General features: G+C 43.2%; 1 protein-coding gene across 1 annotated transcript; it reads left to right on the forward strand.

Annotated features, from left to right (window-relative positions):
* Positions 1-6,533: 6,533 nt before the first annotated feature.
* CPE (carboxypeptidase E) lies at positions 6,534-102,325 on the forward strand. Its single transcript, XM_077477164.1, has 9 exons — positions 6,534-7,029; positions 67,360-67,556; positions 77,288-77,455; positions 77,676-77,793; positions 83,877-84,059; positions 88,389-88,528; positions 89,873-89,972; positions 97,011-97,129; positions 100,298-102,325. The coding sequence occupies exons 1-9, from the start codon at positions 6,756-6,758 to the stop codon at positions 100,394-100,396; spliced, it is 1,398 nt and encodes a 465-aa protein (XP_077333290.1). The 5' UTR covers positions 6,534-6,755; the 3' UTR covers positions 100,397-102,325.
* The last annotated feature ends 41,854 nt before the right edge of the window (positions 102,326-144,179 follow it).

A 144,179-nucleotide genomic window follows, 5' to 3' on the forward strand; every position in this document is an offset into this window, starting at 1 on the left:
ATATAGGATGGTGATATAGAATGGTGATATAGAATGGTGATATAGGATGGTGATATAGGATGCAGAATGGTGGTATAGGGTGGTGATATAGAATGGTGATATAGAATGGTGATATAGAATGGTGATATAGGATGGTGATATAGAATGGTGATATAGGATGGTGATATAGGATGGTGATATAGAATGGTGATATAGAATGGTGATATAGAATGGTGATATAGGATGCAGAATGGTGGTATAGGGTGGAGATATAGAATGGTGATATAGGATGGTGATATAGGATGGTGATATAGGATGGTGATATAGAATGGTGATATAGGATGGTGATATAGAATGGTGATATAGGATGGTGATATAGGATGGTGATATAGAATGGTGATATAGGATGGTGATATAGAATGGTGATATAGGATGGTGATATAGGATGGTGATATAGAATGGTGATATAGAATGGTGATATAGAATGGTGATATAGGATGCAGAATGGTGGAATAGGGTGGAGATATAGAATGGTGATATAGGATGGTGATATAGGATGGTGATATAGGATGGTGATATAGAATGGTGATATAGGATGGTGATATAGAATGGTGATATAGGATGGTGATATAGGATGGTGATATAGAATGGTGATATAGGATGGTGATATAGAATGGTGATATAGGATGGTGATATAGAATGGTGATATAGGATGGTGATATAGGATGGTGATATAGAATGGTGATATAGGATGGTGATATAGGATGGTGATATAGAATGGTGATATAGGATGGTGATATAGAATGGTGATATAGGATGGTGATATAGGATGGTGATATAGGATGGTGATATAGAATGGTGATATAGAATGGTGATATAGGATGGTGATATAGAATGGTGATATAGAATGGTGATATAGGATGGTGATATAGGATGGTGATATAGAATGGTGATATAGAATGGTGATATAGGATGGTGATATAGAATGGTGATATAGGATGGTGATATAGGATGGTGATATAGAATGGTGATATAGGATGGTGATATAGAATGGTGATATAGGATGGTGATATAGGATGGTGATATAGAATGGTGATATAGGATGGTGATATAGGATGGTGATATAGAATGGTGATATAGGATGGTGATATAGAATGGTGATATAGGATGGTGATATAGGATGGTGATATAGAATGGTGATATAGGATGCAGAATGGTGGTATAGGGTGGTGATATAGAATGGTGATATAGAATGGTGATATAGGATGGAGATATAGAATGGTGATATAGGATGGTGATATAGAATGGTGATATAGGATGGTGATATAGGATGGTGATATAGAATGGTGATATAGGATGCAGAATGGTGGTATAGGGTGGTGATATAGAATGGTGATATAGAATGGTGATATAGGATGGTGATATAGAATGGTGATATAGGATGGTGATATAGAATGGTGATATAGGATGGTGATATAGGATGGTGATATAGAATGGTGATATAGGATGGTGATATAGAATGGTGATATAGGATGGTGATATAGGATGGTGATATAGGATGGTGATATAGAATGGTGATATAGGATGGTGATATAGAATGGTGATATAGGATGGTGATATAGAATGGTGATATAGGATGGTGATATAGGATGGTGATATAGAATGGTGATATAGGATGGTGATATAGAATGGTGATATAGGATGGTGATATAGGATGGTGATATAGAATGGTGATATAGGATGGTGATATAGAATGGTGATATAGGATGGTGATATAGGATGGTGATATAGGATGGTGATATAGAATGGTGATATAGAATGGTGATATAGGATGGTGATATAGAATGGTGATATAGGATGGTGATATAGGATGGTGATATAGAATGGTGATATAGAATGGTGATATAGGATGGTGATATAGAATGGTGATATAGGATGGTGATATAGGATGGTGATATAGAATGGTGATATAGGATGGTGATATAGAATGGTGATATAGGATGGTGATATAGAATGGTGATATAGGATGGTGATATAGGATGGTGATATAGAATGGTGATATAGGATGGTGATATAGGATGGTGATATAGAATGGTGATATAGGATGGTGATATAGAATGGTGATATAGGATGGTGATATAGGATGGTGATATAGAATGGTGATATAGGATGCAGAATGGTGGTATAGGGTGGTGATATAGAATGGTGATATAGAATGGTGATATAGGATGGTGATATAGAATGGTGATATAGGATGGTGATATAGAATGGTGATATAGGATGGTGATATAGAATGGTGATATAGGATGCAGAATGGTGGTATAGGGTGGTGATATAGAATGGTGATATAGAATGGTGATATAGGATGGTGATATAGAATGGTGATATAGGATGGTGATATAGAATGGTGATATAGGATGGTGATATAGGATGGTGATATAGAATGGTGATATAGGATGCAGAATGGTGGTATAGGGTGGAGATATAGAATGGTGATATAGGATGGTGATATAGAATGGTGATATAGGATGGTGATATAGAATGGTGATATAGGATGGTGATATAGGATGCAGAATGGTGGTATAGGGTGGAGATATAGAATGGTGATATAGGATGGTGATATAGGATGGTGATATAGAATGGTGATATAGAATGGTGATATAGGATGGTGATATAGAATGGTGATATAGGATGGTGATATAGGATGCAGAATGGTGGTATAGGGTGGTGATATAGAATGGTGATATAGAATGGTGATATAGGATGGTGATATAGAATGGTGATATAGGATGGTGATATAGGATGGTGATATAGAATGGTGATATAGGATGCAGAATGGTGGTATAGGGTGGTGATATAGAATGGTGATATAGAATGGTGATATAGGATGGTGATATGGAATGGTGATATAGGATGGTGATATAGAATGGTGATATAGGATGGTGATATAGGATGGTGATATAGAATGGTGATATAGGATGGTGATATAGAATGGTGATATAGGATGGTGATATAGGATGGTGATATAGAATGGTGATATAGAATGGTGATATAGGATGCAGAATGGTGGTATAGGGTGGTGATATAGAATGGTGATATAGAATGGTGATATAGGATGGTGATATAGGATGGTGATATAGAATGGTGATATAGGATGGTGATATAGGATGGTGATATAGAATGGTGATATAGGATGGTGATATAGAATGGTGATATAGGATGGTGATATAGGATGGTGATATAGAATGGTGATATAGGATGCAGAATGGTGGTATAGGGTGGAGATATAGAATGGTGATATAGGATGGTGATATAGGATGGTGATATAGAATGGTGATATAGGATGGTGATATAGAATGGTGATATAGGATGGTGATATAGGATGCAGAATGGTGGTATAGGGTGGAGATATAGAATGGTGATATAGGATGGTGATATAGGATGGTGATATAGAATGGTGATATAGAATGGTGATATAGGATGGTGATATAGAATGGTGATATAGGATGGTGATATAGGATGCAGAATGGTGGTATAGGGTGGTGATATAGAATGGTGATATAGAATGGTGATATAGGATGGTGATATAGAATGGTGATATAGGATGGTGATATAGGATGGTGATATAGAATGGTGATATAGGATGCAGAATGGTGGTATAGGGTGGTGATATAGAATGGTGATATAGAATGGTGATATAGGATGGTGATATGGAATGGTGATATAGGATGGTGATATAGAATGGTGATATAGGATGGTGATATAGGATGGTGATATAGAATGGTGATATAGGATGGTGATATAGAATGGTGATATAGAATGGTGATATAGGATGGTGATATAGGATGGTGATATAGGATGGTGATATAGGATGGTGATATAGGATGGTGATATAGGATGGTGATATAGGATGGTGATATAGAATGGTGATATAGGATGCAGAATGGTGGTATAGGGTGGTGATATAGAATGGTGATATAGGATGGTGATATAGGATGGTGATATAGGATGGTGATATAGAATGGTGATATAGGATGGTGATATAGAATGGTGATATAGGATGCAGAATGGTGGTATAGGGTGGAGATATAGAATGGTGATATAGGATGGTGATATAGGATGCAGAATGGTGGTATAGGGTGGTGATATAGAATGGTGATATAGAATGGTGATATAGGATGGTGATATAGAATGGTGATATAGGATGGTGATATAGGATGGTGATATAGAATGGTGATATAGGATGCAGAATGGTGGTATAGGGTGGTGATATAGAATGGTGATATAGAATGGTGATATAGGATGGTGATATGGAATGGTGATATAGGATGGTGATATAGAATGGTGATATAGGATGGTGATATAGGATGGTGATATAGAATGGTGATATAGGATGGTGATATAGAATGGTGATATAGGATGGTGATATAGGATGGTGATATAGAATGGTGATATAGAATGGTGATATAGGATGCAGAATGGTGGTATAGGGTGGTGATATAGAATGGTGATATAGAATGGTGATATAGGATGGTGATATAGGATGGTGATATAGAATGGTGATATAGGATGGTGATATAGGATGGTGATATAGAATGGTGATATAGGATGGTGATATAGAATGGTGATATAGGATGGTGATATAGGATGGTGATATAGAATGGTGATATAGGATGCAGAATGGTGGTATAGGGTGGAGATATAGAATGGTGATATAGGATGGTGATATAGGATGGTGATATAGAATGGTGATATAGGATGGTGATATAGAATGGTGATATAGGATGGTGATATAGGATGCAGAATGGTGGTATAGGGTGGAGATATAGAATGGTGATATAGGATGGTGATATAGGAGGGTGATATAGAATGGTGATATAGAATGGTGATATAGGATGGTGATATAGAATGGTGATATAGGATGGTGATATAGGATGCAGAATGGTGGTATAGGGTGGTGATATAGAATGGTGATATAGAATGGTGATATAGGATGGTGATATAGAATGGTGATATAGGATGGTGATATAGGATGGTGATATAGAATGGTGATATAGGATGCAGAATGGTGGTATAGGGTGGTGATATAGAATGGTGATATAGAATGGTGATATAGGATGGTGATATGGAATGGTGATATAGGATGGTGATATAGAATGGTGATATAGGATGGTGATATAGGATGGTGATATAGAATGGTGATATAGGATGGTGATATAGAATGGTGATATAGAATGGTGATATAGGATGGTGATATAGGATGGTGATATAGGATGGTGATATAGGATGGTGATATAGGATGGTGATATAGGATGGTGATATAGGATGGTGATATAGAATGGTGATATAGGATGCAGAATGGTGGTATAGGGTGGTGATATAGAATGGTGATATAGGATGGTGATATAGGATGGTGATATAGGATGGTGATATAGAATGGTGATATAGGATGGTGATATAGAATGGTGATATAGGATGCAGAATGGTGGTATAGGGTGGAGATATAGAATGGTGATATAGGATGGTGATATAGGATGGTGATATAGAATGGTGATATAGGATGCAGAATGGTGGTATAGGGTGGTGATATAGAATGGTGATATAGAATGGTGATATAGGATGGTGATATAGGATGGTGATATAGAATGGTGATATAGGATGGTGATATAGGATGGTGATATAGAATGGTGATATAGGATGGTGATATAGGATGGTGATATAGAATGGTGATATAGGATGCAGAATGGTGGTATAGGGTGGTGATATAGAATGGTGATATAGAATGGTGATATAGGATGGTGATATAGGATGGTGATATAGAATGGTGATATAGGATGGTGATATAGGATGGTGATATAGGATGGTGATATAGAATGGTGATATAGGATGGTGATATAGGATGGTGATATAGGATGGTGATATAGAATGGTGATATAGGATGGTGATATAGGATGGTGATATAGAATGGTGATATAGGATGGTGATATAGGATGGTGATATAGGATGGTGATATAGAATGGTGATATAGGATGCAGAATGGTGGTATAGGGTGGTGATATAGGATGGTGATATAGGATGGTGATATAGAATGGTGATATAGGATGGTGATATAGGATGGTGATATAGAATGGTGATATAGGATGGTGATATAGGATGGTGATATAGGATGGTGATATAGAATGGTGATATAGGGTGGTGATATAGGATGGTGATATAGGATGGTGATATAGAATGGTGATATAGGATGGTGATATAGGATGGTGATATAGAATGGTGATATAGGATGGTGATATAGGATGGTGATATAGGATGGTGATATAGAATGGTGATATAGGATGCAGAATGGTGGTATAGGGTGGTGATATAGGATGGTGATATAGGATGGTGATATAGAATGGTGATGTTGGGCTGACAGCTGAGGTTGGATGGTGGGTGGGTTGGTTGTATCTGTCAGCTGATCTCCCTCTCTGACATATTTACCCCCCCTGTCTGTATGTGTATGATAAGAAGGTGGGAGGAGGAGGGTGGTCCTGGAGGAGGAGGGGAGTGTGGAGAAGAGATCATCAGCAGTCGGTGAGAAGAGAGATAAGGAAACAAAGGGAAGAGAAGGGCAGATCGGTGGAGAAGGCAGAGAGGAGGGATCTGGGCGTCTGGTGACATCACATGTCGGTGTGGGATTAGAGGTCAGGTGACCGCACATCACACCTCTGGGATCCGCACACTAGAAGAAGCTCCGTGCTCTGTGTCCATCTGTCACCCATCTATTCTATAGGAAGATGCTGCACGGCTCTGTATGGCTGGCCTCCTCCGGGCTCCTTCTATTACTGAGCGGAATGTGCTCGTCCTCGGAGGGGAGGAGGCGCAGGCTGAGCCGGGAGCCGGGGGGAATCTCCTTCGAGTATCACCGTTACCCGGAGCTCCGAGAGGCGCTGGTGGCCGTGTGGCTGCAATGTCCTTCCATCAGCCGGATCTACACCATAGGACGGAGCTTCGAGGGCCGGGAGATGCTGGTCATAGAGATGTCCGACAAGCCGGGAGAGCATGAGCCTGGTGAGTGGGGGGATCGTACCATCATATCCACTCACACATTGGGGCCATATATATATATATCTATATATACTATTGGTATATGTGTGTGTGCTTGTTTATGTGTATCCAGACTCTGCAGAGGTGAATGGATGTAAAATACTATATACTGTATGCTATATACTGTATACCATATACTTTATACTATATACTGTATACCATATACTATATACCACCAATACCATCCAACACCTGAGATCATTGCTTGCTATTGACAGTTCCCCCTCCCCCACTGCTGCATCCCCCTTCTGTACACACTCCCATAGAACACAAGGTACTTCTCTATGGTTCCATTAATAATTTAGCTAAGTACATTTTGTATACATTTCATATAATTTCAAAAAAAAAAAAAACTAAAACAAACATTTATTATATTGCAGCTTACCAATTTTTAAATGTGATGGCTGCATTTGTTTATTTAAATTTTTTTTTGTCTTTTTTTATTTTTTTTATTTTCACCTGCTGAGCTGCTCAGTGAGTCTGTTGTTTTTCAGCACAACAAGCTGTCCTGCAAATGTAGCAGATAGAGGGTTTGCACAAACCATTGAAGGCTTTATATAAACTACAGCTCCTATGTTCAGACCTCTGTGGGCTGCGTTTCGCGCAGGCGCGGCAGCCCATGCATTTGAATTCATTCTTTCATTTGAAAGGGCTGCCGTGGAGTTTGGCTTCAATTTGTTAGTGTATCTAAAACTGCTAGTAACACTGCTCTTCTCCTAGATTAAGGGGGTTGTAAAGGCAGAAGTTTTTATTTTTTTTATCATAATGTATTCTATGCATTGAGATAAAAAGCTTTCTGTGTGAAGCAGCCCCCCCAATACTTACCTGAGCCCCATCTCTGTCCAGCGATGTCCACAAATGCCTCAGTTTTCCGGGATTCTTTCTACCGATGCTATGTCTCAGGCAATCAGAAAAGAGAGAGGGCGAGACCAAATAGAAGTTCTGTGTCTGAATGGACACACAGAGCTGCAGCTTGGCTCAGGTGCCCCCATAGCAAGCTGCTTGCTGTGGGGGCACTCAGCAGGAGGGAGGGGCCAGGAGCTCCAGCCAGGGACCCGAGAAGAGGAGGATCTGGGCTGCTCTGTGCAAAACCACTGCAACAGAGCAGGTAAAACCCCTTTCACACTGAGGTGTTTTTCAGGCGTTTTAGTGCTAGAAATAGCGCATGAAAACTGCCTCCCATTCATTTCATTGTGTCTTTTCGCACTGGGGCTGTGCGCTTGCGGGACGTTAGGAAAAGTCCTTCAAGCAGCATCTTTGGGGAGGTTTTGGGAGTGCTGTATACAGCGTTTCCAAAACGCCCTGCCCATTGAAATTAATGGCCAGTGCTTCCAAAGTGCCTGACAAGTGCTTTAAGCACCGCAACACGGGCATTTTTACCCCTTTTTTGGGATTAAAAGCTCCCCGTTAGCAGCCGAAAAGTGTCGCTAAAACAGAGGTGCCCCCTGTGCTCCTTCTTCCAGAGTCGGGGCACTGTAATACAGGAGGTGTGTTATTGGCCAGATCACCAGGTGAAAACCAAGTGAAATAACAAAAAAAAGAAAACGGATGCAGCCACCACATTGGTAATCTGCAATATATCGCATTTTTGGTTTGGGATTTAATATCGCTTTAAGGGCTGGTTCAAACTGTTGCGATGTGGGAAACCTGCGAATCCACTGCGGGTTTCCGCATCGCATGTTTCCCCGCAGCAGTTCACCCTGCCTCAGGTAAAAGTTAATGACACCCCCAAATCAGTTTGCATACCGTAGTGCAATCTGCAAACTCGGACAAGAATTGGAACACTGCGATCAGATTCTGGCACGGACAAAAAAAGGGGTTCTGTGCGAGTTTGATGCAAATTCAGCCATACGATCTTTATGGCTGAAATCACATTGCACAGAGATTGCATGTGATTTCACTGCAGTGAGGTGCCAATCACATCCGATCTCTGACATCGCACCAGTGTGAACCGGCCCTAGGGCCGGGTTCACACCGCTGCGATGCGGGAACGCCGCGAATCCGCGGCGTTTTCCCGCATCGCACACCTCCCGCCGGCAGTTCACACTGCCCTATGCGGACGGCTGGGAGTGTCAATGATATGTTAATGACACCCCCAGATCCGTCCGCATATCGCAGTGCAATCTGCCGACTCGCACAGGAATCGGATCGCATGGTGTGAACCCCCATGCGATCCGATTCTGTTGCGGACCAAAAAAAGGGTCCCGTGCGAGTTTGCTGCGGGAGCGATGCGAATTCAGCCATACTATCTGTATGGCTGTACTCGCATCGCTACGGAGATCGGATGTGATTTGCGGTGCGAATCACATCCGGATCTCCCCCCGCAGCAGTGTGAACCCAGCCTTAAGGGGAACTTCACTCCATTCTTACATTTTTTTATTTTCTTTCTCCTCTTACCTTGTCCTCTGGGTCGTCTTTAAAAAGCATTCACTTGCACAGTAAATCCAGAATTCTGCTGTAATCGGTCACTGTACAGCCACACGTCATGTCCAGTGCCGCCATCTTCTTTCCTACGTCATCATGGGGTCGGTAGTGGCTTCTTCCTGCTGGTCCCTGATGATACACTGCGGTGATGGATAACTGCCCATGCATGTGCAGTATGGTGTTTATTGCCCAAAGCCTCCTGGTATTTGTGACATGGGTGTCCCAAGAGGGATGTCATTATCCCATTGGGCAAGAAAGGCATGAAGCTCCAGTTGTTTTAGTAAAAAAAAAAAAAAAAAAAAAAAAAAAAAAAAAAATATATATATATATATATATATATATATATATATATATATATATATATATATATATATAATATATTATTAATAATAATAATAATAAAAAATAAATATATATATATATATATATATATATATATATATATATATATATATAATATAATATAATATAATATATATATATATATATATATATATATATGTTTTTTTTTTTAAACAAAAGAAAACTATTTGCAAATGCGGTAAAGAAGGAGCAGCATTATATAAAGTAGTAGGTTAGGGTCTCATGCACATGGGCATACAAAGGTGTGTAAAGGTATACAGCATATACAGTGGTGTGAAAAAGTGTTTGCCCCCTTCCTCATTTCCTGTTCCTTTGCATGTTTGTCACACTTAAGTGTTTCGGAACATCAAACCAATTTAAACAATAGTCAAGGACAACACAAGTAAACACAAAATGCAATTTGTAAATGAAGGTGTTTATTATTAAAGGTGAAAAAAAAATCCAAACCATCATGGCCCTGTGTGAAAAAGTGATTGCCCCCTAAACCTAATAACTGGTTGGGCCACCCTTAGCAGCAACAACTGCAACCAAGCGTTTGCGATAACGTGCAATGAGGCTTTTACAGCGTCCTGGAGGAATTTTGGCCCACTCATCTTTGCAGAATTGTCCTAATTCAGTTACATTAGAGGGTTTTCAAGCATGAACGGCCTTTTTAAGGTCATACCACAACATCTCAATAGGATTCAGGTCAGGACTTTGGCTAGGCCACTCCAAAGTCTTCATTTTGTTTTTCTTCAGCCATTCGGTGGTGGACTTGCTGGTGTGTTTAGGATCATTGTCCTGCTGCAGAACCCAAGTTCGTTTCAGCTTGAGTACATGAACAGATGGTCGGACATTCTCCTTCAGGATCTCTTGGTAGACAGCAGAATTCATAGTTCCTTTTATCACGGCAAGTCTTCCAGGTCCTGAAGCAGCAAAACAGCCCCAGACCATCACACTACCACCACCATATTTTACTGTTGGTATAATGTTCTTTTTATGAAATGCAGTGTTCCTTCTATGCCAGATATACTTGGACACACACCTTCCAAAGAGTTCCACTTTTGTCTCATCGGTCCACAGAATGTTGTCCCAAAAGTCTTGGGGATCATCAAGATGTGTTGTGGAGAAATTGAGACGAGCTTTGATGTTCTTTTTGCTCAGCAGTGGTTTTCTCCTTGGAACTCTGCCATGCAGGCCATTTTTGCCCAGTCTTTTCCTGATGGTGGAGGCATGAACGCTGACCTTAACTGAGGCAAGTGAGGCCTGCAGTTCCTTGGACGTTGTTGTGGGGTCTTTTGTGACCTCTTGGATGAGTCGTCTCTGCGCTCTTGGGGTAATTTTGGGCGGCCGGCCACTCCTGGGAAGGTTCACCACTGTTCCATGTCTTCGCCATTTGTGGATAATGGCTCTCACTGTGGTTCGCTGGATTCCCAAAGCTTTGGAAATGGCTTTATAACCCTTTCCAGACTGATAGATCTCAATTACTTTCTTTCTCAATTGTTCCTGAATTTCTTTGGGTCTCGGCATGATGTGTAGCTTTTAAGGATCTTCTGGTGGACCTTACTGTGTCAAGCAGCTCCTATTTAAGTGATGCCTTGATTGTGAACAGGTGTGGCAATAATCAGGCCTGGGTGTGGCTAGAGAAATTGAACTCAGGTGTGGACAACCACAGTTATAGTATGTTTTAACAAGGGGGGCAATCACTTTTTCACACAGGGCCATGATGGTTTGGATTTTTTTTCACCTTTAATAATAAACACCTTCATTTACAAATTGCATTTTGTGTTTACTTGTGTTGTCCTTGACTATTGTTTAAATTGGTTTGATGTTCCGAAACACTTAAGTGTGACAAACATGCAAAGGAACAGGAAATGAGGAAGGGGGCAAACACTTTTTCACACCACTGTAAACACCGTTCTATGTTGGCCTATGTGGTCGTTCACATCAAGCACTTAGATCAGTAATTTAAGAGCAGTGTTTAGAGGCATTAAAAATAATGCACCACAGCCGCATTCAGAGTGAGCAGAATTTATGGGCGTACGCATATACAGTAATGTTTTGACAACAGTTTTTTTTTTTTTTTTGATAGACTAAATATGAAAAGATGTGCTCTACCCAGATGAGTATGTGATGAGGCCTATTGAGCATTTGTGACGTGGCTCTGATAGACAGTGACAGTGCCCATGATTTATTACTTAATGATGTCCCATGTATGTGATGCCTGATGACAGAAGAAGTTATACAAAGATTTTTCAGACATGATAAATGGTGGTGTGAGATGACATGTACCAGGCTAGAGAATGTTTTATTTTTGTTATGTTATTGTTAGATACATAGTAAGACCCATTATGCTTTATCTCTGACACTCAGGTGAAATGGTATAAGGTGTCTTTATATCATAGAAAGAATTAGAAATGCTGTTTTAGCAAATTATCAAATTTGCTGTTATACTCACATTCAGAGCCAAAATTGGGGGGGGCGGAGGGGCACCTGCCCCTGGGTGCTGCATTAAAAGGGGCGCTGCTGACAGGAGCAGTGACAGCTCACTTCTCCTGTCAGCCCAGCGCTGGGAGCGAGGAGGAGTGAGCCGGAAGCGGTGAGGACTGTGTTCTCTCTCCCTCTCCTATTCCCCACCAGGGCAGTGCTTCTGTACCTGCAGAAAAAGGAATTACAAGCATACAACACAGGAGGAGAGAGCTGAGGATTCTCTCCTCTCAGCCAGGACCAGGAGAAAGGGGGAGAAACGTACTAGGAGCTCGTGGCTTCTACTGCCTTACTGACAGACAGGGGATTTGTATTGATGTTGCTCGTGAAGCTACCTGTTTTTGGGTCTTCTCACAACCTGTAGTCAGGGGCGGACTTTGGGCACTGCCTGGCGGAGGGTGAGGGGAGCCCAGGATAGGAGCGGAGGAGAAGGCAGGGCAAGCAGGGGACTGCCGGTAACAGTGAGGGGAGCAGAGGAGGTGGCATCACCCTACCTGCCAGGATTGGCTCTCCTGTGAGCTGTACATGCAGCTGCTGATGGAGCCGGTGGGAAGGTGAAAGGAGTCTAATATAAGATGTCATAACAAAACCCTGACTCCTTCACCATTGATATTATAATACACTGGAGAACAAAAGCGTCACCGCGGCAATTAGCAGCGGTGGTGCAAACAAGAAGAAAATGGGACTTTAAATGAAGCTCAGGATGACAAAAATGAGTAAAATGGTGGAAAATAAAGATTTAATGATGCATAAAAACAAGTTTACATACAATTCATTCCATGTACACAGAAATGCACCCATAACATGGTGCCAATTTGTAACCTGGCAATAATTGATAATAGCATGTTTACAACCATTGATATTCGAGATAAAACAAGAGGGGCCACCATACTCATAGTTGGATACATATGTTGAGATAATAACATCTGCACTGTCAGTAGGCTTAAGAACCCAAATATGTTAGAAGAAGTATAAACACATATCATGGTGGTTGTGTAACTCGTACACCAGTAGCTCGGCGCATTTCACAGCTTTAAACCGCTCTTCAGGAGCAGAAATCCTGCTGATAGCATCCAGGCACCCCTCTCTATTTCTCTCACCCCCCTCTCCCTCCACCACCCCCCCCAACCATCTCTCCCCTTCTTCTTTTTCTTCGTTCTTCTTCTTTCCCCCATTTGTTGCATCTAACAACCGATCGTTACTCTTTAGGACCCACACCTGATTTTTAGAGGCTTAATAACACTACTAAAATCAATAAAGTGTAAGGCCCCTTTAAGGTAGGACAGACTCCATCCTGATCAACAGGGGATCAGCTCACAGAGTGGGCAGATGACACATCCTTGTCTATTCAATTTCTGTAAAGGCGCCATGGACAGAGCCTGCTGTGCTCTAGGGGCAGCCAGGTGTAAATGGACTTTGCTGTCTGTTTACACCCACTTACCCTCCAATCCACCTAAACAAAAGAAGATGGATCCCTTTTTGTTTGTGTGGACCAAATCAGACCCAGAAGTAGACAGGTGGCAGGGGGACCTGATCGGCCCTGCTGTGTGAAAGGGGCCTAACAGTAATTTGCTAAACTTATGCAACAACTGGATCAATTTAATGTAAGCTATATGAGTAGTACATAGAGTTAGTCTTCAGTCGCACACAATTAGAATATTGTTTGGTCATGCAACATTAATCAAGGCTATATTCTACTTGTGCACAACAAAGAACCATTGGTTCCATTTGTTTAGCAATTGACCTTTATCCCTAGCATTTAATCACTAACAATTTTAACAGCATGATTGTTATAATGAAAATTGCCTGTATAACTCTATGCTTAAAGTGGATCAACAGTTAAATTTTTTTTGCCATAATGCATTCCCTGCATCAAGTCCTTTCTTGATCCTGGTTTCCACTAGAACCTGCTGCTGTCAGTCAAATCTTGTAAGAAAGGAATGGGGGTGTGGCCAAATTGTGTCTATGGATGCACACAGCCTGGCTCAGGAAAGTGCCCACACCTGTGCCCCCATAGCACACTGCTTGGTAAGAGGGCACATGCACACAGGATGTAGGGTAACTTTGGGACCGACCAACCGACCTGGGTGGATTGTTTGCCCACCCCAAAAAATATACCACCAGTCACCACTGAGAACATGAAAATGATAGAGAATGTGATGTGTAAAATACACACAGTATGTGAACACACTCATAGAACAAAAATTTACATTCAGGGTAACACACTTTAATGTTCCTCCTGCTGTCCTCTCCTTCACTGACTTTAGAGCATCTACAACAATGTGGATAGAAATTTTCATGGGGAATTCACAGTTCTAGGCTTCTTGGGCCTGAAATGATAACGATACTATTAACCAAATACTGTCCCATCACACTATGTCTTTGGGGAATGCTGGCTACCTCTGGCCTAGGGGACAATTTGTTTTGTTTTTTGTAAACATTGAGCATAAGCATACAATCAAATAAGATGGACGTTGTTTGTCGTGCTTTGAAAAGTGTTAAAGATCGTTTAAAAAAAGAGAGTGGCAACGTCCAAAGAAGAACATCATAACGATATATTCATCGTTACACAGCAGATTATTTTCCTAGATCAGTAAACAAAGTAGTATATAGTGTCTCCCTCTCCGGATACCCCATATGGGAGCAAACTGTGTCCTTGAGGGAGACCTACCCGCCAACTCCTCGCTTTGGTAGGTTGTGCTAAAAGGTATAAAACATTGACAAAGAAATTAACATATTTAAATTCCTTACTTAATTTGGTGATACTCCATGAGTTTTCTTATTGAGTGAGACCTGTGGTATGTCTAGGTCATATCATTAAAGACATATTATCCAGTTTTTATATCATCTGTCGCTAGATGTTTAGGGGTTATGGTAGTTTAGCTATTAAGCCAGTTCAACCACGGTTGCCAGAGAAATATCGTCTTGGTGTGTGTGCCTCTACTGAAGGCCAGCGATATTTCATAGGAGGAGAGTGTGTTCACTAGCTCTAATGCATCTTTGATATTGGGTGCCTTGTTTGATTTCCACATTTTTGTTTGGTTTGATTTTGCTGCTAGGAGAACATTCTGAATGGGAGTGGTATACTTCCTATCGAGAGGTTTAATAGGGCTAGTGCTGGGGTCTGCGGGGTGTTGGTTTTTGTGATATCTCCCAATATTCTGAAGATATGTGCCCAAAAGGATTGTAGTTCAGGACATGTCTAGAATATATGGATCATAGCTCCTCTTGCTACATTGCATCTCCAGCATGAGTCGGAACGTTGGGGCCCAAAAGTAGCTAGTTTGTCAGGGGTCAAGTACCATCTTGGTGAGGTTTTTTGATGCCTCTCCCAAAGAACGGTGCAATGAGTATATTTGAGTATTGACCTAATTGCTTCTGTCCATTGTTGGTCTGAGTAACTTTTGCCCAAATCCGACTCCCACTGTAGATGGGGTTTAGGTTTAATGAATTCTCTTTTTTTTTCTGGAGTGCATTGTAGAACAGCGATATACCTTTTTGGTTTGTGGTTGAATAGGTGAGGTAATACCAGGAGTTTGCAGGGATGTATTATATTGGGTTATTTAGGTATCATAAACAATGCAATTTACAGATGTAGTTAAAGTGTTCAGAGGATGGGAGGTGATATTTGTGGCACAATTGGTTAAAAGGTTTAATTATCTTTCCCAGGAATAGGTCCTGAATGTATTTAATGCCCTTTTTTTTTGCCAGTGTAGCATCAGGTAGAATAGCGGACATGAGGTCTTGTGCATATTGATGGAGGGGAGTTGGAACTGATTTGGGGACCCCCATTAATTTTACATTATTACAACGAGACCTACCCTCTAGGTCTGCCAATTTAGATATGATCCAGTCCTGTTCGTCTTTCACATCATCATAAGTATTCAGTAGATCATTGATGGTGGTGGTGTTGTCGTCCGTTTTATTTTCAATGTATGTAATTCTGTCTCCATGTTATGTATGTCGGTGGAGAATTTGGTTATTAAGGAGGAGAGATCTGTCATTTAGTGATGATTGAATTGATGGGAGCATGTCTTTCAAGGTTGTGTTTAAGACAGGCTGTCCTATGGTAGGGAATGCTGCCATAGAAGATTGAAGGGCCTGATTAAACTGTAGAGGGTTAAAAACCTGGGCCTGTGTGTGTGTAGATGATAGATGTGTATCCATCCACAGCATTGCCTTTGCAGGACTGCCTTCTGCCTGGTATCTGGAGGATAAGGGTGGGATACTGCCTACATTGTTGGGGATGTCATCCTGGAGATCTGTGTAGGCCCTGCTTGTGGTGGTGCCATTTTGGTTTCCACTAACCTGTGGCGCTGGCTTTAGGAAGAAGGGTGTGAGTTCTATTGGCCTGTATTCCCCCTTCCTTTTGCTGGACAGCTTTCTCCAGGTATCCCACAGTGTGTGTGAGGTGGATAGCATTGTTTGGGCTGCAGATGCAGGTCTCTGATGCTCCGTTGTTCTCTCTGGCCAGCGGAGCACTCGATCTAAGCGGGCATTCTCACGCCGCCAAGCCATGCCCCCCCCGACAATTAGATTTTAATAGGTTAATGTTCAACAGTGACAACTCTTTATGAGTAAAGAATCCATATGGCTACAAAACATTAAAGTCCCAAGTAGCCATGTTTTTTGCGCAACTTTAAAGTGGGAACATATTTTTGGGGTTTTGTATAGATGGGGGAAGATTTAGGCATTTTCCAAAATTGTATTGTGGTGTGTGTCCTGCTGAGGAGATTTGCCCCTCTGATTGTCACCATTGTCACTTAGAAATTACGGGGAGAAATTGAAAATATTAAGAGTTGTCATGGGAGCAAGAAGGGGTGAGACATCTTCTACTTGTGACAAATGTGCTGGTGACAACTGAGATGGGAATTCTTCTCACTTTGGGGGGTATTTCCTCTCACTACCTGTTGTGTCTTGTAGATTGCAAATTTCCCTCGTAGGACATAGAGAGCAACAACTAACTTGATAGGGGATTTAACGCTTTATCAGAAAAAAAGGTTATAGCTTTACACCTTAACCTGCTGCACAGTAGTAATTATTTACAGGCGATGATTAGGAGATATTTGAATTTTTTTAATTTCTTGGAACTTGAATAAGCATTTGATGGATAGGCTATGATTTCCCATGGGGGTTGCAATTGCATGTTTCACAGTAAACAGGAGGCTGGCTTTTCTGCTGTGGCTATGAAGACCAGGATACTGACTGCCCATAAAGGGGGCTACGAAGGATACACTTATTTTTTCTTAGAAATCATAGACATATCCTTCAGCCCTGGTTCACACTGGAGCGTTTTGACATGTCAAATCGCATGCATGTCAAATTGGTGGGAATTTCCGTCAATGGCACTGTCCTAATCGGTGCAATGCCGCATCTGCGCCGCTGCACCATTTGGAAAAGCCGTTTCTGTACTACGTTTTACGATTTCGGGCTGCGATTTACGTACACATCTGTGCAGAAACCTCTGAAATCGCGGCCAAAATCGGGACTCACATGCGGGAGTTAAATCACACGGCTTCATTCCCGCAGCTCGGTGTGAACCTGGGCTTAAAGCTGTCAGTAATCAAATGCATAGTGAGACTTGCTATAGCCACAGTACATTCATTTAGCGAATGCACTAAGCATTTGCGTAGCAGCATTTCACATACTGTTAGCAATCTGTTTAAAATTGCTTTAACATTTTTGAATAGACATGCTAGGGAGGAAATGACTGCTGTAATAAATGAGTTCCTATGTATTTAATTAGTAACCCATAAAAATGCATTTTAAGCAATATTTTTATTTATATTATTAAAAACATAATACGTTATACAAAAATGTTCTTTTAATTCCTATTGATTGGTTTGTTTGCCACTCTTCTCAGCATGTTATAAAAATGGTTAAAATAATAATAGAATGGGGTGAATTTATTAAAACTGGAGCAGCCATAATCTGGAGCAGCTGTGCATGGCCACCAATCAGCTTTTATCTTTCAGTTCAAACTAAATAATCAGAATAGAAGCTTATTGATTGCTTTGTGCTGCTGCTTCCGATTTTGACTGCTCCAGTTTTAAAAAGAATTCCCCAATTCTTTTTTCATGGGTGATTAAAACTATTGGCTTTGATTTATAGATGTTGTGTATAGTCACATAATGACGCATACCGTATACTAAAATCCATTTTCACTGTCTCTAGGTACTGACAGTGAAGCACAGGATTTTTGCATATTTTTGCAGAGCAGATAGTGTCAGAGAGGAGGAGACGTTTGTGGGGTTGGATCCTGTCCATGTATCCTGGGGATGCTTTGCTTTTCTCATACTATGCAAAAACATGTGTCATTCTTAGTTTGCCCTGGTAGGTCTGCATGAGTAAAGTCAGGCACCTCATTTAACCTCCCTGGCGGTATGATTATTTCTGATTTTAGGTGCTGAAAGCGGTACAATTATTTTGCATGAAAATTTGGTGTTTTATATTGTAGTCCTGTAATTCTTAAGCCTCATACACAAGGTCGGACTTTGTACAAACTTTTCCGTGGACTTTTGTACAAAGGGCGTGGTCCACAAGTTTGTATTGCATACACACGGTCGGACTTTTTGACAACAAACACGAACGTAATGACGTCACAACGTACTGACGCCGCTTCAAAAGAGGACGTTCAATGACTCCAGCGCCACCTTTGGTCAACTTCTGTATTGTAGTCTGATCTTTTGCATTGGTTCTGAGCATGCGTGTTTGTACCTTGTACAAAAGTCCGATGCTTTTGCATACACACGGTCGGACTTTGCTCCATCGGACTTTTGTTGCCAGAAAGTTTGTCCGTTCGCACAGCCAACAAAAGTCCGATGAAAACAGAAAAAGTTTGTCCGATGGAGCGTACACACAGTCGGATGTTGCTCCAAAACAGCTAATTTGCATGTTTGTTGTCAAAAAGTCCAACCGTGTGTACGGGCCTTTAGGAATAACTCACTTAAATCTGTCCAAACCAGAGTCTAGTAGACATCCCGGGTATGATAAAGTTTGAAAAATGAAATCATATATTATAATATAATAAATAATTGTACCAAATAATAATATAACAATAATAAAAATTATTCAATAATGTAATCAAATCAAAAACACAGAAATTTGCTCAGTTGCAGAATTGTCACTGTCATTACTTTTCAATATTTGATGACGGATCTCCCCACAAATCGCTATCCCTCAATTCTGCGAGTGATTCCAATTTATTGTCGCTGTTTTCTAGCTGGTCTAAAATCATTTTTGATGTAAAGTGACAGTTTTGGTTGCTATGGACAATCTCCAGTTTCCAGGCATAAAGAACAGTTTTTATAATATAAAACTGCATGCAGGACACTGGGCAGACCACTAGGGACAAAGGGGATGTGAAATAATTACATACAGCAATGTAATCTGTAAGATTACATTATACTGTATGTAATGTGTGTGTTTCACTTTTTGAATTTTGCGCCGTTCTCCGTCCCCGTGCGTCGCAACTCTCGCAGGGAACGGAGAACGGCTCCGTGATAGATCGAGCGGAGCACGGGTCGCTCGTACAGCGGGGGGACATCGCTGGATCCAGGGGAGAAGGTAAGTAAAGTCTCCCTGCATTCAGCGATGCGGTCCCGAGTCTGGCTCGGGGTTACCGCTTTTGGTCCAAAATCTCCACTCCGAGCCAGACTCGGGAATACCGCCAGGGGGGTTAATGAACAACTTTTCAGGCATGGACTGTTGTGAAAAGCTGCAGAATGGTAGTACAGTGAGGGAAAAAGTATTTGATCCCCTGCTGATTTTGTAAGTTTGCCCGCCGACAAAGAACTGATCAGTCTATAATTTTAATGGTAGGTTTATTTTAACAGTGACAGACAGAATAACAACAAAAATATCCAAAAATGCATTTCAAAAAAGTTATAAATGGTTATTAAAAAAAGTTATTAATTTATTTTCATTTTAATGAGTGAAATAAGTATTTGACCCCTTCCCAAAACATGACTTAGTACTTGGTGGCAAAACCCTTGTTGGCAATTACAGAGGCCAGGTGTTTTTTGTAGTTGGCCACCAGGTTTGCATACATCTCAGGAGGGATTTTGTCCCACTCCTCTTGGCAAATCCTCTCCAAGTCATTAAGGTTTCAAGGCTGGCTTTGGTAACTCGAACCTTCAGCTCCCTCTACATATTTTCTTTGGGATTAAGGTCTGGAGACTGGCTAGGTCACGCCAGGATCCTAATTTGCTTTTTTCTTGAGCCATGCCTTTGTTGATTTGGCCGTGTGTTTTGGGTCATTGCCATGCTGGAATACCCATCAACGACCCATTTTCAATGCCCTGGCTGAGGGAAGGAGGTTCTTGCCCAAGATTTGACGGTACGTGGCCCCGTCCATCGTCACTTCGATGCAGTGAAGTCGTCCTGTCTCCTTAGCAGAAAAACACCCCCAAAGCATAATGTTTCCACCTCCATGTTTAACTGTGGGCATGGTGTTCTTAGGGTCATAGGCAGCATTCCACATCCTCCAAACATAGCGATTTGAGTTGATTACAAAGAGCTTGATTTTGGTCTCATCTAACCAGGGGTGGACTGACAACTCATGGGGCCCCTGGGCAATAGAAGATCATGGGGCCCCCTTGGTCCCCACACTCAAGCCACACCTGCACAGGGAGACATGGGGGGAGCACACAGGGGGACAGTGTGTGTGTGGGGGGGAGAAAAAGCACACTGGGGGGGAGAGCACACAGGGGGAGACTGGAGGGGGAGAGCACACAGGGGGAGACTGGAAGGGGGGAGCACACAGGGGGAGACTGGAGGGGGGGAAGCATACAGGGGGACACTGGAGGGGGGGAAGCACACAGGGGGACACTGGAGGGGGGGGGAGCACACAGGGGGACACTGGAGGGGGAGAAAGCACACAGGGGGACACTGTGGGGGGGGAGAGCACACAGGGGGACACTGTGGGGGGGGAGAGCACACAGGGGGACACTGTGGGGGGGAGAGCACACAGGGGGACACTGTGGGGGGAGAGCACACACAGGGGGACACTGGAGGGAGAACACACACAGGGTGACACTGGAGGCAGAACGCACACACAGGGTGACACTGGAGGCAGAACGCACACACAGGGGGACACTGGAGGCAGAACGCACACACAGGGGGACACTGGAGGCAGAACGCACACACAGGGTGACACTGGAGGCAGAACGCACACACAGGGGGACACTGGAGGGAGAACGCACACACAGGAGAACGCACACACAGGGACACACACATGGGGACACACACACAGGGGGACGTATCATGGGCCTTCCTGCGGTCACGTTGGGGCCCGGGGCATATACATCTGAACCCCCCCTCCCATCACTTGTGACGGCCCTGGTGTCTCATTTTCACTCACTGAGTCACCCGATGCCGATAATAATACTTCTAAGGCCGCGCTGATCTCCGCTGGCCCCTCCACTCTTCTCGTCCGTCCCAAGTGACATCACGGCGCATACAGTACAAGCACCTGGGAGCAGCGCACCGTTAGCAGTATTATAATCGGCATCACAGCATGTAATACAGCCGCTTCAAGGGTACCTCACCTCTCTCATGTGGCCGAGTCCGGGCCCTTAATGGCCTCGGGCAGCACCCGAGTGCTCGACTGGTCAGTCCGCCCCTGCATCTAACCGCAACACTTTCAACTAGTTCTCCTCTGAATCATTCAAATGTTCATTAGCAAACTTCAGATGGGCCTGTACATGTGCTTTCTTAAGCAGGGGGACCTTACGGGTGCTGCAGGATATCAGTTCTTCAGTCCTTTCAGAACCTTTACACTTGTCTGTGATTTACTTGTTTTCGATACACCCAGTTCTGTTGGTTGTAATGAAGCTGATGATCCGCAAAACGCTTGACGTTCTATGAGGATTTAATGTGCTTATCTCTGTAATGTATTTCACAGACAACAATGGGTTTTTATATTGTATGAAATAAAAAAAATATATTTTTATACAAATTGTATGATATAGGGAAATATTTTTTCTTTTTGCGTGGGTAAGTGTGCACACTGGGGTATTTTCAAAGTCACAAAATACTCTACTCTGTCCTTTTGCCTCTTAAGAACACAGATCATATGGTATTTCTTGGCTTCCAGGAATCAGGGGCAGGGATCTGACTGCACAGCACAGAGCAGAGAGCTGAGTGTAATATGATATCTAAGTGGAGGGAGTGGGCACCTCCTCCTCTACGCAGCCCCACTAGGAAATAGGCCCATCTGAGGCTGCCAATGATGTGCTGGGGGTAAAGGGGAATGGGGTCAGGCCTTATTGTGCATTGCCTGGTGTCAGAGAAAACTGCCAGAATTGGGACATGCAGATTGCAGAGGAAGGAGAGGGCAACCAGCATCCACACTAGGCACTGTGGATTGAGGCAGGTACACACTATATGAGGATCTGCTTTTCAAAGGCTTACAACCACTTTAAGAAAGGCTGCTCTATAGTATATTGGTGTACACAGTGGTTTTATACAAAACCAGGAGAGGGCTATAGCCAACATCGAATGATTCACAAATTACAATAACTAAGAAGTCTCAAACAGAAGTTTTATTCTCTCATTCACTCTAGTGCCAGGAGCAGTAAAGCGGAACCCATACTCCCTCACTGTAAGCCTTTGTACACACGGTCGGACATTCCGACGGAAAATGTCAGATCAGACTATGTTGTCGGATAATCCGACCGTGTGTGGGCTTCATCTGACTTTTTCCATCGGAATGTCCGACCAACAAAGTTTGAGAGCTGGATATAAAAATTTTCCGACAACATGATCTGATTGGACTTTGTCCGATCGTTTGTAGAGAATTCCGATCGGATAAAGTGCCACGCATGCTCAGATAAAATTCCTAGACCAAAGCTATTGGCTACTAGCCTGAACGTAGTCCTGTCGTAACTAAATAACCTCATCACGTTAAGAACGATCGGATTTTCCGACAACTTTGTCTGACCGTGTGTATGCAACACCAGTTTTGGACAAAATCCGTCGGAAAAAATCAGACGGATTTTGTTGTCGGAATGTCCGACCGTGTGTACAAGGGCTAAGTGACATCATATCCGGTTAACTAATTGAATTGGCTATAAGGTACCTCACTTTACATATTGCTTTACTTCATTGCCCCTTTACACTGTTTTGTTGAATATACCGCACATCCATCAAGCAGTACACCTCTGCAGTAAGCACTGGACATCTACATTACTGGTATAAAATGCTGTTAAAGTGATCACCATATATCTTTATTTTGGGGGGGGGGGGGGGAGTTTTTTATTTTGAGAGTGCTAAAAAACTAGAACATTCATGGCAGACATTACGTATTTGAAACAATGTAGATCATGTAAAAGAACATTTATTAAAATGTCTTTTTTTAATTCTACCAAGTTTATTATTGGTGGTTTCCAAGCAGACATCTAGGCAGGGAAAATCAGGACACTGCAATTAGTAAACAGAACTAGGTAATGAAAACATGATTTGGGGCAGTCACATAACTGAAACTAGAGAAACAATAATTAGAAAACCAATCAATACAGTGACTACTGACATACGTGATTGATCGTCTGGATTCTTTTCAGTTAGGGGCAGGCAGGGTATGGATATTCTGTCATTATTGGTATTGTGATTTCTGTTTCATAGATAGGCAAAACTTTCAGACTCGTGGTCACTGGGGGGTCTATTCTTCCTCCCTCCCCCTTTACTGATCTAATGGAAACATCACAGCAATGAGCTTTGCTGAAATGTTATGTTGGATATAAACAGTTGGATTAAACTACCCGCCAACATGTGAGCGTGCAGGACAGCAGGACTGTTTTTAAATGAAAGATTGATTCATAGTCAGTATTTGTCTCCCAAAAATATTGCAATTTTTTTAATTGCACATGCAGAAGTGCATTCTTCAAGTACAGGATGCATTGTAAATTTTTAAGATTCGATTATCTTAGGGTGGAAACATAGAGATGAAAAGATTATTCATGCGATGCAAAACACACAAAGGGATTGATTTACTAAAAACAAATAGACTGTTCACGTTGCAAAATGCAGTTGCCCTCTGCAAGTGCAGTTGCTCCAGAGCTTAGTAAATGAGGTAATGCTTCATTTTGCAAAGAGTACCCAATAACGTGCAAGGAAAATAAAAAGACTGCATGTTTACTTGTACATGATTGGATGATGGATATCAGCAGAGCTTCTGCTCATTTACTAAGCTCTGGAGCAACTGCAAAGTGCACAGTCTATTTGCCTTTAGTAAATCAACACCAAAGAGTCAAGCTCTACAAACTTTCACCTTTGAACATTTATGAAAAAACACTACACCTCTGTGATTGAAAAAAAAAAAAATCAATGAGCAGTGGATTCCCAATTGCTACTTGTATAGCACTGTGGGGGTTATTTCCGAAAGGCAAATCCTCTTTGGAAGTGCAGTCTCTCTAAATCTAAGGGGTAGATCTGAAATGAGTGGAAGCTCTGCTGATTTTATCATCCAATCATGTGCAAGATAAAATGCTGTTTTTTATTTTCCTTGCATATCCCCCTCAGATCTACAGTGAATTTACTTCCAAGTGCACTTGCAGTGCAAAGTGGAGTTGCCTTTAGTAAATAACCCCCTATGGGTTAGTTGATGAAATATAGCAGTGGCTGCTTGCGGCTCCATTTGTCTGAGCTTTACGGAAAGGGATGAGTAACTACTGATTATTATTATACAAGATATAGCGCCAATAATTTGCACAGCACTTTACAATATAAGGGATACAGTACAATTGCAATACAATTCAATACATACAGTATATTTGAAATGGAGCCTAAAGTTCCATCTGCTAGCCTAAAGCCTCATACACACGATGAGAATATCAGACGAATTATAGTTTTTTTTTTTCTTTGCATGTTAGTCTCATATCAAAAACAAAGCAGTTACTGGACTTACAAAAATCGTAGGACAGAATACAGCTGCAGATTTGTTGTAATGAATAGTGTTGTATTGTAATCTATTCTTTCCTTTCTGAGCATGCCTAGTTTTGTCTTCAGATTTTATTTGGGGCGAAAACTGTACTGATTAAAAGAAAATCGCACAATCTGGTATCGTATGAGAAACCGTGTCGTATTTGTCCTAATTTTGGAAAATTGTCATGATCCGTTCTCAAAAGCTGTGTACTAATGATCAGATTATCGTATGATCACTTTGAAAGTGGTATTTTTCATCCGATTTTCTGATTGTGTGTACTAGGCTTAAAGCAAAACTAGGATTATAAATACAATAAAAATGAATAGCCCATTAAAAGGTGAAATGCCAAAACCAGCTTTTGCTGTAATATTTATCCTCAGTCCAAAGATTTCCTTTGCAATATCTTTTTTCTGCTGCTAGATGTCCTCAGTCTGATGGCCAACATCATGCAACACACTTCCTCTGAGCCTTAGTTGCCCTGGACCTGCCCCAGCCTTTGATTGGACAGTGAAAGCTTTCTTCTCCTATACTGATTGGCTCATTGTACGCCTTTTTCCTCCCACACTTCAGCCCTACAATACAAGGACTGCAAGAGGATGATACCAGATTAGGATGATGGCCCTACTAGAACTTGCAAAATACAAGTCAGCCTAGCATATATTTCTTGGTATGTTCCTTTTATAGCCCAGGATACTGATCTTAAAGTGGTACTAAGCCCAGGACCCTGCATTCACTATATCTGGTCTCCCACAGTACACCGAACATGGAAATGCAATTATTTTAGTAAATAAAACTGCTAAATACCTTCTCTCATCAGCATTGTATAGCAGTGTTGTGACTTCTATCAGTGTCTGGTAAAGCTTGTAGGAGGAGTCTTCATTCTACTCTGACTGTCCTATGAGGCTGCATGACCCCTGACCCTCTGTCTGGACAGTGCTGATCACATATAGCCGCCCAAACAAAATCTAGCAATACACACCAAACTGAGCATGTGCAGAGTGGCTCCACAGACTCGGCCTTATTAGGAGATGGATTGGGGACAGTGGAAGAAGGGGAGGATCAGAGAAGACAGGCTCAAACAGCCTTTTTACACAATGCACAGGATTAACCCCTTAGGTTCCACTGTGAGTATAACAAGCATGCTTTGCTGCATATAATACTGGTTTTACTGTTGTGTGGTTTAGTAACACTTTAAAGACTGTGTAATTTAATAATAAATTAACTTTATGACTTTATTTTTATTTTTTTTGTATAAATGGTTTGGGACAAATTAAAGGTCAGTCCAAAAGTAATGAAGTCCTATTTTTTTTTTTTTTTTACTATGAAACAAAGAATGGCTCCATACAGGGATGCATATCCAGAAATAGCAGCTTATTGATCAGCCTTTTTTTTGTGTCACCGCAGTCTGCCGAGACTCCAGAACCATTGCACAATCTCATCCTTGCCTAAAGCAAAGCCACAAACGATAAAAGTAAAGCTGTGGATGGAAACTGAAGTATTTGCTGTAATGTGATCTAAATAATAGCATTACACAAAACAAAAGCTGACATCACAATATGCCATGCATGCAGTGACCATAGTAAGCTATGTTGTCTGATTTACTCTAACTGCCTCATCACATATCTGTTTATCCAATCCATTTCTAAATGGATTCAAATGATTTCTGCACCTTTGAAAGCTTGCCGTTCTCTGAGTAGTAAACTAGGCAATGTTGTATTTTTGTGTAGGATTGAATAGAGCTGCATATATAAATAACAGGGCACTGATTGCACACCTACACAGGTACAAGCAACATCAGAGATCAAGATCAAAATAAGAGAGCTTGATTATCCAATTAAGGTTAAAGCCTCTTTCCTGACGCCTTCATGGCAGCACACACTGGTTGTGACTCCGCCCCCACAACCTGACAGGATTGGATTAACTATAAATTTGAAGGGGAGACACCCTGCTGCATTCTCTTTTTTATCCTCACCTGACAGGTTGGACGGACGGAGTTTTCCTGTTACAGATGAATAAGCCTCTACCGCATTCGCCCCAGCAGGTTCAAGCCTCTCCTGTTTGGAAGTCCCTCCTGTACAGTCTCTAAAGGAGCTTCTATGGAGGGAACCCCCGCTCTGGTGGTCTCAAGGGGCTACTGGATTTCTAGCATTACCAAAGCTTTAAAGAAGCTTTTTTGCTTTGCAGTGGACTCCCCTTCTTCTTTTGCCTATTGATTCCTCTTATTTAAATAATATCCATCTTTTATTCCTATAGTAAGTGGTGGTTTATATTCCCTTTTTTCTCTACCTTTGGGATTGCTGTCTTTTGTAGTCCCCTGTCATGGCCGCCGTTTGTTTCTCCTTCAGTGGTGTTTTCTCTATGCTGTAATTCCAGCCTAGATGGCGCCGTTCGGCCACTCTGAGCACGTGCAGTGCTAGTGTTTTTTTCCCCCTATGTTTTTAATGTGTGTTCCCTTATCCAAAATGGCGCTGGAACACTCAGGATGCTTCTGTGCATGCGCAGAGCGTCAATTAGCCGCTGCAATGGCGCTATTTTCAAATACAGAGCTGTATTTCTCTTGATTCTGCTGTGCAATCTGCAAAACTGAAGGAAGGTTGCTGCCTCTGCATGTAGATCACTCTGCAGTCTCCAGGTAAGTCCCTGTGGGAATCCTATATGTATTATTATGGTTATTATATTGTTTCTTGCAGATAAACTTTGTTAATAAATAATATATATATTTATATTTATAAGTGAATTGTATGTGTATGTATGTATATGTATGTGTGTGTGTGTATATGTATGTATGTGTATGTATGTATATATATATGTGTGTATATATATATATATATATATATATGTGTACACATTATTTCTCTCTATATCTCAGACTGTCCTTCACCCCTTTTTTTTCTATGGAGTCCACTGCCCACGCAGACCACCATCAGCAAGTTAGGTAAGAGGCTTTACCGGGCAAGGTAAGTATTGAAGGGGAGAAAAAAAAAAGAGTGCCAGACGTTAAATGCTGCATTTTTTTGGCAGCCCGTCTAGATCAAGAGGCGCAAGTTCCAGCCATGGGAGAAGGTCTAGCCATACGTCTAGCAGGATGTCCCGCAGGAGCCGCTCAAGATCTCCTTCATGGAACTGAAGACACAGCCACTTACAACATAGCTACTCACGCCACAGTCGATCAAGTCACAGGAGATCTCCTTCCTCACAATGTCAAAGCCGCCACACCCAACCTGCAGCAAACGCTTGTTGGGTGTGCGGCGCTCCGGCACTGCCAGATAACTTGCCTGTCGCAGACGCAAGAATTGCTACAGACCTCATAAGAAAATCAGTGCGGGAGTCCATACTGGAAACAACAATAGCAGCATTAGATAGAGCTGCTCCCAGTACATCTTCAGCAGACCCCCATCTCACTCAGGCATCACAATCTTCCTCTGAAGATGAGGGTCAGGAGATGTCAGTGGGCTTTGATTTTTCCCTGGTGGAACCCTTTGCAAAAGGCGTTAAAGAAGCATTCGGCTGGCAAGATGATGCGGTGGAACCTCAGAAAATACGGAAATATTTTCCAAACCTAAAAAGAGATCCGTTATCCTTCCCATTTATAGAGGAGCTGGAGGATCTCATTAAAGACGAGTGGGAGAGGTCTGACAAAAGATCTAGTCTTACAAACAGATTAGCCAAGATGTACCCTTTAAAAGAGTCACCCTTTAAAAGTGCTCGACCGAAAGATGGACCTAGAATTGAAGAAGGCATATTCCATGGCTGGGGGAGCCTGTAGACCAGCAATTACCACAGCAGCAGTGGCCACAGCCATCTCAGGATGGGCATCTAAAATAGAAAAAGACCTACAGGATGGCATTGAAATGGGAAAGATTATTTCCTCTCTGCAAGAAGTCAAGCTAGCAGAGGCATCAGTAGATATTATAAGATCTTCAGCCAGGGCTATGCTGGCCTCCGTAACAGCGAGAAGAGCGCTATGGCTCAAACCGTGGATGGCCGATACAGCATCAAAAATAAATTGGTGCAGAATTCCATATGATGGCACAAATCTGTTCGGTGCCAAGTTAGACTCTGCCTTATCCAATGTAACAGGAGGGAAGTCAGGCCTGATCCCCTCCGACAGGAGACCCGAGACGCAGAAGGGACCTGTTCACAGAAGTGATCTTCCGGACAAATATAGAGAGTCCAGGTCCTACTCCTGGTAGGGAATTTAGAAGGGACTGGAAAAACACAAAACCTTCTTTTCTAAGGATACAGAAATCTAAGGCCACCCGGCAGGGGAACAGAAGGAACTTCACCAAGATCTGGTCAGACCATATAAAGGATTTATGGACATTGTCCACAATCCGATTCGGACACAGGTGGAAATTCAAAAACAGACTCCCACCAAATCATTTCCAGGCAACCAGAGTACCATCCTCAGTACCCCAAAGGATTCTGCTAGTAAAGTACGTAGCAGAATTGAAACAAAAGGGAGCGATCCTGGAGGTCCCATCATGCCAAAAGGGAAGAGGGTTCTACTCTTCCTTGTTTCTGCTAAAAGACAGGGGATTTGCGTCCTGTATTAGACCTCAAGATGCTCAACAAGGATATCAAGGTGGAGGCTTTCAAAATGGAAAACCTTCAATCCATACTTCTAGCAATAAATCTGGGCGATTGGATGATTTCAATAGATTTATCGGACGCTTATCTGCATATACCAATTCATCCGGCCTTTCAAAAGTTTCTCCGGTTAGCCATAAACCAACATCATTTCCAATTCCAGTGCCTCCAATTCGGCATCTCATCGGCACCCAGGACATTTACAAAAGTATTGTTACCATTGGTGGCTTTCCTCAGAGAAAAGGGATTACGCGTCCACCATTATCTGGACGACATCCTACTTTTAGCAAAGCATCAAGAGACGTTGACTCATCACCGAGAGATCCTCCTTACAACCCTCCAGAAGTGGGTGGATAATCAATTGGGAAAAGAGCTGTCTGCGACCCACACAAAATATGATATTTTTAGGGGCAGATCTGAACACCAAAACAAACCAGATACAGCTCCCACAAGATCTGGCCTCTGATACAGAAAATGCAGAAGCTGCTATCAAGGAATCACTTACCAGCCAGAGCCTGTCTGAGTGTACTAGGGTCCATGTCCGCAACCATACCCATGGTGCGATGGGCACAGTGACACATGAGAACCTTACAGAACTCATTCCTCAGGCAGTGGGATGGAGTCTCAATGCGTCAGACCATCTTCATCTCCAGATCGGTGAAGCAATCGATATGGTGGTGGACGCGCCTGAGCAATCTCAAGAAATACAAACCGATAGTCCCTCCAGACCCGGAAGTAGTCACTTCAGATGCCTGCCAGAGGGGTTGGGGGGCCCACTATCAAGACCAGGCAGCCCAGGGCCAGTGGCATATTCAGGCTCAAGGTTTGGTCTCTAACATTTTAGAGCTCAGGGAAGCCGTTTATGCCTTAAGGGCATTCGCACCATTTCTGACGGACAAGAATGTGCTCATTCGAATGGACAACCAAGTAGCAGTGTCTTATGTTCAGAAGCAAAGGGGTACCAGGAGTGCCACCTTGATGGAAGAAGTTCGGCCCATCTTGGAATGGGCTTGGATACATCTAACAAGTTTAAAAGCAGTGTATGTCCCAGCGGCACAGAACATACTACCCGACTGCCTGAGTTGAGAAACGCTATCCAACAACGAGTGGTGGTTGAACCCTCGGACTTTCTCCCTCCTTACGGAAATCTGGGGAACGCCGGAAGTAGATTTAGCAGCCACTCCGACGAATACCAAGTGCCACAGATTCTTGTCAAGAGGTTCATTCCCATCGGTGGAGGGAGTGGACTGTCTAGTTCACCCATGGAACTTCAAGTTGGGGTATATATTCCCTCCAACTCTGTTAATTGTGAGGTTCCTATCCAGGCTTCGGAGATCCTCGGTGACGGTATTTACGATTATTCCACTATGGCCCAGGGGGCCGTGGTTCATGACACTCTTACAGCTCAGCCTTCAACCTCCAGTTCCTCTCCCAATAACTCCGGATCTTCTGTCTCAAGGTCAATTTTTACATCCTGCATCAGAGAAATTACACCTGATGGCCTGGAGATTGAGAGGGCTAGACTAAGAGCGCAAGGCTGTTCTCATGAAGTCAACCCTGATGCAAGCCAGGGAAAGCCACTACCAATACCATCTATTCAAAGGTTTGGGGAAGATTCTGCTTCATGGCACAATAGAAAGGATGGAATTCCCTTTCTCCGGAACCCTCTCAGGTCCTGGAATTCCTCCAGTCAGGGGTCAACAATGGTCTAAGCTTAAGTACCCTAAAGGTTCAGGTATCAGCTCTGTCAGCTAAAACGGATACTAAGTGGGCATTCCACCCATTGGTAATCCAATTTACAGAGCCTATCTAAACATTAAACCCCCCAGGAGGCCAGTCTTTCCATCATGGGATCTTTCAATAGTTCTCCATGCTCTCGCTTCTCCTCCGTTTGTTCCATTTGAAACTATCTCTTTATGGGACTTGACTTTAAAACTGTCTTTTCTCATTGTGATTACATCAGCTAGGAGAGTGTCGGAGATCCAAGCATTAAGTTAGTTCTCTGACAAAGTAGTCCTCAGACCTTCCGAACACTTCATACCCAAAGTGGCAACTTCCTTCCATTACAACCATCATCCTTCCATCCTTCACAGATGATCAGGGTAATCCTCATCCACTAGATGTCAAAACAACCATCATGAACTATTTAACTGCTACCACCTCTTTTAGGAAAACTAACTCTCTTTTGATCATTCCCCATGGAACCAGGCTTGGGCAAGCCGCCTCCTCACACACTATTGCATCCTGGTTAGTCAGAACCATTAAAAAAGCTTACTCCACCCAGCATATGGCGATTCCTGAAGACATCAGGGCTCATTCAACTAGGGCAGTGGCTACCTCTTGGGCAGCGTATTGCAGGGTCTCACCAGAGACAATTAGCAGGGCAGCAACGTGGTCCTCCAGGAATACCTTTATTTCCCACTACAAGGTGGATTCTGCTCATTTATCCATGGCTGACTTCGGCAGATCCGTCATTAGAGCCAATTCTTCAGCATTATAAGGAATAAATATTTTACTTGCACCCACCCGACTGGCGAGTTATTTCCCAGTGTGTGCTGCCATGAAGGCGTCAGGAAAATGGAAAATTGTATACTCACCTTTCCGTAATTTTCCTTTCCTGACGCATCTTCATGGCAGCACACAGTTGCCCTCCCTGTTTCTTTTGTGATGATATTTACAGAGAATGCAGCAGGGTGTCTCCCCTTCAAATTTATAGTTAATCCAATCCTGTCAGGTTGTGGGGCGGAGTCACAACCAGTGTGTGCTGCCATGAAGATGCGTCAGGAAAGGAAAATTACGGAAAGGTGAGTATACAATTTTCCATTTTTTGAGATTTGTTGTTTACAAGTTAAAAAAATGTTTTTTTTGTTAGAAAATTACTTGGAACCCCCAAACATTATAAATTTTTTTTTCTAACACCCTAGAGAATAAAATGGCAGTTGATGTAATACTTTTTGTCACAACGTATTTGCGTAGCGATCTTACAAGCACACTTTTTTTTGGGGGGGGGGGAAAATAGACTTTTTTAAATTAAAAAATAAGATAACAGTAAAGTTAGCCCACTTTTTTGTTATATTATCAAAGATAATGCTAAACTGAGTAAATTGATACCCAACATGTCACGCTTCAAAATTGCGCCCGCTCGTGGATTGTCGACAAGCATTTACCCTTAAAAATCTCCATAAGCGATGTTTAAAAAATTCTACAGGTTGCATGTTTTAAGTTACAGAGAAGGTCTAGAATTATTGCTCTTGCTCCACCTCACATGTGTGGTTTGAACACCATTGTCATATGCGGACGCTACTCACGTATGCGTTCGCTTCTGCACGCGGGCTCGGCGGGACAGGATGCGTTTAAAAAAAATGTATTTTCTTATTTATTTTACCTTTTATTTTTATTTTTTTTTACTTTTTATTTTTTTTTAAATTGTCACTTTTATTGCTATTACAAGGAATGTAAACATCACTTGTAATAGAAAAAAAGCATGACAGGACCTCTTAAATATAAGATCTGGGGTCAAAAAGACCTCAGATCTCATATTTACACTAAAATGCAATAAAGAAAAATTGTAATAAAAAAAAATGGCCCTTAAAGAGCAATAGGCGAAAGTGATGTTTTGACTTTGCTTCCACCTTGCAATGTTATAGAGACGGGTGGGGGCCATCTTCCCCTCACTCGTCTCCATACACAGCAAGAGTGAAAATCCGATCGCCTCTGCCGCTGCCCACAGCTCCAGTAAGTGGCGGAGGGCATGGGAGTGCAGCAGGAAGGGGGAGCCCCTCTCCTGCCACTGATAAAAGGGATCTTGCGGCAAATCCACCACAGAGACCACTCTTTTTGGAAAGCGGACTGCCAGCTGAAGAATAGGATATCGGGGTTATGGCAGCTAGCTGCTGCTATAACAACGATATTCCTCTTCAAAGTAAGGATGTATATCACGGCGGTCCGGAAGTGGTTATGATGGGATTTTCCAAATGTCCCCGTATCTGCCCAATAGTCTCTCATAAAAATAAATCAGCATACCCTTTATCATTTAATTTTTATGAATACATTATTGTTATCATCAACATATACAAAAGAGCTGAGATCTTTATGGAGTAATAAGCCACAATGGATGTACCAAAGCATCTACGGTCCCGAATTGCCATGGTGCATCTTGCTTAATGTGGTTGTAAAAGCAGAAGGTTTTTTTTTATCTATACCTCTCAGCCCCCCCTAATATTTACCTGTGCTCTATCTCAATCTGGCCATGTTGCACGGGAGCCATGAAGTCTGGGCACTCTCCCCCCTGATTGGCTGAGGCACAGCAATGGGCGCCATCGGCACCCGCTGCTGTCAAAATCAGTGAGCCAATGAAGAGAGAGGTGGCGGTGCCAAGCTGCAACTCCGTATTTGAATGGACACACAGAGCAGCGGCTCGGCTTGGGTGCCCCCATAGCAAGCTGATTGCTGTGGGGGGCACTTGGCAGAAGGGAGGGGCCAGGAGTGCCGGTGAGGGACCAGAGAAGAAGAGAAACTGCACAGAGCAGGTAAGTATAACATGTTTGTTATTTTGAAACAAAAAATAAATAAAAGAATACTTTTAATATCAATACAAATATGTTGGCAATCTGCATTTCTTCCATCCTGCTTTCTGCATGAAAAATATGATCCTTATGTTGGGACTTCCTCCTTTAACTTATGTTCGATGTAACCATTGCGCTATTGTATTCTTGTAATTATTTTTCCATCAATAAACCTTTGTAAAAGAAAAATAGTGAACGTAAAAAATACAGATTGCACATAAGATATTTAAAAGACACAGGGTACAATAATTGGGGTTGAAGGGGAGGGGAAGCTCTGCTGATTTCTATCGCCCAATCACATACAAGAAAAAACGCTGTTTATTTTTTCCTTGCATGTGATTAAGTATTCTTTGCAAAGTGAAGCTTTACATCATTTACTAAGCTCTGGAGCAAGTGCGCAGTATATTTACCTTTAGTAACTCAACCTCAATGTACAGGCATACCCCGCTTTAAGTACACTCACTTTAGGTACACTTGTGAGTACGGACATACCCGCAAGTGTATGTAAAGTGCCTCAAAGTACTGTACAGACATTTTGCAGCTGCAGTAAAAGGAGCTGAAGCTCTGTGAGCGTAGCCCACCTTGTTCCAGGGTGCCCCTGACACCTCCACTACAGTCCCTGATACCCCGACTACAGTCCCAGACGCCCCATTATACCCTAGAAGGGGAAAAAGGCATTGCTTCACTTTAAGTACATTTTCGTTTTACATACATGCTCTGGTCCCATTGTCTACTTAAACGTGGGGTATGCCTGTACATAATATGATCATATCTAAATTGTGTCAGTGGTTTGTCCAACACATAGCAGCATAAAATGACTTAAAGGGGTTGTAAAGGTTAATTTTTTATTTTCTACATAGGTTCCTTTAAGCTAGTGCATTGTTGGTTCACTTACCTTTTCCTTCGATTTCCCTTCTAAATGTTTTTTTCTTTGTCTGAATATCTCACTTCCTGTTTCTCCTCAGTAAACTTCACACCATCATCCGAGCGGTGGTTAGTCAGTCAGAACAGCTTACTGAGGAGGAACAGGAAGTGAGAAATTCAGACAAAGAAAACAAAGAAAAAAAACATTTAGAAGGGAAATCGAAGGAAAAGATAAGTAAACCAACAATGCACTAGCTTAAAGGAACCTATTGAGAAAATAAAAAATGAACCTTTACAACCCCTTTAATGAAAACAGAACAAATATTCACATGCTAATAGACAAATATTCTACGCATAGGGCTAACATAAATATGTACAAAACAGAGTATAACACTGCAATGGCAGCATGCCAGGCTGAGAAAGGTTGAGGTCCTAGCCTGGCAAAGTTTTCATATACCGAATTTTTTTGGCTAATTTAGTGAAATTTATTTGAGTCAATAGGGAGTGCAAAATTCATGTTTTTTAAAGCCAAAATCTGGGCTGCTCGCCCACTTGAACCCCCACTCGCCAACCGTCCCTCCTGCCTCTCAAAGTCTCCCCAGACAAGAGGGGGGCAGAACAAGCAGCAAACGAGAGCAGCTTTGTGGGACTGGTCTGCCCTGTATGGTAGAAAGCCTTTCTAGGCAAAGAATAAGGTGAGGATTTCAGCCTATTCATCGTATTTAACCCTTAGACATCTCGGTGGGAGTCACAAATGTTACTTACTGACTAAAGATCAGCTGTAAAGTGTGTTTCAGTCATTAGTGTCTTATCACTGTTTACACCTCTGTTAACATCTGTCCATCAATGGCTTATATCCCCCCCAACCTTCCAGCTGTCAATGATATATCCTAACACAATCAATGGGAAGAGATGTTATAGTTTAACTGCTTCAGCTCGGAAGATTTTACCCCCTTCCTGACCAGAGAACTTTTTGCGATTCGCCACTGCAACGCTTTAACTGACAATTGTGTTGGTTGTGCGACGTTGCACCCAAACAAAATAATTTTTTTTCCCACAAATAGAACTTTCTTTTGGTGGCATTTGATCGCCTTTTTTTTTTTGCACTATAAACAAAAAAAGAATGACAATTTTGTTTAGGCCGATATGTATTCTTCTACATATTTTTGGTAAAGAAAAATTGCAATAAATGTATATTGATTGGTTTGCGCAAAAGTTATAGCGTCTACAAAATAGGGGATAGTTTTTTTTTTTACTAGTAATGGCGGCGATCTGCGATTTTTATCAGGACTGTGACATTGTGGCAGACATGTTGGACAATTTTGACACATTTTTGGGACCATTGGCATTTATACAGCAATCAGTGCTATAAAAATGCATTGATTACTGTACAAATGTCACTGGCAGGGAAGGGGTTAACAATAGGGGGCGGTCAAGGGCTTTAATGTGTTCCGTAGTGTGTGTTCTAACTGAAGGGGGAGGGGACTGTGTAGGGGAAGAGATAGATCGCTGTTCATACTCTGTACACACACAGATCCCAGTTCTCCGTGTGCCCGAGCAAACGCGGGAGCCCGGCGGTGATCGCAACCACTGGGCACTCGCATTGGCTCCATGGGCAAGCAGGGGTCGCGCACGCGTGCCCCCTAGTGGACAAAAAGAGAACCAACGTAACATGACGGCGATTAGCGCAGCCAGACCATGTTGTATAATTTCAGCGGCTGGTCGGCAATCGGTTAAGGAGACTTAAGCCTCGTACACACTGGGAATAGGCAGTTAAAAAAAAAAGAATGTAAAATTAACAAGGGACACCAACATAGTTGTATCTTTGAGCTTAAAAACTACAGGATAATGGTGTTGTGGTAACTTGCCCAAAAAAAAAGCATAATAGTATTATTCTTGATATCACTAGAAAAAAAAGCCTTTGAAAATTAATTTGCAATAACTTCATCAGTATCACCAGCAAAGCAGCTTCATTTTCACCCATTAAAGAAGAGAATGTGCGCTGCTTTTTGAGATTTCATAATTTGCCACGTCATGAATGTTAATTCTCCATTACGAATGCCAGTTCACAAGACCGACCGCTTCTGGCTCGTCCTTGCTTCCGAGCATGCGTGTTTGTACTTTGGAATTTTGTGCACAACAGACATTTGTCCACGGAAAATCTGACAATTGCCCGATGGAGCATAAAAATGGTTGGATTTCCCACCGGAAAATCTGATCGTGTGTACACGGCTTAAAAGTGGAACTTTATTCAGAAAATGAAGTCCTGTTAGATCACTTCAGGCTGGTCCCCTTTGCAGGTATAGCTATGTAAAACATTAAAAAGAAGTGCCTGTACTGTTTAAACTCCAGTAATATACTGTCTCACCCCACTCTGCACATGCTCAGTTGCTCTCTATTTATAGGCACTGCCACGTTTGTAGAGGCCGATCTGCTGACAGCATTAAAGTGAAATTAAACCCTCATCCTTTAAAGCCAAGGAAGCTGCTTCTGTTTAATCTGCAACTGTCATGGTGCCGCACATGTGATCAGTTATGCCAATAGCCATTTGATGATTTGACAGTTTGGTTGAGGATGCAAATGTGACAGTTAGCAATCCCAGTATTGTAACAGTTTTTTTGAAATTGGCAAATTGATGAGTTTTGTTCCACTTTAAAGATTTACTGCTTTTCAGGGGCTCTGGGCTTCATCAAAATAGCAGCCTCCAACAAAAAGAAACAGTAACAATGTTGGAGGCAATTTACAGCACACACTAATTTTGGTAGCATAATTATTCATGTATTATTCCTTGCTAAAGAACATTATTTTTTATTAAAGAGGAACTGCAGTCTGCTCACTTAATTTGTAATAAAAACATCTTTGCCACTCTGAAGCTTCCTTCCAACCACTTTACATATTATTTTATATATACTGCGATTCTGTACTTGCCAAATATGGTGCAGAAATCTTCCTCGACTAAGTCTGGCTGCATCCATTTTAACTGTGGGCAGCTGAAGCTGCTGCCTGTTCACTTCCTGGATTTACACAGAGGCACAGCTCTAGCTCTGCAGCTCTCATTGGCCCTCCCTTCCTGGCAAACTCTCACAAGAGTGAGAGAGCTGTTTATGTCATAAGCCTAGGCTTATTACCAGACATGAAACAGGAAGTGGGCTGTATAAGGTATTTACTGGCAGAAAAAAAATGTTTTACTATCCAAAGTTAAAATAACAAGGGCAGAGGAATTAATAGATGGAAAGATGAAAAAAATGACTGATGGTCCGTTTTAAATTGTTATGGTTAAAGTTCTGCTTTAAAAGTGGTTGTAAACCCTTACATATATCAAGTGAGGGAACTATCCTCAGGTGCAGGGCAGCCATCAGAAATTTTGGGGCCCCTTACACAGCTTTAGGCCTGACCCCCAACATTCGCCCACTGGCCATCCCACCAAATCTGCCTATAATATATAATATAATATATACTGTTTATTTTCACTAAAGAAATGGAGAAGAATATACTTTATAAAGAAAGATTATTTCTTTGCAAAAGCTTATAACAGAAAAAAATAAAAAACTTGTGTTTTTTTTTTTTTTATTGTATTTTTTTTTGTTTATTTAGTAAAAAAAAACATTGGTGATTAAATTCCCCTCCCCCAAAAAATGAATTTTGGTGTGAAAAAAAATGATAAAAATGTAGTTTGGGTACAGCGTTTGAATGACTGCGTCATTTTCATTCAAAGTGTAACAGCACTGAAAGCTGGAAATTGGCCTGGGCAGGAAGGGGTTAAAAGTGTCCGGTATTGAAGTGGTTACATGGATACGTTTTTAGTTCTTGGCTCATAAACGGTGTTCAGTCCTATTAGCAGTTTCATTCATCATAAGAATTCAGTGCAAATGAAACACCGGCCTTTTCTTTTCAATAGATTCAGAGCCATCCAAATGAAGCCTTCCTGTCAAACTGTTAGTACCATAAGCACAGAAGGAGATGCTGAATTCTGGATTCTCGGGTACAACATGTTCTGAAGGACGTCAGCAGCAGGAATACACAAACCTGTTCATACATTCTGATTTCTCATTCCACACATTGCTATATAAAACAGAATGACCTTCATAAATAGCATTTGAAAATTCGCTCATTACAAAGTCAGTTGAGCAGTCAATTTACATTTATAACTCCTCATCGCCTGATATTCTGAATAAAATGATTTTCTATGATACAAAATTGCTTATTTTTTTAGCAGTAGTGAACCCAAAACCAAAAATTTAATATATTGCACCTGACTAAGCATTTGTTTTCATGGCTGCATTATTTTTCTTTTTTTAGGCTTTTATCCCTCTGTTTTCACCTTAGCGTGCCCTCAGTTCTGGATGAAGGAGCATGGGATCACCATTGGACAGTAGCACTGTCAGTCTGGGAGAAGTGTTATGCCGCGTACACATGATCGGAATTTGGGCCAGCAAAAGACCGATGAGAGCTTTTCATCGGAAAATGCGACCATGTGTAGGCTCCGAAATCAGAATTTAGCTGGCCGAATTCCCGCCAGCAAAAATTTTAGAGCATGTTCTCATTTTTTCAGACGGAAAAACTTCCGATCGTGTGTATGCAATTCCGATGCGCAAAAACTCACGCATGCTCAGATTCAACTACGAGATGGAAGCTATTGGCTACTGGGTATTGAACTTCCTTTTTCTAGTCCCGTCGTACGCGTTGTACGTCACCACGTTCTTGACGGTCAGAATTTGGTGTGACCGTGTGTAGCCAGACAGCTTGAGCGAAATTCCGTTGGAATTCCCTCGAGAAAACCATCAGGGCTGTTTCTGACCAAAATTCTGATCGTGTGTACGGGGCATTTGATGTACTAGCAGATTTAGATATTGACATTACACATTGAAGCCAAACTCCAGCTAACACGTTTTAACCACTTATGAACCGCCTGTCGCAGTTTTACGTTGGCTGTTTGAAGGAGAACATTGTTGTTATGGAAGCAGCTAGCTCTTCTTCAGTGGGCGGTCCATTACAAGATAAAAGTGATCTCTGTGGCGGATTCGCTGCAAGATCATTTTTTAACAGCGGCAGAAGAGGGCCCCCCCTCTGACCGCGTTCCGGTGCCCTCCGCCACCGGAGCCATCGGCAGCTTCTTTTCTCCTGCTAGGTATGGAGACGAGCGAGGGGAAAATGGCCCCCACCTGTCTCCATACAGTTGCTGGGCAGAAGCGACGTCAAAACGTCCCGTTTGCCCACAGCTCTTAAAGGGACATTTTTTTTAAATGACAATTATTATTATTATTTTTTTTATTGCATTTTAGTGTAAATATGAGATCTGAGGTCTTTTTGACCCCAGATCTCATATTTAAGAGGTCCTGTCATGCTTTTTTTTCTATTACAAGGGTTGTTTCCTTGTAATAGGAATAAAAGTGAAATTTTTTTTTTCTTTTTTAAACAGTATAAAAATAAAAGGTAAAATAAATAAAAACTTTTTTTAAAACATAAATGCATATGTGAGTAGCACCCGCATATGAAAACAGTGTTCAAACCACATCTGAGGTATCGCCGCAATCGATAGCGCGAGAGCAATAATTCTAGCCTTAGACCTCCTCTGTAACTCCAAACATGCAACCTGTAGAATTTTTTTAAACGTTGCCTATGGAGATTTTTAAGGGTAAAAGTTTGTCACCATTCCACGAGCGGGCGTAATTTTGAAGCGTGACATGTTGGGTATCAATTTACTCAGTGTAACATTATCTTTCACAATATAAAAAAAATTTGGGCTAGCTTTACTGTTGTCTTATTTTTTAATTCAAAAAGTGTATTTTTTCCAAAAAAAAGTGCGCTTGTAAGACTGCTGCGCAAATACGGTTTGACAGAAAATATTGCAACGACCGCCATTTTATTCCCTAAGGTGTTCAAAAAAAAAAAAGTATAATGTTTGGGGGGTCTAAGTAATTTTCTAGCAAACAAATCATTGGTTGCCTACAATACGAAATATTGGTTTCTACACCTCTACAGGGCAGTGTAGTCTGAAAAAAAGATGATTGAATGAGTTCCATTGATTGCTTATATCAACCAGTGTAGGGCTAGACTAAGGTGCTTCCTGTTCATCCTCGGCTTCCACCCTTCCATTTGGACACATGTCTGCTCATCCTTGGGTGAGTCTCTGGAATACTGGGATATGTATCAAGTCTTGCCCAATGGTGACAACAGTGCAGATAGGGAACCGCAAAGGATTGGGCCACATCCTCAAATTGGGAACATCACTTGTTCTTATTGAGCTCGTTATCCATTCATCTTTCTTATGGCGAGGGTCAAACAGATCTGGCCTTCAGATATCATTATTCAAGTGTTTATCCCTAGCAGAAAAAATAGACCCATTGAGCCGCTTGCCTACCGGGGCAATTTTGAAATTTTTCAGATAAGTGTAATGCCGCGTACACACAACCGGACTTTTTGACAGCAAAGGTCCGATGGAACAAGTCTGTCGGACAATTCGATCTTGTGTGGGCTCCATCGGACCTTTGCTTGCCAAAAATCCAGCGGACTTTAGAACATGTTTTAAATTTTTCCACCGGAACTCCAACCGGACTGAGAAATCCGTTCGTGTGTATGCTGGTCCGACGGACAAAAACAGACGCTAGGGCAGCTATTGGCTACTGGCTATGAACTTCCTTATTCTAGTCCAGTCGTACGTCATCACGTTCAAATCCGTCGGACTTTGGTGTGATTGTGTGTGACCAAGTCCATTCATTTGGAAAGTCCGTCGGAACTCCGCCGAAAGTCAGACGAAAAGACCGTCGGACCTAGTCCCTCATAAAGTCCGGTCAGCTTTTCTTTGTTATACAATTACTTAGAACCCCCGAACATTGTATATTTTTTTGAAAGCAGAGGCACTGGAGAATAAAATGGTGGCTGTTACAATTTTTTTGTGTTGCACGATATCAAATGCAAACTTTCATTGTGTTTTTGTGCACTAAAATTAATTTAACACATTTTTTAAATGATGTTGCATTGAGTGAATAGATACTGAACATGTCAAGATTTAAAATTGCGCATACATGGGAAAATGCAACAAACTACGGTACCTAAACTTGTCCATAGGCAACGCTTTAAAAAAACCTTTACAGGTTATCAGTCTAAAATGAATCATGAATTAGGGTCCTAGAATTGTTGGTTTCATTACGACGTTTGCGACAATACCTTACATGTGTAGTGCAAACATATGCACACCATACTTATTTATTTTCATGTAAATACGGAAGGACAGGGGTGCTTTTAAATGTTATTTGTAGGTTTTTATTTAAGTTTATATTTATATATATATATATATATATATATATATATATATACGATGGGACTCGTGCTTATGATGCAAAATCTTCTTTTAATACAATTTTTCAGGAATAATTTACTGCGAATACTGCTATGTAAATTATTCCTGAAAAATTGGATAGCTTTGGGCAGTGACAGTTACTCTTTATGGAAAGATCAGGGATATTTTGAACCCCTGATGTCTCCCATGCTCTTCTAAGCAGCTTGTCAAACACAGATCGCATTTGATCAGCTGCTTTCCTGCTTGTAATAGCCAGGAAATGGCAGCTCTGAAACCAGAAACAATGAAATCCTTGTCGCTTCTAGAATCGTTCGCCAAAGCGGAGATGGGGGAATGGATGTTCCTCCATCTTCTCTGTGGGCAACTGTCCCAAGTGCTTACCATGGGTAGCAGGAGGGGAAAGGGTGGCTTCTAAGCACTGTAAAAGTGATCGGGCAGCGGTAGACCATCCTGGACCACTTTTACATGAAAGACGATTGCTGGCTTTAATAAACAATAGGCACTTACCATTCAGGATGTTTATACACATACATTGGAGGCAAGTGGTAAAGCCTTTTTAATTTAGTAAATTTAAAATATAATTATTTTATAATTATATGCAATGCCAGCATGAGCTTTTCACCTTCCGTTCTAAATGTGATTGTCTGCCCATGTGTAAAATGATGCCCATTAGGAACAGTATTTTCCATTTAATAGAACTATTAAGCTCACGGTTTTTTAATGAATCTGTGAAAGGCAGCAATGCGGCTGAAAAGTTCCTTTCTGGTCACTTGATACAGACATGAAAGATTTGTCCGGGAGATGTTGCCATGGTGACAGAGAGGATTAGCTGGCGGAGATGATTTCATTGGTCCTTCCATTGGCTCTGCTTACTGTTCTTAGATACAGTAATATGTTCGCTCCTGCTGCTACAAGGGCTCTGACCATCTGCCGTCATCCTGTGATCAATGCAAAGCTTTGTTAAAGCAGGTATATGTTGTTTGCACATATGCTCTACGCAGCACTGACAAAAGCACATACCTTATAACAATTTTATTATTTTTCAGACAAGTCATTTAAATCTCATGTTTATGAAACATACTGCATATTATAAGCATATTGTAAGCAAGCAGCTAACATGCATTTTATTTCATTATGTGGCTCGTGCCTACGCATCCTTCAAACTTCTGCCTGTATTAAAGTGATTGCAAATGATCACCTTGTAAAACAACCCATTTAGTTTAAAATAGAAATAAAAGGCAAATATTTGTGTATAGATATATATAAAAAAAAAAAAAAATTTCTAACCATGTTCTGCTTCATATGATGTCTTTCAGGATAACACGCACGCCCGCGGCGGGGCGACGATCAGTGGTGCAGCATGTCAGTCAGACACACCGCATCACTGATCATGGTAAGGAGCCTGCGACGGAAGCTCTTTAGCACAGCTGTGACAGCTGATCATCGCGTGGACCAGGATGTGCCGGTAAATGGCTTTCCTCGTTCTCCCTCTGACAGGGAGAGCGGATCGGCAGCTCGGAGGGAGAGCGGCAAAGGGGGGGGGGGTCTGCGCTGATAAACAGCACATTAATTATTAGCGCAGCCCCCATGAGTGGTGCCCACCACAGCTGCAAATCCATGCCCATCAGCTGCCAGTCAGTGCCCACCACAGTGCCAGTCCTATCAGTGCCCATCAATGCCGCCTATCAGTGCCCATCAGTTCTACATATTAGTGCCACCTTATCAGTGCCCATCAGTGCCGTCTCATCAGTGCCCGTCGGTGAAGGAGACACATTCTCTCTGTTCTCAGCTGCATGGAGCTGGGGGAGGAGGAGAAGCAGCAGTACACTGAGCTTCTCAGTGAATGGCTGGGCAGCAGAGACATGTCAGGACAAGTCTGATCATTGGAGGAGAGTACACTGAGTTCCTAGCACAGCTAGAGAACTGACCACGATGTGTTTGCCTGCTTAGCGTGGTCAGATTTTAATAGGAGACTGAGGGACTGGCAGGAACACCAGGGATTTCACACAAAGGAAGCAATACAAAGAGAACAAGATACTTTCTCATACAAATACAAGGTACAGTAGGCACATATCAGGAATATGTAGTGTTGGGGTAATAAACTCTTTAATACGCTACTAAAAAAGTGATTAAAGGAAAAAGGTTTTTTCCTTTAATGCATGCTCTTCTTTAAGGTAAAAAAAACCTTTCAAAATTTGAACCCTCCAGCTAGTGGCGTTGTTAGGGGGTGGCTCTTGGGGCTATAGCCACGAATCTGGGGCCCATAGCCCCGAGTCTCTTACCGCCGGCGTCCCTGCCTAACCAGTGGGCCGTGGCCTCTCTGCAGCTGGGATGTGTGTGTGACGAGCAGATGGGCTGCATGAGAGAACTGGGCAGGGGGATGAGAGAAGTGAGCAGGCGTATGAGCAGAGATTACATCATCTCTCTCCACCCGCCCTGCATCACCGCACTTCTGCCCTCACAGCCGGGCCTCTTAAATGTTGGAGGTGTGGCAGGGGGCAGCGAGATGACATCATCTCTCACTGTCCGCCCTGCATCACTGCACTCCTGCCCTTACTCAGAACCGACAACTGCACCTGCCTCTGTGCTAAATGGACCAGTGCTGCCCGCCTGCCACCAATGCAGCGACAATGCACATTTTGTGACACTAACTGGCATGGCAAGTGACAATGTGCAAATAGTGGCAGGTGACGTGGCAAGCGATCACCCACATCTGGTGGCAGGCGGCAATCCGCATCTGGTGGCAGGCGGTGTGGCATGTGACAATCCACATCTGGTGGCAAGTGACAATGCACATCTGGTGGAAGGCGATGTGGTAAGTGACAATCTGCATCTGGTGACAGGCGATGTAGCAAGTGACAATCCACATCTGGTCGCAGGCGACAGTGGCAAGTGGAAAACCACATCTGGTGGCAGATGACAGTGGCAAGTGACAATCCACATCTGGTGGCAGGCGACAGTGACAAGTGACAATCCACATCTGGTGGCAGGTGAAAGTGGCAAGTAACAAGCTGCATCTGGTGACAGGCGACAGATTGGTGGCAAGAGAAAAGCTGCATCTGGTGACAGGAGATGTGGCAAGTGACGTGCTCATGGCTCCCACTGATTCTGCATTATGTTGAGTTGAACCACTTCATTATATATTACAATATAACAGTAGAAATAAGCGCCAACATCAGCCATTGCGTGCCCCCTCCCGGACTGCAAAAAGGTTGGTGACCGCTGCTATGGGCTGTAGCCCCAGATCTTTTTCAGACCTAGCAACTCCCCTGCCTCCAGTTCCAACACTTACCAGAGCCCTATCTTGATCCAGTGTGGTGCCTGTCTGCAGCAGCACTTCTTCCCTCTCTCTTTTCTCACAAAAGACTCAACAGCAGCGGGAGCCATTGACTCCTGCTGCTGTAAACTACAAAGACAAACAAAAATAGAAGGCGAGCACCTAGTGCCTTACCAAAAGTATTTCGTAAAATCGATAAACTATATACTCATAAGATGTCAGCTGGATATGAGCCATAAAAACACAGTGCTTAGCAGGGGGGACATAGATGTGCCATATAAAAACACAGGGTGTACAGCTGACGTGTTTCAGAGGCACACGCCCTACATCAGAGCTAGGCTTTTGCCCGAGGCAAGAGAGAGCACAAACATTTATACTATCCCCCCAGCATGCACCAGTAGCATAAACCTCCTATTGTATTGGCGGAAGGATGTATAAATATTCATAACTTAGTTTTGTTCATACTATGACCAGCGATACCAAGGACATCTACTGGTGGCAGTGAGAAATCCCAAGCCAACTTAAAGTGGTTCTAAAGTCAGAAGTTTTTTGTAATCTTAATGCATTCTATGCATAAAGATAAGAAAACTTCTGTGTGCAGCAGCCCCCCAAATACTTACCTGAGCCCCATCTTGATCTAGTGATGTTGCACAAGAGTCTCATTCCTCAATGGCTAAAACAGCAGCAGGGTGCCATTGGCTCTCGCTTTTGTTAATCACAAGTCAGTGAGCCAATGAGGAGAGAGAGGGGGCGGGGCCGAGCCCCATTTAGACACGGATGGTATGGGGGCTTGGGTGCCCCCATAGCAATCTGCTTGCTGTGAGAGCATTTGGAAGGAGGGAGGGTCCAGGAGAGCCGGCCAGGGAAAACAATTTGTAGAAAAATAAAATATGAATTGAAATGTATGTAAACCTTAATATTGTTCTTCTCTTAGTTGCTGCCTTTTCCTTTTAAATATACCACTGCAATTATATTATTATATCTGTTTAGTTAATGCAAAGAAAATATCTGTTGATCCTGCCAGAAATATAATGAGCTTCATGCTTCCTGTACAAAACACTGCATCTATTATAACTGATAGTTACCTTTTTGAACTACAGAACAAAGGTGTCCCCTATGCAGGAAAGGGTCCCCTATGTTATGGAGATAAGTCCTAGAGTGACAATGTCGCTCCTCCGTAGATACAGTATCGTGAGTGACCGCTATCACTCTAGGACAGGAAGCGTGTTTTTGTGTTATCATTCATATTTTCTGAAAAATGGCCAAGTAATCATACATTCTGGCACGGTATGTAAACTTATGAGCAAAACTGTACCTCATTCTTTCTATAATATCCTGACTACTATCATTTGCATAGTTGTTTGTCCATCATTGAGCATAATATTATTCAGGAAAAAGACGATCGGCCCCCATTTCATTTATGTGCTGGTAGGTTGCTGAGATATAGGGGGTTATTTACTAAAGGCAAATCCACGTGCACTTGGAAGTAAAGTTGCTATAGATCCGAGGGGGGCATGCAAGGAAAATAAAAAACAGCATTTTAGCTTGCACATGATTGGATAATAAAATCAGCAGAGCTTCCCCTCATTTCAGATCTACCCCTTAGATTTACAGCGACTGCACTTCCAAGTGCACTTTCAGTGCAATTTCAAGTGCACTTTGCACTTGTAGTGCAAAGTGGATTTGCCTTTTGTAAATAACCCCCCATAGTCTTTCAGAAGAACTCTTCAGAACAATGCCTCTGGTGATTTATGTGAACTGTATGTTTTGTGGAATATACGGCTGATTCTGTGATTTTCTGCAGTCTGGTCTTTCAGATGTTCCACTCTCATTATTCAGTGTTACTGCTCCCAGTGACAAGCCGGGGAGAAATCATGGAGCACAGAGTGTTGCCATAGAGAGACATATTCTCAGATCTGGGACCTTGATAAAAATAAATGCTTCCCTGTGCACATAATAGCACAATATTGCAAATGTTTAATGCAAGTTTTATTTAATACAGCAATGCAGAAAATCTCGTTTCCACTTTTATTAGTTTGGAAGAGTTGAAAGAAAAAAAGATGGCATATGATATATATATATATATATATATATATATATATATATATACCGTATTTATCGGGGTATAACACGCACCGGTGTATAACACGCACCCCAAGTTTAGGAGGGCATTTTAAGGAAAAAAGTTTTAGGAGGGAAGTTTAAGGGAAAAAAAACTTACATTTAAACGCCCGTCACTGCAGCCTTATCAGTGTGCATCTGCAGCCTTGTCCATCATTGCAGAATGATCAGCATCATTTGCCGCTTGCCCAGCGCTGTTTGCAGCCTTGCAAAGTGTCATTTGCAGCTTGCCAGTGTCATTTCCAGTTTGCCCAGCGCCGTTTGCAGCCTTTCCCATGTTTAAATATCCCGCCGCCGAGACAGACCGAGCGAGTGCCGCCGAAAAAGACCAAGCCGTCTGCTCGGCTCCGCTCGTAGTCCCGCCTCCCTGCTGTTTATGGAGCGAGCGCTGCCGAAAAAGACAGAGCCGTCTGTACTGTGTATTCGGCTTGGCTCAGCTCGCAGTCCCGCCCAGTATGGGCGGGACTGCAAACCGAGTACACAGTACAGTTGGCTCGGTCTTTTTCGGCAGCGCTCGCTCCAGGAACAGCAGGGAGGCAGGACTACGAGCGGAGCCGAGCAGACGGCTCGGTCTTTTTCGGCGGCGATCGGTCTTTTTCGGCGGCGCTCGGTCTTTTAGACTCACAGACAATGGGGATCGGCGTATAACATGCACCCGCGACTTTCCCCCGATTTTAAGGGGGGAAAAGTGCATGTTATACGCCGATAAATACGGTATATATATATATATATATATATATATATATATATATATATATATATAGAGCGATAGGTTACTGCACCTCGCTCATTCTTTTCGGTTTAATCTGCTTATATTTTGCCTTTCCTATATCTTCCCTTTCCCTCTCATCAACTTGCTAATTAAATTTTTAACAAAGCCTTTCTGTTTTCATTACATACTATACCTTTATTTTAGATTCAACAGTGTCATCACTGGATCTCTCTGCTTCTCTATGCAGTGTGGGTGGATCATGGCTGGTGGAAGGGGCAGAGAGGGTGCTTCCTGAAACCGCAGGAAGCTCATAATGTGCAGTGAACTCTGCAAGGATGTAGTAAGGGGTTAAAGCTGAACTAAACCCTCCGGGCCTTTAGACCCCCTTTCACACTGAGGCAGTTTCAGGCATTTTTAGCGCTAGAAATAGCGCCTGTAAAGCACGTGGAAACTGCCTCCCATTCATTACATTCTGGTCCACTGGCACTTACCCGATCGGCGGGCACATCGGGAATCATTGGGCAGGTGGACAGGCTGCGGCAGGCATCTTGCAGCGTCTTCCTTGTCCTCTCCCCTTCCAAGATCATGGCGGCTTCTGCCGTGCGTCTCCTCCTAGGCGTCCAATAGAATCGCTTTAACTTTCAGCCAATCAGGAAATGGGTAACAGACCTGCGCTTTCTGATTGGTGGAGAGGCGAATTCAGTGTTAGAAAAACAAATATTCATTTGCTTTTCTAACACATTTTGGTGGACCCGGAGCGCACTGTGCTCCGAGTCCACCCTATTTTGAAGCCTATTAGAGCCTATGGCTCTAATCATGTGCTTCAAAAAAACACCCCCGCCACTGTACTTCTGGCACCCGGTGTCTGAAAAAGGGGCCTGAACACTAAAGAGGGGGGTGGCAGTTGCGGCCATGGATAGATTTGTGGCGTGGGTGGCGAGGATAGAGGGGGCAGCACGCGTGCGCCCACTGGTATATAGTGCCTCCCCCAGTTCTGGATATTTGCAGAAGTTTCCAGAAACTAGAGGGTAAAGGCCAGGAGGGTTAATTTTGCATACTTAGGGGAGTTTAGCCAATCCCCAGACAGTGGGCCAGGCATGGTGGCTGTGCCAGCCCTTAAGTATGGATGAGTCATGCTGGCTGGGGAGTCAGGTGGAAGATGGGGATGGAGTGCTGAGGAGACTGCTGGTGGCCATTGAAGGGAACCCTTGCAGTGGGGGGAGGGACCTTGCTTCAGGCTGGAGGTTGGGATGACTTGGGAAAAGGAATCTTTCCCGAGAGGCAGCGGGAGCAAAGAGGACAGTGTGAGTACATCGGGGTAAGACTACCACATGTAGCAGGTTTTTCTGGAAGACAGTGTTGTGCTTCATTTTTCATTTACCTTGCCCTGGGAGATCTCTAGAACAATCAGGCAGGCTGGGGAAGAGGCAGCCGAGTGAGCTGGTAAAAAAGCAGCCAGGTTTTCTGGTAGTTCCTGCAGTTAGTAGAGCTGGGATCAGTGTCTACAGGGGAGTTGGAGGCACTCTAAAATGCATTCTACAACACTTTGTTCTACTTTCTAAAGAGTTCATAGTCCTCAAGGGGCTTTTGCATCTTTAATAATCAGAGAGGGCAGTTCTGGAGCATAGACATAGGGAAGAAGTTGTCCCTGTATTGTTGCAAGCTAAGCTGGGCATCCACTAATTGCTATTTCCCTAAGGGCCGGTTCACACTGCGGGCGATGCGAGGCGACACGACTTGCCTCGCCGCAATCTGACAAGTCGCCCCCGTTCTGTACAATGGAACCGTTCTGAGAGGAGCGACTCGAGTCGCTCCGACTCAGAAAAAAGGTTCCTGTACTACTTCTGGGCGACCTCGGGGCGACTTGCATTGACTTCTATACAGAAGTCATTTGCAAATCGCCGCTGAGGTCGCGGCAGGTCGCGGCGAGGCAAGTCGGTGTCGCCTCGCATCGCCCGCAGTGTGAACCGGCCCTTAAAAACAAAAAAAAAAAAAAAAAAAAAACAAGCTCAAAGACTGTCCCTTATGTCTGGAGGAAGTGTGGAAAATGCTCGTTACCTAGCTGTGCAGGAGTGGGGAACCCAGCCATTTGCAACTCTTGGGGGTAGTGCTACACAAGCAAATAGTGCTATTACAGTGGCAGCTGATTTGGGGGTTGTGGATCAGCACCTCGAATGAGCCTGGCCATTTCCTAATCAGCTTTGCTGAACTTTCTTGTGACTCCAGCAAGCATTCCAGTTACTTTTAGGGGATGTTACCACCACAGTGAACACAAAAGTGGCGGTGTTCTGTCTAAAAATGTCCGCCTATCGAATAGTGTCCGCCCTGTACTGCGCAGGCGCAGTACAGAGCACAAGAAGATTCGTAAAAATCTCAGAAGATGAACGGCACCTGCGCCGTGAGTCCAGGTGCAAGCCCCACCATCCAAGTGGACATAGGGCTGCACATAGAGGGCTGCTCGCCACCCTTCGGGCACGGCCTCGCTTCGCTTGGCTCTTTTCTATTCTAACTCTATGTCCACTTGGATGGTGGGGCTTGAACCTGGACTCACGGCGCAGGCGCCGTTCATCTTCGGATATTTTTGGAATCTGCTTTTTGTGTGTACTGCGCATGCGCAGTACACAGCGGACACTATCCGACAGGGGACAGTATTTGACAGGACACCGGCCAACATTACACTGGAAAATAATTTTTGTCACAAGGAACATTTTTCATATAATGTTTGTTAGTAGATCAGTATTATTAGCCACATAATATGGACACTAATGTCACAGGAGAAAAAGAATATAAAATGCTTTTCGGCATAACAGGAAAAACAGCCTACAGTTTATTTAATGTGCATAAAAGCGTGTCCAGCAATGGGAAAGAGTAAATACCACAACTATGCGCGGCGGTTTTGTGGTTTGCACTCCTTCAGTACTGGGTTCCTCGGTTTGAAGACTATATGCATGGAGTTTGTATGCTCTCTCAGTGCTTGCATGGGTTTCCTCCCATATTCCAAAGACATGCAGGTAGGTTAATTGGAGCCTGACCATAGTTGTGTGCAGCCTATTGCATTAGGGGGTGCACCCCAAAGCTCAAACACACATGCCCTTCTCTGCAGCCTCAACTGCACTGGACAGTGAATACATGGGAAGTGCTCTGTGCTGAATGGCTTCCTGTTCATTCACAAACTGAAGCATAGTACAACACAGTTTATTATGTTTTGGTTATGAATGAACACAGTGGGTGAGTGTGTTGACTGTGTTCATTTAGAGAGGAAGGGGCCAGTAAATGACATATTGACTTGCCCTTTCCCCCGCTCTCCATCCTGAAACATCCCCCCTGCAGTAGCAGAGAGGAGAAGAGGGAAGCCAGGAGCACTGCGGAAGAGGGGAGCAACACAGGGGTAAGTCTGGTCAGTAGTGAGAATTGGCACCACACAGAGTGATTAGGGTGTGCCCAGGCACACCTGGCACACGCACACGCCTATGATCCTGACTAAATTGGCCCTAGTACTGTAGGTGTATGCCTGGGGGATAGGGACCTTAGAATGTAAGCTCCTTGAGGGCAGAGACCTTAATCAGTGGCACTGTTCATATCTCATTCATATCACTCACATGTACAGACTCCAGTGGTATCTATCTTAGCTGCCCTAATTGAACCCTTACCTTTCTTGTTGCATTCTTTATAAAGTCTGAATGCTGATGATGATCCCTCAACCTTGTATTTTTTAAAGGCCTTCTCCTTTTGCTTTTATATACATTTTTACATTGGAATTAAGTAGGGCTGCAACTAACGATTATTTTCATAATCGATTAATCGGCCGATTATTTTTTCAATTAATCGGATAAAAAAAAACGGAAAAAGGGGAGAAATATATATACACACACACACACACACACACACACACACACACACACACACACACACACACGTGTCCCCCCCAGTATAGATGACACATTCCTCCCCTCTCACATGGTGTCACTGCCCCACCTCCTCTCAGTGCTCCCCTCCCCCCCTCCGGGTGTCTCGGGTTTTCTCACCCCTTCATGGTGACAGCGGCTCCTCCTCGGTGTGCCGGGGTGGTGTGGGGCGGAGTCTCAGTCCGGACCCGCCACACGTGACTCGGCCGACTCCTCCAAATGGAGTGAAGGGCACCCCGAAGCCGGGAGATGGATGCACGCATGTGCAGAGCACAACCTCCAATCACGGCAGCGTTGGAAAGCGGCCCGGCGAGGGCTTAACGCTCCTGCGCTCTGCGGCTGCTGGGTAGAGGGGGGAGGAGGAGCCGAAAGCAGCGCAGGGACGTTGCTGGCAGGACGTCAGCTGGGTGGAGAATGCAAGCAGGCGTAGCTGTGTGGTCATGGACGTGGTGCATGCGTAGGACACGGGAGGATACACAGGATTCTAACGGACCGGCAGGGGGGAAGGTGCAGACTAGGGGTGCAACGGATCAAAAAACTCACGGATCGGATCGTTCCTCGCATTAGAGTCACGGTTCGGATCAATTTTCGGATCAGCAAAAAAAATAACACTATCCCCGCCCCCCACAACCACATTGTTTATTTAAATAAAAGGTATAACACTATCTCCCCCCCAATAAAATGCAGCTTATTACAAGCATAAAAACATAGTCAGCATATCACTGATGATTTGCGCCAAGCTCACCACTGATCAAAGTTCCTCCAAACAGACCGCCGTGATGAGTCCCGGGATGCCTATTGGCTCAAATTGTCAGTGATATGCTATGTTTTTATGCTTGTCATAAGCTGCATTTTATTGGGGGGGGGGGGGGGGGAGAGATAGTGTTGTGCCTTTTTATTTAAATCAACAATGTGGCTGTGCCAAGCAAGTGGAAAGGCATAGATAGGATTAGATAATAACTAACTACTATCTAATAGATAGTAGTTAGTTATTAGGTTAGATTAGGTAATAAATGTAGTGGTACCTGCATAAAAGAAGTTTTGAATGAGGGCAGGCAAGACATCCAGCGTGACTCCTCCAGAATTCCTTTACTTGGGCTGACACAGGCTGAACGCCGCGCTGGGGGTGACGTCAGCGCGCAGCTTGCCGCCACCGGGTGTACCAAGATGGCCGCCAGCTCCGGAGCTAGGCCGAAGCCACGGTCTTTCCTAAGGCCGCGGCCCGCTCCGCCGATCACATGGTGCGGACCAACTAATCAATAATGAAAATCGTTGACAACGATTTTCATTATCGATTATTATCGATAATATCGATTAATCGTTTCAGCCCTAGAATTAAGCTATCCAGGACTTTTGTTCGCTCTTTTAAATTTATTACCCATTGGAATGCATTGGCTAATGCCCTTATTTAATATGCTCTTAAAACAAACTCTTCTCTCCTCCGTGTTCTTTGTTCCTAAGATTTTATCCCAATTTAGATCTTCTAGCAAGTTTTGTAGTTTAGGGAAGTTGGCTCTTTTTAAATTCAGTGTCTTTGTATTATTTCCTATTTGTGTGATTCATGTTGAAGCCAATTGACCTGCGATCGCTGTTTCCTAAATTGCCCCATATTTCCACATCCGTGATCAGGTCTGTATTGTTGGTAATTAGTAGATCCAGTAACGCTTTATTTCTAGTTGGTGTGTCTACCATCTGACCCATAAAATTGTCCTTCGAGATATTTAGGAACTTAGACGAATGTGTGGTTCCCTCCGCCCAGTCTATGTCTGGATAATTAAAATCCCCCATTATGATAACACTTCCCATCCTTGCTGCTAATCCAATTTGTGATAGGAGGTCCCCCTCCTCCCTCAGGTTAGGGGGCCTATAGCATACTCCCAGTATTTTCCCCTTAGCGTCATCCCTTTGGAGCTCTACCCATAAGGATTCATAGTGAAGTTGAGATTTTTATGTCATCGTGTTGCATCTGTCGATCTACTGATTTTTTTTTTTTATATACTGAAGGTAAAGTAAACTCTAACTATACACAATTCTCATTATGGGCTTCATTAGAAATATTCTGATCTATGTCAGGTGAACTTTGAGCCCAACAAGAATGGAGATGGATTCTCTCTATATCTACTGTAGAGATTCTATCAAGGGCAAGACACTTATTACTAACAGAGTTTTAGATACTTTAGCAAAAATGATTATACATATACTTCACGTTTCCTTTATTCTAGGGCTGACCAAACTAGAACTGAAGATTTGTGCCTCTTCATTCTTCTCTTCAATTCTTAGCTCATTTCTCTTTGATCTCTGATGACGGATGTCTTTGCCTCAGTAATTTCAGTTATCAGATTTACTGAATAATTTATATTCTACATAGGACGTGTTCCAAGGGGAAATGAGCCAGGTTGGAACCAACATTAGTGATGACTGTCATGAGTGTTTTTTTTTTCCTTTGCCTGCATGGAAAAAGGAGATCTTAACCATACATGAAGACACAGCATGCTGTTTGCTTTCAATATGTTTACCTGCTCTAAAAGGCCAGCTGTTGTCTTTCCTATGCCCCATTAAGAGTAGATCCACAGCATCATTGTTTGCCAGCAGCAGTTCCTATTATACGCCTACTCACATCCACAACTGCGTCAGCAGCACTATCCCCTGCCTCCTGCTCGGTGCGTGTGTGAAAATCAATTGTCCATGCTGACTACAGGAAATGGCTTGGAATTCTCTGCACTTGCTGGCTATCTGATAATATCAAATCTATCTGCCTTCTGTCTAGTAGATGTTTTATAATATTACAAGGTGTATAGATTATTAATTCTCAGGACGATTTGATAAGACAATAGTAAAAGGATCTTTTTTTTTTTTTTCAAGCTAAGAACATGTTCAGCAAAATTAGAGAATACCTATTGATCTTGCCTGAAATGCAGTGTCCTTGTCACTTACTATGAGCTGCACCAAAGAATATTCTGTGGGTTGCACCCTCCTAGCATAGTAAGCCTAGTAAATTTAGGGAGCAGTATTTGATTGGCTTGGTCTGCTCAGGATTTCACAGGCTGGGAGTTTCATAGATTTTTTTCCCCTGCCTCTAGAAGAAGCTTCCAGAGCTTAGGGCAGGAGATACAAAATAACCACTCTGAATATTTATCAGGTTCCAGCCAATCTCTGGAGAGTAGTGTCCAGGAGGGGGTTGGAATGGTCAAATAGTCTGAAGCACTGGAGAGCTGGGTTCCTTCTCCCCAGGAGGGTTCCAAAGCCAGAGGGGCTGTTGTCTCCAGGCAGCCCTTGGATGGTACAGCTATTCTAGAGGCCTCAGAATTTAGACATGTTTGAAGCCCAGCGTGACAACCATGGTTTTTCTATATAGATACAGTGAAAAAATTGGTGTAGACACACAGAAACTGTTATTTGTAAGATAACTATGTGAAAAATAAAGAGAACAAGACTGAAAAAAGGAACTGGCTGCTGCCACAGCTTCTAAGGACTGGCAAGCTGCAGTATATTTTTGTTTTTGGGTCCAGTCACACCAGATGCAGTGGGATGCATTTGTGACTGCACTCCAACTGCTTAGACAGTCCAAAATCCAGGTTATCATATGGGTTTAGTTAACACTATTGAAGTGCAGTGAAAAAATACACCAAGCTGCATTTTTCTGCACTGCAAATTCAGAAACATGCACAGTGCGGTGCACACAAAGGCCTACGGAAGTGACCTCAAAGGAAATGCAAGCCTATAAAAAATGCACTACAATTGTATGCAAATACACGTGAAAAACCTATGTCCAATTCTTGCAAATACGTGCAAAAAATGTACGTCGAATGCATGCAACTGCACATGCAAAAATGCACAGTTTCTGGTGTGAAAGGGCCATAAGGCTGCTTTACATCAGTTGCTTTCCAGTGTTTTTCTAAACCAAATCCAGACTGCATGCACAGTGTTTGCCATGTATTCCGATGACCCTAGTTCACACCAGTGCGGGCAGTTCCAGTGCATTCCACAAAAGGAAATCTGCTGCATTTTTTCATCCAGAACACCTCTAAACAGGAAGGAGGCCAGTTTGCAGATACAAGCTATTGGCAGTTTCGCTCATGATTGGAGGCTAGTGATTGGAGGAAGCCTGTTTGCAGAGACAAGGTATGGGCAGTTTTGCTCATTATTGGAGGCTAGTGATTGGAGGAAGCCTGTTTGCAGAGACAAGGTATGGGCAGCTTCCCAACTGCACTGTTCTTTCCTCGGCTTACTTTCATGTATAAGACGACCCTCAAATTTTAGTCTAATGATTTTAGACAAAAGTATAGTTTTATGCACCGAATCACCCTGCCTATCTGGAGGAAACGGAACATTACTTTTATGTTTCTTAAAGTGGTTCTAAGACCCCTTTCACACTGTAACCGCATTGGCGGTAAAGAGTTGCTCGTTTTAGCAGCACTTTAACACTGTTTAAGCCATGCTTTTTGGTCATTATCGGGGCCCTTTTACCCCAAAAAAGGGGTTAAAAACTCCCTTGTTGAAGTGCTTCTGAAGTGCTTTTCAGGCACTTGGGAAGTGCTGCCCATTCATTGCAATGGGCAGGGACATTTTGGCAGTGCTGTATACAGCGTTCCCAAACCACCCCAGAGATGCTGCTTGCAAGGCTTTTTCTAATGTCCTGCAAGCGCACCGCCCGGGTCTGAAAGCACCCATTGCAATGAATGGGAGGCAGTTTACAGGCACTATTTTTAGCGCTAAAACACCTGAAAACTGCCTCAGTGTGAAAGGGGTCTAAAGGTTCAATTATTTTTCTTTAAAATAATAAACACATCAATCATACTTGAATGATTTTGCACAGAGCAACCTCAATCCTCCTCTTCTCGGATCCCCCACTGGCCCTTCTGGCTCCTCCTGATTACCGAATGCCCGCATAGCAAGCTGCTTGCTCTGGGGGCATTTGTGCTTGTTCGCTCCCAAGCTGTCTCTGTGTGTCTATGGAACACACAGAGCGTGACTCAATCCTGCCCCCTGTCCCCTCTTTACTGGGTGTGATTGACAGCAGCAGACGCCAATGGCTCCCACTGCTGTGTCTCAGTCAATGAGGAGGGAGAGACCCAGTAGAGCCACAGCAATCGTGCACAATGCTGGATCTAGATCCAGCTCTGGTAAGTATTAGGGAGGTTGAGGTAGAAGCTGCAAACTGCATAGAAATCATGAAGGTAAAAAAACCTTCACCCTTTACAACCACTTTAAAGTATGACTAAAGCCACATTTTTGGGGGATTTTGGATATAATAAATGTAGTAGACATAGTAGACCCGTTTTTCTTTTTTTGCCCGTAGGGGTGATTTCCCTTGAATTCCTACTCAGTAGGCAGAATAGGAGAACATTTCCTTGCCTAAAGCTGTACATACAATGATCAAAACTCAGTCAGTCAAGCAGGGACTGTCAAATTTCAATCAGCGTGCGTGTGTGCGGGGCTTAAGGCTCCCTAGTGGGGTCACTGTGCAACTGCACTCACTAATGCTTGAATCACAGGCAGGAGATCAACATTAGGGCAGGTCTCCAGACTTTAGAAGTAAGTAGCAACAGTTAACTCCTTATCCATGGCCATACTTCTGACACTGTTAACACCAAGCACTTTGGACACACTTCTGTTAGAGGACACCACTCCCCAGCATTTCTGAGCCAGTACCGCAGAGCCTGCATTGGTCCCAATTAACTCAGAAAATCCATCACTCCACTCTTAGGCTGCATTCACACCTGAGCGTAGCGTTTTCAAGCAGAAAATCACGCAAATTTACCACAATTTTGCGGTGGTTGTTACCGCGATTTGCGCCGGTTTTTACCGTGATTTGCCGCGATTTTTGTGTGGGGCAAAAGGTCACCAATGTTAAAAGAAGAAAAATCTGCTCAATTCGAGCAACAAAAAAGGGTCCGGAACTTGTTTGAGCTTCAGGCGTTCGGCTTCAGGCGACATGGAGTGGAGTTGTGAACCATCTCCATTGAGAATAATGGATTTTTTCCCCTCTAGCGTTTTGTAGCTTCAGGCTTCAAGCTACAAAACGCTCAGGTGTGAATGGGGTGTTACTGACTAATCCCTCTGTTGCTACTGGATACAGGAAACACACTTTTTCTCCATTCTTGCTTTCTCTTTATTCGCACCCCTCTACATCTCTCTCTCTCTCTTTCTCTCTCCCATGACTCCAGGCTGGGTCCCTAGGTACTCTGTGCTGTGGGAATAGTTCCAGAAAGTGGGGAAGTAGTGAACAGGCAAAGCACATAACCACTTTACCAGAGTAACTGTCACCTTGGCCATGTCACCAGTCTCTTGGGGGGTTGGTTGCTTTGACATATGGCACAAATAAAGTAGTCCTTAGCAACAGCATCATTGCTTTCTTTCGACAGCAGTCTGCTTGTTAGTATTGTATGTTCCCTGACTTTAGTCCCCTTATTCTAAGCCCTTGTACACACGGTCGGAGAATCCGTCGGAATGTGTCCTATCAGACCGTGTTGTCGGATAATCCGACTGTGTGTGGTATGCATCGGACTGTTTCCGTCGGAATATCCGTCGGACCAAATTTTCAAACTTGCTGGAAATATTTTAGGACAAACTGGTCCGATAGGACATACTCCGATCATGTGTAGAGAATTCCGATCGGACAAAGTACCACGCATGCTCAGATCAAATTCCTACATCAAAGCTATTGGCTACTAGCCTGAACGTAGTCCCATCGTAACGAAATTACGTCATCACGTTCTGAAAGATCGGATTTTTCGACAACTTTGTCCGACCGTGTGTATGCAACAGTTTCGGACAAGATCCGACGGACAAAATCCGACGGATTTGGTTGTCGAAATGTCCGACCGTGTGTACAAGGGCTAAGCCCTGTTCTTTTATATGCTTTGCATGCACCCCTTTATGAAACTTTAGACCAGGCAAATCGGGTGAACAAATAAAGATCCTTTACTAAGGTAGTTGCAGATAACAAGTAACAGTTCTCAAGGACATCTCTTGACAGTTTCCTATACAAAGCTTTCTAGTGCCCTATAAAATGACTGTATCTAGGCAGATGGCAATACTTTAAAGGCAAGAGTCCATTCATGCAGTAAATTCACAATAGTCAATAACAGTCCCTATTAGTCCATGATTAGGGAATAATCCATGAAGGCAGTATGAAGTCCATAACTGACACTTGTAAATCCATGAGGGTCTACAGGCTTCAGACCCCCTGGCAACCCCAACTGGGCTCCCACGCCCCAAGGTGGTGATCATTCCGACAGATGAACAGCTACATTTTGTCATTATTTCCCCAGGAACCTCCCAGGGCACTTAGTGAGCCATATTTATATGGTATGACCTGCAGGGGATGGTAACTTTTCTAAAAAGAGTGGAAAACAACATTGACCCTTCCTACTCAGTTACTGCAGCTCAGCAGGTCAACTCGAGGACACAGTGCAACATCAAGACCTTGTAACAATTTGCACCTGGCTGACCTGATTAACTTGAGACCAGGAACACAGAGAAAAAAAATACATTTAGAGCCGGTTCACACAGGGGCGACTCAGATCCGACTTCAGGTTGCCCCTAGTCGCCTTAAGTCGCGCTACATGTAAAAATCAATGCAAGTGAATGAGAGCTGTCTTAATGCACACTACTGAAGTCGCTCCGACTTCAGAAAAGGTTCCTGTACTACTTCAATCTGACTTGTAGGCGACTGGTACCCATTGATTTCAATGGAGGTCGCCTCCAAGTCGGATCTCCGTCTATACGGAGGCGACTCTCACAGAATTATCAGCTCTCAAGAGGGAACTCCCCCTTATTTTAAAAATTGGCGTGGGTTCCCCCTCTGAGAGCATACCAGGCCTTTAGGTCTGGTATGGATTCTAAGGGGAACCCCCAAGCCAAAAAAACGGCATGAGGGTTCCCCCAGATCCATACCAGACCCTTATCTGAGCATGCTACCCAGCTGGCCAGAAATGGGGGTGGGGACAAGAGAGCGCCCCCCCTCCTGAGCCGTACCAGGCCGCGTGCCCTCAACATGGGAGGTGCCTTGGGGAAGGGGGGCTGCGCGGCCCCCCACCCCAAAGCACCTTGTCCCCATGTTGATGAGGACAAGGGCCTCTTCCCGACAATCCTGGCCGTTGGTTGTTGGGGTCTGCGGGCGGAGGCTTATCGGAATCCGGGAGCCCCCTTTAATAAGAGATTGCACAATCAGATTTTGTGGTGAGCTTTTAGCCCTGTACACATGGGCAGAATGTTGGGAGACATTTGCCGGTTAAAAAAAAAAAAAATCGCCCGACATTCTGCCTGTGTGTATGTCCGTCTGTCGGACATGCATGCTGGAAAACCAGCAGCTGACCAACTCCTGATCAGCGCTCTCAGCCAATGACAGAGAGCGCTGATCGGAGTGTTCTGGCTGGCTCCCAGCAGGGACATAGACAACAATAAAAACCTGACAGGGATTAACCCCTCACCACTCTACCCAAAGAAAAAAAAAGTCTTTAAATACATTTCATGTATTTCAGAAGGAATTACATTTTATGGACTAATGCTGTCTGTCTGGTCACAATGGGCTTGCCAGTTTTCAATGGTCGCAGAGAGGTTGAATCACCCACCAATGTCTTTTATCTTTGAGTAAAACCTAACACAAGCTGTTCCTAAAAAGTTCCCTCCCTCTCCTCCTACGTATCCTGCATACCCTATGTAAAATCTGCATATTTAATCTGCTCTTGTCCAATTAGGTGATCCCACACTTACAGTTCCCCCTTGTCAGTAAGTGGCTGCAGGGGAAAAGAAGAGGAAGCACCGAAAATGATGTCACTGCACCCAGAATTCACACCCGTTGTCACTCCATGAGTTCCTGTCACCAGCCCATGAGAGTACCTGTCACCAGCCCATCAGAGTACCTGTCACCAGCCCATCAGAGTACCTGTCACCAGTCCATCAAAGTAACTGAGTACCTGTCACCAGCCCATCAGAGTACCCGAGTACCTGTCACCAGCCCATCAGAGTACCCGAGTACCTGTCACCAGCCCATCAGAGTACCCGAGTACCTGTCACCAGCCCATCAGAGTACCCAAGTACCTGTCACCAGTCCATCAGAGTACCCGAGTACCCATCACCAGTCCATCAGAGTACCCGAGTACCCATCACCAGTCCATCAGAGTACCCGAGTACCTGTCACCAGTCCATCAGAGTACCGAGTACCTGTCACCAGCTCATCAAAGTACTGAGTACCTGTCACCAGCCCATGCCTCATAGAATATTCATTGGGTGGTTTGCTTTTCAAAATAGGGTAATTTTGTGGGTGTTTCCATTGTCCTGGTGCTCCAGAGCCTTCAAAATTGTGATAAGTTGTCAGGAAACTAAATGTATAATTTATGCTCCTAGAATGCCTGATGGTGCTCCCTGCATGTTGGGCCTCTGTATGTGGCCAGGCTGGGAAAAAGTCTCACATATGTGGTATCGCCATACTCAGGAGTAGCAGAATGTAATTTGGGGTGTAATTGGAAGTATGCATATGATGTGTGTGAGAAATAACTTGCTATTATGATAATTTTGTGTAAAAAAAATAAAAATAAAAAATGGGAAAAGATGACAACTTCAAAAAACTCACCATGCCTCTTACTAAATACCCTGGACCAGCTGCTTTTCAAAAGGGGGTCATTTTGGGGGTATTTTCACTGTCCTAACATTTCAGGGCCTCAAGAAATGAGAGACTGTTAGTACATCAGGTGTGATCAACTTTTAATGATTGGGACCATAGCTTGTAGACTCTATAACTTTTACACAGACCAAATAACTGATTTGTTTTCTTTTTTTATCAAAGATATGTAGCAGTATAAATTTTGGCCACAATTTATGAACAAAAATGACATATTTGCAAAATTTTATAATATATATAAAAAAAAACAGGACAGGAAGGGGTTATAAGTGCCCTGTATTAAAGTGGTTAATCAAAAATCGCCCATATAGAACACAAGTGTTGCAACCCTATCAAGGGGAAAACGCCATCTTGTGGTGAAATAAAAGTATGACAAGAACATTTTAATAGATGAATAATGCTAAATAAAAAGTAATGAATAAAAAATGGGTGGAAGAAAAAAAACACGCATCCTTAATAAATACACAAGCATGGCAACCCAGTCAGAGGAGAACGTCATCTTGTGATGAGATAAATTGATATGATCAAGTGAATGATCATGAATAAAAAAATGAAAGCTGAAAAAACAAAAATAAAAAGTTCCATGCGTTCTGCAAAAAACCTTTACAATGCCAATAAATACATGGATTACAATACAGCACTTTAGAATCCACATATCTACCCATGAATGTGTACCCCCCGGCTGCTGCTTTTACCACAAGGGTGAGTGGTTACTAGTGTAAACAAAGCCTAAAAACAACTCTTGGATCATATTGCAGAACAAATCCTTACAGAAAGAAGCCAGAAAGTGATTCAGCCTAATATACTGATTTTTTTTTTATTACAAATGATCCATGATCTGAACTCAAATTCACCCACAAAATCACTGTATGAGCTCTACATAGATATGTAGTCCTTGCTCAGCACACTTCCAGCTTCCAGTTTGTTAAAAAAAAAAGTGTAAAGTCTCACATATCACAATCGTTTCTTTTACAGGTTTGTCTGTTGAATGTGAAGTACATTACTATTCCCTCAAGCTTCTGACCTAACAGATCTCTGTATAGCTGTTATAAAGACTTTGTAAAGGGCGATGTTGAAATTGGAGTTGAAGAGTCTCATTACATTCATAAACATATACCAAAAGCCTTTGGGCTGATGCACACAGGGCTTAAAAAAGCCACATTACAAGCATTTGTCGTTTTTTTTTTTCTTTTCTTTTTTCCTCCCTTTAAACACACCTCTATGTTGGCCTATGTGTGAATGCATACATAGGCATTTACATGCATATTAGAAGAGGAGCGTTTACAGGCAGAAAAAAAAAACACTGTAGCTTGTTTAGGAGAAGATCTTTTGAGCAGAAAATAAATGCGAAATGTGCAAAAAGCTAGACGCATTTAGGCGTATTTGCCTTTTAATGCACTGCAACAATAAATGAATATTCAATAAAATGCATTAATGTGCAAACACGCATATACATGCATATGCACAAAGCAACTTAGCAGACGCCCTGTATGCACAAGGCCTTAATCTGCAGCAGGTAATTCATTCCTAAAATTCTAAAGAGCTATTTTTTGTTTTGTGATTAGAGTGCGAAGCTCTGTATACCTGGAAACAGATCAAATACATTTACTGTATTTACAATAAATACGGTAATTGTTTGTGAAGACAAAACATGAAATTGTTAAAGGTTAAAGAGCTTCTACTTTAATATGAAACCTTTCCACTTGGGCACCAATGCAGAGGGGTGGGGTCTCTTCACTGAGCCCCTGGCCAGTCAAATGCTTCCTTTGTTTAAGGCTGGCCATAGATGGGGGTTTTTTCTATCATATCTTTTTTTTTTTCTGTAATGGCACCCAGAGAATCCAGTTACATGGCAGGTATATTTGGGCTCCATGTGTTTTTTTAAGCTCAAAAAACACATAGCGTTTTTTGTGCATGTAGTAGCAATTTAATTGCTTTTAGGAGCATTTAGGAGTGTTATCGTTTTTATAGTGCATGAAGAAAAAAAATGCTCGAAAAAAGCAGCTAGTAGGTTTATAGTAGAGTTTAGAAGTGTTTACGAGCATTTCGCTTTTTTTTTTCTTTTTTTTTTGCTGGGAAAATGCTTTCAAAAATGCTAAAAAACAAACATTATTTTCTGCTCCTAAACATTGAAGCTTGATAAATTCTTATAGCATAAAATAGTGTACATGGACACATAGGTTAACACTATTCACTTCTAGGAGCAGAAAACAAAAATGATCATAATCACTTCTAGGAGCTTAAAAAAATGCTAGTGTGCATGGAGCCTTGAAGAGGACCTTCATCGGCACCACCATTTTTAATAGCCTCGTGCATGCACAGATTTGCGGAAGCAATAAATAAAAAAACTTAATAAGAAATTATACTGCCAGCTATTGTATTCAGGCAGCCATGGCATAGCATTACATTTTGGGGGAATTAAGAGCCATGTATGGCTAGCTTAAAGGCCTGTACACACGATCAGAAAATTGTAGAAAAAGTACCACTTTCATAACGGGCATACGACAATCTGATCGTTCGCACACAGCTTTTGTCCAAAATTATCCGAAGTGACAAACACGAAAATTTTACTTGTATGATACCAGGTCATACAATATTCGCTTAATCAGTACAGTTTTTGTCCAAATATACAATACAAATACACTACAACACATTACATCACTTCAGACGTTTTCAGGAGACATCCATAATGGGGCTCATATAGACATAGAACAGGGTTTCAAACAACTTGACTACTTCCCACCCGTCCCAATGTATATATACGGCCGGGTGGGAGCTCTCTCCTTCTGACTGGACATTCAGGAACGTCCTTCAGAAGGAGGGGGATTGCGCATGCATGCCCGTGCAGCGCCGCGATCCTGATGTGCTCGTGTCACTCGGACACGGCACATCTCGGATCGGCAGGAGGGCTCTGAGATTGGCCCTCCTGATCACATGATGGCCGTGTCCAATCACAGCCATCATGTGATGTAAACAAACAGTCAGTTGCTAGGCAATCGGCTCTCCTCTCCTCACACGGAAGTCGTCTGAGGAGAGGAGAGCGGATTGCTGCAGCCGGCTGGTGATCAGTGAGTATGAGCTGTTTTTTTTTACAGATTTTTACTCACTGACCACCAGTCTAGTGTAAAACACACATGTCCCCACACATGTCTCCAAGACACACATGTCCCCAAATAATAAAAACACATATCCTCAAATAATAAAAACACCTGTCCCCCACATATGTCCCACTAAAATCACATGTCCCAGTAATTATCTGCACACATATGTCCGTGATCACCTGCACACATCTATACATAATCATTTGCGTACATATGTCCATGATCATGCAAACCAATTATTATACACTTAACGGAATTTTTTTTACCAAAAACATGTAGCAGAATAAATTTTGGCTTAAATTTATGACAAAATTAGATTTTTATTGGATTTCTTTTAAAATAGAAAGAAGAAAATATTATATAAATATTCAAATTTCCACTCTTTTTTTGCTTATATCGCAAAAAAAAAAAACTGTGTCGTGAATAAATACCACCAAAATAAAGCTCTATTTGTGCAAACAAAATTAGAAAAATTTAATTTGGGTACAGCGTAGCATGACCGCGCAATTGTCCTTGAAAATGCGAGAGTACTGAAATCTGAAAATTGGGCTGGGAAGGAAGGGGGTGAAAGTGCCCAGTATTGTAGTGGTTAAACAAGTTATGAAAAGCAAATTAAAACATGGTGGGATGTTGCCATGCTAGAAAGGTATATGAAACATAACATCACCCCCAGAAGGGGGAGGTTGGAAGATGCCTCCTTAAGATGTCTGAATGACGAAATGCGTAGGGACGGGAAGTCCTATCACGTACCCCAGTACCTCCGCCTAGTGCATTGTACACTGGCTCCAGGGATTGCGGAGCAGCAGCAAACATACCATTATTGTTGGCAGATTATTCCTAGTGCACTTGTACATGCGAGTGGATACTTTAAAGGTTTATTCATGGGATTTTATTAAATGGTATCATGCTATGTTGCTTCCTGTCATTCTATTTCCTGTATGATACATACACACTGGAGTTCCAGTGTATTCAAGCCTGATAGACCCACCTCGACTTAAGCTCAGGGGGTCCTTACCTGCTTGTGAGTGAGCACCCCGGTGGTCATCCACGATGTGGAATAGTGGAAACGGAGGGCTGCATGCAAACAGTGCACTTTATTAGAAGCACTTCTGGATATGATAATTGCAGTCTTCACTGGGAGCATGCTTGTTTTGGAATTATGGACTTTTTAGTTGTTTCACCTATGGTAGCTGTATATGCACTCAGAGAATGAGATTTATATAGAGCACTAATGCACTTTATGACTTTATGAAATTTTATTGTTTACAATATTGCTTGTCACTAAGATATTGCAAACACTGTAGCACTTTAATCAATTTACACTTTGCACACACTATTGTAAAAGGGTAACACAGGACCAAATTCTTGTATCAAGTTATATGTGGTAACAACCATTAAGCTGCTGTAACCCATACTTTAGAATCTTTTAATTTAATTTTCCATTTTAATTATAATTATTTGGACACTTAATATATCATGCGTGAGTGACACAGACATCAAACAGTACCAGAAATGTGTTGCAAATGCCTTTTTTAATTGTTCCCACTGTGTTGTACATTTTTAGTTTGTTGTTTCCTTTGCAGCCTGTTAAAGATCAATAAAAATAGCAATCCTACAGTTAATGACACTTCGGGGTGCGTTGGATGTCTGTGTCTCCACGATAATGTGCTGTAGTTCCACCCACCACACAGGCCACTGTATTACCAGGGAGCTCCTTCAGCTCTGCAGAGACGCAAAAGTGACGCATTGCCAGGCAGATGGAACTACAACATGCAGTAGGGAATGCGGGCATCCGACATACCCTGAAAGGTTCAATGCTGAAGTTGATGCGCAGATTGGATCTGCTGGGACTGGTAGGTTCTTTTACAGGCTTTATTGTGTGGTAGAAAGAATGCAAAGCAAATGTTTCACACATTTCAACCATTGATGTACTGCTCACTGGGTAAAAAAGCTGTCTAATAAACTATGATATAAATGTTACATAGGAAATTATTATACAAAATAAAATGAAAAGAATGTAAATAAGAATAAACATTCAACATAATCTGATCTCTTGCAGGTGAACCTGAATTTAAGTATGTTGGAAACATGCATGGAAATGAGGCCGTGGGCAGAGAACTTCTTATTTATTTGGCCCAGTATCTCTGTAATGAATATCAGAAAGGCAACGAAACAATTATCAATCTAATCCACAACACTCGCATACACATCATGCCTTCCATGAATCCCGATGGGTTTGAAAAAGCCGCACAGCAGGTGAGTGATGCCAGTTTTTGTCTGCAGAAAACTATATCTCATATGTCACTTTTAATTATGTCTGAATGACGAAATGCGTACACACTTTGGTCCCTTTCACACTGGGGCTGTTTTCAGGCGCTACAGCGCTAAAAATAGCGCCTGTGTAGCGCCTGAAAAACCGGCCCCTTTCACTCCAGTGTGAAAGCCTGAGGGCATAGTTACTGTCTTGGGGGGTCTGAACTAGGTAGAAATAAGTTAAAAATCTTCCTCTTTCCCTCTTTCCTCCTCAGATCCCCCCAGATTCCCTCTTCATTCCCCGATTCTCCACCTCTGAGCTAGTGAATTGGGGAGGGTGAATTCTGAAACAGATCGCCAGTGAAGCGCTGAGATTGCAGCTTCATAAACTGGCCATTTCTGTGTCAGTCTATGAGCATTCTGTGTGTGTGGACAGCATCTCCAGGAGAACTTTTTCAAACTTGTTCTCCGCCGATTATCTCTGTTTCATAAACTGTTGATGGAGTGTGATCAGTTGCAAACCTCTGGATCACCACTGTTCACTGCTTCATAAATGTACACCTCAGTTCAGTACCATTTTCTTGTCATTGAAAGATGCCATATACAGTTGGGTTCTATAATTTGTGTTTTATAAGTGTTCATAAGTGTTCTATAATTTTGCAGAAAACCTTTACAAATGACTTTTCCCAATTGTACATTATATGGTACAGAATCTTAGCCTGAGACAATTGATTTTACAGATTTTATAGATTTTTTACATTGATGCTATTAGAAGCACAGCTGGCAGTTGTATCCAAAGGAGTCCCCACAACACTTGGGGACACACCACATGGGTGTCACATAAAAGGGGCCCCTTCAGACCCCTCTTAGGGGATCATATTATAAACCGTGGAGAGGGGATCTAAGACAAGATCCCGCAGACTGGGAGACCACATATTGAGAATTGTGCATTGAATATGTGTAGTCATTTATATGACATTACAAGAAGGCTTTAAATGAGTTGGTTTCGTTGAGCCCAGGGGGGACAAGTGCATTCAGTTTTTCTATCCATAGGGCCTCTTTTTGTAGTAATATTTTATCCCTGTTACCACCCCTAATGTCAACTGAAACCACTTCAAGAGCCACAAACTTCATAGTCCCTACTTCAAATCGATGATGTAATCCAATGTGTCGACCAATGGTGGTTAATTTCCCATTAGTGGTGTAGTATATGTGGTCTCCCACTCTCTGTCTGAATTCGCGTATAGTTTTGCCAATATAGTATGCACCACAATGACACGTCATTAAGTAGACAATGCCAGTGGTGCCACAATTGGCTAGAGGTTGTAGTCTGTGATTTTCTCCATTTGGAAGGATCACTGATGTTCCAGAAAATATCCAAGGACACATAGAACATTGGCCGCAGGGAAAGGTACCTTTTTGAGTAAATCTCGGATTAGATTTTATCTGGTAGTGGGTGCTAGTCAGCCCATCCCTAAGTGATCTAGCCTTTCGAAAAACGATTTCCGGGGTTTCCCTTATGTATTGTGTAAGTATATGATTTTCTGTGAGTAGATGCCAATGTTTAGAGAGTATGATTCTGAGTGTATCATGATGAGCCGAAAATTGCGTGATGACTTTGACTGTTTCTGTCGTGGTTTTTTGCCTGTTAGGGTACAATAGAGAGGTTCTCTTATGGCCCATCGCCCGATTAAAGGCCTTTCTTAAGTTTGTAGGGGAGTAACCCCTGAGTAAAAGACGTTCTCTAAGGGCTGCTGCCTGTATATAGAAGTCCTCATCCCTTGTACAATTTCTGAGAAGCCGCAGATATTGTGCAAATGGGATGCTGCGTAGCAACGGTTTGGGGTGAGCACTAGATGCATGCAAAAGGGTGTTGCCTGCTGTTGACTTTCGGTATAGACTTGTCTCAAGAAGTCCATCTGGATTTTTTGAAATATATATATCTAGGAAAGGAATCTTGAAAGAATCCGAAGATACTGTAAATCTTAAATTCAGATTATTTTGATTAATTAATTTAACAAATTCCATGAGTTGGTTCTTTGGACCTGTCCAAATGATGAACAGGTCATCAATAAATCTGAACCAGCATAAAAGGTACTCCAGGTGGACCTGAAACCAGTCGCTTGAAAATACTTGCCTCTCCCAGGCGCCTAAATATAGGTTCGCGTAGGAGGGGGCACATGAAGTGCCCATGGCAACACCCTGTGTCTGCAAAAAGTATTGTTCCTCAAACAAGAAAATGTTACGAGTGAGGATAAACCTCAACAGTTGGAGGATAAACTCATTTAAAGGCCAGGAGGACTCCTCCTGTTCCATTAGAAACATCCTGGCTGTCTCGACTCCCCCCTCATAGGGAATACTTGGGTAAAATGCTTCTATATCCAAGGCCACGAGGAGGGAGTCAGGAGGAACCACGATGCCATCTATATGTCTCAAGAGATCCGTGGTGTCACGAATGTATGACGGAAGGCTTGAAACATGTGATAATAAAAAGCTATCTACAAATTTACTGGCATTATCAGTTAATGAGCCGATACCCGAAATGATGGGTCGGCCGGATGGTTTTCTTAGGTCTTTGTGTGTTTTCGGCAGGCTATAGAAGGTGGGAGTACGAGGGTATTTAGGAACAAGGAAATCCAAAGTTTCCTTGTCGATCAGATCTTGATAATAGGCTTCCATACAAATATGTGTGAATTCACTGATGAAACCTGATACTTCAACCAAACAATTTGGTTGATAGCAAGTCCTGTTGTCAAGTATTTGGTGACACATATCACGATATTGAGGGCTGGACATAATTACCACATTGCCCCCTTTGTCTGAGGGCTTTATGACCAATTCATTTCGCATTTCTAGACTCTTAAGGGCCTTTTGTTGTTTGGGAGATAATTTAGATGTATATGGGTGCCAATCCATTTTTTTGAGATCTCTGATGCATTTATATAGGAAAGCCCAAATTGTTGGACATGTCATCAAATCGGGGAATTTTTGAGATTTGAGTTTAAATTTACGGCTTTTAGAGGTCTGTAGGGTCTCAGTGTCAGGAAGATCTAGAGGTAAAGAAGTCACCAAGGTGTCACATTCAGTCATGGGTACCTCCGTGGCTCCCTCATCATAAAGAAGAAGGAGATCCCGGAGGGCCCTAAACTCCTCCATCGTGAAGTGTTTGGTCTGTTCCACTAGTTCTCGTTCAAGTTTGGCATTCAATCGTTTATCGTCGAAAATGTACTTGAATGTAAGATTTCTCGAGAAGAGATAAATATCTTTAATTGTCTCAGTTGCATTTATTGGTTTTAAAGGACAAAAGCCTAGTCCCAATTTTAAAACCTGAATTTCCTCTGTGGAAAGGGAAAATTATAATGTCTAGATTGGTTGATTGAGAGTGCTGGGAAAGGGGGTGGAGGGAAGTGTGGATTGTTTGCGGGTAAATGTGTCTATTTTGGTTTGCTGTTTTTTGCATTCCAATTGTGTTGGATCTAAAAAATCCCCATCAGTTGGGGATTTCCTAGAAAAAGCGATGGATCCCAAAACTTTTGGGATCACATTATGTAATGTTGAAGTACTAGGTGTAGCTGGTGAAAGAGTGGGGGAGAGAGAGGTCTCTGTAGTGTTATGTACAGTTTTTTGTTTAGAAGAAGACTTTTTTCCTTTGCCCTGAGTATTAGGGGGTGTATTGCTCTGTCTATTCCGTTTTCTAGAGGATTGTACACCGTCTGGTTTATGAGAATCATAAACTATACGACAGGGGTTGACAAATTTGCTTGGAATCTAGGAGCCAGCTAAAAAAGTTAGGAGCCAGGTCCGTGACAGCGATCTGGACCTGTCCCTGGCCTGACATGGAGACGAGTGAGGGGAAGATAGCGCCCCCAGCCCCCCACCTGTCTCCAAGTCATTGCCCATAGCTCTTAGAGGGACATTTTTAAATTGCATTTTAGTGTAAATATGAGATGTGAGGTCTCTCTGACCCCAGATCTCATATATAAAAGAGGACCTGTCATGCTTTTTTCTTCTACAAGGGATTTTTACATTCCTTGTAATAGGAATAAAAGTGACACACTTTTTTTTTTTTTTTAAAAGAACAGTGAAAAAAATAAAAATAAAAGTTAAAATAAGAAAAAAAAATTGTTTTAAATGCGCCCTGTCTTGCCAAGCTTGCGTGCAGAAGTGAACGCATATATGAAAGCGGTGTTCAAACCACACATGTGAGGTATCGCTGCGATCGGTAGAGTAAGAGCAATAATTCTAGCCCCAGACCTCCTCTGTAACTCAAAACATGCAACCTGAAGAATTTTTTTAAACGTCGCCTATGGAGATTTTAAAGGGTAAAAGTTTGTCGCCATTCCATGAGCGGGCGCAATTTTGAAGCGTGACATGTTGGGTATCGATTTACTCGGCGTAACATTATCTTTCACAATATAAAAAAAAAAAATTGGGCTAACTTTACTGTTGTCTTTTTTTTTTTTATTAAATAAAAAATTTTTCCCCAAAAAAAGTGCGCTTGTAAGTCCGCTGTGCAAATATGGTGTGACAGACAGTATTGCAACGACCACCATTTTACTCTCTAGGGTGTTAGAATAAATAATAAAAAAAAAAATATATATATATATTTTTGTTTAGGGGTTCTAAGTAAAGGGATGGAGAAAGACTGGCCCATTAGCATTGTTGGTTGTAATTCCAACGACCACCACAAGAGGGCGCCAGATTCCAGAAGGAACCATAGGATCACAGAAGGCCTCAAAGCCGGGGGCTCAATTACCGGCCGCCTGCGGCGCGGCCCGACGCGATCGCGCGGGGGGGGGGGGTCCACGGAGACGGGATACCCCCAGCTATGCTGCCCCAGGCGCAAGGTCGCTGATTCTAGTCGCCAATGCGACCTGGCGACCGGGTTTTGTCGAGCACTGCTATACGATATAGAGGATGATAGTGAAGAGTCCGATTCACTATAATATCTCATCTCCTCTGTTCTTTGGGTGCCCTGTGGGGCTATACGTCTATCCCTAAATTTGCCTGTCCATTTGTAAGCGAAGCCTTCTGAGAAGGCCAGCTTATCTTTAGTGAATTTAATCTGTTTTGATGTAATAATTTCCTTGTTCATTTGTTCAAGTTTTTCCCAGACTTCAATCCAATGGTTGTTGAAATTAGGTATCTCTAGGATATGTTTATATTGTAGATTTAATTTGTTAATATCATTGTCCAAGATATTCATATCAGAAGTATATTGCGTGATCAATATCTGCATCAGATCTATACTACAGTGGGTTAGTGTTTTTTCCCAGGTTGATTTAAAGCACGGTGAAGGGTCCTTTATTGTGGGGAAGACTTGGATTCTTAGTCCCATAGGGCATGTCTCCTCTTTAACATATTCTTTCAAGTATTCCAAATGCCAATGGAGGTGTGACTTTTTTTTAAGTAAATTGTACATACGGTCTAGAAAGGTCCCCGTTTCCTGATCCGATCTGTTCCCTGCGGCCAAGCAAGATTCCTGGATTTGAGTCATAAATCCCATCCACGCTGGACCCAGGACATCCATGATTGTGTAGGCCGTGAATATTGGTCCACACTCAGCTGTGGTTACACCGCTAGCATCAATGTAAATACAAATATAGAAATTTAGTAATCACATAGTAATAATATCGATACAAAAAAGAAGAAATATATAAATGTATTAGAAAGCCAAACCCTATTGTGCTAAAATAGGGAATTAAAGAAAAAAGAAGCTCTGAGGGTTGGTTGGGGGTATAGGGATGTTCGCTGCACCGGGGAGAGAGAGGAATCAAACAACCAAATGGATGGGATCCTGTCATCAACCCCAATGGAGCGGTCCCGCCCACACCTCAAGGTGTATTATCCACCTAAATGTCTAGGAAAAGTAAATGGCTTAGGGGTGTTATAATGGTATAACTGAAAGTGTGCACCCTCATCCCAATAAGTTGAATAAAGAAGAAGTGTTGATATTTCGGGTCTCCTATCAGAAATGTCAACAAGGAATTATGAGCGTGGGGACTATTACGGGGCACATAGTAAAACATTTTTTGCACATAGAGTAGTATCAAGACATTAGTTTACATTAAAAACTGTTTATTCAAAAGATTATATACAAACATAAAAATATAAATCACAGTTGGTAGAGACGGATGAGGTAATTATTCGACTAGTTTCGCTTTACAGCTTCATCAGGATATTACCTAAATCTGAAAATACATTAGATACATTATACATTAGAGGAAACCCAGGGTGCTTTTGGTGCAGGGGTGAGTTACAACAATTTAGGATATTGCATAGGACTATACAGGTCACCACAATAGGTGACTCACATTCACTGTATTCCTCTTTGGTCACCCTCATTCACTTTTATTTTCCCCTCGTAGCAGTTTTCTTCCCATCACTGGTGTTCCCCACCCACACCTTTAGTACCCCACTTAACATTATATTATTATTTCATATACTTTTATTTTTTTTTATACACATAGTCTATGTCAACTAGATTTGGATCCGAGTCATTAGCCTGACAATATCCCCCTCCCAGTCGCCGGGAAAGATCCTTTCCTCGATTTACACCATTGAGTTTGACCTGCCACGGGAATAGGTCTGGAGAGGTAGGAGCGCAATCTCATTTCGAAATGTTTTAATTATGTCTCCATCTGAAAATGATTATAGTCCTATAGTGTAATGACCAATGTTCAATATCTTGTTATACTAAACTAATGTATTTTCAGAATTAGGTAATATCCTGATGAAGCTGTAAAGCGAAACTAGTCGAATAATTACCTCATCCGTCTCTACCAACTGTGATTTATGTTTTTATGTTTGTATATAATCTTTTGAATAAACTGTTTTTAATGTAAACTAATGTCTTGATACTACTCTATGTGCAAATTTTTTTTTACTATGTGCCCCGTAATAGTCCCCACGCTCATAATTCCTTGTTGACATTTCTGATAGGAGACCCGAAACATCAACACTTCTTCTTTATTCAACTTATTGGGATGAGGGTGCACACTTTCAGTTATAACATTATAACACCCCTAAGCCATTTACTTTTCCAAGAAACTGGATAGGTTTATTGCCAGGACCAGGAACCCTCAGGCCTTCACGCCTTGCTGAATCCATGAGATCAGTTCAACCTGTTCCATGCAATTCCACTCCCCCTCACCCAGAAGCTTCTTCTTTGTCTGCTTTGCAGAAGGAGGGTGTTTTCTGCTGATTTTAACAGCACTAAAGTGGTGCAAGAGAATGGGATAATCAGACCTTGTCAAACTCTCATTGCTTCCTACCAAACTGTCCAGAACTTCTGTCGCAAGATCTGGTCCATTATCCCGCTTCACAGTTGCTGGCTTTAGGACCCCTTTCACACTGAGGCAGTTTTAAGATGTTTTATCACTAGACATGGCGCTTGTAAAACTGCCTCACATGCCACCCAAGTGTGAAAGCCTGGGTGCTTTCACACTGGGGCAGTGTGCTTGCGGGACGCTAGAAAAAGTCCGGCAAGCAGCATCTTTAGGGGTAGTTTGGGAGCACTGTATACAAAATGCCCCTGCCCATTGCAATGAATGGGCAGCACATCCGAAGTGCCTGAAAAGCGCTTTGGAAGCGCCACAACATGGTTATTTTTAACGCCTCCTTTGGGGTTAAGAGCTCCCTGGTAGCTCCACTTAAACAGCAGTAAAGCGCCGCTAAACTGAGCGGCACTTTACTGCTAATGCACAGGCGACCCTGGTGTGAAAGGGGTCTAAATTGGTTCCAAAGTCAGAACGTTTTTTACCTTAATGCAGTGTCTGTATTAAGTTCAAAAATGTCCCACTACTTGTTCTGCCCCTTTCCCCACCATCCATAAATCCTTATCTGGCTGATCTCACGATTAGTTTGTTTTTTGGGCTTTTTTTGCGTTTGTTTCTGTCTTGCCAACCCTTCATTTTGCATTGATTTTTGACATCCCAGTCATTTAAAACTAAGATCTGTGTCCTGTAATGTACAATAAAGAAAATTGGATTTTTGAAATTCCCTGTGAAATCCTTTTTGTGGCGTATGTTACAATAGATGGGTTTCTTCTCTCTGGTATTATGGTTAATTCCTTATTGCTTGTTACTAAACTGAGGCCTGCTGGGAGTGGGAGTATTATGCCAGGGTTGTTCTTACAGCTTTGTTTGCCAGTGTCCATTCACCCAAAGGTAGCTGCATAAACCAATCTTCTAAAACTAGGATCCTGTGTCCTGTAATGGTCTCCAAGAAATAGATTTTACAGGTATGTCAAAATATTCTCTCTCTCTCTCTCTCCCCCCCCCCCCACTCTTGCCGAGGAGTGCCCCATAGTAAGCCACATTCACCCTATTTGACATGATGACCATTGTCACCAAGCCAAAAAGTGGTGGGAAATCCTAAATTCTGAGTTGATCCCGGAAACAATACTAAAGGCTTAATTTTCCTATTAGAACACTTGTTTGACCCCTTTTTAGGATGAACCCAGGTTAAGTTGAATTAGACTAAATCTAAACAGGAAGGATGAGGTCCATATAGGGCTTGTTATATCTAGTCTAGGAACCAATAATGTGTCTGTTTTCCTCTGAGATGACACATCTTCCGACATAGGCTAGAAAATTTGACTTTACTGTTGAGACGCCAGTCAGATTTCAGTGTAGCCTCATACATACCCTAGACTTGTGACCTGGGAGTCATACCTTGCCGCTTACCTGCAACCTTTTCGTATCAAAGGTCAGGAAAAGTTTTTTGCTCTCTGTGCTTTACCTAGGCTTTTGATAGGGTTGCAGTTAAAGTGATCCCGTCGCTAAAAAAAATACTTAATTCTTCAGTGGGTGGTGACCTCATTCTTTGCTGTCCTGTAGAGATATAGGTGCCATTGGTATCCAGCAATTTGGGGTGTCAGCAGACAGTGGGTGGAAGCAGGCTTCTGTGTCACTACTGTATCCTTCCACATAAAATCAGTTATGTACTGAAGGCTGATCTATCAGTGGGGGCCTGCGGTATTTATAAATGACTCTTGGAGATTACCAGTCTGCTATTCGCTTGAAGGAAATTTAACTTAAAAAGGACAAAAGAATTCATGCGAATGTAGATATTTTTTTAATGTATACATATACATCATTGATTATATTACATTATCCAGGACAGATACATGTAGGCTGCCATTGCAAACTCTTCTCTAAAAATGCTACATGCCTGGCTGTCGTGCATATTCTTTAAATTCCATATTTTGTGAATCTATGACCTGAAACCAGTATACAGCTTTTCTCAGATTTAAATTGTTGCTTGTTCCAGGACTGAGCCTCCAATGTATTGAAATCAAGCAAAATTATACAGTTAGCATTTTTAGAAGAAAACAGACATTACAAATTTCTACACTTCTCTGGATACAGATTTACTCCAGTGTAGAAAAATGTTATGCTTTGGATCATGGAAAATTAGTGAGCTCCTGCACCCTCTAGTGGTCATTTTGAAGACCTGCCTAATAAACAGAAAATGTGAAATGCTCAATATACAGAAATATTTTTCAAGTGCTTGAAAAGAGTTTTCTGCAACTCATTGGGAAAAGTATGTAATTGAATATGTAAAATCAAATTCAGATTATGACATGTATTTTCTGTTTTCTATTATAATATGTATTTTCTATTTTCAGGCAGACTAGAGGAGAGGATGAAGCCTTAATGTGTGTCTTTTTATGTCTGAAATATTTTGTGTATATTTGAACTTAATGTCTTTTTTTTAAATCCTTTTACAAGCCTGGCGATATTAAAGACTGGTTTGTGGGTCGCAGCAATGCCCAAGGTATAGATCTGAACAGAAATTTCCCTGATTTGGATCGTATCGTGTACATTAATGAGAGAGCAGGAGGAGACAACAATCACTTATTGCAGAACCTGAAGAAGTCAGTGGACCAAAACACCAAGGTATCAATCTGTCTGAGCTTAATAAAATCATAGTGCAATAAGCTATGTTGATCACTCATTATCTGACTGCAGCAAACTGATTGGATGATGAAGGAGCCTGCAGTTTTCCGACCTCACAGACTTTTCCATGGCTTGTTTAATAAATGCATAGTGAATAAAATCTGCTCATTAGTTAAATATGGTTTATACAATATACATACTATGCAATTGTCTTTTCCAGCTTGCCCCTGAAACCAAAGCTGTAATTCACTGGATTATGGATATTCCATTTGTTCTTTCTGCTAATCTACACGGAGGCGATCTTGTTGCTAATTATCCTTATGACAAGACCCGCAACGGTAAGTCTTCTAAACAAAAATGTAAGTAGCATAGGCAAAAACCCTGAGGGATTTGGAGTGGGGTCTGCCTAAATTCCTATGGGCTATCACACAAAATGTAAACCAGGATCCCACAACATATGTGATGAGATCCCTGTTACCCCCAAACTTGTGTTGTGACAATTAATAAGAGATCTTGTGCTCCCCAATCATCTTTTGATTGTGTTTGTCATTTTGGAGACTGAAGCAGGGGGGATAGGAACACAGAGGGATGCCCATGATGCATGGGTTAACTGCTCTAGCTTTAGGGGGGCATGGAAAAGTAGTTTTAGCTAAACTCCAAGCAGCATCTTCTTTCTCAGGCTTTAGTGGTCTAAGGTCCTTACAGAATCAAAACCAAAGCAGGGTGCATAGCAGAGGTGTAACTAGAACCTTCAGGTCCCGGTACAAGAAACCATGAAGGGCCCCCTGACCCCCGGCTCAGGGCTTTTCCCTTCAAGCCTGGAGTCCTTCCCTCAGTCCTTCCCTGGCAGTAGATAACCAAACAAATGAAAGAGCTGGCAATTCAGAGAATCCTTCTGAATCCTTTTATTAATACATGACCATGAGAAGAAGCAAATTGCTAACGCATTTCAGCAGTAAGCCTTGATCACAGCACTGTGGTCAAGGCTTACTGTCGAAAAGCAATAGCCATTTGCTTTTACTCATGGTCATGTATCAATAAAGCATTAAGAAGGATTCTTGGAGTTGCTGGCTCTTTCATTTGTTTGGTTATCTACTGATTGGTGGAGGAGAGGACATCTAAGCCTGAGCACCCATGTGGTTTCCATTATCCATTCATCTACTCTACAGCTCCACATTTCAGAGCGGTGCCCGGTTACAAATGCACTTGCGATCCTGGTAGTTCTGCCACTGGTGTCAGTAGTTATTTATTTATTTTATTTTATCTGTTTACCATTTTATATTTTATTTTACAATTTTATTCTTTATTCTATTTTTTAAAATTTATTTAGGATTCACGTTGGGGGCTTTGGTGAAATATCAGGAGTCTAAGAAGGCTTCTGATGTTTCACCTTTGAGACAGAGAAAGGAGACTGAGGACACAACCCTCAATCTCCATCTCTGCAGCCTCCACCGCACATAATGAATAGACAGGAATAGCTCTATACAGAGCTTCCTATTCATTTACAAACTGAAGCATAGTAAGCAGTTTACTTTGCTTTCGTTATAAATGGATCCCATAACTGACTCTGTCCATTCGGAAAAGGAACAGGCTGGTGAATGACATATTCACTGGCCCCTTCCCTCATCTGTATCCTGACACATCCCTAGCAGCAGCTGGCAGGAGAAGGGTAAGAGGAAGCAGGTAGAGCTGTGAGGAGATTTGAAGGGGCCAGGGGAACACACAGGGGCCCAGGAGCAGCAGAAAGAAGAGGAAGCTGGATGGGAGGGGCAGCAGGGGAGTCATATAGAGGAACTGATTCCCTCCATTTTCCTTCTGCAGTGGCTGAATGCCTGTGGGAGGGGGAGGAGGAGAAGCAGGCTTTCAGCAGCTGCAGGAGGAAAATGGAATGAAGTGGTTCCTCTATATGCCGCCCCTGTCACCTCTCCTCCTGTTCAGGTGTACAGGGGAACCGCACAGGGCCCCTGGAGCATGGGGTTGAGTTGCAATTGTGGTCCCTGCAACCCCTGTAGTTACACACCTGGTCTATACCCAACTATGAACATGACACTAAAGGACAGACCACAGCAGAGGATTGAGTAAGTAGAAATACTTTTACCCTCCCCTGGAATAAACAAGCAGTTAGTCCTTGCAGTTTGGGGCAGCCCCACTTCAAGGGAGAATTTTAAGATTTCCCAGGGTTTGGGCTTTAAACCTTTTATCCTCTCAAAGGGTTAAAGAAACAAGAGTTTTCTAAATGAAGGTTAAATATGGAAATTTAAATTTTCTTTACATAAATTATAAATGTATTTTTAATCTGGTAATTTTAAATAAAGATACATATTTAGGATCATTTTAGTAAACAAGCAGCCGCATCTTGACTTCTGCAGGTAATTTGCTTTGCTGGTAGAGATTTCCCTTGCCTACACCTTATTGAATGTCACTAAATAGTCTTACCTTGTAAGTTATTGAATGCATGCATGCAAAAAGAAAAAGCCTTCATAGTGTACAGGGCGTGCTTAGCACATCCAGCACATCATTTTGAGCGCGTCTCCAGGTAGCCGGGGCCAGCAAAGGAGGCGTCGCTGGCCCCGTCACCTGGTATGGAGTTAAAGGGGAATCCCTACGCCGAGTTCCAGAGGATGCTGGGACTGTGACATCATAATGGGCGGGGACATCATCCGGTGATGTCCCTATATTAATCGCAGCGCGCTGCGTCCCTGCCATTGTGACCGGAGGCAGCGACGAGGCAACATCCCCAGAAGAGAAGAACAAAAGACGGCGGCAGCGGCGACAGAAGAACCGAAGAGGGGGACAAGACCCCCGAAGTCGGAAGAAGAGGGCGGCAGTGAAGAAGAAAGCCGGGCTCCTCCGCTAGTGAAAGAGTTAGCAAAAGAGCAGAAGATAGTGGAGGAGTCCGGCGAGAAGACCCCCGAAGACGGAAGAAGACCCCCGGAGCTGTGCAATAAATGATTTTAACCCTTGTGTGTTGTGTTTTTTTTTTTACTTTTTTTCACAGGTGAATGGGTAGGGGTACATTGTACCCCATACTCATTCACATAGGGTGGGGGGCCGGGATCCGGGGGCCCCCTTACTAAAGGGGGCTCACAGATTCCGATAAGCTCCCCGCCCGCAGACCCCAACAGCCAACAGCCAGGGTTGTTGGGAAGAGGCCCTTGTCCTCATCAACATGGGGACAAGGTGCTTTGGGGTGGGGGGGGCCACGCGGCCCCCCCTTCCCCAAGGCACCCCCCATGTTGAGGGCACGCGGCCTGGTACAGCTCAGGAGGGGGGGGCACGCTCATCCCCACCCCCTTTCCTGGCCGGCTGGGTAGCGTGCTCGGATAAGGGTCTGATATGGCCCTAGGGGGGGACCCCCACGCCGATTTTTCGGCGTAGGGATTCCCCTTTAACTCCATACCAGGTGATGGGGCCAGCGACGCCTCCTTCGCTGGCTCCGGCTTCCTGGAGACTCGCTCAAAATGAGCGGACTTTTCTCTGGGCGGGAAAAGTCCATTCATTTCAAAAGTACAGCGGACTGGCACACACACGGCCGGATTGTCCGCCGAAATGCGAGTTTGGGTAAAAAAAGTCCGCCAGAGCCTACACACGGGGGAGATTGGCTGGTGGACTTGAGCCCACCGGACTTTTCCACCGGATTGTTTGATCGTGTGTAGGAGGCATAAGAAGCTGCAGCTGTCAAAAAAAATGAGAAAAAAAACAATGTTAACAAGCTGTTCAGACTATACAAAGATACAAAGTAACATATTGTTACATTTTGTATCTTTTCTAGTCATTTATCTGTAGATGAAAGGGATAAACAGTAGATGTCAGTTAAAGCTAGCTGACAAGTAAAATACGTTTTTTTTTCCATTAAAATGTTCCTCTGTTTTACACCTTAATAAATTGTAGTTTACTATAATCAGCCCAAATTAACTTCTTATCCATGCAATCATTATTTTCCTGCTTTTTTTATTTTTTTATATTTAAGCTTTTTTGTTAGTTTTTTTCACTAATATTTTTAAATATTTACATTTCAAATTTAAAAAAAAAAAGAACAAAAATTGGGAAAAAAAATGCACTCTTTGTAATGCATTGTACCAGAAGCATAATTTTAGTGGCATTTCAAACAGGACAAGTTACAGAATAAAATGTGCACTTTTTATCCGCAGTAATATATTTTATTTTTTAACTAACTCTGGGAAAAAAAAGAGTGCATTTTGTTTAGTTTTTGTTATGTGTAATTGTCTAAAGATCTTAGAGTGAAATAATTGTTGCAAGACGATAATTATGAAAAAAGAACTCTGTCCTTAAAAATTTTTTTTATTATGTATTACCTTGTTACGCTATGTCTTATGTAATGACAAAGTTCTCACCAAATAAACAGTTCTATAGCAGAATTATAAAAATTGCTTTTGTCAATAGCGGGTGAACAGGTGTGAGAGGCAAAGTGGTTAAAGTGAGGTTTTCTATGCCTCTTACCCTTTTACATATTGTATATTTATTATTAAATTTTTACTGCTCAGTTGAAAATATTTAGTCAAATCTGAGTACTTGTGTCACTAGAATATCATTGGAAGTTCTTGTCTGCATCTAAATAGGTTTTAGTTGTAACGCTAAGGATTCATATAAGCCTTTGGTTCAGACAGATGAATTACAGTGTATAAATTATTAATTAACTAAGGCCAGCCATACAAGGTGACAATTTCTTTGGTTGCAGGAAAGAAATTTGCACAATTCTCCCATCAACACCGATAGTGCTGACAGGGCAATTCCACCTGCTATGCCGATGTCTGCTCCTGGAGTGGGCAGGCGGGGCTATAGCAGCCGCTAGCTATAATCGCAAGCAAACCCGGCAGGCTAATAGCACCCAAGTTGATCAATCGATATACTTTGTACATTTAGCCTGCCCATTAACGGTTCAGATCTTGGCTGGTTGCTGCTGAACTGGCTGAGATTCGAATCGTGTATGGACTGCCTAAGGCAGGCCATAAGTGGTGCAATTTGTGGTTGCAGGAAAGAAAATGACTTGATTCCCTCAATAACACAATCCGTGTTGATGGGGCTATCCCTCCTGAATCACTATTGTGTTCTCCTGGCAGGGGGGCACAGGGAGCCATCCCTTCTGGGAGAACACAGTGATAAATTCTAGTGGCTATAGCTGCTAGCAATAATCGTATGCCAAAAATCTGACATGCTAGTTCAGGGTTTCTCAACTAGGGTTCCTCCAGTGGTTGTTAGGGGTTCCTTCAGAAATTATCAATTTCTGCCTCTTAGATAAGTTCCCACTACCACCCTTATTCTTTTTAGCTATTTGTAAGGGGGTAATTTTTCCCAGTATCTACAAGTATAAGGAACATTCGTCCCACTGACCATTACACTAATGTATCATGGGTTCCTCTGTGTTGAAAAGGTTGAGAAAGGCTGTGCTAGTTGTACCCAAGTTGATCAATGGATCATTCACTTTGCTCATTGATGGTTAGGATCTGTTGAACCGAATGAGATTCGAACCATCTATGGCTGGCTTTAGTGTATTGTTTTCTTCTTAGCAACATGGTCATGTATTGGTGGCAAACAAAATGTTTATTGTCCATATTTTATTCAAGCAAAACAACTCCAAAACAAATGGGTAGTTTAAATAAAGCTGCACCACTAAGGAGAGTCGGATATTTCCAACTGTCTAAAAAAAAAAAAAAGTGCCCAAAAGCAAGTACCAATCACCAACTATCATCAGTAAGCTTTGGAAGCAAACCAAGATCTGTAGGTTTCAGCAAATCTTTTTAGTTGGATGCTGGCCAGCTCCACTGCTCATACTAGGGACTTGAATGCATCCCTTGCAGGTGATGCAGTTCCTGTGCAGCTCTAAAACACAGTGTGACCGGTATAGGCTCTCCAGCAGCAGAATTAAACAAATATTATTGTTACAGCAAATATATAGTTTTAGTAGTATAGATTTCTTTAATTATGTATTGCTACTCAAGATCGAGGCCAAAAAACTGGACCCATTTTCTGCACATTTTCTGTACTTAGTAAACAGCTAAGCTAGAGTTCAAGGAGGCTTGTCTGCAGCGCCGCTCATTATCAATGGTCTTTTTTGGCTCAGAGTGTTGTTCTACACTAAGGCACCTGACTCTCACTAACCTCTCCTGTAGCCGAAACAATATTGTCCCTTATGTAAATGTAACCCCTTGTTTGTATACTTGCCTCTCCTGTTTTAGGATCATCTGTAACATTGTGTCACTGAATTCAATTTGATTGGATCTTGCACTTAAAAATATGAATTTATGATTGTAACTTGTTGGTTTTTTCTAAAGTACTTTTATCATCCCCAGCACTGAATAATACTATCTTTATGAACACTACCCCACTAATCCTACTTTGCCAAAACTGAATTTAGTTTCCTGTCTTGCCAATATAGTTAATTTTTTCTTTGTTCCTGTAGGCAATTCTCATGAATACAGTGCTTGCCCTGATGACAACACATTCCAAAGCTTGGCCCGTGCTTATTCTTCTCTCAACCCAACTATGTCTGACACAAATCGGCCACCATGTCGCAGGAATGATGATGAAAGCAGCTTTGTGGATGGGACAACAAATGGCGCTGCTTGGTACAGTGTTCCCGGAGGTAAGCTTCCATTGCAGATCATTTATGATAGGTAGTTTTTGAGTACCTACATTCCAAAGAAACTTCCAATGTATGGCTGCTTAGATTGCATGTTAGTAAGTTTGATCTCTGTTCCTGAAACTGTTAATATGCAGACTAGCTCTTTACCCAGACAAGCATATTAAATGTTACTGTATATGTGTCCACTCCTTTAAGAGTTTATGTAGATGAGATTTATGCTCAGTTCTGCCTAAAAGCATGTACATTCCTTTTTTGCAACCCGCTTATGGTCCTTTTGAAGATGCAGGAATACATCCTAATGCACAGTAGACTGCATCCGCAAAAACACAAAGCCATTTATATGAAGTCGCTGAACAATTATCAACACTTCTGTTCTTGTTTGTTTATGGAAATGACCGGGCATGCCTTTTAACCACTTGCCGACCGCCGCACGCCGATGTACGTCGGCAGAATGGCACGGGCAGGCATAAGGGCTTACATGTCCGCCCGGTGCCTGCGGCGGTCGGTATTCGTTCGGGAGCGATCCCGGACGAGGGGACGGCCATTCATTCATGGCCACCCCCTCTCGATCGCTCCCGGCGAATGAAAATGTCCGGTGACATCACTTCCTCTCCTGTAATGTAAACACAGGAGAGGAAGTGATGTATTCTCTCCTCTGTGTCGGTAGTTTTCATTCCGGCACCGAGGAGAGAGGTTCGGTGAGTTGCACCAACACACCCCACATACAGTAGAACATGCCAGGCACACTCACACCCCCCCCTTTACCCCCGATCACCCCCCAATTACCCCTGCCCCCCCAGTCACAGTGACACCAATTGCTTTTTTTTTTTTTTTTTGTATTGGTGTCATTTGTGACTGTAGTAACTGTTAGGGCAGTTAGGGTTAGCCCCCTTTAGTTCTAATGTGCCCCCCTAACCCCCCCAATAAAGGTTTAACCCCGTGATCACCCCCCGTCGCCAGTGTCACTAAGGCTGGGTTCACATTGCAGCGGTTTATGAGAACGAATGTGATTCGCACCGCACTGCAGTGCAAATCACATCCGATCTCTGTGCGATTCGAGTTCAGCCATACAGATAGTATGGCTGAATTCGTGTCGCACCCGCCGCACCCGCCGCAAATTCGCATGGGACCCTTTTTTTGGCCCGCAGCAGAATCGGATCGCATGGGTGTTCACACCATGCGATCCGAGTTTGCAGATCGCACTGCGATATGCGAACTGATCTGGGGGTGTCATTAACATTTCACTGACACTCCCAGCAGTTCGCATAGGGCAGTGTGAACTGCCGCCGGGAGGCATGCGATGCGGGAACCCGCCGCGGATTCATGGCGTTCCCGCATCGCTCCAGTGTGAACCCAGCCTAATAAGCGATAGTTTTTCTGATCGCTGTATTAGTGTCACAGGTGACGCTTGTTAGGCAGGTAGGTATTTAGGTTCGCCGCAGCTTTTTATAGCGCCAGGGACCCCCATATACTACCGCATAAAGCCCCCTGATTGCCCCCTAGTTAACCCTTTCACCAGTGATCACCATATAACTGTTACAGGTGACGCTGGTTGGTTAGTTATTTTTTTATAGTTTCAGGGCACCCGCCATTTATTACCTAATAAAGGTTTAACCCCCTGATCACCCGGCGGGTGTCATTTGTGACTGTAATAACTGTTAGGGCAGTTAGGGTTAGCCCCCTTTAGTTCTAAGGTACCCCCCCTAACCCCCCCAATAAAGGTTTAACCCCGTGATCACCCCCCGTCGCCAGTGTCACTAAGGCTGGGTTCACATTGCAGCGGTTTATGAGAACGGATGTGATTCGCACCGCACTGCAGTGCAAATCACATCCGATCTCTGTGCGATTTGAGTTCAGCCATACAGATAGTATGGCTGAATTCGTGTCGCACCCGCCGCACCCGCCGCAAACTCGCACGGGACCCTTTTTTTGGTCCGCAGCAGAATCGGATCGCATGGGTGTTCACACCATGCGATCCGAGTTTGCAGATCACACTGCAATATGCAAACTGATCTGGGGGTGTCATTAACATTTCACTGACACTCCCAGCAGTTCGCATAGGGCAGTGTGAACTGCCGCCGGGAGGCATGTGATGCGGGAACCCGCCGCGCATTCGTGGCGTTCCCGCATCGCTCCAGTGTGAACCCAGCCTAATAAGCGATCGTTTTTCTGATCACTGTATTAGTGTCACAGGTGACGCTAGTTAGGCAGGTAGGTATTTAGGTTCGCCGCAGCTTTTTATAGCGCCAGGGACCCCCATATACTACCGCATAAAGCCCCCTGATTGCCCCCTAGTTAACCCTTTCACCAGTGATCACCATATAACTGTTACAGGTGACGCTGGTTGGTTAGTTATTTTTTTTATAGTTTCAGGGCACCCGCCATTTATTACCTAGTCTCACTAGTGTACCCCTAAATTTAGGGGTGTCTACTTTCCAAAATGGGGTCATTTGGGGGGGGTTTGTGCCATCTTGGCATTTTATGGCCTTCAAAACTGTAACGCCCTTAGAAAGCCTGAAGGCGGTGCTTGGTTTTCGGGGCCCCGTACGCGGCTAGGCTCCCAAAAAGTCCCACATATGTGGTATCCCCGTACTCAGGAGAAGCAGCAGAATTTATTTTGGGGTGTCATTTCACATATGCCCATGGCATGCGTGAGCAATATATCATTTAGTGACAACTTTGTGGAAAAAAAAAAAAAAAAAAGTTTGTAATTTTCCCGCAACTTGTGGCAAAATATAAAATATTCCATGGACTCAACATGCCTCTCAGCAAATAGCTTGGGGTGTCTACTTTCTAAAATGGGGTCATTTGTGGGGGTTTTGTGCCATCTTGGCATTTTATGGCCTTCAAAACTGTAATAGGTAGTGAGGAGTGAAGTCAAATATTTACGCCCTTAGAAAACCTGAAGGCGGTTCTTGGCTTTCGGGGCCCCGTTCGCGGCTAGGCTCCCAAAAAGTCCCACATATGTGGTATCCCCGTACTCAGGAGAAGAAGCAGAATTTATTTTGGGGTGTCATTTCACATATGCCCATAGCATGTGTGAGCAATATATCATTTAGTGACAACTTTGTGTAAAAAAAAAAAAAAATTTTTTTTTTGTCATTATTCAATCGCTTGAGGCAAAAAAATAAAATATTCAATGGGCTCAACATGCCTCTTATCAATTTCCTTAGGGTGTCTACTTTCCAAAATGGGGTCATTTGGGGGGGTTTTGTACTGCCCTGCCATTTTAGCACCTCAAGAAATGAGATAGGCAGTCGTAAACTAAAAGCTGCGTAAATTCCAGAAAACGTACCTTAGTTTGTAGATGTGACAACTTTTGCGCAAACCAATAAATATACAATTATTGACTTTTTTTTTACCAAAGACATGTGGCTGAATACATTTTGGCCTAAATGTATGACTAAAATTGAGTTTATTGGATTTTTCTAATAACAAAAAGTAGAAAATATCATTTTTTTTCAAAATTTGCGGTCTTTTTACGTTTATATCGCAAAAAATAAAAATCGCAGAGGCAATCAAATACCATCAAAAGAAAGCTCTATTTGTGGGAAGAAAAGGACGCAAATTTTGTTTGGGTACAACATTGCATGACCAGTTAAAGCAGCGCAGTGCCAAATTGTAAAAAGACCTCTGGTCATTTACCAGCAAAATGGTCCGGTCTGAAGGTGGTTAAAGGTTGTTTCAATCCCAAGTAAAATGCTGGAAAGCCAATCTGCATGAGGTCTAAGATTATTGGTAGTAAGTTGGAGTTTGTACTGTGACTTTCTACGGACCAGAGGGGAACCAGACCAAGATTATTATTTTTTAAACACTTCCACATGTGCATGATTCCAAAGCTGGATTCACATGGCGTTTGGATGTGGAAGAGTATCCTGTGTCTGTGTTGCTGCAGTGGCATGCCTACTGCTCCCCCGTGACCATGGCCTGAATGTTAAAAAAAAAAAAAAAAACGAAGGCAGTTGTCCTGTACCACTATACCCACTTCTTGCATGTGTGCTGATTCATTGAGCCCATTGCACTACATTTGCCCCATGAATCGGCAAGCACCCGACAGGGGTCAAACCCATATATATACTGACTTTTACATCTTGCATCTATTTAATCACTAGAACCTGAAGCAAAATCTCCAATGGGACACAGATGGTGAAAAATATTCTGACAGGGGTTATAACACTCCCTTACTCTATCCAATATGAAAAAAAGGGTTTTGCCTATAGTTCTGCTTTAATGAAACACATATTACATTGTTTTTAACCTACAGTTCATGGATGTATTTTCCATGAAGTCTCCCAGTAAACACCAATAAACAATGTGCTTGAATTTCAGGAATGCAGGATTTCAATTATTTAAGCAGTAACTCTTTTGAAATAACTGTCGAGCTGAGCTGTGACAAGTTTCCACCTGAAGAACTTCTAAAGAATTACTGGGAAGAAAACAAGGACTCTCTAGTGAATTACATTAAGCAGGTATTTTCTGTTTTTAGGAAGTAATGCATTGATATGTTTAATTGTTATCCTAGTATTCTGTAAATAGTATTGTTTTCTGAATCCCGTTATAAGATAGGAGAATTTAAAAGAATATAAGGCCCGTGAATTACCTTAACATTCTGTACTGAATAAACTCTACTTCTTCTGAAGATGGCTTTTGCTATATATATATATATATATATATATATATATATATATATATATACACACACACACACACACACACACACACACACACACACACACACACACACACACACACTATATGTATATAAATATATAAAATGCTATGCATGCCATTTGCCGCACATACACATTTTGTAATTTAGTATAATTTATATTGACTGTTTCAATCTGCATCTCAGATTTTTTTTTTTTTTTTGTTAAACTACCAATACATTCTGGGGTTCTTCCCACACCATAGCAACACACAGGGTGCTTTGTGTAATTTCCTGATCATGTGATTTCCCATCAGTGTTTTTCCTATTACTACACTGGGACTGATTAGTTAATGTTAGCAATCAGACCCTTCCTCTTAGCACTCTCTTCCTTAAGTTGGAAGAACTTAAAAGAATGACCTGTCTCTGTATCAACAGTAATTGTTGATAATCCATGTGACCTAATATAAGCAGCAGTAGGAAATTCTAGGAGCATATATAGGTGTGCCTCTGTATTGGAAACTATATGCTTCAACTGTTTGGCAATAGAGAGACTGAGTTTTGGAAAAGCATCATGATTACAAAGGTTGCTGCCTAGGTTCTATCTGCTGGCTACCCGATGACCCTATACTGTGCATGCACAATGTATGTGTGCTACATAGTCCCGAAGCCTCCTAGAATGCGTGCCATGGGTATCTCAGGAGGCTTCAGGCAGGGGTCATTCTTGCCTAGTCCAAATGAAAAGAACTCACCGCTCCCGGTGTAACTGATATGGCCACTGGAACACACACCTGAGTGCTAGCCCCGGCTCACCTCTGTGGTAAATTGGCAAAATAAGAAATGGCTGCATATCACGTGGGCTCCAAGTAAAGTTTATTGGAATATGAAAATATCCAAAATGACACCAGAGGACACCAGCAGTGATCAAGGTAGATGTGTTTCACACAACAGAAATGTGCTTAATCATCACCATTCATTCTTGCCTAGGTGAGAAAGGTGGAAGCAGCACAGGCTGTGCTCTAGAAAAAAAAAATAATTTGCAATTTTAGTGAAGGTAATGCCTACAGTATGTAGCTAGAAGGTGTTTTTAGACATCTGCATAGAGTTTTTTCTTTTGACTCTTACTGGTAGACATAGCCTGAAATCAACTTTATCTATTTTTCAGGTGCATCGTGGAGTGAAAGGATTTGTTAAGGACCATCAGGGAAATCCCATTGCTAATGCAACAATATCCGTAGATGGGATCAACCATGACATAACCACAGGTGAGTCTGGAAGACAGTCTAGGCTAGGTCATCTAATGAGCCCAGGGAGAAGAAAATACATAAAATATTTACTTGAACTTCATACAGTTATAGTTGATCTCATATATAGAGGTATGGTACTTATTAAACATTTACACTAGGGGAAATTTACTAAAACTGGTGTACACAGAATCTGGTGCTGCTGTGCATAGTAACCAATCAGCTTCTAAGCCCTCGTTCGCATCGGCATGATTTGACATGCAATTTGACAGGTCAAATCGAACCCTATTGCTGGAAATAGGAGCATCCTAATGGGTGCGACGGCGACTTTGTAGCGCTCACTGATTTACAAAAGTAGGTCCCGTAAGCTAGCCCGTACACCTAAGGTGTTTCCGTATCTGACTTATTTCGATAAGTTCATATACAAGGAATGGGGTCGACCGCAACGGTCCTTTTTGGTCCCCAAATACGTGCGATACCCCTTTGAGGAGAGCCTTCTAAAAAAAATGGTCGGCTCCTCTGGTCGTGGACCCCCCAGTATCCAGGTTAAACAAAGTAACCACGATCCTGGTAGAGGGGACTACTGCATTTAAGGACCCTACTGACAGGAAAGCCGAGGCAGTGGCTCGTTCCTTGTTTACGGTTGTGGGGACAGATATGCGACCAGTACTGGCATCCGCACTTGTGTCGCAGACACTTACTGAGTGGGCAAAAGTTTTGCACCGCGAATTGGGGGAGCAACAGGCTTCTCCTGTCTGCATGGAACTAGCAGACCAACTAGTGCAAGGCCTTCAGTACGTTTGTGACGCGGCCCTGGATACTATCCCTCTGTTATCCAGGGCTTCAGTGTCAGCAGTGGTGCTGAGGCGCCTGATTTGGCTAAAATGCTGGTCGGCTGACCAGGCATCTAAAAAAGCCCTGACTGATTTACCCTTCATTGGCGAGTGGCTCTTTGGAGCCTCATTGGATGACATTATTAAAAATGCCACAGGTCGTAAGAGTACACTACTCCTACAGGCCAGGAAGGCTAACGAGCTACGCCGTAGGCAAGGGCCCTAATTTTCCGCTCACAAATGTTTTTTTGTCCGCCTGGGGCTTGGGCTAAATGTCCCCAGCCCAACAGGACAACCTCTGAAGGACAAAAACGTCCCTGGAACCGCAAGCCTGCGAGCAAAAGTGCTACCGCATGAAGGTTTTCCCCTGCCCGCAACTCGGGTGGGGGGTCGCCTTCGGAAGTTTGCAGCCGGTGTGCTTCTCGGCTGTCCGACCAATGGGTCTGCGATCTGATTTCCTCCGGCTACAAGATAGAGTTCCTCTCTTGGCCGCCAAACAGATTCTTCCCCTCCAGCATACCCGTACTGCCAGCTCGCCGGGAGGCCCTAATGGGGGCGGTAAGGGACCTGCTGAGTCGCGGGGTGATAGTACCTGTTCCGGAGCTGGAACAATTCCAGGGGTTCTACTCCAAACTGTTTGTAGTCCCCAAAAAGGAAGGGGTGTATCCAATCTTGGACCTGAAAGCCCTGAATTACTTTGTAAAAGTACAGAGGTTCAGAATGGAATCGGTTCGCTCAGTAGTCGCTGCACTCCATCAAGGGGACTCCCTGGCGTCTTTGGACATCCAAGATGCATACCCATATGCCTTTGGCATCAGAAATTTCTGCGAGTTGCAGTCGGCGAAGCACACTACCAGTTTGTGGCTCTCCTCTTTGGGTTGGCAGCAGCCCCCCAAGTCTTTACCAAGGTATTGGCTCCTGTTTTGGCGTTGCTGCGACAACGCGGGATCGCGATCGTAGGTTACTTAAACAATTTCCTCCTGAGAGCATCTTCCGCCTCAGAATTAGAGGAGGATGTGGAGATCACCATGCAGACCCTGCAGGAATTTGGGTGTCTGTTGAACCTAAAAAAGTCGGTGATCGGACCGACTCAGCACTTGGAGTACCTAGGCTTACTGCTGGACTCCATGGAAGCGAAAGTGTTTCTCCCTTCAGACAAGCTGCACACTCTCAGAACCGCGTTAAAACTGCTGATGAACTGCAGGTGGTTGTCGCTACGCTTCTGCATGCAAGTCCTGGGACTCATGGTGGCCTCCTTCGAGGTAGTACCGTATTCCCAGTTTCACACCAGAGTCTTGCAGAAGGAGATCTTGACAAAATGGGACAAATCACCGTTATCCCTGGGGCAGCAGATTCAGGTGAGCCAGTTAGTCAGGGACTCCCTGCTCTGGTGGCTGAGGTCCCTGGCACTTTGGTCCGGGAAGTCATTCCTATCTCTGCATTGGACAGTGATCACAACAGACGCCAGCCTAACCGGCTGGGGTGGAGTAATGGGAGTTCAGTCGACCCAGGGCCTCTGGTTGGAGGAGGAATCCAAATTGCCGATGAATGTGCTCGAGCTGTGAGCGATCAGGCTGCCTCTCCACATGGTCAATAAGACTTTGAGGGTGTCCGATCAGGATCTAGTCAGACAATGCCACAGCGGTGGCATATGTCAATCACCAAAGAGGAACAAGAAGCTTGGCTGCCGCACGGGAGGTCGCTCACATCCTTCAGTGGGCATAGCGACATGTACCAGCCCTATCGGCCATTTACATCCCGGGAGTGGAGAACTGGCAGGCGGACTGTCGCCAGATGCTGGACCCAGGAGAATGGGCATTGCATCCGGAGGTGTTCAGGCTACTGTGCCTGCGATGGGACACACCAAACGTGGATCTTCTGGCCTCCCCTCTCAATCGGAAGGTGCTGAGATTCCTGTCCAGGACACAAAATCCTTGGGCAGACGCGTAGGACGCGCTGGTGGCTCCGTGGGATCAGTACCAGCATTTCCTCCACTAAAACTGTTACCACGTCTGCTCCGCAGAGTGGACGCCGAGGGGATTCCAGTTATACTGATTGCCCCAGATTGGCCTCAGCGTCCCTGGTACGCAGACCTAGTGCGCCTGGTGGCGAACGCCCCATGGCGACTGCCGCTATGAGAGGACCTGCTGTCTCAAGGTCCGATTCTCCATCCTGCTTTACCATCGCTGGTTTTGACGGCATGGCTATTGAGAGCCAGGTGTTGAGAAGCCGGGGTCTTTTAGACTCTGTGATTCCAACTATGCTGAGAGCACGGAAATCTTCTTCTCGGAAGATATACCATCGTACCTGGAAGGTCTACATCTCCATGTGTGAGGAGAAAGGATGGCGTCCCCGCTCCTTTTCTATATCCAGGGTCCCGCTGTTCCTACAGCAAGGAGTAGACCAGAAATTGGCTTTGAGCACCATTAAAGGACAAATTTCAGCTTTGGCTGTCTTTTTTAAGTGACCCCTGGCGTCTCACTCTCTAGTGAGCATTTTTGTTCAAGGGGTGTGAGATTGACACCTCGCTGGTCACCTGGTATGGATTTAAAGGGGAGGCCTATGCCGAAAAAACGGCGTGGGGGTCCCCCCAAAGTCCATAGTAGACCCTTATCCGAGCACGCAGCCAGGCCGGTCAGGAAAGGGGGTGGGGAAGAGCGAAACCTTCCCCCGAGCCGTACCAGGCCGCGTAATTGGAATCCGGGAGCCCCCTTGTATATAAAAAAACACAACACAAGTTTTAAAAATAATTTATTAGACAGCTCCGGGTCTTCTTCCGTCTCGGGGGGGGTCTTCTTGCCGGAATCCTCCGATGTCTTCTGCTAGCTCTTTTACGAGTGGAGGAGCCCGGTTTTCTTCTTCATCGTTGCTGCCATCTGGGGGTCTTCTTTCGACTTCGGGGTCTTGTCCCGCTCTTCAGTTCTTCTTGCTGGGCCTCCGCTATCTTCTTATAGCTCTTTTACTAGTGTTGGCCTGGTCTTATGCCGCCACCATAATTTTTCTCTTCTTCTCTTCTTTCTTGCGATGTCCCTTATTAAAGGGGCTCCCGGATTCCGATAAGCCCCGTGCCCGCAGACCCCGACAGCCAATGGCCAGGGTAGTCGGGAAGAGGCCCTTGTCCTCATCAACATGGGGACAAGGTGCTTTGGGTTGGGGGGCTGCAGGGGACGCAGCCTGGTACGGCTCAGGAGGGGGGGAATGGCGGTCGCTCGTCCCCACTCCCTTTCCTGACCGGCCGGGCTTCGTGCTCGGATAAGGGTCTGCTATGGAATTTGGGGGGGCCCTCACGACGTTTTTTCGGCGTAGGAGTTCCCCTTTAAATCCATACCAGGTGACAGGGCCAGCGAGGTGTCAATCTCGCCGATGGGGGCGGTGACATTGACTTCCTTTGCTAGTCCCGTCTACCTCGAGCCACGTTCAAAATGAACGGACTTTTCTACGTGTGTGGGCAAGTCCGTTCATTTCAAAAGTCCGGCGGACTCCCGCCAAAAAAATAATATTTTTGACTTCATACCTTTGCGCTCTATTTTTACTTATAGTTTTTTTTACCTTATCTATTTCAGCCATCTCAGGGCTATAGTATGCACTATATGGTACAATTGATACACTTATATGTTTATCAGTAGATTTTTACATAGAATATCTCTGTGGGTGATCCTTGTGAGCTTTGGTGTGTTGCTTGACGGTGGAGACACTACATACCCCAGCCCACTCACATATATCAAACTGTGAATGTTCAAATACAGGGATTTCTCCCTCCTCTTACCAACCTAGAGGCTGGAAAAACATCCTGTCTAGCCCTACTCCTTTGGTCTTTAATAGCACCGTCTTCCTTAAATGATTTGTTATGCTCTGCTATGCATCATTAACCACCATGAGGAAAGAAATTAATACGCATGTCCCTATCCCCCCCTGTTTTTCCAAAACATGTTGGGATCCTTTGTGATCACACTTTCCATGTGAGACTCCATGGTTGGAGTCTTTGTGTGTTCCAAAAATTAGAACTGTATATGTAGTATGTGTCCTATCTATTGTTTTTAAGTGCGCCATTTGTATTCTGTATATTTTGTACTTCAATAAAATTAGTGTATTTTTTTAAATACTTTGGTACTGTTCTAAATAATCCTCATATTTATCACCCCTACCTGCATAATCCCCAGGGCATTCCTTTCTAAAAAAAAATGTATTATGGGATGTGGTAGGAGCTTTTTGGGATAAACTCTCAGGTGATTTCTCTTCTATCATATATAAATTTCAGGCCAGCTTGCTGCATTAACATTCGTGCTCAGCTTAGCTGAGTGTATATATTTAGCCTGTGTGAATGTGGAGAAGGCAACCACCTAGTGGTAATTTCCTTCAAGACTGTTATACCATTGTTTCTTGAAGAAATAACTGTAAATAATGATTCATGAAATCTTAAATAGCTTCAAAATATAGATAGAATTATGCAGTAAATGTGAATAATCCTAAAAAACTTGGGGTGGCGTTCCAGACAATCATCCTTTGAGTTAGGTGACTCCTAATCAAAGGTGCAGGAGGCTAGGTAGCCATCCATTGGCTCTGTGGCATATACTGGAAAGGGAGAAAAACCACCGCACACTAACCGGCCTGAAAGGTAAATTAACAGGACAGGTTTAGCCTGACTTCACCCAGGCCATACCCCTAATGCATTTCACTCTGCTCAATCATGACTTAGGCTGGGTTCACACTGCTGCGGGGGGAGATCCGGATGTGATTCGCACCGCAAATCGCATCCGATCTCCGTAGCGCTGCGAGTTCAGCCATACAGATAGTATGGCTGAACTCGCAGCGGTCCCGCAGCAAACTCGCACGGGACCCTTTTTTTCGTCCGCAACAGAATCGGATCGCATGGGCGTTCACACCATGCGATCCGATTCTTGTGCGAGTCGGCAGATCGCACTGCGATATGCGATCGGATCTGGGGGTGTCATTAACATATCATTGACACTCCCAGCCGTTCGCATAGGGCAGTGTGAACTGCCGGCGGGAGTCGTGCGATGCGGGAAAACGCCGCGGATTCGCGGCGTTCCCGCATCGCAGCGGTGTGAACCCGGCCTTAATCATGGAGGAATGACAATAATCTTGTCTCTGTAAAATGTATTCTTCATTGGACGAAAAAAGGTGTAGCTGAGCATTTCTACAGCTTTCTCCCATCAGCTTTAGGCCGGGTTCACACCGCTGCGATGCGGGAACGCCGCGAATCCGCGGCGTTTTCCCGCATCGCACGACTCCCGCCGGCAGTTCACACTGCCCTATGCGAACGGCTGGGAGTGTCAATGATATGTTAATGACACCCCCAGATCCGATCGCATATCGCAGTGCGATCTGCCGACTCGCACAAGAATCGGATCGCATGGTGTGAACGCCCATGCGATCCGATTCTGTTGCGGACGAAAAAAAGGGTCCCGTGCGAGTTTGCTGCGGGACCGCTGCGAGTTCAGCCATACTATCTGTATGGCTGAACTCGCAGCGCTACGGAGATCGGATGTGATTTGCGGTGCGAATCACATCCGGATCTCCCCCCGCAGCAGTGTGAACCCAGCCTTACAGAGAAGAGAAATCAGTAACAGAGGAGGCAAGCTGAACCCCTAAAGTTTGCTTGGGCAGCTGCTGCTGGGACTGTCTGCAGCCCTTGAAGGGAATATCTACAGATATCTACATTAGATCTACAGAGAACTATAATCACAGCAACACATTTGTTTTATTACATCAGCATTTTAATAGCAATATACGGTAAACAAAATGTAAAATTGGCAAGCCAATATAAGCTCATTCCTTTCATGTAAGTGCTGCCTGACTGCTGACCATCTCTTTCACAACTTCCTGGATCCTAAGCAAGCTTTGCAGCTTCCCCTCTGCTATTTACTTTCCATCTCTAAGGACTACATATCCCATGGTACTTTGCTGTCTGCAAACCATGATTCCTGTACTGACTCCAGCTCGCTTAAACTCCTCATCTCAGCACCTCTATAGTTCAGAAGGCAGGCTCTGTGAAATGTGTGACACTGCAGTGTCTAGTCACAGGACATGGTGAATACTTGTCATGGAATTTAAGGAAGTGGGAATCTCCTTCAGTTTACAAACTTCAAGTTCATTCAGATGAATAGGCTAGAAATAATTGAACTACAATGTGGAAATGAATATATGATTTTTAATTAATTGACAATAGATGCTTTAAATATGTATATATATGTTTTTTTCTTAGCTAAGGACGGTGATTACTGGAGGTTGCTTTCACCTGGAAACTACAAAGTCACAGCTTCAGCTCCTGGCTTTCTGGCAAGCACTAAAAAAGTAGCTGTTGCCTATAGTCCTGCTACCAAGGTAATCATTTTCTAATGATTTCTTGTAATTGACCAATATAAAACTGCTCTGATAGGGAATAAGACTTTTTGAAGCATTTGTCCACCTGGTTTTAATGAGCCCTTAAAGTGGTTGTAAACTCCCATTGATTAATTGTACCTATTGTTAAGCCTATAGTAAATATCTCCTAAACGTGCACCATTTAGGAGATATTTACTATATATGCAGCCGATGACGTCATCGGCGCATGCGCTCTGATGGAACGGCCATCCATGCTGTTCCTTCAGAGCCTTGTGCCGTGACCGGCGGTTCCCGAGAGTCGCAGTACCGGAGTCTGCGGACCTGGAAGAAAGACAGGAGAAGATGCATGCAGCGCTGTAGGGCTTAGTTTGCAGGTAAATTTGACATAATGTGCTGGTATGTGATGCATACTAGCACATTATGACTTTACTTTGCAGGTTAGGGAAAAAAAAAAGCCAGCGGTTTACTCCCTCTTTAAACACTAATTTAAATCCTAATGATATACATGGCCGACTATTTAAAACAGAGCAGATAATGCTATCTGCAGGACACTGCAGTGTTTACTGATAAAATGCAGGCAGCATGATTTAGTCTACAGTATCCTATAGAGTATAAAAGCCCTTTCACACTGAGGCGCTTTACAGGCGCTATAGTGCTAAAAATAGCACCTGTAATGCGCCTCTCCTGAAAGCCTGAGGGCTTTTGCACTGGAGCGGTGCGCTGGCAGGACGTCAAAAAAAGTCCAGCTAGCAGCTTCTTTGAGGTGCTTTTTAAAATCAATGGGCAGCGCCGCTGCAGCGGAGCTTTGCTGGGCTTTTACCCCTTTTTCGGCGGCTAGCTGGGGGTTAAAAGTGCCCTGCTAGCGGCCAAAACACGCAGCTAAAATGACGGTAAAGCTCTGCTCTGTTATATAGCGGCGCTTTGCCACCAATGCCCGGGCAAGTGTGAAAGTGCCCTAACTCTTCAAAAAACACAATGCGAAAGAGCGAGAGCCCAGTTTCAGTACTTTGACAGGTCATGTTAACAGGATATGACCTCCCAGAAAATGTTCCCCCATGAATGGGGCTTTACTTGCTTAAGATTAAAGTGATTGTAAACCCCCACATATACCCAGTGAAGTGACTGGCTACCGGTGATACACAGAGATTAAACAAATCCTGCTACATAAGTTGTACATGATTATCTGCAATCTATGTTGAATTTATAAAGTTTGTATGAGAGTTCAGAAAATAGGAGAAGGAAACCTGAAGTTAGACCCTGAAGAGCTCAGTGAGGAGAGCTTTGACAGCTGATTGGAGGGAAGAGACAGACCCCCCCTTTAACAGAGCATATAGGAAAAGATCTGAGTCTGTCAATGTGCTGGAGCTCCCTCCCCTGTCATCTTTTTTTCTCTTGGTCTCAAGAAAACGTGTCAGGAGTGGCTCATGCCGATAGAGGAATAAGGCAGCAGACAGAAATGCCACTTAGTGCTCTTAAAAGATAAGTTCACCTTTTGTAACATGTTACACACGTATTTAGGGTATAACATGTAAGATGTTACAATAAAAAAATATGTGTTTTGTGAATGGGAAAACGACAAGTCCCGACAGCCTTAAACTACCAGAGCGCCGTTGATCTGCACAGACAATCTGCAAGGTGCAATGCTTCACAGGTCTCTAACAAAAAAATAATAAATGCATATTTTTTTTACTTGTATTTATTATTTTTTGGAGAAAAGGGAACTTATCCTTTAACCAGCCCTGGAAGGATTTCCCCCCTTAATGACCAGGCAATTTTTTGCGATACGGCACTGCGTTACTTTAACTAGCAATTGCGCGGTCGCGTGACGCTGTATCCAGTCCTTTTTTTTCCCACAAATAGCGCTTTCTTCTGATGGTAATTGATCACCTCTGCCGTTTTTATCTTTTGCACTATTAACAAAAAAGAGCGACAATTTTGAAAGAAAAAATAATATTTTTTACTTTTTGCTATAATAAATATCCCCCACAAAAAAAGTAAAAAAATACACTAAAGATGGATATTATTTGTTCATATTTCATGTCTGAGATTTACAGCCACTTTAATGGTATATTTGTAAAGCACTGTTCTGTACTTTATAAATGTGGCAATGTTTTTTTTTTTTGGTAAGTCCATGCTGCTGCTTTATAAGTGGGCCCCATGATATCTTTATTAACCCCCCTGACGGTCTTCCCGAGTCTGGCTCGGGGTGGAATTTTTGTACCATTAGCGGTAACCCCGAGCCAGACTTGGGACTGCATCGCTGGATCCAGGAGGAGGTTTACTTACCTTCTCCCTCGGATCCAGCGTTGTCTCCCCGCTGTACAAGCGAGCCGTGTCTCGCTCGATCTATCACGGAGCCGATCTCCGTTCCCTGCGAGCGTTGCGACGCACGGGAACGGAGATCGGAGCCAAATTCAAAAAGTGAAACACACAGTATACATACAGTATAATGCAATCTTACAGATTACATTGCTGTATGTAATTATTTCACACCCCCTTTGTCCCTAGTGGTCTGCCCAGTGTCCTGCATGCAGTTTTATATTATAAAAACTGTTCTTTCTGCCTGGAAACTGGAGATTGTCCATAGCAACCAAAACTGTCCCTTTACATCAAAAATGATTTTAGACCAGCTAGAAAACAGCGATAATAAATTAGAATCACTCGCAGAACTGAGGGATAGCGATTTGTGGGGAGATCCATCATCAAATATTGAAAAGTAATGACAGTGACAATTCTGCAACTGAGCAAATTTCAGTGTTTTTGATTTGATTACATTATTGAATAATTTTTATTATTGTTATATTATTATTATTTGGTACAATTATTTATAGTTATTTATTATATTATAATTTATGATTTCATTTTTCAAACTTTATCATACCCGGGATGTCTGCTAGACTCTGGTTTGGACAGATTTAAGAGAGTTATTCCTAAGAATTACAGGACTACAATATAAAACGCCAAATTTTCATGCAAAATAATTGTACCGCTTTTAGCACCTAAAATCCGAAATAATCATACCGCCAGGGAGGTTAATCTTTTGTGAATCATGCCAGGGGTGAGATGTATTTTCTCTACTGCTCCCACGCTCTTATTTTTTCTGCTGCTCACACGTCTTCTTTTTTTTTTCATTGACTGCAAAAAAGTATATTTTTTCCTTTTACACAGATTGATTTTGATTTGGAGTCCTTATCGGAAAGAAAAGAGGAGGAAAAGGAAGAGCTGATGGAATGGTGGAAGATGATGTCCCAGACTTTGAATTTTTAAGAAAACAATAATAACGTCCTTTTAATTTATATGTTCAGTTGGTATGCAGTACTGTGGACTATATATGTATAGAAATGAGTTTATATAAATGCATAAATATTCCCGAAAGCATGTCGTAAACTCATTCCTATAGATAATTGGCAATGTGTGATTTTGATCTTTCAGCCTCTGTTCTCTTTGTTTTTTGTGATAATCTGATTATGAACCTGCACTCTTTAGAAATGCTAGACTCTACGCTAGGGTTACTGTAGAACTTGGCACAACAATTCTGTGACAACGTCTGAGTGACAGCTTCAATTTTCTATCCAACGTAGGAGTCAAGATGATGGCTGTTTCAGTAGAAATGCAATATTCTATGCCCAAGCCATGTGTTGTAAAACATATTCTAGTTTACACAATAGTATAGCACAGCTGTTGCCAAAAATATCTTGGCAGTATGTATGTAGAAATGGGCTCCGGAAAAAGAAATGTATATCTGTAATGATTGAGTTGTGTTGTTTATATTTTATTTTCTTCTGAATGTGAATTACATCATTATGTTGCCTCAAAAAATGAGCATTTCATTACTAGATAACACTGTGGCGTTCTCCTAATATACAGCCTAAAAACACAAGCACATGTTATTACTGGGATAGATTATGTCTGTTATGCAGCTGTTGTTGATTTAGCCTTGGTGATGGGAGCAATATCAAAATAGAAGATGACTGAAGGCAACATATATAAGCTTATTTACTAATGCCGTCCAAGGGGCAATGGCATGAAGCACAATGGTTAGCTTTGAGGTCTTAGGTTCAGTTTGTCTGCAATAGAACATATGTTCTTCTTTTGCTTGTGTGGGTCTCCTCCTGAAACTTTAAAACCTATTGGTAGGTTATTTGGGTTCAACATCAAACAGACCCTAAAGAGTCTGGGGTTTATTTACTAAAACTGGAGAGTGCAAAATCTGGTGCATCTGTGCATGGTAGCCAGTCGTCTTCTAACTTCAACTTGTTCAATTAAGCTTTGACTAAAAAAAACAAAACAAACTGTAAGCCTGGTCTCTATTCAGAGCTGCACCAGATTTTGCACTCCAGTTTTAGTAAATCAACCCATGTGTTATATGACCATTGTGAAGCCATTAGATTGTAAGCTCCATGGGAGCAGGGATGATGTTATTTATTCTGATAATGTGTTTATGTGTTGTAGATCAATAGATAATAAACCCACGGTGACCTATCAGAAATTATCATTCATTACTCTCACCAATATTGGTGGTACCAGTTGGTAGTTGTTAGTATTAACAGACCTGAAAGAACATATTTTATGTAGATTAGATACTTTAAACACACTGCAATTTAAATTATAAATCGTGATATTAAAAATACAACATTGGTCTATCTGAATTTTATGGAACATATTATGGCACATATTACAGGGGCAACTATGGTCAGAGGATCCTCTGTTAGGTTTAATGACAGTTAAGTGCTGTGGGTGCTCAGTTCTGATTGGTTGCTGTGGGTTACCACTACACACCACAGCTCTTTGCACTATAATAATAATAAATAAACCGAATAGTGTGATTCCATCAACAGCAGAATGTATTAGAGAGGTTACTGCTCAGACTATATCATTGCTGCAATTACCTGATATTCTGTGTAATATAACATATTCAGTCTATTAAATTAATAGTTATTAAAACTGCATACTATTAGCATGTCAGCATTTTGATACATATTACATAATTTATACACTGGAAAAAGCACAGCAATGCAGTACTGAACGTGATCATCATGTAAACTGATTAATGATGTTGCATCTACTTGTTCAGACTAACTTTCAATCTGTAATTCAATAAAAAATGCCATGTCCCATTGTAAGTGTACACTGCCAGGTATTCTTGTTGCTAGCACATCCCAGTCATACATTAAACTCCAACAAAGTGTACTTCAATCTGTGTAATGAGTGACTTCATAGACCTTGAAGTATTTACATTTAAAACTGTTGCCTCATTCGAGGTTGACATTTAGCTTATCAAATTTGCATAGGGGGCCATGTACAAAAAATAGTTTTGGATCAGTAATGTTGCCCAACATATGCACATATTGTCATGCTGGTGTTAAGATGCCAACAGGCGTTAAAAAATGTTCACATGGTCAATATGGATTTAGGCATCCCCGTGACCCTGTCCAGTGCTCCCTGGCTGTGCCACCTCAAATGAAAGTTGTTCCATCAGGACTTCCACCATCCTCAGTCCAACTTGCATGTTTGTGCAAAGAGCTTTCTTAGGCAAAACCCTTTGGCAGTCAGGATGTTTGTAGGCAAGTTTTAGGCACCTTTCAGGTTACCTAATGATCACCTTTAAGGGGAGCTGGCTTTATACCCTGAGCTCTGAGCTCTTATTGCCCCCTATATATTAGTTGTACGCAAATATATGTCAGTGGCAAGGGATGTGTTGTTTCCTATGAGCCTATCTAGTCTGCAAATGCTCTTCTAACTAGGATTTTACTCTTCTACAGAAATAAAGGAGCAGTAGTTAATATACAGTAGAAGGCAGTTGGAGATGTTATAATCAATCCACACTTATGCTGCTCTCAAACCTTATTTACAATCCCAATAAACTGGTGGTGGGGGGATACATCAACTGGCTACAGCCCATAGCCCAAGGTTCAATTATTCCACCACTGTTTATTGTTACATTGATGCATTTGTTGCTATTATGATCACAATTATCACAAAGGAGAAGGCCTTAAAAAAATATAAGGCTGAGGGATCATCAGCATTCAGACTTTACAAAGAATGCAACAAGATATGTAAGGGTGCAATTAGAGTGGTTAATATAGAACACAAAAGACACATCAGTGGAGGAGAGCAAAAAAAATCCCCCAAAATTCTTTAAGTATATAAACAGCAAAAAAGGGAGGACAGACCATATTGGCCCCATAAAGAATGAGGAAGGACATCTGGTTACAACGAATGGGGAGATGGTTATGGTTAAAATGGGGAGATGGTTGAAGTTATTGAATTTATTCTTCTCAGTCTTCACAAGGGAATCGGGGGGCTTCAGTGACCAAAACTGCAGTGTTTGTCCTCATGACACATCAGTCTACTGAGTGGAATGGTACCAGCTGATTTAAGAAAAGCCAATGTAGCACCAATATTGTTTTTAAAAAAGGGCCAAAATACATCCCTGGGAATTATAGCCCAGTTAGCCTAACATCAATAGTATGCCAGCTCTTGGAGGTGATAAGGGACTATATACAAGATTTTAGTAATGAAAACAGTATCATTAGCAGCAATCAGCATGGATTCATGAAGAATTGTTCTTGCCAAACCAATCTATTAACCTTCTATGAGGAGGTGAGCTGCCATGTAGATAAAGGAAGGCTCGTAGATGTGTATCTGGATTTTGCAAAAGCATTTGACAGTTTCCCATAAACATTTACTGTGCAAAGTAAGGTCTGTTGGCATGAACCATAGGGTGAGTACATGGATTGAAAACTGGCTACAAGGGTGAGTTCAGAGGGTGGTGATAAATGTGAAATACTCTTAATGCTCAGGGATGGGAAGTGGGGTCCCCTGGGTTCTCTGCTGGGACCAATCCTGTTTAATTTGTTCATAAACGACCTGGAGGATGGGGTAAACAGCTCAATCTCTGTATTTGCAGACAACAATAAGCTAAGCAGGGCAATAACTTCTCCACGGGATGTGGAAACCTTGCAAGAAGATCTGAACAAATTAATGGGCTGGGCAACTACATGGCAAATGAGGTTCCATATAGAAAAATTTTAAATAATGCATTTGGGTGGCAAAAATATGAATGCAATCTACTCACTAGGGGGTGAACCTCTGGAGGAATCTAGGATGGAAAAGAACTGGGGGGTCCTAGTAGATGATAGGCTCAGCAATAACATGCAATGCCAAGCTGCTGCTAACAAAGCAAACAGAATATTGGAATGCATTAAAAAGGGGATTAACTCCAGGGATAAAGTGATAATTCTCCTACTCTACAAGACTTTAGTCCGGCCTCACCTGGACTAGTTCTGGGCACCAGTTTTCAGAAAGGATGTACTGTAAATGGTGCAAGTAAAAAGAAGGGCAACAAAGCTAACAAAGGGTCTGGAGGATATTAGTTATGAAGGTTGCCAGCACTGAACTTATTCTCTCTGGAGAAGAGACGCCTGAGAGGGGATATGATTTCAATTTACAAATACCTGTTATGAGTGTGGTATGGAATCTCAATTTAAGATCTCAGTGTTTTGTTTTTTAGTGCCTCCAACCTTTTGGTACGTTTTATGAACCTAGTTCAGATAATCAGTACATACCACAATCCTTTCCTGAGTTTGTTAATTTATGGGGTTTTCTTACCAATGTATAACTATCTCCCAACAAAATTAATCAGTAAATAATTTGGCGTAATTATTTAACAAGTATAGTTATACAATGTTATACAGAACTGGAATTTCTAGTGATTGATATTTCACACACACATTATCAAAACACCAACACGGCAATGAAACAATATTTCTAAATATTACACAATTTCTCAGGGGAGCCCAAATTGTTCTGTTAGAAAAATATGTGCGGTAAACACGCTTTATATTCAAGAACACAATGGGGTCGATTTACTAAGGGCAAATCCACTTTGCACTACAAGTACACTGCAAGTACACTTGTAAGTGCAGTCTTTAGATCTGAGGGGAAGATCTGAAATGAGGGGAACCTCTGCTGATTTTATCATCCTATGATGTACAAGCAAAAATTCTGTTTTTTATTTTCCTTGCATGTCCCCCTCATATCTACAGCGACTGCACTTCCAAGTGCACTTGCAGTGCAAAGTGGATTTGCCTTTAGTAAATAAACCCCATTATCTCTTGTCGTTCAGGGAAAGTCATCTGAATTTCTCCAGCCAGAAGGAATCCAAAGTATGTCTCACGGAGTCAACAGAAAAATATAGCCAATTTGAAAGAAATATTAAACCAACAGAGCTTACTAAAATTGAATGGGGCAATAATACTCTCCCCGGGACCACAGAAATTTAAACTGATGTAGTACAAGTTTGTCTGAATTCCCCCAAATGCAGCTTCAATAATACACAGCCTAGACAATCAATATGGGCAGATGATAATGATAAACTACCCTACATACAGGCATACCCCACTTTTAAGTACACAATGGGGTTTATTTAGTAAAGCTGGAAAGTGCAAAATCAGGCTCACTTCTGAAAGAAACCAATGAGCTTCCAGATTTTATTACCAAAGCTTCATTGAACAAGCTGGGTTAGAAGCTCATTGGTTTCTAAGCAGAAGTGAGCCTGATTTTGCACTTTCCAGCTTTAGTAAATAATACCCATTGTGTACTTAAAAGTGGGGTATGCCTGTATAACATATGATAATGTCAATACATAAACTATAAAATATAATCCCTACAATTTTGAGAGACAAGATAGTTAAGATTTGTATGGTCTGGATTTTACCAACAATTTAAAAGGGGGAGATGTCCGCCAATATCTAAGTACATGGAGTGGTTCCAGTCACAAGGTCCAGCAAGATGGGGAGTGGTCAAATATCAACAGATTTCTTGATCGTTTAGGGGTACATCTGGCTTGTGTGTCTGTGATCCTCTCTCTGAGGCCCTCACATTCTTTATACTGTCTGGGACAATAAGCTTAAAAAATTATCATAAGCTCAGCCCAAAAGAGTTGGCTTATTCTCCATTGGTTGGAGAATTCTAATGATTTACCTGGGGAATTCTGGTAATATCATCTTCAGCCATTAGGTGCCCGAGGACAGAAAATGTGTTCTAAACTATTAAAAGAAAAAAATATGTTTCTTTTATAATAGGTATTTATCTATATATTGGGGCTTATGAATACAGTAGATGTCTATATTGTTCAGGGACCCCTGCAATTGGTACAAAATATAATACATTTAGTATAAATTTGATTAATATCGCACACAATGGATGTTTAAATAGATAAATGTATGACTTCTACATATCCTATGAAAACCTATTTGTCTTAGGACAACATGTTATATGGGTATTTTCATGTAGATGCGGTCATGGTTTCTATGTCTTTACAACAATGATGGTATCTAAACACAGTTCTTTCTATCTTATGGCAGATTACTCATGGTGTCAGTGGATATTAAAATTATGGTCGTATCTGTGACCTAGAATCCAATATAGCATTTGAGTTACTTATGATCACATATATTTATCATAGCACATGTATACATCTTTTAAATTTCCAAACCATTTCTCCTGCCAGACAATTTAGGCACATATTGATTATTGACCGTTCAGAGATTTGTGCCTGTGTGTCATTTGGTATAACATTAACTTCGCATCTCAGTCATTGCCTGAGGGAAAGCTTGAGTCAACATCGGAGTTTGACTAGGAAGGCAATTTCATCCTTTGAAACAATGGGGTTATTTACCCAAGCTTTTTCTTTAATTAAAAGTTTTGTAACTTCAGTCTGAAAACACACATTTTGACCATACTCAGCTGGTTTCGTATCAGATTCATGTTTACCTGGTTTCAACATAGGATTTGTCTTTTAACTTTAACTCTCCAATGGATGATGTAACTTAATCCGCCTTCCCTGTTGGAAGGAGGGAATGCTCTTCTGGAATGATATCTCCTAATTTTGAATAGTTTCATGAAAATATATATTTTAATGTATTTTGGCCATTACATATCATACTGGTGACCCCATAGTAGGGATAAAACTTTTTTGGGGAAGGGAGATTAATAAGACACGTGGCCACTCACTAAAATTAGAAGAAAAGAGGTTTAAACTTAAACTGCATAGAGGGTTCTTTAAAGCGGTTGTATAGTCTTTTTTGCAACTTTTACCTACAGGTAAGCCTATAATAAGGCTTACCTGTAGGTAAAAAAAATAATCCCCTAAACCTGTATGGTTTAGGAGATATTCCCCTCGCAATGCGCCGCTGACTGCAGCGGCGCATGCTCACAGGGGATTCTCAGCTGAAAATCCGTCAGACGCCGGACCCTGCCGGAAAGAAATCTCCTGTGCGCATGCGCGGGAGTGACGACACCGCGGCTCTGGCTACTGCGGTGCATACTAGCTCATTATGCCTTTTCCCTTGCAGGTATGGAAGAAAAAAAAACTCAGCGGGTTTACTACCGCTTTAATGTAAGAATGGCAAGGATGTGGAATACCCGTCCACCGACGGTGGTCTCAGTAGGGAGCATCGATAGTTTAAAAAAGCTATTAGATAAGCACGTGAACGACCGCAACATACAGGGATATATAATGTAATACTGACATATAATCACACTTAATTTAATCATTAAGTTAGGCTCCATACATTATACAATTTTCTATAAGACCCGTTTCACATTGAGGCAGTTTTCAGGCGTTTTAGTGCTAGAAATAGCGCCTGAAAACAGCCTCTCAATCCACACCAGTGTGAGAGGCCGAGTACTTTCACACTGGGACGATGTGCTTGCAGGACTGGAAAAAAAAGTCCTGCAAGCAGCATCTTTGGGGCAGTGTGGGAGCGCTGTATACACTGCTCCCACACAGACCTTGCCCATTGATATGAAAGGGCACCTCTTCCGAAGCACCTCAAAAGCTATTCGCAAGCTCCACATCACAGGCGCTTTAAAAGCATCCTGCTACCGCCCGAAAGACGGCACCAAAGGGCTTCTATAACAGCTGTACAGCACCGCTAAAACGAGCAGCGCTTTACCGCTAACGCCAGCACCGCCCCAGTGTGAAAGCATCCTTACCAAAACAATATAATATGAGGTCAAATCTAAACAATTTCAATTTGTATGCAATCAGGCAGGCCCTTGCACTACATAGTTGAAGGTAAATCTACCGGGCACTTAGACACCTTCCTGCCCAGACGAATTTTGAGCTTTCAACACTGTCGCACTTTGAATGACAATTGCGCAGTCATGCTACACCGTACCCAAGCTAAATTTTTATCATTTTGTTCCCACAAATAGAGCTTTCTTTTGGTGGTATTTAATCACCTCTGGGATTTTTATTTTCTGCTAAACAAATAAAAAAAAGCCGAAAATTTTGAAAAAAACATTTTTTTTGTTTCAGTTACAAAACTTTGTAAATAAGTAAGTTTTCTCCTTCACATATGGGCACTGACCGGGCCACAGTGACTGGCACTGAAAAGGCGGCACTGATGGGCACCAATGATGTGGCATCAATGAAGTGGCACTGATAGGCGGCACAAATAGGCACTGATAGGTGGTATGGATTGGCATGGATGGGTGGCATGGATGGGCATGGATAGGTGGCACGGATGGGTACTGATAGGCGGCATGGATGGGCACTGATAGGCGGCATGGATGGGCACTGATAGGCAGCATAGATGGGCACTGATAGGTGGCATGGATGGGCACTGATAGGCGGCACGGATGGGCATTGTAGTGTACAGTATTGTATAGGGATGGATGCCAATCAGTGCCAAACAATAATGCATGCCAATCAGTGATGCCCATTGTGGGCACTGATTGGCATCCATTATGGGCATTGATTGGCATCCATTGTGGGCACTGACTGGCATCCCTGGTGGTCTAGGGGGGCATACCTGTTGCTGGGCATCCCTGGTGGTCTGGTGGCGTCCCTGGTGGTCCAGTGTGGGCATTCTCGGGGGGGCTGTGCTGATAATCGATCAGCACAGACCCCCCTGTCAGAGGAGCAGCCAATCGGCTCTCCTCTACTCGTGTCTGACAGACGCGAGTGAGGAAAAGCCGATCACTGGCTCTTCCTATTTACACTGTGATCAGCCGTGATTGGACACGGCTGATCACATGGTAAAGAGTCTCCGTCAGAGACCCTTTACCAAGATCGTAGTTGCGGGGTGTCAGACTGACACCCCGTAACAACGATCGCCGCGATGCGTGCCCCCGGAGGCGCGCATCGGCTTAATATCCTGATCACGTCATATGACGTACGGTCAGGATATTAAAACCACTTTGCCACCGTCATTTTCCTATAGGACGGGCGGCAAGTGGTTAAAAAAAAAAATATCAATAAGTGGTGTTCATACTCTTTTTCTGTATTCTGCAAAAACTTTGATTGATCCTGCTTGTTCTATGTCTCCCCTTTCTGTTCATGTCCCCAATTTAGCTAGGGATTTTTGGGAGTGGTGTTGGCAGCTCTGCACATGCTCAGATTTCAGTGAGTTTCTATACTGAGCATTTCCTCCCTATCACACCTGATCAGCCCATGTGACTATGGAGTCACACATGTGGGCATATGACAGCCCACTCCCTCCCTCCTCCTCCACTCATATTAACCAGCTAAACACAATGAGGTAGGATATTACATGTAGATTGATGAAGGCTTCACTTCCCTCTTCTAAGACACAGGCTGGAGGGGTGTGACACAGCCTGTGACTGGCAGAAATATACCCACACCATGTTATTGGCAAAAAAATAATAAAGATTTGATTTCAAATATTTATTTGTATGACAATTTAAAAAAGTTTATTGATATTATTTATTTATCTTTATTCTTTATTCCAAAGGCTGTTTTTTATTTTTATATTGAACATGTGATCAGCAGCAGAGGACTAGAAGCTCCTCCTGCTTATGTTTCCCTGCAGACAGGCTGGGAGAGAGTCATGTGACAGCTGTATATCAATTTGGAAAAAGTAACTTAGATTTTTTTATTTTTATTATTAAAATAATTACAGTGCCATCAGCCACATACAGAAACAAAAGGGACAATGTAAATTAAACAGTGTGTGCTTAGTATCTTTTTAAATCTCACCTCATAGACACAGACTACAACGAAACACTTTTTTCAGTAAAGGTGTGCAGGGTACAGTCTGTGTTTTCCTGAGAGAAATGCTTCCACTGTTTCTTGTACTGCTGTCACGGGGATAAAAAGTGCGGTAAATTCTCCAAAAAAGGGGTTGCAGGGGGCAATCAAAATTTGACAGAAGTATTTACTCATCCTGAATCTATCCAAATGAAACAAATTTGGCTGAAGTTAGGCTTTACCATAAATTTATGTGAACAGTATTTCCAAGATGGTTTAACAGAGATATGACAACCAATATCTTTTTACTGCTCCATTTTCTTTTCAGTGCTGCTCCATGTGTTAAGGCCTAGGCATGTATTCTTGGCTGAAGGGGAGCAACAGAGTTTAAAGTGAGTTGTAATGCTTTGATTTTTAAACAACATACATGTCATACCTGCACTGTGCAGGTCATTTTGCACAGAGTGGCCCCGATCATCTTCTTCTGGGGTCCCTCAGCGGCTCTCGCGGCTCCTCCCCTTATCGTATAACCCCCTAGGAGCAGGGCTGGACTGGGACAAAAATTTGGCCCTGGACTTCATCCAGACCGGCCCACTTTAATTTTGCAAACAAGCACAAAAACAGTATATAAAACTATATGTAATTGTGCAAAAAAAAATAAGTAACATAACATAAGGAGTCCTCACTAACCTCTTTTTTCCTTATTCTCCTCTGTATTTTTCTCATCTTTCTCACATCACTGCGTGAAGTTGAAGGCGAGCTGTGCAGCCAATACTTTCAATTACTGTCATTGAAACCGGCCCATCGAGCCATCGGCCCACCGGGAAACTCCCTGTAGTCCCAATGGCCAGTACATGCCTGCCTAGGAGAAGTGCTCTCCCGAGGAGTTACCTTGCGGGCACCCTCCCGAATTCATCATTCGTCGTCCATAGACGCCAAATGTAGGACTTAGCCCCACCCACGGTGCCCACGTTATTGGATTTGATTGACAGCAGCAGGAGCCAGTGGCTGCGCTGCTATCAATCTATCCAATCAAGGGCCGAGAACCCCCGGGCCGAGCGCGTCTCCGCCGTGAGAAATTCTAGGGCTCAGATAAGTAAAATGGGGGGGCTGGGGGGCCGGTCACTGCCAGGTGTTTTTTCACCTTAATGCAGAGGATGCATTAAGGTGAATAAAACCCGAGAGTTTACAACCCCTTTAAGATTTTATGACCAACTACTTAGACTTTAAGAGATACTGTATGGGCAAGGCCAAAGGAAGCTGAGAGCACAATTTTGGCAAGGAAAAGTAAAAATGTCAGCTTGCTTTTGTTTTTTTTATCTGTTGCTATGTAATCGTTTATCCCAGCAAGACTGTTAAAGTGGACCTATACTGAAAATGTGTTGTCTTATACGAAATACACTCCCTGGCCACTTCGTTAGGCTCACCTTATTAGTACCGGGTTGCACTCCCTTTTGCCTTCAGAACCGTCTTAATTGTTTGTGGCATAGATTCAACAAGATGTTGGAAACATTCCTCAGTGATTTTGGTCTATATTGACATGATGGCATCACACAGTTGCTGCAGATTTGTCAGCTGCACATCCATGATGTGAATCTCCCATTCTACCACATCCCAAAGGTGCTCTATTGGATTGAGATCTGGTGACTGTGGAAGCCTTTGGAGTACAGTGAACTCATTGTCATGTTCAAGAAACCAGTTTGAGATGATTTGAGGTTTGTGATATGGTGCATTATCCTGCTGGAAGTAGCCATCAGAAGATGGGTACATGGTTTAGTCATAAAAGGATGGACATGGTCAGCAACAATACTCAGGTAGGCTGTGGCATTTAAACAATGCTAAATTAGTACTAAGAGGCCAAAAGTGTACCAAGTGAAATATCCCCCACACCATTACACCACCAGCCTGAACCGTTGATAGAAAGGACGGATGGATCCAATGCTTTCATATTGTTTACGCCAAATTCTGACCCTACCATCTGAATGTCACAGCTGAAATCAAGACTTATCAGACCAGGCAATGTTTTTACAATCTTCTGTTGTCCAATTTTGGTGAACCTGTGCTATGTAGCCTCAGTTTCCTGTTCTTAGCTGACAGGAGGGTCTTCTGCTGCTGAAGCCCATCTGTTTCAAGGTTCGTTGTGTTGTGTGTTCAGAGATGGTATTCCGCATACCTTAGTTGTAACGAGCAGTTATTTGAGTTACTGTTGCCTTTCTATTATCTTGAACCAGTCTGCCCATTCTCCCCTGACATCAACAAGGCAATTTCATCCACACATCCTCCGCTCACTGGATATTTTATCTTTTTTGGACCATTCTCTGTAAACCCTAGAGATGGCTGTGCATGAAAATCCCAGTAGATCTGCAGTTTTTGAAATACTTAGACCAGCCTGTCTGACACCAACAACCATGCCACATTCAATGTCACTTAAATCCTCCTTTTTTTTCCCCCATTCTGATGCTCAGTTTGAACTTCAGCGAGTCCTCTTCACCATGTCTAGATGCCTAAATGCAATAAGATGCTGCCATGTGATTGACTGATTAGCAATTTGTGTTACCAAGCAACTGAACAGGGGTACCTAATAAAGTGGCCGTGAGTGTATACAGAAAGGTTAATTGTGCCTAAGCAGTACCCAGATAAACATTGACATTTTAGTATGCCTTTAATTAATCTTGAACAATAGGCACTTTCTGAAATGTGACTGGAATATTCATCAGAGTGTATAAACTGTTATAACAGAGTTGAGATAAGAGGAATGCACGCAGGGTTAATTTAAAGGACTGGAATTCCTTAATGTGAACCAATTACTTGGATTACCTACTGTATGTGCTCAGTATATAGTGGTGTGTTTGTCCATCTTCTATTGTATTCCTGAACAGCGAGTGGTAGAACGCATTGAGCCTCTTAATAAATGTTGGAGTTTACAAAAAAGACTTACATCTTTGTACAACCTAAATCCAGAGAGGCTTGTGATAAGCCATGTGAGCTCTAAACAAACAGCACGTTCTACCATGGGGTATATATGTACTCAGCATTCATAGTAGATGATTCCTTGCTTACACTAGTGGATTGCCTTATTTAAGAAAAAAAAAATAGATGTGCATTCCTTTTATTCCTGCAGGAAGAGACTGCTGCGTATCAATGAGCGTGATGTGATCTCCCCGGGCTTCTATAATGCCTTGTACACATGGTCGGAAATTCCGTCGGAAAAGGCCAGATCGGATTATATTGTCGGAAAATCCGATCGTGTGTGGGCTCTATCAGACTTTTTCAGTCGGAATTTCCGACTGAAAAAATTTGAGAGCAGGATCTTAAATTTTCCGATCGTTTGTAGAGAGTTCCGATTGGACAAAGTGCCACGCATGCTCAGATCAAATTAAGAGACCAAAGCTACTGGCTACTAGCCTCAACGTAGTCCCATTTTAACGAACAAACGTTATCACGTTCCGAACAATCTGATTTTCCGACAACTTTGTCCGACCGTGTGTATGCAACACCAGTTTAGGACAAAATCCATCTGAAAAAATCTGACGGATTTTGTTGTCGGAATGTCCGACCGTGTGTACGGAGCATTAGAGTTGTAAAAGGATTGAGGCAAAAGCATTATGCTGTGGTGTACTATATGATGCTTTTTGGCAGTTAATTCAGGGTAATCTGCATCTTCACGTATTAACTAGAAATCATTTGTTTGACTGACACCGAAGAAGCGTCCCTGTATTATCTTTTTTCTTTTCATACAGTATAACCCGCATTGCTAAGCTTATGGATTGTGGTGGTCTTAAAGCAGTAGTCTCCAAACTGCAGCTGGGGGCAAGACACGGCCCTTTGCATGCTTTTATCTGGCCCTTGCGCCACTATTTAATCCACTGATACCAATAATGGGGCTTAATTCCCTCCAATGATGGGGCACAATTCCTCCCAATGACACCAACAGTGGAGCCTAATAACACCAATGATGGGGTACAGATCCTCCCATTGACATCAATAATGGGGCATTATTTTTTCCCACTGATGCTGAGAAGTTTTCTACTTCCAATGGCCACAGTCCAACCCCCACTATGGGAGAGAGGATAAGGGTTACAGATGCTCCATGCTAAAGAAGAACTCTGGTACGTCATGTGTCACAGCACAGGAAAAGAGCCTTTAAAGAGGAAGTAAACCCTGATGGGTTTACTTCCTCTTTGATTGCCTGCAAAGGTAAAGCATAATGGACTACTATGCATCGCACTTTGTAGGTCAAAGTGGTTTGTAAGGGTTTACAACCACTTTAAGTGACACTTGTTTTTAGAATCCCTCTGAAGACAGTGGGGTTGATTTACTAAAACCGGGGAGTGCAAAATCTGGTGCAACTGTGCACGGTAGCCAATCGGCTTCTAACTTCAGCTTGTTCAATTAAGCTTTGACAAAAATCCTTCAAGATGATTGGTTTCTATGCAGGGATTCACCAGGTTTTGCTCTCTCTATTTTTAGTAAATCAACCCCAACACCAACTGGGACTTTATCTTGATCCTAGTCTTCTGCAGGAGAGTCAAGCAGCCTCCATGGGACTTTTTCTTGCCTCCAGACAGGGCAAGCTTCCATATCCAGACACACTCAGGCCTACTTAAAGGATACAGTGGTGTGAAAAAGTGTTTGCCCCCTTCCTCATTTCCTGTTCCTTTGCATGTTTGTCACACTTAAGTGTTTCGGAACATCAAACCAATTTAAACAATAGTCAAGGACAACACAAGTAAACACAAAATGCAATTTGTAAATGAAGGTGTTTATTATTAAAGGTGAAAAAAAATCCAAACCATCATGGCCCTGTGTGAAAAAGTGATTGCCCCCCTTGTTAAAACATACTATAACTGTGGTTGTCCACACCTGAATTCAATTTCTCTAGCCACACCCAGGCCTGATTATTGCCACACCTGTTCACAATCAAGGCATCACTTAAATAGGAGCTGCTTGACACAGTAAGGTCCACCAGAAGATCCTTAAAAGCTACACAGCATGCCGAGACCCAAAGAAATTCAGGAACAATTGAGAAAGAAAGTAATTGAGATCTATCAGTCTGGAAAGGGTTATAAAGCCATTTCCAAAGCTTTGGGAATCCAGCGAACCACAGTGAGAGCCATTATCCACAAATGGCGAAGACATGGAACAGTGGTGAACCTTCCCAGGAGTGTCCGGCCGCCCAAAATTACCCCAAGAGCGCAGCGACGACTCATCCAAGAGGTCACAAAAGACCCCACAACAACGTTCAAGGAACTGCAGGCCTCACTTGCCTCAGTTAAGGTCAGCATTCATGCCTCCACCATCAGGAAAAGACTGGGCAAAAATGGCCTGCATGGCAGAGTTCCAAGGAGAAAACCACTGCTGAGCAAAAAGAACATCAAAGCTCGTCTCAATTTCTCCACAACACATCTTGATGATCCCCAAGACTTTTGGGACAACATTCTGTGGACCGATGAGACAAAAGTGGAACTCTTTGGAAGGTGTGTGTCCAAGTATATCTGGCGTAGAAGGAACACTGCATTTCATAAAAAGAACATTATACCAACAGTAAAATATGGTGGTGGTAGTGTGATGGTCTGGGGCTGTTTTGCTGCTTCAGGACCTGGAAGACTTGCCGTGATAAAAGGAACTATGAATTCTGCTGTCTACCAAGAGATCCTGAAGGAGAATGTCCGACCATCTGTTCGTGTACTCAAGCTGAAACGAACTTGGGTTCTGCAGCAGGACAATGATCCTAAACACACCAGCAAGTCCACCACCGAATGGCTGAAGAAAAACAAAATGAAGACTTTGGAGTGGCCTAGCCAAAGTCCTGACCTGAATCCTATTGAGATGTTGTGGTATGACCTTAAAAAGGCCGTTCATGCTCGAAAACCCTCTAATGTAACTGAATTAGGACAATTCTGCAAAGATGAGTGGGCCAAAATTCCTCCAGGACGCTGTAAAAGCCTCATTGCACGTTATCGCAAACGCTTGGTTGCAGTTGTTGCTGCTAAGGGTGGCCCAACCAGTTATTAGGTTTAGGGGGCAATCACTTTTTCACACAGGGCCATGATGGTTTGGATTTTTTTTCACCTTTAATAATAAACACCTTCATTTACAAATTGCATTTTGTGTTTACTTGTGTTGTCCTTGACTATTGTTTAAATTGGTTTGATGTTCCGAAACACTTAAGTGTGACAAACATGCAAAGGAACAGGAAATGAGGAAGGGGGCAAACACTTTTTCACACCACTGTAAGTTCACCTTAAAATAATAAATAAATGCACTTCTTTTTGCAGGTAAAAAAAATGTGCATTTATTATTATTTTTATGGGGTGCGTGAAAAGCATTGAACCCACGATCAGCAGATTATGGGTGCTATGCAGGGTTCTTGCAGGCTCTGTGTGTAAGCTGTTTGGCTGTAAATCATACGGCCAAGCTCTTACACATTATCAGGAAGAAACAATGAACTACCATCATTGAGAACTACAAGCCAATCACAATGGCTGCCGTACATTGTCGTTTTCTATTCACAGAACTCTGTGAATGAGTTACACGACCTGGGCACGTGGAAGCCCGCATGGACACATTCTTTACAGATTCTGACAGAGATCGGGGAGAGAAAATCCCCCACCGTCTGTGACACTGGGGAGCTGGGGAGGTTCGGGGGCCAGTGAATTTGTAACATGTTTCCCCTGAATATGGGTGTAACATGTTACAAAAGGAGAACTTATCCTTTAAGCCAGGGGTGCCCAACCGATGGCTCGTGGGCCACATGTGGCATTTGGTGCTCTCTGAGGTGGCCCCCCACCTCCTGCTCTGGAATGACAGACACGAGCAGGGTGTCCGAATGGTTGAAACCTTTCTAAAAGAACAGGATTGTGCGTTTTGGCCCCTCAACAGTTTTATTTTAAAACTGCTTAAATTTATTTTGACTAGAAATTATTTTGTATTTATGGATCAGCTTTATTTACAAAAACAGGGTGTGGCCATGGGCACTTCTTGCGCTCCATCTTACGCAAATCTTTATTTAGGTGCCTGGGAGAGATATGTGTTTAGTGAAGATACCCTACAATATTTTTTAAATTATGTTCTATGTTGGTACCGGTACATTGATGATTTATTCAGTGTATGGACCGGTACACAACTGGACCCTATAAACTTTATCAAAATGCTCAATACAAACCACTTTAATCTGCAGTTCACCTACATGGTGGATAATAGTAACATCTCGTTTCTAGACCTAAACATCTTCAAACATCCATCTGGCACTCTTACTACCGATCTATACCGGAAACCAACAGCCGGAAACACGATCCTACATGCTTCCAGTGCACATCCCCGTCCTCTGGTTCTCAGTATCCCTTTTGCCCAATATCTAAGATTGAGGCGGAACTGCTCAGAGGACGGGGATTTCCACTTGCAAGCTAATTTATTACGTGATCGCCTCCTGGCTAGAGGCTATAGCCATACTAGCCTCAGAAAGGCCTTCAACAAAGCTCTCTCCCGGAACCGTCAGTCATTACTGTATGGCCCTCCACGCCCACAACAACCCTCCACGGTTAAACTAACTACTAAATACTCTTCACATCATAAACAACTTCGCCATATTCTTTTCTCACTGGCATCTCTTAACAGAACATCACGTGCTAAGGAGTTACGTTAAATCTACCCCCGAACTAGTTTTCAAAAAAGCTGTCTCTCTCCGAGACAGATTAACAAGCAGTCACTACCGAGTACAATCTAGACCTCTGGATGGACCAAGAGGTACTTATAAATGTGGACATTGTTCTAAATGTCCATGGATTTATGAGGGAGGGACTCTGATTTTGCCTAATGGGGAGACCTTTTCGCCTCCACACCACGCTGATTGTGGCACCAGGGGGCTGGTTTACCTGATGGTCTGCACCTGCCAAGCCTTCTACGTAGGAAAGACCATCAGGGAATTACGCCAGCGCCTTGGTGACCACCTTTATTATTCGACTAACGGTAAAATGACTACGGTAGGCCGCCATGTTGGTATACATCATACATTTCATTTTGAAGTGGTGAAATTTCTCGTTCTCGAAGTTATCCCACAGGACCCCAGAGGGGGGAATTGGGACCAGGCAATTTTGAGACGAGAAACATTATGGATCGAACGGCTGAATGCCCTTATCCCTCCTGGCTTAAACGAAGCTCACTCCTACAAGTGTTTTCTTTAAAAAATATTGTATATATGCATATATATCCATATGCAAATATAATTAATAAAATTTACCCCCCCCCCTCCCCCCCCAGTCCTCTCTTTCCCTATCATATATATTTTCTTTATGCCCCAAGCGGCGGGTTACCCCGCCTAGGCTTAGTAGCCCATGCTGTTAGATGTTTTTGGATTTTTTCTTCCTTCCCCCCTTCCACCCCCCCCCCTTTACTTTTTCCTTTGGTTTTGTTTTTGGTTTTTGTGTTTCTTTGCTTCTTTGTTTTCCATGTATTATTTTTACTCACCTGGGCGCCAACACATTTTGAATGCATCCAGTATTCTAGTATATTATGTATACTGGTATACTTTTCAAATGTTTATTGTATTTCTTTCGTTACTGTTTATAAAAAAATTTTGAATATGTTTTGACTCTGGCAACCTCCTGTACGGGCTGATTCTCATCCTAATTCTGTGTAAATGTGACGGCGGCCGTGGGGCTGACGGCTCTGGCTATCAGGGTGCGACTGCTAACATGAGCTGTCCCGTTCTGTGCCCTGGCCCTCCGCCGGACGACCGCCATTATTTTTCTTTTTTGTGTGCTCTTTGTTATTTACAATGGTAATGTCATGTCATTTCCCCCCCCTCTTCCTCCCTCAGATCCCTTTCAGCCATTTAGACCTGAGGAGTTTATTCTCCTCCCCGGGGGCGGACGTGTGGCTACCTTCTAGGGGACGTTTTTCATCTATGCCCCTTGTATTCTGCTGCGAACATTCTGTTCAGCGGGGAATAGTTGCGCAATTGGAACTATATTGCGCTGGTAGCCTGACCCGGTTTCATCTCGCGTCTATCTGGAGAGATGGTGAACGGGGACTGCCTGACGTGTAGTTCCCCGCCCAGCCACGCCCTCCCGCTCTCCCCCTGTTCTATCTTGTTCACGGGGACTTTCCTCTGCGCATGCGCGTACTCCGCGATTGCGCAGTGGGTGGAGGGACACTGAGAAGGAGCGCACAGCTGCGCTCCTTCCACTTCCGGGTCGGGGTTATGTAAGACGCCGCCGGAATTGAATTTTCTGAGCGACGCCGAGGTGGAGAAGACACATATCTGCATGGCTGCTAGCTTCAAGGTAAAGCCACCATTTATACCCTTGTCCTGCCGCTCTCCATCCCTATGCTTGCTATCCCCAAGTATAGCTACATTGATGACCCATGCTGATTCAATGTTTCTCCCTGACTTCTTTAATAGCAAATATCTGTTACTGAATCTATGGATGCGGCACATTGAAGATTTGCTAGGCTCTATATTAAACAGCAGATTTTACAGCGAGTTTGACAGAGTCTGGGTAGGTTTTACCTAACAGCCACACTTTTTTATACTTTCTGGCTTCCACTTAGCGATATTGACCATGGACCACCGGGTGCTTTCCTTTTTTGGTGTGATAGAGTTTTCCTATCTGTTTTCTAACTAATCTAGCGCCCTTAAACTTTCCATCCATGGTCTCCAACTTATTCTTATACATATAATTTTGCAAATGGATTTTGTCATTTATTTTCTATTCCAGTCCTTTATTCGCTGTGTTAAGCCTCTCTATCCACTATACATACCCCCCGCGTCCGCCCCCAGGGGGGGCACCCCAATTTCGGGTGTCTCGAGTTTGGTCGCTTGGCTGTAGAGGGATTGGGAGTTTCAGGGGTGAGTCATGACTTACTATTCTCCTTTTTTTGTGTACTTTTACTGTTTATTTATATTACATTTGGACTGAACAATATTTTTTTGTTTGCATATGACTGTAATATTCATTTATGTATTTCTTTGTTTATGCCACTCTATGTATTTTAAAAACTATGTCCTCTTTATACACATTAGATTTACAAAGTGACGTTCCCTGAGGAAGCGGCGTTTTCAGTGCCGCGAAACTGGTCGGATGTTTGCGTCAATTCTATACCTTTGTAAAAAATCCCACTGTTGGAAAATCTCCTAATCATTCTTGAATTTATTCTGCCCTCCTCTCTGGTTGAATATATTTTGTCTGTTCTTTGTTATGTGTATATTTGTGTTTATTTATTTATAATAAAATATGAGTAAATTTTATGAATTATTATGTTTTGATTACTACATGATACCGCAATAGTCCCTACTTCCCACTTAACTACCAGGAAACCCTCCAATTTTGAGCTGTTTTCCTTGAAGTTTTGAGCATATGCTCAGTTTTTCTGTATACACTAATTGGGACGATGGTATCCTATTTGAATTCGAGGCTGGTACCTTACTCTGGAATGACAGGTTGGCAAGCCCAGATCGTGGGTTCCTGACTCAGCATCCCCGAGCATCAGTGTGAAGAATGGAGCTGGTGCTAAGGGAAGCAGAGCCGATGCTTCCTGTATAGCGCCGGCTCCTGTCACAGGTGGATTGATACCAAATGTACTCCGCCTGTGACAGGAGCAATACAGGAAGCATTGGCTCTGCTCTTTACTGGAGCCGCATGCTTCCTCCAGCGCTGGCTCCTGTTACACTTATGCTTGGGGATGGTGGGTTGGGAACCAGCCATTAATACCCACCAACAGTACCAGCCAGCACTACTAACCAGTAGTACCCACCAGCAGTTCCAGCCAGCAGTACCTGCCAGCAGTAACTACCAGCAATACCAGCCAGCAGGACCTAACAGCAGTACCAACCAGCAATACCCACCAGCAGAACCCACCAGCAGTACAGCCAGCAGAACCCACCAGCAGTAACAGCCAGCAGGATACAACAGCAGTTCCAGCCCTGGAGGACAGCCAGCAGCAGCCACCAGCCAGTGATACCTGCAGGAATCCTGAGAAAGAAGTGAAGATTGAGGTCAGTTGAGGTGCAGGTAAACTGCAGTGCAGCCTTAGGCTCCTTTCACACGATCATTCTTTAGAGCGGCAGATGTAAACGGACTGTCCGTTTACACCCGCTTATCTCCAATCCACTAAAAAAACAGAAGGGGATGAGTTCCATTATGTCTGGGCGGATCGGATAGCCCATAGAGAAGAAAAGGCTGTGTCTGTGTCTGCTCTGCATATGCAAAATGGACATGGACCTGTCATTTGCCCGCTCCACTCCGCTAAAGTGGCCCTTTGCTCCTCAAAAGGTTGGGCACTCCTGCTTTAAGCAGACAGGCCCGAGCAAGCAGTTCCAAACACATGCACCCTTCCCAGGAAGAGAGCTTGCTATAGCTCACCCTAAATATTTTATACCCTTTCCCATGATGCTCCACTGGCAACAAAACTCAGAGTGTTTGGCTGGGAAAACATGAATTCATAATCCAGTCCTTCTGTGCTAATGCCAGGGGTAACAGTGCCACCTACTGACAGAAGGAAGAACTGACAGCCAGGCTGAATTTAGGGGGAGCTGAACAAAACAGATTTTAAGCATCCGTGCACACTAGGTTTAAAAAAAATGCCAGTTCTTTTGACACCAAAAAATGATAAAGCATTTTTGTATAGGAGTTAAGGAGCTTTTAGGAGAGTTTTCAAGCATTCAGCGGTTTTTCTGCCAGTAAACTCTCAAAAACACAAGCCAGAAGGTTTTTTTTTTTCCTCTAAAAGCTGAGCCTAAATTATGCCTCTAAATGTCCTAAGGTGTGGTTATTCATTTAATTTCCCAGAATATTATTTTATTTAGACCACTGCAAAGAAAAAACGCTCAAGCACTAAATGTGCCTAGTGTTTAGGCACATTTATGTGTTTTTTTGCCAAATCACTCTGCTCCTGAACGTACAAGAGTAAAAGAGAGCCGATAACCTGTTTGTGTAAAAGTCACATGTATACTGATAATCAGGGCACTGATTAACAGTGTCCTGATTATCATTGCAGTCCCCACAGTGTCCACCAGGGCTGCCAATCAGTGCCGATTAGTGTCACTTATCAGTGCTCCTCAGTGTCAACTATCAGCTCTCATCAGTACCCCCTCATCAGTGCCCTTCAATACCCATCAGTGCCCATCAATTCAGCCTATCCATACCCAGCAATTGTTATTCAAAGTGTGACAGCGCTGAAAGTTGAAAATTGGCCTGGGCAGGAAGGGGGTAAAAGTACCCAGTAGACAAGTGGTTAAGCTACAGTGTGCATGAGGCCTAAATCATTACAAAGACAATTTCCAATGAGCAGTGTGAAAATGGTAACGACATCAAGGCAGCCTAGCTTCTTCATAAAATGCCCTGCCTGACTATTGGCCAGGGGACTAACAAGTCTCCTGGCACTGGGGCCCTTGGATTAGTCAAAGGAGCACTCACTCGCGACTGCAAGTATTTGTAATCTCAAGGTATATAGACACAGCAAAAGTGGCAGATTTCCTTTGTAGGCAGGTGGTGCACTGCCTAGGGTGTCTCCATTGGTGTGGCCTCTCAGCAGTCTGGCCAGTGTGCAGCAGATGTTCAAAAGCAAGAACCTGGATGGGAATTAGCTCTGACAGTGAAAAAGCCCCTACGCAGCTTAAGGTTAAACCGCTTCTCTTCCACTCTAATCGTGTGGCCCCGTGTCTTCCTACACTCCCTTGGACTGAAACTTTTTATACTTACGCTGGGATAACTGTTGAGATATTTGTATATTGCTATCATATCTCCTCTCAAGCGTCTTCTCCAAGGAGAATAAATTTAGCACTTGTAGTCGTTCCTCATAATTGAGTTCCTCCAGTCCCCATATTAATTTAGTTGCCCTTCTCTGGACTCTCTCTAGCTCCAGCACATCCTTTCTGAGAATTGGTGACAAGAACTGGATTTAATACTCCAGTAAAATTCCCTTTTTAATGCATGCTAATGTTCTGCTGGCTTTGGTAGCTGCAGCTTGACACTGCATACTATTGCTCAATCAGTCTTCTACTAGAACCCATAGATCCTTCTCCATCCTAACTTCCTTACAGGATGTCTCCAACTTACAAGCCAACCTCAATGTCTAATTGAGCAACTAAGAAGCAAATGAGGTTTAATCAGTGGCGTGTCATGGCCTAGGCCGACAATTTGTAGGAGGGCAGCAAGAAAGTAACCCCCGCACGAAAAAAGCCCCCCAAAAGTTCCTTTGGCTGCACAAAGCGGCATAAAGTAAATGGTTCAGCTGTGCTAAGGCGGGGGGGGGGGGGCAGTCCCCGCTTGGCTGGGCTTGGCTATGCTCTAGCAGAGGGGCGGCCTCAGCTCACCCCGGCTGTGCTCGGCTGTTCTCTGGCAGGGGGGCTGTCCCCGCTCGGCTGTGGTCTGGCTTTGGCGGTCTCCGCTCATCTCACTTTGGCTGTGCTTGGCTATGCTCGGGCGGGAGGGGGTGGTTCCCGCTCAGCTTATTTCGGCTGTGCTCGGCTATGCTCGGGAGGTAGGGGGTGGGCCCCACTCAGCTAATCTAGGCTATGCTCGGGCGGGGCAGTCCCCACTGAGCTCACTTCGGCTGTGCTCGGCTATGGTCGGGTGGGCGGTCTTGACTCACGTCGGCTTGGCTGGGCTCAGCAGAGGGGATGGTCACAGTGATGTATCATGTAAGTAATGATGATGGGCAAATGCATTAGAAGAAGGATGCTGACCATGTCCGCAGCCCCTGATCGTGTCTGCAGCCCCAAAGCCCCTGACCATGTCTGTAGCCCCTGACCATATCTGCAGCCCCACAGCCCCTGACCATGTCTGTAGCCCCTGACCATATCTGCAACCCCACAGCCCCTAACCATGTACGTAGTCCCTGACCATGTCTGCAGCCTCTGACCATGTCCGCAGCCTCTCAGATAGGGAGTTTTTAGTCTTGCCTAGGGCAGCACAAAACCAAGATACACCACTGGGTTTAATGTTGATAAATGTAATGTTATGCACTTGGGGGCTAAGAATATGCATGCATCATACACACTAGGGGGAGTACAACTGGGGGGGATCCATAGAGTAGAAGGATCTGGTGGCTTTGGTAGATCATAAGCTCACAATAACATGCAATGCCAAGCTGCAGTTTCCAAAGCGAGCAAAATCCTTTCTTGTATTAAGCAAGAGATATAATTCTGCCCCTATACAAATTATTAGTAAGACCTCATCTGGAATATGACGTTCAGTTTTGGGCACCAGTTCTCAAAAAAGGAGTTTGGGGAACTGGAGAAAGTGCAGAGAAGGGGCAACCAAACTGATAAGAGGCATGGAGGTATGAGGAACGGTTAGAGGAACTGGATTTATTCTCTCTTGAGAAGAGGAGATTAAAGGGGGATATGATCAACATGTACAAATACATAAGGGGTCCATATAGTGAACTTGGTGTTGAGTTATTCACTTTAAGGTATTCAAGAGGACAAGGGGGCACTCTTTACATCTAGAGGAAAAAAGATTTCATTTCCAAATACGGAAAGGATTCTTCACAGTAAAAACTATGCAAATGAAGAATAGACTCCCTGCAGAGGTGGTTCTGGCCAGCTCAGTAGATTGCTTTAAAAAAGATTCTTCTGGCTGACCACAATTTCGCTAAACCAGCTTTGCAAAGACCTTCACCTATCAGGGAGAATTCACAGGCCACTCACGCTATTTGAGGAACTTTGCAGTCTTGCTCAAACCCCTAGACACACTTTATCGTTAATATACAAAGACATCCAAACCCGATTATATGACGCTCTCCCCACATACACAAGTAAATGGTCTAGAGACCTGAATATAGAGATCTCCCCAACACAGTGGACTACCTCCTTTACCCTTACGCATAAATCATCCAGGTCCGGGTTCACACAAGAGAAGAACTACAAATTGCTGTCGAGGTGGTACAGGGTTCCGGTCTCGGTACACAGGATGTTCCCATCAACCACAAATGTATGTTGGCGATGTCACAGAGCATGGGGATCCTACATCCATGTATGATGGGATTGTGATAAGGTTTGATCAATTTTGGGATAAGATTTTTGAGATTTATAATGACGTATATCAGACTTCGTTACCTCCTTCGCCTTTGTCTGCTCTCCTATCCATCCTTCCTGGAACAATTCAGTCCCAGAGATGTAGTCTTTTGAGATTCTTTCTCTCAGCAGCACGTCATGTCATTTCCTTATACTGGAAGAAGGACTCCACCCCCCCCTATTTCCAAGTGGGTGGATATCCTTAATGATATAATGCTCATGGAGGAATTGCAGGCGAAGGGAGGACGACACTTATGATAGGTTCACCATGTTGTGGTCCATCTGGCGGCACCATTCCCAGACGGAACTGTTTCTTAATAATCTTAAGAACTCCTAAGTAAACTTACCGCCACTATTGGGTGGAGAGTGGTGGCGTCGGTGTGGACACAAGAGACATTAAGAGGTGGAACTTATTTGATTCTGCCCCTGAGTCAGGCATTTAAGGTGGATCTTATACCAACAACAACGGTGAATATCCTGAACATAACCTTTCCGATAAATGCATTTGCTGTGCTCTCCCCTTTTCCTCCCCCCCCTCTTTCGTTTTCCTTTTTTTGTTGTATTTAACGCCTCCCCCCCTGTTTTCTTGTTTCTACCAATGTGCCTAATTTGATGTTAATGGTGACATAAGTGATGTAGTTGCCTGTTTTCATGTCTGTTATTTCACACTACCTGGCATATAATAAAAATATATTCAACCCTAAAAAAGATTCTTCCTAAATGTACATAATAAAACTGGGTACTGACATTTATAGGTAAAGTTGATCCAGGGAAAATCTGATTGCCTCTCGGGGGATCAGGAAGGAATTTTTCCCCCTGCTGTAACAAATTGAAGCATACTTTGCTGGGGTTTTTCACCTTCCTCTGTATCATCTGTGGGTATAGGATTGTGTATATGTGATTGTATTTTTTTTTTTTGATCGAACTGGATGGACTTGGGTCTGTGGGTTTAGTTTAGTTTTATTCGATTATTGACCCTCATTCACAGGATATTTAGAATCTAAATATCATATACCCTAAAATACCTGGCTGATCCTGCCTGGCTATACCCTCCCCACTGCAAACAGACCCTGATAATCATGGCTGCTGAGCCCCTGATACCGTGGTCTATTTGCATGATTCCATCAGCCGCAGCTCTCCTGTCTGCAGCTCTCCCTGTGTCCTCTGTCCTCCTCCCCCTACCCTCCTTGCTCATACCTGCGCCCGCCCCCCATTCCCGCTGGTTGCAAATCTGCCATTAAATGGTGCCATGACCTCTGTACAATTATAAGAAGTTTCCCTGTGCCTGTCTTCTGTAACAAACCTGCCCCATTGTACCTGTATGAGCTCTGCTCCTGCCGCTCAGCTGACGCGCGTCTCCCTCTCTCCCCTCCTCTCTCCCCGGCTGATGTCGGAAGGGGGAGAGGAATCAGCTGTGTGAGCTCATACAGGTACATTCGGGCAGTTTTTTTTACAGAACGCAGCCACAGGGGAACTTCTTATAGTGGTACAGAGCGGAGGGCAGCATTAAGTAAAAGTGGATTAACAACCACTTTAAGTTCACAGGTATAAACGTTTTTTAGTCAATGACCGAGTGTATCGTGGGGACTGAGCAATTAGGAGAGTCATGGCAGAACAGTGAACCCATCACTACCAGAGGCTCCTGTGGAGGTAAGCTCTACAAGAACATTTGTTCACAAGAAAAAAAGCTAAAAAGGGCTGAATAGTTATGGAGATTTTTTTTTTTATGGAAAGATCCCTAATCTAAAGCCAAGTATGAAAATGTTATATAACATAGCTTACCAGTCTTTAGATGAGCTGTTATAAAGCGGGAGTCCGCCGGGAGTCCGCATTTTTTTTTTTTTAAAAGCCAGCAGCTACAAATACTGCAGCTGCTGACTTTTAAAATAGTGACACTTACCTGTCCAGCGGGCCCGCGATGTCGGCACCCGAAGCCGATCTCTCGATCGTCTCTCGGGTGCTGCCGCCGCCATCTTGGGTATGGGAATCAGGAAGTGGAGCCTTTCGGCTTCATTTCCCGGTTCCCTACTGCGCATGTGCGAGTCGCGCTGCGCAATAAGGATGAACCCGCTGCCTCTGGGATCTGTGTGTTTCCCAGCAGGCAGCGGGAACTTTCGGAAAGGGGCGTAATCTACGCCCCTTTCCGCAGAGAGCTATCCCCGAAGTGGGTGCAGATACCTGTACTGTACAGGTACCTGCACCCCCTCCCCCCTGAAAGGTGCCAATTGTGGCGCCGGAGGGGGGTAGGATTCCAATGAGCGGAAGGTCCACTTTAGGGTGGACCTCCGCTTTAAGTTTCTTTTTTCTAAGAACAACAGGTATAATTTTATACTTGCAACATATCTATTCAAAGAGAAAAAGCATGATAAAATGTTCATGTATTGGAGAGATATATTAACCACTTGAGATCCGCGCTATAGTAAAATGACGTCTACAGCGCGGATCTCAATTTCCGGGACTACGTCTATTGACGTCGTCCCCTTTAAGAGTTCCCCGCGCGCTCCCGGGAGCGCGCATCGGGGAAAATCTGTGTTGGCCGTGTCCGCTGGACACAGCCAATCACAGATCGCTGTAAATGGCCAATCACAGCGGCCGTTTACAGCGAGATCGCCTCCTCCAATGGGTGATGATCTCAAATGTAAACAAATGAGATCATCACCCATTGCCGAATGTGTCTCCTCACACAGCGATAGCGTGTGAGGAGACAGCAAACTGTGAGTGAGCTTCTCTGCATTATCAGTAAAAAAAAAAAGTGCCAGCAATACTTCTAAACCCTGCCAGTGCCCAGATCTACCCTGCCAGTGCCCAGATCTACCCTGCCAGTGCCCAGATCTACCCCACCTGTGCCCACCTGTGGCCACCTGTGCCCACCTGTGCCCACCTGTGCACCGCCAGTGCCCACCTGTGCACCGCCAGTGCTCCATCTGTGCACCACCAGTGCCCGCCAGTGCCCATCTGTGCACTGCCAGTGCCCGCCAGTGCCCGCCAGTGGCAATCGGTGCCCATCTGTACCAATCGGTGCCCATCTGTGCCTCAGCAGTGCCCATCTGTGCCACCTAAGCAGTGCCCATCTGTGCCACCTCAGCAGTGCCCATCTGTGCCGCCTCAGCAGTGCCCATCTGTGCCGCCTCAGCAGTGCCCATCTGTGCCCATCTGCTGCCTTATCAGTGCACATCCGTGCAATAAATCAGTGCACATCTGTGCCGACCTATCAGTGCCCATCTGCCGACTCAGCAGTGCCCATCTCTGCCGCCTCAGCAGTGCCCATCTGCCGCCTCAGCAGTGCCCATCTGCCGCCTCAGCAGTGCCCATCTGCCGCCTCATCAGTGCACATCCGTGCAATAAATCAGTGCACATCCGTGCAATAAATCAGTGCACATCTGTGCCGACCCATCAGTGCCCATCTGCCGCCTCAGCAGTGCCCATCTGTGCCGCCTCAGCAGTGCCCATCTGTGCCGCCTCAGCAGTGCCCATCTGCCGCTTCAGCAGTGCCCATCTGCCGCCTCATCAGTGCACATCCGTGCAACAAATCTGCACATCTGTGCAATAAATCAGTGCACATCTGTGCCGACCCATCAGTGTCCATTTGTGCCACCTCAAAAGCGCCCATCTGTGCCACCTCATCAGTGCCCATCAGTGCTACAATGGCTAAACGCGTCTTTTCCGCTGAGGAGGCATACCAAATTATTTCCGCGGCCGACGAGAGCAACGGGGAGCTCTCCTCTTCCGATTCCTTTTCGGATTCGGATTCTGAAGACGTAACTTATGAGCCAGTCCTCAGCAGTGAAACACTGACTGATGAATCCGAGGAGGAAGATATCCGGCCCATCAAGCGAAGGCGTTCTAGTGAGGCAGTGCCGTCCACCAGCACCGCAGTGCCGTCCACCAGCACCGCAATGCCGTCCACCAGCACCGCAGTGCCCCAGCAAGAAAGGCCAAGCACCAGTGGGGTGTCATCTCAGCCCCAAAGGGTTAGGAGCCATGCTGGCCTTCCCTATGCCCTTCAGAACCCCTTGTGGCTTCCTCCTAATTCAGGAGAGGCCAATGTTCCCCCTTTCACCGCCCAGCCAGGAGTCCAGGTGGACACGGAGAATTTTAGCCCCATGGATTTTTTTAATTTAATTTTTACGGAGGACATGTTGGCGTCAATTGTGGCCCAGTGCAACCTGTATGCACAACAATTTATTTTTCAAAATCCGACCTCCTATTATGCCCGTCCCTACGAATGGAGAGACCTAACGGTGGAGGAGTTCAAGCTTTTTTTAGGCCTCACATTTAATTTGGGACTCAACAAAAAAAAACAATTACGTACCTACTGGTCAACCCACCCCCTCCACCACTCACCGCTCTTCTCCGCGGTAATGCCCAGAACCAGATATCAGATGATCCTGAGGTTCTTACATTTCAGTGACAATTCCCAATGCCTTCCACGAAATGATCCAAATTATGACCGCCTTTACAAAATTCGACCAATACTAAATTATTTTTCTGAAATATTCCCCAAATTGTTTACCCCGGACCAACACATATGTGTGGATGAGTCCCTTATTAAATTTAGTGGCAGGCTTAGGATGAAGCAATTTATGCCCAGCAAAAGGGCCCGCTATGGGGTGAAGGTCTACAAATTATGTGACCGAGCCACAGGGTACACTTATTCCTTCAAGGTGTACGAAGGGAAGGACACCCAGCTACAGCCCCCTAATTGTCCGGACTATTTGGGATCCAGCGGAAAAATTGTTTGGGACCTCATATACCCCCTACTGGATAAAGGCTACCACCTGTATGTAGACAACTTCTACACATCTCTGCCCCTGTTCCACAACCTTCACCGGAAGAAGACGCCAGCATGTGGCACTGTAAAAAAGAACCGGAAGGGTTTTCCTCAAAGTCTGGTGAACAAGAAGCTGCGGAAAGGAGAAACCGCAAGTCTAAGAAACAAGGAGGTTCTGGCAGTGAAGTGGAGGGACAGAAGGGATGTGTATATGTTGTCTTCTATCCACAACGATACCTTCGTAGAAATCCCCAGAAGGAATGGCCCCGTAAAGAAACCCAAATGTATTTCCGAGTATAATTTGTTCATGGGAGGAGTCGACTTCAACGACCAAATGATGGAACCATATCTGGTCTCAAGACGGACATATCATTGGTACAAAAAAGTAGTAATTTATTTTTTTCAATTGGCCATTTACAATTCATATGTAATTTACAGCAACGCCACCCAAAACCCCAAACGTTTCTTTGGCTACCAGGAGGAAGTTTTCACAGCCCTTATTTTCCCAAACGGCCCACCAGAAAATATCAGATCAGACGTTGTTAGTCGACTCTCCGAGCGCCACTTTCCGGATAAAATTCCCCCCACACCAACAGGCAAAAGACGCCAAAAAAGATGTAAGGTGTGTACCAAAGCAGGAGTCAGAAGAGACACATCTTATTATTGTGCACAATGTCCTTCCCAACCAGGCCTCTGCATAGGCGACTGTTTTCGGCGTTACCATACTTCAATAAATTTTTAGTGAAGTATGGTAAACATAATCCTCAGTTCCTGCCTTCATACACCTTCACACCCCTTATGCCACTGCCTGCTTTGTAACTGACCCTGGCTTGTTATTTGACCACTCTTATGCCTGCCGATTCTGTACATACCGCTGCCTGATCTGGAACTGACCCTGGACTGTTATTCGACCACGCTTCTGCCTAACGATTCTGTACATACCTCTGCCTGATCTGGAACTGACCCTGGACTGTTATTCGACCATGCTTCTGTCTAACGATTCTGTATATATCTCTGCCTGATCTGGAACTGACCTTGGACTGTTTGACCACGATATTTGCCTGCCTCTTGGACTGATCTTGTATTCTGCAACTGGACTAGTGGGATTCAACACGGGGTCTCACATATGTGAGGGGCTCCAGTATAGTTTTTCTGGAAGAAGAAAACAATTTTCTTTGTTTTCTTATTCCTAGATTAGGGTCTGGAGACTCGGAGGCTTCAAAGAGATTTGGGAGGGAGAAGCCTCTACCCCTATCCCCATTCTGTCCTGAACGAGGCTCTACTTCTGTCTGCTGCCTGTAGGACTTACTGCCATCATGCCGCACTGACCACACCACAAGGACCTGCCTACTACCAGGACCAATATTTTTGGCACTGCTGACATCTCTGCACTAACCCTGGACTGTAATATGGACAGTATCCCTGCCTGCTGCCTGAAAAACTGTGTTCGCTGTTGCTGACCAAGTCCCTGCCTGCTGCCTGGACCAGTGATATCCTCCTGTGGACAACTGCGCTTCTAAAACCACAGGTAATCTTTTCTTTACCCTTTGCTCAGCATAATGTATTTGGGGGTGTAATTCTTGGTATGTGCAGGCTATGTGTCCCTGGAACGCCGACGGTGTTTCTTGCATGTTGCGCCTCTGTATTTGGTCAGGCTGTGTAAAAGTCTCACACATGTGGTATCATTATACTCAGGAGGAGTAGTAGAACGTATTTTGGGGTGTTATTTTTGCTATGTAAATGCTATGCGTTGGAAATATCTTATAAACGGACAACTTTGTGTAAAAAAAAATGCGTTTTCATTTTTTTCCACATTTTCCGAAAACTTCTGGAAAAAAATGAACCATTGAAAAGACTCATTATGCCTCATAGATTATACGTTGGGGTGTTAGCTTTCCAAAATGGGGTCATTTTCTGGACGTTTCCATTGCCCTGGTGTTCCAGGGCCTTCAAAACTGTAATAGGTGGTTGAGAAATGAAATGTGTAATTTATGCTCCTAGAATGCCTGAAGGTGCTACTTCAAAATTAGGCCTCTGTATGTGGTCAGGCTGTGCAAAAGTCTCACACATTTGGTATCGTTATACTCAGGAGGAGTAGTAGAACGTATTTTGGGGTGTTATTTTTGCTATGTAAATGCTATGCGTTGGAAATATCTTATAAACGGACAACTTTGTGTAAAAAAAAATGCGTTTTCATTTTTTTCCACATTTTCCGAAAACTTCTGGAAAAAAATGAACCATTGAAAAGACTCATTATGCCTCATAGATTATACGTTGGGGTGTTAGCTTTCCAAAATGGGGTCATTTTCTGGACGTTTCCATTGCCCTGGTGTTCCAGGGCCTTCAAAACTGTAATAGGTGGTTGAGAAATGAAATGTGTAATTTATGCTCCTAGAATGCCTGAAGGTGCTACTTCAAAATTAGGCCTCTGTATGTGGTCAGGCTGTGTAAAAGTCTCACACATTTGGTATCGTTATACTCAGGAGGAGTAGTAGAACGTATTTTGGGGTGTTATTTTTGCTATGTAAATGCTATGCGTTGGAAATATCTTATAAACGGACAACTTTGTGTAAAAAAAAAATGCGTTTTCATTTTTTTCCACATTTTCCGAAAACTTCTGGAAAAAAATGAACCATTGAAAAGACTCATTATGCCTCATAGATTATACGTTGGGGTGTTAGCTTTCCAAAATGGGGTCATTTTCTGGACGTTTCCATTGCCCTGGTGTTCCAGGGCCTTCAAAACTGTAATAGGTGGTTGAGAAATGAAATGTGTAATTTATGCTCCTAGAATGCCTGAAGGTGCTACTTCAAAATTAGGCCTCTGTATGTGGTCAGGCTGTGTAAAAGTCTCACACATTTGGTATCGTTATACTCAGGAGGAGTAGTAGAACGTATTTTGGGGTGTTATTTTTTGCTATATAAATGCTATGCATTGGAAATATCTTATAAACGGACAACTTTGTGTAAAAAAAAATGCGTTTTCATTTTTTTCCACATTTTCCGAAAACTTCTGGAAAAAAATTAACCATTGAAAAGACTCATTATGCCTCATAGATTATACGTTGGGGTGTTAGCTTTCCAAAATGGGGTCATTTTCTGGACGTTTCCATTGCCCTGGTGTTCCAGGGCCTTCAAAACTGTAATAGGTGGTTGAGAAATGAAATGTGTAATTTATGCTCCTAGAATGCCTGAAGGTGTTACTTCAAAATTAGGCCTCTGTATGTGGTCAGGCTGTGTAAAAGTCTCACACATTTGGTATCGTTATACTCAGGAGGAGTAGTAGAACGTATTTTGGGGTGTTATTTTTGCTATGTAAATGCTATGCGTTGGAAATATCTTATAAACGGACAACTTTGTGTAAAAAAAAATGCGTTTTCATTTTTTTCCACATTTTCCGAAAACTTCTGGAAAAAAATGAACCATTGAAAAGACTCATTATGCCTCATAGATTATACGTTGGGGTGTTAGCTTTCCAAAATGGGGTCATTTTCTGGACGTTTCCATTGCCCTGGTGTTCCAGGGCCTTCAAAACTGTAATAGGTGATTGAGAAATGAAATGTGTAATTTATGCTCTTAGAATGCCTGAAGGTGCTACTTCAAAATTAGGCCTCTGTATGTGGTCAGGCTGTGTAAAAGTCTCACACATTTGGTATCGTTATACTCAGGAGGAGTAGTAGAACGTATTTTGGGGTGTTATTTTTGCTATGTAAATTCTATGCGTTGGAAATATCTTATAAACGGACAACTTTGTGTAAAAAAAAATGCGTTTTCATTTTTTTCCACATTTTCCGAAAACTTCTGGAAAAAAATTAACCATTGAAAAGACTCATTATGCCTCATAGATTATACGTTGGGGTGTTAGCTTTCCAAAATGCGGTCATTTTCTGGACGTTTCCATTGCCCTGGTGTTCCAGGGCCTTCAAAACTGTAATAGGTGGTTGAGAAATGAAATGTGTAATTTATGCTCCTAGAATGCCTGAAGGTGCTACTTCAAAATTAGGCCTCTGTATGTGGTCAGGCTGTGTAAAAGTCTCACACATTTGGTATCGTTATACTCAGGAGGAGTAGTAGAACGTATTTTGGGGTGTTATTTTTGCTATGTAAATGCTATGCGTTGGAAATATCTTATAAACGGACAACTTTGTGTAAAAAAAAATGCGTTTTCATTTTTTTCCACATTTTCCGAAAACTTCTGGAAAAAAATGAACCATTGAAAAGACTCATTATGCCTCATAGATTATACGTTGGGGTGTTAGCTTTCCAAAATGGGGTCATTTTCTGGACGTTTCCATTGCCCTGGTGTTCCAGGGCCTTCAAACCTGTAATAGGTGATTGAGAAATGAAATGTGTAATTTATGCCCTTAGAATGCCTGAAGGTGCTACTTCAAAATTAGGCCTCTGTATGTGGTCAGGCTGTGTAAAAGTCTCACACATTTGGTATCGTTATACTCAGGAGGAGTAGTAGAACGTATTTTGGGGTGTTATTTTTGCTATGTAAATTCTATGCGTTGGAAATATCTTATAAACGGACAACTTTGTGTAAAAAAAAATGCGTTTTCATTTTTTTCCACATTTTCCGAAAACTTCTGGAAAAAAATGAACCATTGAAAAGACTCATTATGCCTCATAGATTATACGTTGGGGTGTTAGCTTTCCAAAATGCGGTCATTTTCTGGACGTTTCCATTGCCCTGGTGTTCCAGGGCCTTCAAAACTGTAATAGGTGATTAAGAAATGAAATGTGTAATTTATGCTCTTAGAATGCCTGAAGGTGCTACTTCAAAATTAGGCCTCTGTATGTGGTCAGGCTGTGTAAAAGTCTCACACATGTGGTATCGTTATACTCAGGAGGAGTAGTAGAACGTATTTTGGGGTATTATTTGTGGTATGCACATTCCGTGTGGGAGAAATAAGCTATTACAATGAAAATTTTGTGAAAAAAAAATAAAAAAAAAATCGTAATTTTGCTAAGAATTATGGGAAAAAATGACAACTTAAAATAACTAACCATGCCTCTTACTAAATACATTGGAATGTCTACTTTCCAAAAAGGGGTCATTTGGGGGGCATTTGTACTTTCCTGGCTTGTTAGGGTCTCAAGAATGGAGATAGGCCTTAGTACATCAGATGTGATCTTTTTTTGCAAATCTTTATGATTTGCACCATAGCTTGTAGACTCTATAAATTTCACACAGATCATATAATATGCAAAAATTTGGGTTATTTTTACCAAAGATGTGTAGTAGTATAAATTGTGGCCAAAATTTATGAAGAAAAATTGCTAATTTGCTAAATTTTGTCACAGAAACGAAGAAAAATTCATTTTTTTTCAAAATTTTCGGTCTTTTTTCATTTATAGCGCAGAAAATAAAAAACCGAGAGGTGATCAAATACCACCAAAAGAAAGCTCTATTGGTATGAAGAAAAGGACAAAAAAATCATTTGGTTACAGTGTTGCATGACTGAGTAATTGTCATTCAAAATGTGAGAGCACTGAAAGCTGAAAATTGGTCTGGGACTGAGGGGGGTTTAAGTGCCCAGTAAGCAAGTGGTTAAATACACATAAATACTGGTGACCAGTGAACCCTTACATGTTGTAGCCAGAGAATTTGAATGGATCACTCGGAATTCTGAGGTAATAGCAGGACTAATCAGTGAGTGTGGCATTTGCAGGACTACTCGGAGACTGAAAGGCAGACAGGACTACTTAGAGACTGAGGTGCAGACATGACTACTTAGAGACTGAGGCGCAGACAGGACTACTTAGAGGCTGAGGTGCAGGCCTGACTATTCAGAGGCTGAGGTGCAGGTAGGACTACTCAGAGGCTGAAGTGCAGGCAGGACTACTCTGAGACTGAAGTACAGACAAGACTGTTTAGAGGCTGATAGCAGGCTGGACTACTCAGAGACTGAGGTGTAGACAAGGCTACAGACTGAGGTGCAGACAGGACTACTCAGAGACTGAAGGGGCGGGGTTAGTGGGACTTTATATGAGGTAACGAATGGGTAACTTCATCTACCTCCATCCCTGTTATATGCAAGGAATTTGCAACATTGGCAAAAAGAATGTTGGGACTTTATATGAAGCGCAGCTAAGAAAATAAAGATTAAAATCACATGATCATGGGCTCCAAAAATATGAACATTACGTCAAAAAATAACATAATAGTATGGTTCAATAGAATCTGAGTAATTTAATTATACATGATAATGACATATTTCATAGCAAAAAATATAAAATAATAATACAGAATGGTAGTTATCATAATATAAAATTCATGAACAACATGATTAAGTTGATAATGGTAAAATATAAAACCAGTCTATGGGTAATAGAAACATTGGTACACGGTAATGTAATTATATTAATTCATAAACAACAATCATGTAATCAGTAAAAAAGATAGATAAATAAAGTAAATAAAAAATAAAATAAAAAGTGATAATAAAATTAATATCACTAATTGCAGAGTCTCAAGATCACATGATGTTGAAGATGTAGCATAAGGCTAAGGCTCTACGCGTTTCGTGGGGACTCCCACTCATCAGAAGCAGTAAACAAGTGCAACGATCTGTGATAAAAGGTAGAAAATTACAAGGTGAACATTTGCTGCACAAAAAGTAAAGAAAGGCAAGAGTGTACTAAACATTCTTACCTATAGTTACATAAAAGTATATTATAATTCAAAGGAGTTTAATAATTTTATTTAGTATTGATACTGCATGGTGGTTATGGACGCCTGGGACTGCATCCCCGGGAGTTGCGATGCGTGCTTTGGCCCCCCTCCGCCTTCCTCTCATGAGTTTGAGGTGATGGGCGTCGCCACCCACGCATCGACACCACGTCACATGCACGCCATGTGTGGCGCCACGTGATGCCGCACACCTTTGTGTGGCGTTGTTGGGCGCATGCGCATTGGGGTGCTTTGTTTTTGTAACTGCGTTTGACACGAGGGATAACATGGAGCGCCAACTGCCTAGTGACGCTAGACGTCCAGGGGCTGGCCTTGCTCCTCCTCCCTCTGCTTCATAACGCTGCATGGTGTTGGCGGCACACCATGGCCATTTCTTGGCTTAAGGACAGCGTGCTGACGGAGCACACATAATACTACCCTTCCTTGTTCACATACACTGGCCTTCATGATGTCTTACTGGGATGTTAAGGTACATAACACATTTTTTCAGGTAATTGTCTATTCATATCTTTCGGTTACTAGTTATTCACTGGGGTTTTTTTTTTTTGTGAATTTGGGCATATGGATAGGACGTATACACTTACCATAATTACTCTCTCCACAGAATTTTCACAGTTATTGGTATCCACACACTCCATCATCAAACATTCACTATTGGTGTTCCTCCTGCTGCTGCCCTGTGCCTCGACGTGGCCCCAATGTGCAGCCTCAGCTCCGGGGGAGGCTCTGTTTCCCTCATGGCGTCCTCCACTTTGAATTATATTATACTTTTATGTAACTATAGGTAAGAACGTTTAGTACACTCTTGCCTTTCTTTCCTTTTTGTGCAGCAAATGTTCACCTTGTAATTTTCTACCTTTTATCACAGATCTTGCACTTGTTTACTGCTCCTGATGAGTGGGAGTCCTCACGAAACGTGTAGAGCCTTAGCCTTATGCTACATCTTCAACATCATGTAATTTTGAGACTCTGCAATTAGTGATATTCATTTTATTATCACTTTTTATTTTATTTTTTATTTACTTTATTTATCTATCTTTTTTACTGATTACATGATTGTTGTTTATGAATTAATATAATTACATTACCGTGTACCAATGTTTCTATTACCCATAGACTGGTTTTATATCTTACCATTATCAACTTAATCATGTTGTTCATGAATTTTATATTATGATAACTACCATTCTGTATTATTATTTTATATTTTTGCTATGAAATATGTCATTATCATGTATAATTAAATTAAATTACTCAGATTCTATTGAACCATACTATTATGTTATTTTTTGACGTAATGTTTATATTTTTGGAGCCCATGATCACGTGATTTTAATCTTTATTTTATTAGCTGCGCTTCATATAAAGTCCCAACATGAGGTGAAGACAGGGGTGATGCAAGGATTTTTGACACCTTAGGCGAAACCTTATTTTGCAGCCCCACTGGCTCCACCCCTGACTCCACCCACTTTGCCTGCCCATGTGACAGGAAGCATAGACTCTGCTTCCTCTAGTGCTGGCACCAGTGCTGCACTGCTCCTCTAATTACAATACCGGCCAGATGGAGCAGCTGCCTGAGACTGAGTTAGTTACATGCTGCAGCCTGCAGACCATGCAGATGTGGAGGGAAATCAGTGGCCAGGTGCCCCTAGGCAGCAGTGCGCCCTAGGAGGCTGCCTAGTGGTAGCACTGGCCCTGGGTGTAGACAGGACTATTCGGAGACTGAGGTGCTGATACTACTACTGAAAGACTCAGGTAGGACTACTGAAAGACTGAGGTGCCGGCAGTAGTACTCGGGCTGAGGTGCGGGCTGGATTACACAGAGACTGAGGTGTAGGCAGGACTACTCCGAAACTGAGGTGCAGGCAGGACTACTCAGAGACTGAGGTGCAGGCAGGACTACTCAGAGACTGAGGTGCAGGCAGGATTACACAGAGACTGAGGTGCAGGCAGGATTACACAGAGACTGAGGTGCAGGCAGGATTACACAGAGACTGAGGTGCAGGCAGGACTATTCAGAGACTGAGGTGCAGGCAGGATTACACAGAGACTGAGGTGCAGGCAGGATTACACAGAGACTGAGGTGCAGGCAGGATTACACAGAGACTGAGGTGCAGGCAGGACTACTCGGAGACTGAGGTGCAGGCAGGATTACACAGAGACTGAGGTGCAGGCAGGATTACTCAGAGACTGAGGTGCAGGCAGGATTACACAGAGACTGAGGTGCAGGCAGGACTACTCAGAGATTGAGGTGCAGGCAGGATTACACAGAGACTGAGGTGCAGGCAGGACTACTCAGAGACTGAGGTGCAGGCAAGACTACTCAGAGACTAAGCTGCCCGTTGGAATCCTCTACTGTGTATTGTGTAGGAAGAGGAACTACTTCTGGTGGCCAGTCAGAATTCTTTCCAACCCCTAAACCAGCAATCAAAGTGACCTTCAACTGCCAGGGAGAAAGTGACTAATAATTGTAAAATAATGCTTTTTTTTCCACAATAATTTTTTTTAAACATCTGCCCCTGGGTCCCATAGAAACTGCATGGAATGTTATGGCGGTAGTTACACCCTTGATTTTAAACCTTCTAACCCGACTCATTTACTTTTGTAGGTTAGAATTCCTTGTTATGGTTTTAATTATAAGGTTTGCAACATCAGTCATTTGAAACAAGCATTTTATTGACTGCTAGAAATCCATTAAATGCTCACATAACAAAAGCCAGGTATTGACTTGTTTTGAGCTGAAAAGGAAGGGGAAGCCAAGGTCAATATCCTTATGGCAGGAGCAATGACTCTTGATATCTAGCTACTTAGTCAAGAGAATGTGCAATGTATTCACATCGATTTCAGCTGTGTTTTACTTTAACAAATCTAACTTTTTTTTAAATAAATAAATAAATCATAAATTATAATAAATTGATGGTCAACAATTCTGAAAACGGAATTTAGGAGTAAGCACTAGTACTATATATAACAAGACATACACTAAAAATATGGGATAAAATAAATAAGGCACATAACTGGACGCACAATTCCCCATTAATGTCACTGTTGGACACAAATCATTTTTTGCCAGGGAAGGAGGAGCGGCTATATTTTTGTAGATGGGCAAAGAGAGAGGAAATAACACTAGGGGAGGTGATTAAAGGGAATAGGTTATACACAGATAGGGAAATCACACAAGAGTGGGGGCACAAACCACTAGACAATGGAGACACATTCAACTATTACACTTTACACAAGGGCTCCCACAGCCCTTACGAGGAATGACACTGTTAAGACCATTAGAGAAACTGCTCAAGGATGCACAATGTCTAGTGAAAAGGGTATCGAAAATGTATAAAATATTAAGACGTGAGGTACATTCGGAGCTACCGGCATACTTGGGGAAATGGGAAGGGGAATTAGGGCCATTAAGAAATGAAGAGCGGGGGCGTGGCCTGGACATGACGGAGTGAAGTTGCATTTTCTGTGAGCTCCCGGCCCCGGCCTTCCACCCACGGTATTCCACTATTAAATCGGCATGCACTCACCCGAAGGATGCAGGACAAGGGCAGCTGCTAAAGGAGATCGTACCGGGACTCCTGCCGGGGAGATGCAGCGCTACTTTAACCCCACGCAAAGACGGTCTACAGGTGCGGCCTTGGCGGCGCCACGAGGCACACCACGCGGAGCACTACAAGCGCGGCCTGAGAGTCGGGACACCCCAGCGGATCGGCATCAGGCCGCGGACACTCCGCCAGTAACATCAGCACCCATGGATGTACTGGGGAGCTCCCGGGGGTCAGACCAAATCGAACAGGATCTCCGATCCTTGATACAGGCCCTCCCCACCAGAACGGACATTGAGGCGCTTATTTTACGCCTCGAGGAGACGCACCGCAGAGATATCCAGGAGGTGAGGGAAGATGTGTCCGCTTTGACGGAAAGAGTTTCTGCGGGGGAGGCCTCCTTTTCCACATTGGAGCACCGAGTAGCGGACTTGGAAAGATCCCGAGACCAACATCGTGACACAGCTATTGCCCTTCAGCTCCACTTAGAAGACGTGGAAGACAGGAGCCGCAGGAACAATCTGAGGCTCCGGGGTGTGCCCGAATCCCTCGAGGGGGAAACTATGGAGGCCGCAGTGCAGGAAGTTTTCCACCGGACTCTGGGACCTAGATATGCTGACCCGGAACGGGATGTCCTCTGCAAACTGCTCCGATACCCACAGAAAGACCAAATACTTAGAAGAGCATGGGAGCAGGGAAAAGTTGATTTAAACGGAGCAGCCATTTCCATTCTCCCGGATCTTTCCAGGGCTACGCTGAAACGTGGGGCCCTACTACGCCCCATCCTGGAGTTGGCAAAAGCGAAGGGATGCACCTATCGATGGGGATACCCGCTTGCCGTCACCTTCCGGAGGGAAGGGAACATGTACACCCTGCAGTCGCCAGCTGACCTGCCCGGCCTGTTCAGGTTCCTTGAGGCGGAACAGATCCCTGTCCCTGACTGGCTACAACTGCTCCCTCGCCCGACTGGAAGATCCGGACCTTCAGCATACAGAGGCCCGTTACAGCCCAGGTTGCAGCGCAGCAGACGGAGACCTAGGATGGCCCAGCGGGAGGACCCTCCACACCGTGAGTAGTTCCCTTGTTCTGCTGCTTGACCCCTGACTTACTTTGGGCCCCCCAACTGCCCTCTATTTGTACCCCCAGCGGTTTTGTGACTTCCTTGCCCTCCATAGCCCGTTTTTTTTCCTTTTTTTTTCCTTCTACCCCCATTGGTACCGGCGGGCATCCCCCCCCCCGCCCGTTATGTCCTCTCCGGTCCCCCGCTGTGTCTCTTTTTCTATGGAGGAATGAGGTACATTGATATGCGGTGGAGGGTCTTTTTCTTTGATACTCCCTACATGGCAACGGGACGATGGATGCCCTGGCAATGGCTGGACGTGGCAGTTGATTTTGTTGAAGGCGGGGGGAGGAGGGTTGCTGACCACAGGAATTGCACCATGTTCTATGATTGTACGTTTTCACCTGCTGCTCGGTCTGCACCCCCCCCCTGAATGCTGGGTTTCCGGACGGGGACTCATTTGCTGTGTGGGGATTGCCTCCCCGGAAAATTCGTAGGTGCAGGCCCTGATCTGCGCCCCGTATTGGATATACTATATACTGCCTTGGGTGCTGGACTGTCTTAAACAGAGGGATGTGGCTATTTTCCCATCTTGGGGGGGGGGAGGGGGGGTGTTTTGCTGGGTGGGGGCTGATATACCCTGTGGTCCGGGAGGTCCGGGGTGATCCCACTGTGCTGGGGGGTGGGAGTGTTCCTTCGGGCCGTGGAGGAGTTTGATATTGTGTTGGGGGCGTTGGGGGGATAAGCAACCACGTTTGATGTCAGGGAGTGATGTAGAGGGTATGCTGTTAGCCACATGAATGTCTAGCACTGCTTCTTTCCCTCAGGTTATTCTTCTTTCTATAGTTGAGCTGGGCATTGATGTTAAAATGTTTCCACTCCCTGTGAGTATTCATCACGTCTCTATATGCTTTATACTGTTCCACAAATGTAATCAGATGTTTTTGCCGATGTATGTTTTTGTTATATGCCGGATTGCCGGGGGTGGTGGGTGGGGCCGGGGGCCACGCTTCTCGGCCCTGTCCAACCACTACCCCACTTAGGAACGCGCTCGACTCCCGGTATCTTACTGGGGAGCGCTTTAGCTGTATTCAGCACAATTAGTTGTCCCTTTGCGCAGTTCTCTCTTGTGATTGCGCCCTAATTCTACTTCTTTTTCGTATATATCTTTTTCGGGCCAGTAAAAGGCCTATCTATCACCGTTCCCCTTCCCGCATCCACTTTCTCTCCCCTAGGCCTCGGCCTACTACACCCCCCCACCCCCCCTCCCCCAGAACCCACGAGCATGGCTGACCTTACAGTGATATCCCTGAATTCAAAGGGATTGAACATCCCAGAGAAGAGGAGGATGCTCCTACAGGATATGAGACGTATGAAAGCGGACATTGTATTTTTACAGGAGACCCATTTCAGAGCTAACTCTCTACCTCTCCTCAAAAATAGGTTCTTCCCCACGGTTTATCACTCCATGTACACGGAGGCTAAGTCGAGGGGAGTATCTATTCTAATCTCAGCCAAAGTGCCCTGGACGTTTTTAGACGTGCAATATGATATGGAAGGGCGGTATTTGTTTTTGAAGGGGAAGGTGGGAGGGACGGTCGTGACCCTGGCGAATATCTACTCCCCCAATGACCGACAGGACGCCTTTCTCAAAACTAGACTATCTCACCTTGCTCGATACACAGAGGGCCAGCTTATTATAGGGGGCGATCTTAATGTCCCTCTCACTCCCACGGAAGATACCTCTACGGGTCTTTCTTCCACCTCCCGTGAGATGCGCAAACGCATCTCCGCATCTTTACATTTCGCACAACTGGTTGATACGTGGAGACTTTTTCATCCCGGGGAAAGGGACTACACTTTTTATTCCAGACCTCACCAAACATATTTGCTTATAGACTATTTCCTAATCCCCCATAGACACTTACATGCTGTTAAAGATGTCACGATAGGTTCAATAACTTGGTCGGATCATGCCCCGATCACCCTGCGATACACCATTACGGACAATCATAAATCACAGAGACCACCCTGGTGCCTGAATGACAGTCTTCTTCAGGACCCAGAGATCCTCGCGGATGTAATTAGGGAAATAGACTGTTACTTCCAGACTAATTTGACTTCGGAGAGTAGCCCCGGAGTGATATGGGAAGCACACAAAGCAGTGATCCGTGGAGTGCTTATTAAACATGGTTCTAGGCTCCACAAGCAGAGGACGGCCCAATTGTCGGCGTTGCTGCTAAAGGTGCAGAACCTGGAAGTGTGTCATAAACGCACTCCTACAGTACATTTAGGTAGGAAACTAGATGTGGCTCGCAGGCAGATTACTGACCTGCTTCATTATAAGGCAATGGCAATGCTCCAAATATGCCGGAAAAAAGTATATGAATCCGGCGATAAGTGCGGGAGGACCTTAGCTCGAAACCTAAAAGAACAAACACTCGCCTCCTATATACCATACGTAATCTCTGCGGGGGGTCAGAAGATCTCCCTGCCACAACAAATTTCACAAGAGTTTAGAACATTCTATGACTCCCTCTATAATCTACACACGTCCCCGCCGCCCCCAACTGCTACCTCTCGATATATTGCCACCTCCCTCATACCCACGTTACCGGCCGAGGTTATAGAGAACTTAGAGGAGCCAATTACGTTAATGGAACTTCAGTCGGCGCTAGGCACCACCAAGAAGGGAAAGGCTCCGGGTCCAGATGGTCTCACGAATACATACTATAAGACCCTTCTCCCGTCTTTGGGTTCACATTTGATACATTTTTTTAATGTCCTGAGCACGGGAGCAAACTTCCATAAATCCACTGTACAGGCCCAGATCTCTGTGATACCGAAAGAAGGCAAGGATCCAGCGCAATGTGGGAGTTACCGCCCCATCTCCTTGCTAAATACAGACCAGAAACTCTTCACGAAAATTTTGGCCACTAGACTACAACGGCATTTA

Source organism: Lithobates pipiens, unplaced genomic scaffold (genome assembly GCF_037356315.1).
Source record: "Lithobates pipiens isolate NorthernLeopardFrog02 unplaced genomic scaffold, aLitPip1_a1.2 Scaffold_13, whole genome shotgun sequence".
Taxonomy (NCBI): Eukaryota; Metazoa; Chordata; class Amphibia; order Anura; family Ranidae; genus Lithobates; species Lithobates pipiens.

Excerpts from the sequence above, each read along its gene's own strand:
- CPE (XM_077477164.1), top strand. The coding sequence starts at position 6,756 with ATGCTGCACGGCTCTGTATGGCTGGCCTCCTCCGGGCTCCTTCTATTA. Across the intron at positions 77,794-83,876 it reads TTATGACAAGACCCGCAACG|GCAATTCTCATGAATACAGT; the intron begins GTAAGTCTTCTA and ends TTGTTCCTGTAG. Across the intron at positions 88,529-89,872 it reads TAGTGAATTACATTAAGCAG|GTGCATCGTGGAGTGAAAGG; the intron begins GTATTTTCTGTT and ends TCTATTTTTCAG.